Here is a 144,179-nt window from a genome sequence, read left to right on the forward strand (position 1 = left end):
TTATTATTGTTAAGTTTGTTATTACCTAATAATGGCAAAGTGCCATTTTTTTCTCTCTCACGAACTCCAATTTGCTCCTCGAGCTTCATTTTTGTCATGTATGTTTCTTAGTCTAATTTTAGGATGAATGGGAAAAGGGCCGTAAGACCTCAGACGCCCAGTTCCACTACAACGAACGAACGAATGTTCTAGCATAACTGAAAAGACTTCGAAGCGTGGAAGTAGCTTGATTCTAGCCCAGCTGTAACTTTAGTTGATATTTGCGTGTTCAAATGCACACGCAGGGTTGTGTGCTCAATGCAAAGAACGGTATTTAAGCCATTTATGAGCTGAAGAACATATTGCATAAATTAGAGAAGGGCAGCAACCACGATACATCCATGGTTTACATCGGTATTCGAACCCTCTACTTCCAAGCTTTGGAACCTTTGGCGGAAGGACAATAACTCTTGATGACTCTGTGCTATCCTTCCCTAATTTGTTATTCGTTTGTTTGACAAGAGTTTATAAGTTGTAATTTGTGTTGAGCACACAAGCCCGCTTATGTAAGTAAATAAATAGATAAATTTAACTGAAAGTTGTAAGAAATTACCAACAAAAAGTTAAAAAAAAGAACACCTATTCAATTGTTTCACTCTTTGTGTGAAAAATGAACTGAATGATCAGAGAAAAGAATTGAGGAAGTTTGTTTTGAATGGGCTTTGTCCCCCCTATCAAAAATCTTTTTCACATCTTTGTAAAAATCACCTGCCTCCTGATTGTTTTCCGGTATTCTGAAAACGTGGTCTTTCATTGTAACTATGGAATGGAACTCTAATGTTCCGAAGCAAATAGCTACGTTTCCCTGAAGTTTATAAAAAATATGATCGATAGAACAGTTCTAACAATAGATATTTTTCTGATACTGTTGATTATCAGGTCGAGTGCTACGGTTTTCGCAGTTTAAACTTAAAGATTATCACGGTGGTTGCGATTTCATTCCATTATTTGTTCTTTTTTTATTCCTATATCGACAGTGTTAACATTTCGCTGATAAGATGCCTAAAGGAAATTGGATCCGATGGCAGGTAAGAAAACTTCAGATAATCTTGACTAGAAAATATTGATCGCAGCTATATTTGGATATCTCATTATAGAGCCCTTCCTCTCTTAAAGATCTCCTAAACTGGAATAAATATATCTATGCTTACTTAGAATTATGCTTACTCTTTTTTCATATTCTTACGCTTTACGGGAATAGTAGATTTTAAAATTATATCGTATCGTAGAAAAGTTTATTAATTAATAAAGTCCGGTTTTTAGATAATATTTGGATTTTTTTACTTTTTCAATTTTTTATTTTATGCATGTTTTTAAGAATTCTTAAGAAAAGCTTTTGAGATTTTAATTATTATTATTTTTTGTAGATAATTTTTTTTGTATTTCTTAATTTTTTTATGCAAAAATTTGTTTTACTTTTGCCTTTAACATTGTAATTTTTTCTTTACATATGGTTCATTTTCAGAAAAAACAAGCATTTCTTTCTTTTATTTATGACAAAAATTTAAATTTTAAAAAGCAATATAAATGGTTCATAAACTTTAATAAAACACACTGAAAGAATTAAAATTGTAAATTTAGTTTTAAAAAAAATCCTAAAGTCCGGTTTCAGATAACTTTTGGATTTTTTTACTTCTTCAGTTTTTCTTTTAAAATTTAAGAACAATGGTTGAGATTTTAAGGTATTTTTTTAATTTTAAATTATTTTTCTTCACATTCCAAAGCAACCTTAAAGTATTTTCTTGCAGATAATTTTTATAGTATTAATTTTTCTTATATTAATTTTTTACTTTATTTTTGCCTTTAATACTGCAACTCTTTTTCTTTACGTATGGTTCATTCTCAGAAAAAGCATGCATTTATTTCCTATGATTTTAACAACAAAAATTTAAGTTTCAAAAAAACATATAAATAGTTTATAAACTTTAACAAAGCTTATTGAATACATTAAAATTGTAAATTTAGTAAAATAATATTGAATTTTTTGTTCGAAATTGCTACATGTGTAGTCAAGTTTGCTGACAGCCACTCTTCGCTGTTTTTTAGCTTAGTAAAAATTCAAAAATATAAGTATTTAAAAAACATTAAATAATCTCAACAAATAACATATTTGATTGAGAATGTATTGAAAATAATGGAATCAAAATATAAATCTATTAACTTCGATGTACTGTTAATTTCGAATTAAATACCTGTTCCCTGAGTAAGAGGTCACGTTTGTGGGCAGAAACATAAGTGGAGGATATTTTGTTTAGAGCTACTAAAGAATAAACTTTGTGTTTTGATATATTTACTTTTCAGGATTATTTATATATTTTAAGGATTACTTATGTATATTACTTATATATTTATTTTTAAGGATTATATTTTAAGGATTTGGTAATTTACCTTTTTTATATGTAGTGATTAATGCATTATTTGGATAGAGCTCATAAAATTCATATAATTAGTTAGACGAGATAATTATAAATGTAAGTACGAAAAATTTGTTTGACTATTTTCCTTCAGAAATTAATCTGAAATGCATTGGTATCTTAAAAGTAAAAATTAGGGGTTTCGTCATATCTATAGCACGATCCTCATGTGTGACACTTTCCGACTGGCTAGAGTACTCAAATTTTAACTGGAAAGGTCTGTAGTGAGTAGTTTCAAACGTTTTGCGACCATTATGAAGAAATTTATTACCAAATTAAATAACCTTCAATTGAAATTTCCACCCTTTACCGGTCATTTATGCTTCTCAAATTTCAACTTGAACATTACACTTGGTGGGTTTTGTCTGAGGACATTTTAAAATAACTTTACTGATTTATGCATACGAGAATCTGAGAACATATAACAATTTCATTAAATAAGCTCAGATCTCTTTTAAAAATAAATATAAACGTAATTCAAAAATTTGTGGAGGAGAGATGTTGATTGAATCAAAGGCCTCTGGGGTTGTAGTCGAATGCTCTAACCATCAGAGAAAAGGGTGTACACACCAGTCCAGGGGGAGTCAGAAAGTTTTTTAATGTATAATGGTCGCTACACACTCCCCTCCAGTGAACGAGAAGTCTGACTCGTTGTCAGTCGAGAGGCCGTAAGTGAAATCACCATTCCAGTGCAGTTGGGGCCTTTTTAAAGGCTCCGTCGTAATATGAATTGCTTTTTTGCGAATAATATGCTATTTTTATAATTGCTGTGCGTTTACAACTGTTACTCATGACTGTTATTTTAAGTTTTGCCTACCTAAAATCAGAGCTGTTATTGCTTAGTTAAAAATGGCGCAAAACGTCAATATGGAGAAAAGTGTTAATTGAAAGTGCTGAAAATGAAAAGGGTTTGTTGTCCAATTTTTTTAATATTTAGTAACTTACTCCAATGTTGTATTACTTAGGCTCGTAAAAATTTGCAAAAACTGAGAATGCGACGGTGATTTTGATAATTTTTATTTAGGTGGGGAAATGTCAAATTGGCGATTTTTAATAAAAGTTCTATAACTTCTAAAATATTTAAGTTATTTGTCTGTTCTAAAGACCTGATAATTCTTCAAGGCAAGATTATATATATAGTTTAAAATCATCGCATTGCTTCAAGTGTAAGGCACTTAAGCTATGGTTTTTTATTTTCCTTGGCGGCAGAACTTCGAAAATCAGCGCTAAAGTTTTGGAATTAGAAGATTTGTTTGTCGAATTAAGATGGCACCATGGAAGAAGATGATGTAGTAGTGTGCTGCCATTTGTTAAGGAAGGAGATAGTTGCGTCGCGCATTCGAGCGTCTGTAGTGACATATATGGAGGACAGCGTGCGAGAGATGTTTGTTGATTGCCGGCAGGATACAAATTAAGGGTCTTTGGGGGTCGTAGTCGGATGCTTTAACTTTCATAAAAAAGAGTGGCATAGGAAGCTTATATATATGTATATGTGTATGTATATGTGTATGTATATGTGTATGTATATGTGTATGTATATGTGTATGTATATGTGTATGTATATGTGTATGTGTATATCTTACACGGCGATAAAAAAAGCCTCATTACAACTCCCCGAATGGCAAGGCTAGAAAATCGACCAATGATTGCCGCTAAAAATATCACATGCCAAATCTAGCTGAGGTGGCTCAATATATAGCGCTTTTATAAAAGGGAACTGAAATAAACAGAGAGAGCATTCTCACCAAAGGTGATCTCTTCCGAAATTCACCCTATTAGCTCCGGCAATCTCATACTATTAAGCTAGGCAGAAGTGAGTAGTCTTAGTCGATAAATCTCTATCTTAGTATTTTGTCGAAAGCGCTTTTTCTCACGAATTTATATATGACGATTTCTGATTTATATCACGAATTTATTTGTTTTATTATTGTTATTAGTTATTCATTGAAAAATGAGTCTCAGTCCTGCTGTTACGCTTTAAGATTTTATACTATAGCACATTTCTAATAGATTTAACGAATTACATGTCATTTATTTGAATTCAAAGTATTTACTAAAAAGATGTAATTTTTTTTAAAAAAAAAAAGTTGTTATACGGATTTGAATGATTGTTTTGAATACTTAGAATTTTGTGCATTTGCAATGTACCTAAGTTAGTAGCGAGCGAAGCAAACCATATGAGATTGCGTAGCAATTTTCGGTGGTTGGCCGGCGTTAGCGAGCAGGGGGCGCAGCCCACTAGTGTATATATATAGATATAGATATAGATAGATAGATAGATAGATAGATATTGATATAGATAGATAGATAGATATAGATATAGATATAGATATAGATAGATAGATAGATATAGATAGATAGATAGATAGATATAGATATAGATATAGATATAGATATAGATAGATATAGATAGATAGATAGATATAGATATAGATAGATATAGATAGATATATCTATCTATCTATCTATATATATATATATTAGTGGCTGTCGTATGGTGCCGTGTTAAGCTTATATATAGTGGCTGCCTCAAATTTAAAAAACAAATCAGTAGAGAAATTCCTGTTTTTCAGAGAATGACCAATATATTTCGCCACTAAATTTCTTAAAAATCTTACGCTTGTAACCGTTCGTCTCAGAAACTAAATTTCCGACAAGCTCTTATTTAGTTTATTGAAAACACGTAAACTAGAACTCATATAACAGTAAAAAAGAAATACTCATAACATAAAAATGAACAAAAGATTATACTTAAAATGAAATGGAACATTAACTGTTCTGAAAGACATAGACAACCTTTCATTTCAGCTACCGGAAATAGTTTAAAAATAATGTCGCCGGATGACATTCGGCAACTAGTTTAGTTCAGAGTGGTTGCTATGGTGATTTGTACTGTAAATAGATATATAACAAGTTTATATTTAATTTTTAGAGGGATCTTACCTTATGTATTGACATTATTGTAACGGTTCAGATCGTGTACAAAAACTAAAATTTTTAAACATAAGTTAAATGATGCCCACAGACGTTGAAACCATGTATACACACACATTTTTGCTTTAAGCAGCCAGGAAATTATTAAAACTTGCATATTTCACCAGCTCAAAGCTTCTGCTGAAATTAGAACATTCTTCCTTTTGAAAAATTGTTAATATTTTGATTGACGATGTATTTTGTTATATTTTGTTATTTCATTTAATAATTTTTAATTCATTTAATATGAAGAAAATTTTGAATTTTAAGGATACACATTTTAACATTTTAAACTATATAATTTTAAAATACAAAATTTGAACGAAATTGAGCAAATTGTCCTTGGAGGATAAAAAAATTTAAAAATGTGACTTTTTTGAAATTTTATAATTTGAAAGCCATTTGCCTAACTTCATTCAAATTGTGTATTTTGTCATTTAAAATTATGCAGAATGTTATGTTATTAAGAAGAATATGTTATTAAGAATTATGCCATTAAGAATGTAGTTATAGTATTTTTAAGAAAAAATTATATGGAGTTTATAGTTGTAGTCAGATTTTTTCGGCTATTACTAAATAAAATGACAAAAAATAATAAATAGTTATAACTTTTATTTAAAATCTTTGGAAAAACGAATTTTAAAACGCGTGCAAAAATGTCTTGACTTTCATAAAAAAGTTCCCATGATATGACGAAATACGTAAAGGGAAATTAACATAAATTACCACTCGTCCCATTAAACTATTAAGGCCACTTTTTCTAGATTGAGGTTACCCATTGTATTTTGAAAGTCAAGAATATAATTCCGCCAAAAAAAAGTTTATGCGGAGAAAGAAGGTTTCTATGTCTGATTCTGTAACTTAAGCAATAGTAAGCACAATTGCTTAATTCGTATAATAGATATACTTAATTCGTATATTTCGTATATTCGTATTGCTTAATTCGTATATTTGACAGTGACACCGGTGATGAGGCGCCTAAACATAAGAACTAACGATGATTTAAATTATGTGTCAGTCGCCAAGTGATCGCCATAAGTCTAGAACAAATACGGGTGCCGCAGTGGACTGATCGTAAAGACACGGTTCCCAGTAGAACACCGAAATCAAGCATCACTCGCTGCAGTCAGTAAGAGGGTGGGTGACCACTTTGATCAGCCTGCGTAGGGACCGAAGGTGCGCGGTATCTGTCTTCGTTAAACTGTTCCATCGTAAAGTACTAGACTTCGCGCAGGTCGTCGGGCTACCGAAGCAGGGGAGCCATCCTCTCTGCAGAGGATCAAAATTGCGATGGCATGTCTTAGGATCATCCTCGGGGATGTTTCCCAGACCGTCGCCAATAGCCCATTGTGCAGCTCTAGTGTGACGTAAATAAAGTACCAACCTACCTTAACAAATATAGAATTATTTGGAACATTTTTTAATATTCTAAAATTACTTAGTTGCATGCTTGTTTCTTAATTTTTTTTCTTCATTTTAGAAATAAACCTTGTACGCATTATTTTTACCATATTTTAAGAAATACTTAAAAATAAGGTCTTACAATAAGGTCAACATTTTCTTTCCTTTAAAACTTCAATTCAATTTTTTTTTAAATTTTGAAAAAAATAACCATTTTTAAAAGGTGGCCATTAAAAATCTATAGCTAGCCACTGGCCGGAAGAAATTTTTTTTAATTTTGTCCTATAACATTTGTGATCAATCCTTTGATTCAGATAAGAAAAAAGTTAGCAGTAAATTAATGTAGCTATAAAGTCTCAATGAAATGATTTACTACAAAAGAATTATTTTATTACAATTTGTTTGATCATATTGTAATTTTGCTATAAAAATGTTCGTATTAGCCTATTATTTAAAAAAGGTTTGTTCAGCGGTCAGAAATACATAATGAAAAAAGTTCCTTTCAGATATGAGGTCTCTTTGAATTATGCAATGAAATCGTACAGATCTATGCATTTCGTAATGTGTTTAAAAATGTATGTTTAGAATGGTGTACATAACTGTACGGACACAGGTAGGGAAATAACTTCGATTTTCTTGGCATTTCATTCGATATTATTTGACTATTTATTTTCTTGATGTTACAAAATTTTTCTTATTGATTCTTTTTGTTGTAAAATAATTTTTCTTGATGTTATACGATCCGGTTCATATATGACATTATTTAGCAAAAATATTAATTTCTTTAAATATTACTTTTAATATTTTGAAAGTTCATTACCCTCGGTTAAACATATGAATAAAGAAAACATTTTAAGAACTGACTCAAATAAAACTTAATTATTAATATGTATAAATAATTACTGGCTGAACTATCTTCTAAATATGTCTAAATTGAATTTTACATTTGCGCAACTTTCATCTATTATAGTTACGGAATAATTTGTAACCATAAAAGTATGCTATATTTTATTTTTAAGCAATAAATTTAATTGGGTATAATATAAAAAAACACAACTACTTCCACTTCGAAAATTTTAGTAGGAATAACATATACTATCGTACAATGCTAAATGAATGGAAGATAGTGGTTGTTGTTTAATATTTTACATGCGCTAATTTAATTTGATTTGAAAACATTGATTTTTTGTTTTAATTTGTGGATTCTACAGAATGATGTTCGTTAAGTTTAATTGATTTGATGTCTCACATTGTCAGAAGAGAAAAAAAAAACTTTTAATTTCATTAATAAACTGAGTTTTAAATATGTTTGCTAAAAATATTAAGTTACTTAGATGAAACAACAAAATCAATTATTACAAAATGAACTTTTCTATTTAATACAATATAATCTGTCGAGCAGCTATTTAAAAGATCGAACATTCCGTTTGTTTATTTGTGGCTTGATGTCAGGCTCGCAGAAAATGCCGTTCACTGGTTAAATTTAGTAGGAATAACACAACCAGTGAAGTAGGCGATAGCATACCCAATTGTTTTTTATTCGTGGAACAACACGAAAACTAATTTGAAGTTCTCTTTTTTTTTTATTATCAGGAACCTCTCAAACTGAATACGAGTTCCATAACCCAGAGGACACGCAATGACCTTTCTGTCTTATTTTCTTTTTTGATTACTATTTCTTTCAATCAATTTACTATTTCTTTCTTTTGTTAGTTAGTTCGCCATTTTTGACGCAATAGCCAGGAAAGGCTATATCGCTCCTAACACTAGGTTGATATAAGAATTGTAATTTTAAATTAAGGTAAGATAACCATCGTCTATAAGATAATCAACTAGGTTTATGTGTGGATAGTCACCAATTAAATTTGATAAGTTAGGATAATCGTAATTGAAATATCGACGTCTCATGAGTTTTAAATCAGTACAATGTGTTAGAATGTGTTTAATGGTCAGTGGTTTTCTGCAACTTGTGCAAACTGGCGCTAGTTCATTCAGTAAAAGATGTTTATGAGTTAAAACTTGTAAGTTCAATGCGTAATCTGTTTGTGGTGGACTTGCCTCACCGAAATGGTAGTTGAGGCCAAAGCGCACCATCTTTACCTCAACCAACATGTCTTGTTTCCTGGTAGCTTACCAGTGGTGATGGTGGTTTTTACAATTTATCTCGTCTGAATTTCTTAATGTAACTTACTTAACCATTCTTTTTTTAAATAATTGTTAATGTTATTAAACCTAGTCATTAATTCTTCCCCATTTTTCAGATGATTTGCTTTTATAATTATTCTAAAAAGAATATATTTCTTGCATTTCTCCGATGAAGTCAATTCAGCCATACTGTTAATTAGAACTTCAATTTTTCTTGAGCTATTTAGGTTTTTAAAAGTTTGGTTTTATGGTTTTGGTTTTATAAATGGTTTCATTTCATGTAACTTATTATTGGTTTCTGTGTTATATTATGTTTGTTAGTGAGAATTTAAAGGTATTTGTAATTGATATTTTAATATTTCGGAAAACTGGTTTGTTTCTTGAGATAAAGTTAAACAAATTGATTTGTAAGGTAGCAAACGTCAAAATGTTTATCTTTTAAATAATTGATAAAACAAAATCGCCTGCAGTTTTCTGTTACAACAATGCGAAATGCTAAACCACTGAGAAAAATTCGCTTGTGAACGCTTCTCCTGAACGGAGTAGCTAAAATTTTTTAACGTTTTAACAAACAGACACACAAACGTTTCCTTTTATCAGGGCTCGAAAAAACTCAGAAATTTTACCCGTCCCCGAGGACGGCTTGTCCAACAATGTACCCGTCCTCCTTTGAAACTAACCCGTAGTTTCTAAATAAATAAAAATATAATTTTCTTTTATTTATTACAAACATTTATGTAAATTGCACAATGAATTAGTAGTTACTAGGATTACTACGATTACATTATACAGTAATAAAAGAAATACTAGGTTACTAATAGTAACCTAGTAATTCTTTTATGAAATAATTTAAATGACAAAGGCAAAGTTATCTGGAATGTCAATTTATCCGAGGGTGCTGCGTTTTTTTAATTAATCAGATATGACGTTTGCCAGTTCCACAATTAAGCCTATGATTTACAGAGGTTTCTGCACAGAAATCTAAAAAGGGTTTTCCATTTAGGTAGATGTTCATAATTGCGTTTAAGGCTTCTTGTTTAAGTCTAGTACGTGATGTGTGTGTGTGTTTTTTTTACTTAAATTCATTGCTCAAAAGCCCCTTTTATCCTATGCAGTACTCCCAGACAGAGAAAACACCAATTCTAATAACAAAAATTGAAAATGTATCATAACATTAAGGGGGAAATGGCCTTCCGTGCGGATGTCGGATTCGAGAAATTCGTTGTCCGTGGTGAATTTTTGACCGCCGAGGACGGGCTGTTTTTCGAGCCCTGCCTTTTATCTTTATCTATACTATATATATTTTATACTATATATATTTTATACTATATATATTTTATACTATATATATTTTATACTATATATATTATATATACTATGTATATTCCGGCGTATAACGCGTCCTTTTAATATAAAAAATAACATTGGAATTTATGGGTGCGCGGTATACTCCGAATATAAAAAATTATAGATTAAAAAAATTTAAATATAGAAAAATACTTTCATTTTAAAGAAATAACATACCTTTACCTATATACTTTATTGATTTTCGTTATTACATAATGTGGGGAACAACATTCTTGCACACAACTGCACTGCTGAATACAACAATTTCTTTTCTCAGAATCACATTACTCTTTCAACTCTACCCTCACATACATGTTAAATTCAGTTCTTTTATTTTTGCAATAGATAGGGAAAAAAACTTTTTATTTACGATCTTGAAAGACGAGATATTGCACAGGTACAATCCAAATTTTCGTGCGCGTTATACGAAGAGTATATCTTAAAATTTAAAAAGTATTAGAAAATATGGGTGCGCGTTATACGCCGGGGCGCGTTATGCGCCGGAATATACGGTAGTTGAATACCCGTCCTTCGTACAGGATTTAAAAAAAAGAGAAGTAAACAATCGATACACCAGTACTAAGCAATACTACAAAATAAAAATCAAACACAAAAATGAAAAAAAAAATACTAATACTAACACAATTTATAAAGTTAAAATAATACCAATTTTATTTTTTACAATTTTTCACCCTTCCAGATGGTTTCTCGTTAAAAGAATAAGCAAAACATATTTTTAGCATGATGCTGTTACTCGGAGCCAGTTCATAATCCCGAAAATTTCACCAAAATCCATCGATTTTGTCCGGTACTTATCTCTTTCAGAGAGCAACCTATTACCGTAATGCCTATAGGAGGTACCTTGATATCAGTTTATTTGGTACTTACTTAAACAACATCAATTCCCATACTACCAGCAGACATACTACTATTACAAAAATTAATTAAGCATCATTAGTGTCAATGAAAGTGTAAAGAAGTTCTACGGTCCCCTTAAGCAAATAAGTACCTTTAATCCATTAATTTTGCTTTTTTAGTGCTTAACTTACATTTTATTTCCAATTGTTGTTGATTGAGTCATGGTGGCTAAGGGGATAAAGCGTTCGGCTTCCAATGAGGTGACCCCAGGTTCGAAGCCCAGCGATGGCTGGTGTACGACTTCCGCACCCAGCTCGCATCGACAACAGTGCTGCCGTAAACGGATCATGGGTTAGAGTCCCCTTGACGTCAGGCCAACCGTGTGAGGTCTTCGTGGTTTTTCTCTCCATGTAACGCAAATGTGGGTTAGTTTCATCAAAAAATCCTCAGAAGGTAAATTTCTCTCATTACTTGATCTTCAAATGGCTGGTCGATACGATTCCGCACCCCTCTCGCATCAACCATAGTGCTGAAGTAAAATATCCTCTGTGGTAGACGGATCATGGGTTAGAGTCCCCTTGCCGTCAGGATAACCGTGGGAGGTCTTGTTTTACCTCTACTTGTAACTCAAAGGCGGGTTAGTTCCTATTAAAAGTCCTCCACGAAGGCAAATTTCTCCTTGACCAGAACTCAAGCCTTCACAGAGTACGGTTGTGTTGTGACCAAGCTCTGAGCGAATCATGTTTTCTCGACGATCCGGACGAGGCGGCAAGACAATGTCCTGCTCTCCTCCACCGATTATCCAACGTGAAATTATTTATCCTGACTTTAAAGAAGTTAATCTACAACCCGGAGAAATTTATGAAAATAAGTATGGAGACTTCATATATAAGAATAAAAGAGGAAACAGCATCGGCACGATCAAGGACTTCCAGGTTCCTGAGGGAGCAACTAGGCCATACTACTCAGCTAATCCAATTCCTGACCCAGTGACAACTATGCCTGAACAGCCGAGTACCCCTGTGGAAACTCCAATTATGGAGATGGAAGAAAATGAACCTGCGACGGAAATCGACAACATCACTCCTCTCACAGAACATGAACAGAACCAAGAGCCGACACAAGAGGCTTCGGCCTCCGAATCGGAAAAACAGACCGAAAACATCACAGAGCCCCCGGCAAAGAAAAGGAGGAAGAAGAAGAAAAAGCCCACTGATGCAAATAAATCCACTGATAGCACTACTTCAACGACGTCTAACAGCATTTCTCCTTCAGAGCCCATTTCGCACCCGGAGCCAGTGAACCCTCCAGCATCGGAAACTATGGATGTGATCTCAAATAATGACCAAGAGCCTCCCAAAAAAGCAGAAAAAGCTCTTCCAGCTAAATTTGCCAAAATCATCATCCGTGGACTCCCAGATAATTTTAAAACTGAGATAATTTCCCAAGAATTTGAGAAATTGGACCTAAATCTACATAGAGTTACCCAGTTTAAGAAGAGAGTGGGTGGAGCTTATAAGCCCCTCCCCCTGTTCCTTATCATCGCACCAATAGCAGACCAGGAAAAGATCTTCTCCCTGAAGAAAATACAGCAGAATAACATCAGCACCGAGAGATTCCGTGGCGGCCGGTGGCAGCCACAGTGCTTTCGATGCCAGGGCTTCGGCCATACTCAAAGAACTTGTACCAGCCAGCCTCGATGTATGAAATGTGCAGAAATGCACTACTCGTACGAATGTGTTAAGGATAAAGCTTCTCCCGCCAAGTGCTGCAACTGCGAGGGAAATCATACCTCAAACTTCACTGGGTGCGAGGCCCGCCCCAGTCGAAAAAGACCTCAGATCAAGCCCACACCTGCAACTACAGCTCACAGATTAGTTTCACTAGTGAAAGAATTGCAGGAGTTACTCAAAAATCAAGAAGTGACCAGATTACTACAATCTCTACTCAACGGGGACTCCCCATCTCAATGATGATCATCTCACCTTCACTCATGCCCTACTCCAATGATGAACTGAACTGTCTTAGAAATTTAATTCGAACTTTCCAAACATATGACTCCCAAGCATATGTCTACCCAGAATCGATGAATCGGTTGGTGGCCCTTCGGGCCAAATACCGAGTTCCTACTAATATCAAGCATCAAGCATCAAATTTCTCCCAATCCAACAAGAGCTCCCTTGTCTTCTGAGATCTGTGTTCAAAATTACAAAGCTACGGAGTTGCACATTAGCAGTCGTAAACCCGAAATTGTGACGGCTGTTCAACGACGGTTATAAAATAAAATAAAAATTATCGTTGATTTAAAATTATTTAGTTTTGTAAAAACACAGATTGAAAGTCCGCCAACGCTACTACGTTTATCATTGAGTTTTTCTGACATAAAGAATAAAAAACAATTAAATAATAAAGACCGTGCAATATGCTCCTTTTTTGATTAAACAGTGTTACTATATAACAAATACCACTGATTATCATTAAAATATTTTAAAAGACAGAATCGTCGGCAGTTATATCAATGGCTAGTTCTAAACTAATTCCGCTTTTTTAACGTCTCTCCCGAACCATCCAACTAAAGATTTTGAACGATTTTAAGAATAGGGGACTATAATTGCCCCTTTCAGCCACTGTTCGAATTTTAGAACGTTAGCACAAACGATTCTGGAGTTGTTAAGAGAGAGACACGCACTCTTATAAAATATTTTAAAAGACAGAATCGTCGGCAGTTATATCAATGGCTAGTTCTAAACTAATTCCGCTTTTTTAACGTCTCTCCCGAACCATCCAACTAAAGATTTTGAACGATTTTAAGAATAGGGGACTATAATTGCCCCTTTCAGCCACTGTTCGAATTTTAGAACGTTAGCACAAACGATTCTGGAGTTAAGAGAGAGACACGCACTCTTCATTTTATTATTGTAGGTAGATGAATATACATTTTTATTCGAATTTAAGAATATTTTTAGCGGTACACATAATATCATTACTATATCAATTTGTTGAAATATATATGTTAATATATTATTATATCAATTTGTTGAAATATATTTGTTAATGTATTATTATATCAATTTGTTAAAATATATTTGTTAATATATTATTATATCAATTTGTTAAAATATATTTGTTAATATATTATTATATCAATTTGTTAAAATATATTTGTTAATATATTATTATATCAATTTGTTAAAATATATTTGTTAATGTATTATTATATCAATTTGTTAAAATAAAATTATATATATACGCATTCAGACGTGAGTATTAAAACAAAGAAAGAAGCCGCATAAAAGCTGAGTTACATCATCAATATTTCAGTGCTAATATTGCACTTTCGATAGTTTCTGACGTTTGTAACCACGCCAAATTAAGCTTAAAAAGCTGATACTACCCACGAATTAAAAAAATAAACTTGTTTCCACCTACAACGTTTTACGAAGTATTGATCCGATAACAAAAAAATAATGAATTTCTCTTAAAAGCCTTTCGTTGTTTGTAAATTAAAGTGACAAATTGAAGTGAACACAAAATACATCTTTTATTCATTTGTGAGAGTCTGACAACACAAATTAAATAATACAAAAGGGAAAGAATAAATTGATAACGAACGCTCTCTTCGAGTATGTCGTAGGCGAAATAGGCAATTATATTCTCATTGTGAATAACTCACTCATTCTTTTTAACTGAGTTAAGCGTGCGGAGTTCTCAAATACAGCAGGTTTCTTCAAGCTTTATGTCATCAGAATTGAGAGACATTTTTTAGAAATATGAATCGAAACGCGAAGTTCACGCTCATTGGTGTGATCGTAATTGTATGTATAACACATTTTTTTATTTATTTTTTATTTATGTAGGTAATATTTGATTTTATAATCTGTATTATCGCACGCTAAGTACCGTTTTATTTGCTTAGTTTTAACTAATTCGTAATTATAAAATAAAAATAAAATTTATCGTTGATTTAAAATTATTTAGTTTTATAAAAACACAGGTTGAAAAATCCGCCTACATTAAAAATTTCATTATATTTTGTAAAATGTAATTACGCCTAAACATGTAATTATATTTTGGGAATAACTCTTAAGCTTGATGACTCAATATTTTTTGATTTCGAATTATGGTGGGATTTGAAATACTGTTATCAATAACTATCCAAGTGGCACCTAGCGGTAGATATTAGAACTAAACATCCGTGACAACAAAATATTATTATTTTCAAAACTGGTTATGAGCTATTGAGTTTAAGAAGTTTATAAATGATTTGTTTCCTTTGTTCGGTATTTATAACATAGTTATTTAAAAATAAGTAAAAATTTTTAGCTAATATTATTCTATTTCGATTAGAAATTTTTCTTTCTTTTTAAAACTAATTTGTTTTCAACAGTACTGTCATAGTATAGTTTAATTCGCAATATTAATTAAATAACTTACAAAAATTTTATGAGTCATTATTATGCCATTAACTTATTAATGGACGAAAAATATTAACAGAATTAGTATTATTAAAGACAGAAAACGTGGTTTTACTCCGTCCATGTGAACAAACGGAAAATTTTTACGAACGCAATTACCTTATTTATTCAGCAAATAATTAATGAACTTGAATATTTTTTTATTTCATCTTATAACCAAAGTTACTTAAGAATTTAGTTACCAAATTTTGATGTGGTGACTATTTGTAAAACTTTACAAAGTTCAAATTAAAAAGAAAATATTTTTGATCCTTATAATTTAAAATTGCTCAAAAGAAATTTCAATGAATAAAATGAAATAAAGAGTATTTAAGAATATTAATTGGTTTCTAAATGAATACGGAAATAGTGTTTATATAATTTTTCGCAGGTTAGCATAGAGGAATTAAAGTCCTTATACTGTCTAAAATAGATCTTAAATAGTAAAATTAAATCAAACAGATATATTATACTTGTTATTATTATTAATTTTTTTATTAAAACAGTTCCAACGGTATAAGGTGTTCCTCAAAAACTGCCCTTAATATCTATTTTTAGAATCTTTATCAAAATTGAAAATAAAAAGTATACACATTGTTAACAAATACTAGTTGGGGGTCGCAATTAAATATTTAAACCATGAAAAAACAATAACGATATTGAATTCTGACAAATCACTGTACAGGAAAGAGAATATATAATAAATAATAAAACAGGTTCGATTTCGAGAGGAGTTAAAAGAGGATTATTCGAAACACCTTCAAGTTTCAATTAAACCTGTTTTGATATTAGTTACATTTGTCTTGCTGTGCAGTGATTTGTCGAATTATTTTATGGTTTAAATATTAATTTACGGAAGTCCGATATGTAAGCATTTTTTGCTTTCTATTTTTGATAAGGATTATAAAAAATGCATATTAAGGGCGGTCCTAACACCGGGATATACCCGTGTTTATGTAGCAAAAGCGTCAAGGTAGACTTTACAATCTACCTGGGGTTGTTTCTTTCATCTCTATAAACAAAGGTATTTATTATGAAATTTCATAAATAAAAATAAGAAGTGGAAGATAAAAATAGTTTTTTATAGAATGAGAACATGCTAAAAGATATTTACCAGAATATTTCGAGTACATGAATTAAAATTAAAATTGTTATCTAAAAACGATAAAGATCGCCTTATTCTCTGGAATGTTTCAAATGTTATTTGGTAAATAACTAAAACATAAATATTCGCATAATTGCGTCTCTTTCAAATAAGGTACAATCAAAATATTTTATTATGTAGTTATGTAAATTATATTTATTGAAATATTTGCGTAGTTACTATTGAGTTATATTTTAATTTATCGTTGATAATCCTCCACAAAAGACCTTTTAGCTTATTTAGGTAAAGGTAGTAGACCCGGTAGTGATTTATAGAAGTTTACAGGAAGAAACTTTTCCGCCAACCTTACCGTTGGTTTCGGTATCAATTTTTCTTTTACGGATGTAATTGATCTAATTTATGATATCTTTTAATCTAATGTTTTTTCAGCACCTTCAATAGTAGAACAGGTAGAAAAAAATCTGTTTTCATATTTGCAATTAGTTCACAAAATGCGGATAAAATTGGTTTATTTCAGGAATAGAACCAAAAAAAAAAAAATAATAATAATAATAATAGTAAAATGTATTGAAGAGTTTAAATATTTCTAACTGACTTAATTAATGCTATTGACTCTTAATCTGAATTGGTACTTAAGATCTTTGTCACTGTCTTAATTGCATCACAGCGAGAAATAGGTCTGTTAGAAATATTCTAAAATAATTAGAATATGGAATATTTAAGAATATAGAAAAATATTTAGTTTTACTATGTAGTCTGTAATTTCATTTTCTGATATTCCAACATGTCCAGGAAACCGGGATAACAGAATTCTAAATCCTTTATCATGGAGATCTAAAAACAATTTTCCTATTCATATTATTTCTTATTTCACGATTTATATCTTGAAATATAAATTGTGAAATGGAGTTCGATGATACTGTTTTTCAAAGCTTCTAATCAGGTTCTAGAATCTGAATATATCATCCAATTCCCGATGATTTTGCTAAATAGAGGGCAAAACATTCAGACGAAAATAGTGCACTTCCATAGTGGGGTGTATAGTAGTTAGTTGAATACAACTTCAACAAAGAACATCAAATATTTCTGAAATAGAAATACCCTTAAATAAGATGTTAATAAATAATTTACATATACTTACCATAATAACTTTTAAATTTTTTTTATGACAAAGATTTTCGTACTTTTTTCAGTAGTATCAATAATATTTTATTTACGTTGTACTAGAGCTGCGCAATGGGCTACTGGCGACGATCTGGAAAACATCCCAGAGGATGATTCGAAGACACTCCATCACTTTTATCTTCAGGAGAGGGGATAGTAGTCCGATAATGTGCGCTCGATGTCTAGCAATTTACGGTAGACCAGTTTAACGAGGGCCAATACAGCACACCTTCGGTCCCTTCACAGGCTGTGCAAAAGTGGTCACCCAGCGGCTTACTGACCTCCCTGAATGCTTGACTTCGTGTCTCACAATTAGTCCACTGTTAATTTTTTATATATACATATGAGAATCCCATTACATGATTTTTCTGTCCAATAAGAATACACTAATAACATTGAAAACGGTTTTAAGCTGCTATTTTTTTTATGTTATATAGAGACATAATTAAACAATTTTCACTATTTTAATTTAGGGATTTTTTGTTGTCCTGGTGTATCTTCTGGGGCGGCATTTTTCTGAGTCCGATCCAAATCTTCCAGACACCTGCGTGAATTTGGATGGCAAGAAAAGGTGCTACGCAGCTGATCCTACTCCTTACAGAAATTATGGCACTAAAGCATCTTATCCTGCTGTATACAAAGATTATACAACATTTTATGATTTAGAAGGTTAGTTATCTTGTTTTTTTTTAAATTTTAAAATACGATAAGTTCTTCTAACAGTTAAAATCTGAAAAAAAAATTAACGTTTTTATTAAGCTTATATTTCTCAGGAACTGTTAGACTGAATTCTTTTTAATTTAAAATTTTATCGTTCAAAAGTGTTTACGCGATTTTTATTACCGCACTAAACAAAACAAACAAAAAAAACAAAAAAATGACAAAATAATAAATGACTGAACAGACGAAATCCGTATTAAAAAATTTGTGTACGTACGGTTAAGTAGAAATTAAAATACTTTTAAAACAAAATTTGCATTGCTTTCTCTTCCTATAAATGAAAACGCAAATGTAAGTGTTCCCGAAGGCAGCGGGGTCAGTGCTTGACCGTTAAGTAGTGAGTTCGTGTAGGAGAATCTAAAGAGGAAATCTCACAGCAGGGAATCCGTGAAAGATTTTTATTTCATTCCTTTAATATGTTTCTAAGATATCAATATCATAGATTCTGCTCAATGGTATTGAATGCAGCAGAATTAACGTGGAGTCGCGAAGTGGTGACCTCGTGAAGGCGGAAGACAAGGTGGAACGGCGAAGAGGAGAGTTCGTGGTGGCCAACTGGTCGCCTCAGGCGGCTAGTAAGTAATAAAAGTTAAAATTTTTAAAAGAGCCGCGAAGGCGTAGGGGATAGAGCTTTCGACTTCCAATGAGGTAAACCGGGTTCGAATCCCAGTGATGGCTGGTAGATACGAATCTGCATCTGGGTTGCATCGACCATAGTGCTGACGTGTAATATCCTCAGTAGACGGATCATGGGCTAGAGTCCCCTTGCCGTCAAGCTAACCGGGTGATGTTTTCGTGGTTTTCCTCACCATGTAAAACAAATAGTACCATCGAAAAATTTTCAACGAAGGCAAATTTCTTCTAATACTTGAACCAAAAGTTCCCTTGTCTTCTGGATTGGGTTCAAAATTACAAGGCTACGGAGTTGAACATTAGTAAGTCGTTGAACAGCCGACCAAAAATTGGGTCGGCTGTTCAACGACGGTTATAAAATGAAAAAATAAAAAAATTTTAAAAATATAAGCTCGCGTTTTATGAACAGGTACAAATATATACAAGTAGTAAAGAGTACAAGTAGTAAAAATAAAGTTAAATGGAGTGAACGGACAAAATTATTAGAAATTAATTAACTATAAATACCTTTAAGATAGTGACTACCATTATTTAGAATGTCAAAAATCCCAAAAATGGATATATTTACTCAGACAAAAAAAGTTTTTTCCGACTTAATTACCTAGACTATCTTTTGCGCTAATTAACAAGCATATTAGCCATTAGAAGCATTAAGATTTCTATCTTTATTATCTTCTTTTATTTACTTATTTTTACAGACTACACAGAATAAATAAATATGATGAACTTTAGTAACAATTAAAAAAATAAATAATCCAAGTGGTGTGTAATATTTTTCCAAATTTCTGAAACAAATGTATTTTGAAAGGAATGATCGTAATTTTCATGCATATAAAATAGGATTTGTTTTTCTACAATATAAAAATATCTTTATTATTTTATGATTATTTAATTTCAGTATAATTGATAATTTATGAATGGTTTTTGAGGTGAGAAGTGTTATATTATTAAAGCTAACAGGAAGTATTATAAAAAGCAACTATTATATCACGTTAGTTTATTTTATATTTCAACATTACAACGTTTTATTTATCCATTCTCAATCCTGCCGATTTTGAGCAACGACGTCACTTCAAAGATAACTCGAATTCGTAATAGGTTTCGAGTTATTATATTTTAATTTTTATTTTGTATTTTTTTATTTTTTTTATCTCTCTCTCTAGTAAGGGTATCAGATAGTTTTTCAAGTAGGCTAGAAAAACGTCATTTGATTACGTATTTGACGAAATTGGAAATATTTGTTTTTCGACTATGTATTCAAGGAAACTGAAAGATTTGATTTATAAAAGTCTGGATAGTGACCACTGAGAATTATTTATGAGCTGATCTGATTACTTTATTAGGCTGAACCACGACATACAATCATCATGAATCGCATGATCAATGATTTTTTTTTTCTTCTCGAACCTGTCAAAATTATAGGGACAACGACTCTTTGCCTTGCGCCTGTATACATTTTTGGTTAAATGTAAATACAATAAAATGATTATGATTAAGCATGTAAAACTCAGCACTATTTAGGTAGTTTTCTTGAAAATTACCCTAAGTGCAAGGCCGTTATATGGTGAAAATTGGAGAATCGTATGAAAATTTGGCCTCAAAAGTTTTTAAACACATTATGGCAACCTCAAACAACTGGACTTGTCAACTATTCCTTGACGCTTTTGTAACAGGGTGTCATTTATATGTTTTTAACATCTATAATTTTTACAACTGTTTTATTTATGATTTAAATTATTTTCAAATATTTCTTTGTCATATTGTTCATTTGAATCCTTCACATAGTTTACCTTTAAATTTTACTTTATCTAGTTATTATTAATTTTACTAGTTTAAAATGTTCTCATGTTGACATGCTCTTAACAAATCAAATGATAAGATAAAGAACTTTTAACTTATTTTGTTTCGCTGTAGTAGAAAATCGTTTGCACGAAGCTATATTTATTTTTCTTTCATCAATTTCTTTAAAGGCGAACAGAAAGTCATACTTGGTACAAATTTCAGATATCATTTTTATTAATTGTTAAATGATTATTGTTGTTAATAACTATTATTATTATTAATAAGAAAGTAGCAAAAAGGAGGCTGCACAACGTCGTTTCAAGAGTTGACGATTTTGATGTACGTTCACTCTGGAAGCTTGACATTCATTTGGCGAGCACTTAGATGTGAACTGGCTCTCTCCATAGGGTTGATGGTTTTTTCTTAACTTGCAACATAGTATAGCGTCGCTTTCTCATTTTCTCTTACACGTATTTAACTAACCAGCTTTTATATATCTTTCTGACAAAAGAAGAAATGGGCATTTCACCTGACACAGAAAAACATTTTTAAAGCTCTTTGAAAAGAAAAGAATCAAAGGGAGAACGCTACAAATCTCACAATTAAAAAAAAAAGAGAAAAAAAATTTCTTGACTCCAAAGCACTAATTTAAAATTTTACTGCGATTAATTTTTTTCTTTTCGTAGAAAAGGTCCAAGTGTATAAAAAACGAAAATTTACAAAGCAATAAATTTAAAATTGATTCAAAAATTAAACTAAGTTAAACGTAAATAAAAAAAAATATCATTCTACTGTTCTAATCTTCTATCAAAGAAATTTTTTTTAATAAGTACATTTTACACATTTTAAATTTGCAAATTGCAAGAAATTAAATTACCGGCAGACTAAATATTTTTTTAATGACTAAGGATTGCAATAATTTTTCACAGTGACATTTTAAATAATTGTTTCGCATTAATAAGCCTTAAATAAAAGTAATTAAAAGAAATAAATATAAAATTAAACCTTTCAAGTGTAAAAATGTAGTAATGATGATAAATTTTCGCTCCCACATTTTAAATAATAACATCTAAGTCTAATTGTTTTTGCTAAAACGATACATCGTTAAAAATAAACTATAAATAATAAATAAATAAACAAGAAATAGTTATTTTGCCGCAATAAATTTTTAGTGACATTTCCACTGAGCTAAAAAAAATGCTAAAAAAAAAAATGCAATTCGAAGGGAAAGACATCCGTCCCTACGATCGTTCGATATCTACGATAACATCAGAGCTAATGCAGTTGCAGAAAATTCTTTAGTCGTTGGATATAATTTCAACTTCTTCACTCTTTCATCCCGTAACGGGTACTTCACATTTCAAAACCAAACATGGTCTTATCTTTAACCGCAACGGACTCATCTGTCAACTCCAAAACAGTTCCGAAAATGCTGCCTACATTTTTAATCGAACTCGTTCTGCCAACCTTTGATATTTTAATTAAGAGTTGTTGAACAGCCGACCCAATCTTCAATTTAACGACTACCAATATTCAATTTCGTAGCCTTGTAATTTTGAACCTAATCCAGGAGACAATAGAACTCTTGGATCAAGTAATGGGAGAAATTTGTTTCCGTGGAGGACTTTTTGTAGGAACTAACCCGCATTTGCTTTACATGGAGAAGAAAAACATGACTTCCTACGGTTGGCCTGACGGCAAGGGCACTCTAAGCCAGGGGTCGGCAACCTGTTAATCCTTAAGGGCGCAATACTAAATTTGAAAATCACTGAGGGCGCATATTTTACAGATAATCAACAGGTATAAATAGGCATTAAAAAAACAGATTTTTTATAACTTTATTTTGTTGATGTCATACATAATGATACATATAATTCAGTGTGAAACTTGGGTGTCCATATTTTCAGCTAATTTCTTATAATTGGGGATATATTTAGAGTTCCCGGTCCTTAAAGAATTATCTAAATGTGACTCATTAAGTTTTGTTCGGTATTTTGATTTCAAATATTGCATATTTGAGAACAAAGACTCGCAATTGTATGTTGTTGCACAATATGAATAAATTTTTAGCTCACATTTCCTTAAAATAGGATACTTATTTTCATCGACTAAGTTCTAAAACATTTTATCATTACTATGCGCTTTTAAAATAATATCACTTTGCAAGTTTATTATTTCTAATTCTAGGTCTTCCATATTATGCAGCTCGAAATACACTGAAACTATTTCAAGGACATCATCTTCAGTAACATTGAATGGATTTACGAAAAATCTTAGAACGGGTTCTAATGCTGCAAAATCTTCAAATCTAGAAGAAAACTCTTCTATAAGCTTATATATAATTTCTAAATATGATGTAGCAGTAAAATTTTCATTATTCAAATTTAAACTCTTAACAGTATATTTTATATTTGGGAAATGTTATAATGATATTTTCAATAGATGGGATTTCAACAACACTAACTTGCATTTGAATGCATTTACTGCACTAATCATGTCAGCGATATGCTGTTTTTTTCCCTGTATTTTTAAATTTAATTCATTCAACTTTGCCGTTATATCTGTCAGAAATCCGAGGTAGATTAGCCAATCCTTATTTTCTAATTGCTCGTAAAATTCGCCTCTTGATGCAATAAATTCCTTTATTTGTGGCAAAAGCATGATAAACCGCTCAAGTATTTTACCTCTGCTCAGCCACCTCACTTCAGTATGTAAAAGAAGATCTGTGAACTGAACGTCCTCCTCTTCTAAAAGTAATTTATCGTAAAATTCACCTCTTGATGCAATAAATTCCTTTATTTGTGGCAAAAGCATGATAAACCGCTCAAGTATTTTACCTCTGCTCAGCCACCTCACTTCAGTATGTAAAAGAAGATCTGTGAACTGAACGTCCTCCTCTTCTAAAAGTAATTTATCGTAAAATTCGCCTCTTGATGCAATAAATTCCTTTATTTGTGGCAAAAGCATGATAAACCGCTCAAGTATTTTACCTCTGCTCAGCCACCTCACTTCAGTATGTAAAAGAAGATCTGTGAACTGAACGTCCTCCTCTTCTAAAAGTAATTTATCGTAAAATTCGCCTCTTGATGCAATAAATTCCTTTATTTGTGGCAAAAGCATGATAAACCGCTCAAGTATTTTACCTCTGCTCAGCCACCTCACTTCAGTATGTAAAAGAAGATCAGTGAACTGAACGTCCTCATCTTCTAAAAGTAATTTATCGTAAAATTCGCCTCTTGATGCAATAAATTCCTTTATTTGTGGCAAAAGCATGATAAACCGCTCAAGTATTTTACCTCTGCTCAGCCACCTCACTTCAGTATGTAAAAGAAGATCAGTGAACTGAACGTCCTCATCTTCTAAAAGTAATTTAAACAATCTGTGTTGCATAGCTCCCGATCTTATGGAATTAATAATTTTTGTTACTATCGTAAATACATGTTGAAAACCGATTGTTTTTGCGCATAACATTTCCTGATGTATGAGGCAATGATAAGAAATAAATTTCGGGAATAAGGAATCCTGTCTACATAAGGCAATAAATCCTTTTTTCTTACCAGTCATCGCTGGTGCCCCGTCTGTTGTAATTGACGATAACTTTTGTACAGGTAATTTTACATCTGTTATATACTTTTTAAAAGTAGAAAAGATATCTTCTCCTCTGGTGCTTCCTTTTAATGGCAGAACTTCAAGGAATTCTTCTTTTGTTGTAAAATCAGAAAATACCATCTTCACGCAAATTGCTAATTGTGATATATTTGTCACGTCTGTCGATTCATCCATCTGTAGCGAAAAGAAAATACAATTTTCCATATCATTTGCTGATTCTGCCTCCAAATTCTCCGCAATTACTTCAATTCTTCTAGTAAGAGTTTGTGCTGATAATTGCAACGTGTTTATAGCTGAAACTATTTCCTTTTTATTTTTAAGTTCTTCAAAAAGTGAATCAGCAGCTTCTAACATGGCTTCTTTCACTAATTCTCCATCTGTAAATGGTTTTTAATTCTTAGCTAGCAAATGCGATATTTTATATGACGCGATCGTTGCTGCTTTATGTTGTTGCAGTGGTTTAGTAAAAAAACTTTGCTGGTTAGTCATTGAAGATTTTAAGGAAACATTTTTTTTTCTTCTACTTTCAGAGTTCATTGGATAGTCACTATCAAAATTGGTATGAACGGTCTTAAAATGTCGTTCAATATTACTTTTCTTGGGAATCGCAACACTATTATTACACAACAAATAAATACACTTCCCTTTGTAATCAACGAAACAATATAGATGCTCCCATTCATCGTTAAAATAATATGTTCTTTTCTTTTACATTTATCCATGAAGGATGTTAAAACACAAAAAACTAGAACTATAACAACTCTATTTTAAAAAGAAACACAACGTTATTAAACTTAACAACGTTTATTATTTAAAACATAACGAAAGCATAGCAAAGAAGCATTATACCAAAGATAAACAAACAGAAGCTCAAACATAAAAGCAAACTGAAACTAAAACGACAAGTTACAGTACAGTCACAGTTAACCTAGCTGATGCGTCAGAAACTACATCAGTGGCGAAACTAGATCACCCATCCAAACTAAACTGCTGTTTGTAGAAAATGCAACACCATGAAAGAATCATCAGAATCAAATGAAATTTAATGCAGAAACGACTTGTACTGATACAAATAAATGATGAAATTTTCAAAACAAAAGAAACAAATTAAGCGTCCGAAATCAGTATTTGGTGCAGCCACCACGCGCTGCAATAAGTGCTGCTATACGACGTGGCATGGAGTCAAACAGATGTTGAATATCTGCTTGAGGAAGAGAATTCCATATCGCTTGTATGCGCAACCAAAGTTCGTCTTTGGAAACTGCAGGACGCGGATCACGAGTGAGACGCCGACCAACCATATCCCACACGTGCTCAATAGGCGACATATCCGGCGAATAAGCAGGCCAAGGAAGAAGTTGCATGCGTTGTGCTGAACAGAAGTCTCTAACAGTCCGCGCAACATGTGGGCGTGCATTATCCTGCTGAAAGATAGCTCCAGGGATGCCTTGAAGGAAAGGAACGACTTCGGGCTGTAGCACTTCACGGACGTATCTGTTGCTATTGAGATTACCCTCAATTCGTATCAAATTGGATCGTCCATGATACGAAATCGCACCCCAGACCATAACTCCGGGTGTTCGACCACTATGTCGTTCAATAATACACTCAGGAAGGCAGCGTTGACCGGCATAACGTCTAACACGAACACGGCCATCATGGGTCCACAAATTGAAGCGTGATTCATCTGAAAAGACAACTTGGTGCCAATCAGCTCGCCAGTCTCTGTGCTCAAGAGCCCACTGCCGACGCAGCCGTCGATGATCCGCCGTGAGGGGAATCCTGTATAATGGCACCCTTGCACGCAATCCACGGCTTCAGCAGACGACGACGAATTGACGAAGCCGACAATTGTACACCTGTAGCAGTAGACCAATGTGCTGCCAGCTGCCTGGAGGAAGCTGTGCGATCATTCACCGCCATGCGGAGCAGGTGTCGATCATCGCGCTCTGACGTCGCCTTCTGTCGTCCAGTGCCTGTTTTTCGAGTTGTTCGGTGCTCGTCGGTCCACTGCTTCCAAACTCGCATCACTGTGGAACTGTTCCGCTGCATACGAGCTGCTATTGCGCGATAGGAAAATCCTCCTTCTCGAAGGCCGATTATCCTCCCTCGTTCAAACTCCGTAAGTTGCTTGAATTTCTTATTCTTCCGTCGTGGAGGCATACTCAGGTCTCACTAAACGTTTGCCACTAACAAATAATCATAGACTATTTTCAACGTCCCGCTACAGCACTTTATTTATACGCTTTCAGCATCAATTCAGAGGGCGCTGCGCGCGCCACGCACGCGCGATGGCTCTGAAACTTTATTAATTTGCATAATATCCTATAATTGACATTTGCTGCGAATTTCATTTGATTCTGATGATTCCTTCATGGTGTTGCATTTTCTACAAACAGCAGTTTAGATCACTGTTTAACTTAGGATCCAGTTCATCGCTTTCAACAAAGGGGTTTGAAAGAAAAAAATTATTTCGGATTACTTGGTAGTTTTAAATGCACGGTCTACGCGTGGTCTATTCGAAATACGATCACACACTAACAAAAAATACGTGCGTGTTATTAGATATGCTCAAGGTTAGCAAACTGCTAATCTGTGCACAATCCTAAACTCAACGGATTACTTGCTGTACATCGCCGTTTGACAAGAATAAGTAAATCGCTCTGGCTATCATACATTTACATTAGTCCAGCGAGGGCGCATTAAAAATTGATCGGGGGCGCCGCGTTGCCTACCCCTGCTCTAAGCCATGATCCGTCCCATGACCAGCCATTTGATGTTAGCCTAATTTTTAGAACTCTTGCAGGATCAGGGCTGGCTCGATGCTGAGGATGTCAATAATTCAAGAATTTTTTTCAATAATTGTTTTATATTTTTTTTCTTCATAAAAATGCTGTTTTATAAAAAAAAAAATTAGAATTAAATATATTTTCTATAACTTATGAGTAAAATATGCTTGTGAAGTTTCTAGGCACCACACTTCTGTAGATTCTTTTCTAAAATTTGTGCAGAAAAATTTAATGAATAGAAAATGTGAAATAATAATTTTAGGTAATATATTTTTGAATTCAGAAATACAAGCCGTAACTTCTTAAGCAATCTTTTCTATTCATTTGAACGTTGGTTAAGATGAGAAGCTTTTTAATTATATACAATGTAAGGGGCCTGCACTAGAAAACGAAGAGCTAAAAAAATAAGGTATATTATGAGAATGAAGGCATTTGTTTAGGATCGAGCATTTCTATAACACCAGAAGGTCCTACGTCAGTGATGAAGAACTTTTTGAATAATTAAAAAAAAAAAAAAAAAAAAAAAAACTAAGATTCGGCATTGGAACTTAGAAAAATTTGTTTAAAATTCATGCAGCAGCCTATGACAATGGCAGGTCTTATGAGGGCAGTGTTTTCCACATTCCTATTCATATTAATCAAAATTAAAAAATAAGATTTTCCTGTGACTATCAAAACGGGGCTTTTAACCTAATTTTTTTTAAAAACTTTTTAAATACCTTTTCTCGTTTTAAGTCTGAATATATTTAGAATGAATACATTTCAGATGGACTGAATTCTTAACCAAGAATTTACTAGACAAATGGCTCTTTAAACAATACAAGGCATTTCGTATACTAATAGAAGCATACACTGATAAAAGGTAAAGTGTACACTGATGGTAGCAGGGGAAATAGTGGTGTTTCTGAAAGTGGCATGCATATTGAAACACCTGATGATATGAGACCAATTGATCTTGAGATCAGAAATTCCAGCGACTGCTCTGTCTTTAGGTCAGAACTTGTAGTAATCTATAAGAGACTTAAATATATTGATATATCCACTGAATTTATTTTAAAGGAAATTTTGGATTTTATCAGACAATCGTGCCTTTACATAGCATATTTCTCAATGGATAACTGAGGGGATAGGACAAGCCAGAATATTCTAGATCTTGTGGTTCGGCTTTCTCATGGGCAATCTATGTACTTTCAATGGGTCCCCTCCTATGTTGGTTTGATCGGTAGTAAAATTGTCGATAGTCTGACTAACTTTGCTCACGTCCTGCATGGCTATGCCAGCTTAACTTTCACAGAAATCTCGTAATAATTCCTAATATATAAGCTAAGCTACACCATCTGGGATTAGAAACAATAACAACTTCTAAGGGCTCCGAGCCTGACATATCATTCAACGATAATGAAAAATTTGAAAATAAAATTAAAAATAATTATAATAGAACTAAATGGTTAAAGTTGTTCATTCTTAAAAAAAAGTTGGAAAGCTTAAATAACAAAACACATTCAAGAAATCGGAGAAAATCTAAGAGACCCATTTTCATCTAGTAAATTGTTGTGCTCAAAGTCTCGCAAAGTATTACTATGTTGGTGGGAGGATTTTTCGTAAGAACTCAAGATTTTCAGTCGAGATTCACCAATCGACAAAACAACTATGGAAATTGTTAAATTTTTACAACAAAATAATTTGCCTGAGCTTTATCCAATCGGTTTGACTGTTTTAAAAGTTATTATAACTAAGCCAATATATCTTACGTCAGCAGAGAAGATTTTCTCAAGATTAAAACTTGCTCTTTGTAGGGCCGGCCCTGTACAGGATCCTCTAAATCTTTTGTTTCACTGTTCCTTTTCAAATTCGACTCTAACAACAAATTATATCTTAACTTTTGAAGGCAAATGTGACTTCGAAAGCTGGCAAAATATTATTTTTTCAAGTTACTTATTATAGTTTTACTTTGGGCTTTTTACTAATTAAAAGGATATTTGTCCATTTTGACCCTTAGAATTAGCATTTTTACTTTAAAAAAATCAGCCATTTGACATGCATTCTGCATTCCCTTTAAGCTATCTTGTTTTTAGAAGAATGGTGATTTTGCAATGTCACCAAGAACAACTGTTAATTCTTAGAAAATTATATTGTAATTACTTTTAAAATTGACATCTAGCATACTAAAAAAAAAAAATCTCGATCGAACTTAACAAAAACTTTACAATTTTTCAAATCGTTACATATGTCTTTATTGTAGGTTGTGTTCCAAAAGTATTCTACCTCTTAAGCAGACATGCAACTAGATATCCTGATAAAGAATACATCTTGTACATAAATGAACATTTACCAAGTTTGAAAGAAAAGATCATTGCTGCGTATGAAAAAGGAGAAGGTAATATTACATTTATGGTATTATTATTAGACGGTAACATTACAGAACGTACTAAAATAAAAATATTGTTAATGGGAAATAAGTTTTTATTACTTTAAATCAGGGGTCACTAAAGTGCCCCTGGGGGTCGATACAGCATAATTAGAGGAATATTCGGTCTAGGAGGTCGATGCTATTCAATCACAAAGATTTTGAAAATTCAGCAATGATTGGAAACTACGCTTTTGAAATATTGAAAATATGGATATCGCATAATGGATTATCGCTCCTCTTTCGCTATTGAAAATATCTACAGTCATTTGAAAAATGAACTAATTCATTGAATTAGTAGTAGACCTTGAAGCAAAGATGCTTTTCATAATTTTACTATGAGTAAATTTTGGACAAATTTAATGACCACGCAAAAATATCCAAAATTTTTTAGGGTGGCATTTTCTCTTTTTAAATAACATACTCAAGCTCATATATAGTTGAATATGGCTTCATTTTGATTCTATTGTAACAAAGCAGAGAAATATATTAAATGCTGAGCAATTTAATACTGAAACTAACAAATTTCGAAATAATCATTGCTTATCTAGAAGGCAGTCATAAAGCACATCTTTCTCATTAATTTATGCGAAAAATTTGTCTTGCTAAAATAGAATAAATCCTGTAAAAAATCAGCAAGTTTTTTTTAAGAGTGGGATGAGGGGGGTCGAAAAGAGAATTGTAAAAATTTTTGATACTCGTATGAACAAAAAAGTTTGGAGAATCCTGCTTTAAAAGAATGGGTTTATATTTTCTCACATAGTGGCATGTCTGAAATCAATTTCAAAATCAGTTTTTTAAAAAAATTGAATACAGCATATGTATTTCCGATTATATAATTTAAAAAAGACCCGACAACTTTAATTACTATTTTATTTCCCTACATCTAGATAAATTTCCATTATTATTTCCTTTCTTTTTATTAAAAGTACTTGTCAGCATCCAATTATAAATAAATGAAAGTCATGAAGTCTATTGGTTTGCATATTTCGTAAATTGAAGTGATAGTGATTTAATCTTAGAAAAATTTATACAATTTTCAAAATCTTTTTTAAGTAATCGTTTATTAGGCAGATGAGTTTTGACAATGTAGATGTTTTAGTGACTTTTTTTTTCTTTCTTAAACTTTTCGAAGGTCAACTATTCGGTGGCAATATTTAGATCATTAGGATATTCTACTAAAATCCCTCACTTTTTATTTTAATTTCAGATGAAACTAGATATTGTGCTATTAAAAATGATCTCATGCCAAACTGAAGGAAAAATATACCGCAATTTACCACATTTAACTAATATGGCAGTATTAGTTAAATGTTCTTATATAGCTATAAATGTTAATTGATTCTTACAGAAAATTTTGCAATTGATTGTTTGGAGTTACAAGTGAGAGTTTTGCCTTAAAAATTTAGAATCCCTCACACTTTATTTTGATTTCAGATAAAACTAGAGATGGTGCAATTAAAAATATCTCATGTCGAAGTAAAGGAAAAATATACCGTTAAGATGTGTCGCCAGTATTACTTAAATGTTCTTTTATAGCTATAAATGTTAATTGATTCTTAGAAAAAATTTTCATGCAATTTTACAATTGATTATTTGGTTCGATTGATTGTTTGGAGTTACAAGTGCCAGTTTTGCTTTAAAAAATTTGCAAAGAATGCTTAATTTTCAGTTTAAAAAATATGCTCAAAGTTCATCGCAATATTCTTCGCCATAAAAAAATTAAATTAGTAAATTGGAATTTTAGAACATGTTTTACTATCTTCTACTGTTAAGTATTCTTTGTTTATATTTACGTTCATCATATTCGTATGCTTCGCATTAAATGCAATACCCCACAAACTTCTTAATGATTTTGAATTTAGAAGAATTTTTGTTTATTTTAGCAAAATTGTGTGAAGATGACATCAACAAACTAAGAGCTTGGTCACCAACAATGACAAAAGGAGATCAAAATCAGCTTTCAGCCACAGGTGCCACCGAAGCGAAAGAACTTGGTAACTATATTATGTACTAATATTAGTATGGAAGTAGGACAATCGTTTTTTAAATAATTTTTTTGACAATAATTACAAAATTCGATATTGTATGTTTGGATTCATATGCACAACGTAAGAAATGTATTGAGTTGTCGATATTTATTGTTGCGACAATTTTATATACATTTAAATATTAAACCTCTGTAGTGTAAACGATTCTTTTACTTTTCTAATACTGTGTTTCAGGTGAAAGGTTGAGAAAAAGGTTTCCTCAAATTTTGGGTATGAATTATTCCCCAGAAGTTTTTGAAATTGCATATACAACTAGATCCAGGACACAAGACACAGCAGAAAACTTTACACGAGGATTATTCACAGAACAAGATTGTAAGTGGATTTAAGTTATGGATTTGAAAAATGCCGATATTTTCCATTTTATTTCAGTTAAATATTTATTTGATTTTAAGGGGAGGGGGTGGAAACACTTCTTGCATTATCATAACATTCATTTGAACCACTAATCATACAGAGTTGATAAAGTGGGATACCTGGGTCATATAACTGCGATCAAAGGCTAACACTAAAAATGAGATAGGGCCAGAGGTCCAAGAATTATTATGGCCAACCGCTGTTTTTTTTGGGGTCTGTTCATATATTCCTGAGGTCTAGTGTCCTTATATTTAGTACGAAGACACTATTATATAAAGTACTTAAAAGACCTGTGCTTAAATATTCCTGGGAATTGTGGGCTATGACCTCAAAAGACAAATGCGCATTAGGTTCACGCGAAAGAAAAATCCTTCGAAGTATTTTCGGTAGCGTCCGGATTAACGGACTATTGGGGATCGAAATGGGCTATAGTTGTCATAGAGCAGAACGCCTCTACCTATGGCAAAACTTGCCATTAGCGTATGGATAGTCATAGGAGAAGGAAGTACGTCAATTTCTCTCTTGATTTTCAAATAGATTAAAAACTTTTAAGTTAAGAAACTATGTGGAACTGAAAACTACATTGATCACAGTTTTAAAAGAAAGTGTTGAAAGTGAAAGTGTGAATCTCCCCAGATGGCGTATTCGAACGTTGCAATCGCGAATGGAGGAGATTCCACCATGAACTTTACAGCCTTTATAAGGAACATAAGATTATCAATTATATCAAAGGATAAAAGGGTTGGCCATCTAATGCGGTCATTGGATGAACGTACATCTAAATGAATGTTTATGACTAGGCTATATAGTAATCGACCAAAGGGGACGACCCAAACTCAGATGGTCCGATTTTGTAAATAAGTAATTTCTCGAATTGGACTGTAAGAACTGGAGAACCGTTGCTGAGAACAGATCAGAACGGAAGAGAATGCTCGAGAAGGCCAGGGCTCACTCTGGACTGTTGATGAGGCAATGATGATGATGTATCATAGAGAGTTAATCACGAGTTTTTCACTTTTATGTTGATTCATAAATGATCTCAAAGTGAGTTTGCTTCAATTTGTTAATATTTTCACACATTTTGTTAATACTTTCTAAAACTGAATGAGGTAAAATTCATGTATAATACAAGACAAAATTTGAGAACCAAGGCATCATTAACTAAATAAAAAAAAATTAAGAAAAATTTAGGTATTCGTTACAAATTTATAGAGGTATGACAGTAAAAATTGTTTTTATTTTATCTCAAAAAAATTCCAGTTTCTTGAAATTTACTAGACTAGTGTTTGTGAAACATTATAAATTTCCATGAATATTGAAATTTAACATTAAGTTCTTTTCTTTACAGACGAAAAAATAAATTTCAATGGAAAAGCAAATGACACTCTTCTTCAATTTCATAAAGACTGTAAAAAAATTATGGTAAGTGAAATATGACTTCATTTGATTGATATGCTTTGAAATTTTTATGGATGATATTATGAGCGGTGAGGGGGATATGCTTTGAATAAGTAGTGGTTCAAGTTTAATCTTAATGGTTCAAAGAGTTAAAATGACACAATGCTAATTAATTAACTATTAATTTAAAGAAATCAGACAGGAAAATGTATTTTCTCTTAGTAAAGATACTTTTTTCCGATGAATTTGGAGTTTTGAACATCAAAATAAGAGGGATGGAGTAGCAGAAAAAAAAAAATTGAAAATGCAACTAATAGATTTTTTGCTTGCGCAGGGTCGCTATAATGCTAGGAACGGCTCTGACCCATAAATTATATTTTTAGAATCCTTGTAAAAATTGAAGTAATGTAACTATGCACATTGTAAATTATTATTTAATGGAGAAACTAAAAAAAATGCTTTCAAACTCTTACCTAAGATTGAAATTTGAAAGAGCAAAGGAGGGTCTAAAATAATTTAAATCAGTTCATTAGTCAAATGAGACTGGAATGGTTTCACTATTCACAAGTAATTTTTTTTACGCTCCTAATGAACTGATTTTGTCCTTTTTTAGTTAATTTTTGCAACCTCTAATGCGAATTTTTTTGTGTGCAAGGATACTGAATATATATATATTAAAAGACATATTGAATATGATGTATCTTTTTTTTCATTCAGGATTTTTAAAAAAATATATATATTTACTGTACAATTTTTAGAAAAAATGCGATAATCCCCAATTTGATGTAAAAGAAGTAGAAGAATACGTGAATGGCACCTTGATGCAAAAAGCCCTCGACAGCATTTCAAAGAGGATTGGTTTCAGTGTCTCAAGTGGTATTGTGTATTAAATATTCTATTGATATTTTTTTCCTTCTACTTTTATCAGTGGCAGCGATATAGGTGACTAAAACTGAACATTCTTTTTAAGGAAAAAAAATTATACTACAATAACTGATAATATAGTGAAAGATAATTTTTAAAACTTGTTTTTCAAGCTTAACAAATGTTTGAACTTATTATTGGTAGACATTTGTGGTTTCTAAATATAATTAGAACATATTAAACTAAAATAAATTATGCTCACTAATATCATAGGAGTGTTTTGTTTCATCAATTGACGAAGCTCATGGAGTAATTTAAATTTCATTTGAATTATATTTTAAAAGCTAACATTTTGTAGGAGAATTCTGAAATTATTAACATTACCACTTAGTATTTTATTATTGGATAATTATTGATCACAACATTTAGACCTAAAAATAAACACTTGCCACATGATGAGTCAACAAACAAAAAAAAAAAAATTGGCATAAACAACTATTTTTTTCATCATTTTTTCTTTTTTAAATGTATAATTTCGTCCAACAAAAAAAAAATTTGCAAGAAGTGGCTATTAGTTGAAAAGAACCTATTAATATCAGTCACCAACTCATTAGGTTTGAGGAAAAAATAGATACTAAGTAATTAATTTTAACCTACTGGCCAATGGCTACTAACTGAAAATTTTAATTTTCAAGTTCACTACCAATCAATAAATTACTTTCTAGCATTTTCCAGACAAGATAATAAGGTTTTACCTCTTATCCCTCGCAAGGCAAAGTTTACCAGTTACAAATAGCGAAGTGGGGTCCATGATGGACACAATTTTTTAAAGTAAATAAGTCTCTAATTGTTTTTGATCAAATTGTGTTTTACTACAACAGACAGAAAATATTAAATTTCTATTTAATTTCAATTTTTCATTCATATTTCCTTTGAAGTATTTTTTTAGTTTACCTTTCTAATAAATAAGTAACAGTATTTTATATTAGGCATTATCTTCAATTATAATTATTTTATTATATTTAATAAAAAATAACAAAATAAAAACATTTATTTCACAGGGAAAAAAATAAATTTTAAAATATTTCTTAAATAATAAAAAATAAGGTTACTAAAGAATTTCAGGAAGGGCAAATATTGAAAAAAAAATTTTTTTTTTAAAAGAACTAAGAACATAAAGTTGATATAAAATTACTCTATTTTGCTGTGCAAAAGTTAAGAGAATCATTGTATGAGTTATGTTTGTAATAAACTTCTGTTTAGTATGAATAGTTTCAGTGTCCTAAAAGTAGATACATTAGATGGTGACACATTTTTTCTAACAATATATTTTTTTTTGTTAGAGGACATCACACATATGTATGTGGCTTGTACATTTGGGCATGCTTTGAACATCAGTGATGCTTGGTGTTCTTTGTTTTCGAATGACGACATAAAAGTCATGGAATACGCTGATGATATTGAAGACTATTACAAAAGATCCTATGGGAATGATGTGAATTACGAGCAAGCCTGTCCATTAATAAAATATATAATTGACTTATTCAGGTATGTTTTCTTTTTGAAAATATTAATTTTCAATACTGTGCCAACTACTAGGTAAAAAAGTTGCACTTATTTTTTTTACAGTAATGAATATAGTCTTATTGTTTTGATAAACCTAATAAGATTGTGATGTATAGGCAAGCAAGGATTTAAGGTTAGGATAAAAGTTGTTAAAGATTTTGTTCCTGAAATGTTGGTATTGTTTACAGTTGGGTAGAACGTTTAATAATAATGACAAATCGACATAGAGAACAACTAGGTGCAGAATATGTTCTGAATAAATGTTTAAGAAAATAAAAAGAATGAGCAATAACTAGTCTATTAATTAAATCTTGGGTTTTGGGGTCAACGGATACTATTTGATAGTCATCATGTCTGAGTATACTCCATTGTTCTTTCCAAGTTAGGTTTATGAATTATAAAACCAAAAATTACATTGGGGAATAAATTTTTAGTTTCATTTATACAAATACTAGATCTTGCCTAATTCAGGTATAGAGATTTCAAATCTGAAATTAGTTTTGCTCTTAAAGCTACAGATTTTTTAAAAAACGACATTTTTTGTCAAAATATACAAGTTTAAAAATGTTATCAGTATATAAATGTAATGTAAAAGGTAGTGTAAATGTTGAAACTTACTTCTAGGAGTTAGAACACATGATCAGATTTTAATTTGCATAGGAACCCATGCTCCAAAATGCTTCCATATGCGACTAGGTATGTTTTTCTAATATAACTTATTCAGGAGCACGTGAAGAAACAGTCCATAATAGGTGGCATATGAGAACATTTCTGGGCATAGGTTCATAAGCAAATTTAATCCTGATGTTTTAAATCCCCTAGAAGTATGTCACAACACTTATGCAATCCTGTTATACATAACATTTTTAAAATTGCACATTTTGAAAAAAAAAAAAAAAAACTGAAAATGTCATGGCTCAGAAGGAGAGAAACAGATTTCAGATTTGAAATCAGAGATAAAAAAAAGTATCAAAGATCTGTTAAAAAATCTCATGTAAGAAGAAAAAAAAAGTTCCCTAATGATATGAATTCTCATAAAAAAATTGTGAACAGTTAAAATATAACAAAAATAAATAGCCATCAAAATTTTTTAAAAACAATTTTAACATATTCCACATGAGTATCAAGAACAAGAACTAATTTTACATAATACTAAGTTTTTTTTGGATTCGGGCAAGTTAGCATAAAAATTTCTGATCATTGAGGCAACATTCTCATTGAATATTAAGAGGGAAAATTAATTTTCTGATAAAGAAAACAACAGGTGAATGGATGTTTTAGACATAGCAAAGACTCAGTATGTTAAATAACACATTTGGCATTTAGAGGTAGTAATGTAAATTTTTGATCCAAGAGCCTTATTTTACCTACAACACTAAAATTAGGCAAAAAAAATCTGTCACTGAGTAAACGTTTAGGTACCTTGGCTAAAAGCAAGATGACGGAGTTAATGTTGCATCTAAAAGAAACTCACTTGTTTACATCTAAGGGGAAAAAAACATGTTCTTAACCTCTGAATTTAATTTAAATTTAAGATAGGGTCTAAATTCTTCCATCAAACAAAAAACTGTTTTTTGTTATTTATTTAAACACAGAAAAGATGAGGGGTAAAAAACATTTAGATACTTGCAAATAAAAGTAGCATTAAAATATTTCTAGTAAATATTCAGTGTTCTTAAAATAACTGATTTGAAAATTCAATTGAATATAAAAAAAAAAAAAAAAAAAAAAAAACAGGAGGAGTATGGTTTACTGTGTTCTAATTAAGAAATTAGATTATCCTCATCAAGTTTCAAAATTAAGTTACAAAGTTTGACAACGCTAATAGGGAAAAACTATAAAACAATGTTTTGAAACAATTACCATTTCTAGTAGCAACGTGGCACAGCCTGAAAACGAATTAAACAGATGCATGTTCAATTTTTTTAAAATTTTCTAGTGAGCAGTGGTATTTGCTTACAAAGTTCATTGACGAATACTGCTGTTAACTAGAAAATAAAATTGTCTTAACTGTATGAAAACTTCCTAGTTATCTATGTACAGGATAACTATGGAGTTCCATAGTTTCTAGAATGTAGATATATAAGAAACTTGACAAAATTTATACTAATGATTTAATCTTTCATTTAAGATCTTACGAGAAAACAAAAAAGAATAAAGTTGCTCTACACTTCTCTCATGCTGGTGCATTGACAAGAATTTTTGCAGCTTTAGGAATGTTTAAAGATGAGCGAAAACTAACGGCTGAAGATTTCTGTGCACTTAACAACAGGAAATGGCGAACAAGTAACGTTGTGCCGTTCAACACTAACTTAGCCTTTATTCTATATGACTGTAAAGGTAAATTAAAATTTTTAACTATGCATAATGAAAAACCAATCGCAATTGCTGGATGTGAAGTGAATAAATTATGTTCTCTAGAAACCTTTTATGATGAATATAATTCAAAGGCTACAGATTGTGATCTCAAAAAAATATGTCATATATGTAAAACGAAATGACAGACTTACATAGTGAATAATTAGTTTATCTTTGATCATTTTAAGAACTTTGTAAATAAGAAAATAAAATTTGTTCCTTTCAATGAATAGTTATTTAAAATGCACATATTTCTATTATCTAAGCCATTAAACAACAGAAAGTTCACCATTGCAGTAATACAAATTATGTTGAAACGTCATAGAGTGCAAGAAAGTAAGGGGGGGGGAAACTGTGAAGGCATTACTATTGAAGCAAATGTGTATAATTGATTTCAGCTAGAACAGGAAACCCATCTTAGAACAAAACCAGTCCAAAAATCTGAAGAAAACCTGTCAAAAAATCCAAATATATCATGGCACATATTACTTGATTAAAAACCCCATTCGTTTAGAAAATAAACAAATAGAAATGACAGTCAACATGGTTCAAGCGCTTAAAAAAGGCGTCCAATTTCAAGACCAGCCATTCGTGTCAGGAGCCCATTTTCAAGACTTGCCAATTTCTGAGTGCTTGAAATATAGTGACTGTTATTTCCCATTTGTATGTTTTTGAAGTGAATAAAGTTTTAAATAAGCTAATATTTTACTGCTCCAGTTTCTTGGGATTATTTAGCATGGCACATGTTTATTTTATTGAGTCCACATCTTTACTGCAGTTTTGGAAATTTCAATCTGAAATATTACCAATCTAGACCAATCAAAATAAAATAAGTACCAAATTTTTTTTTACAAAATTAAAAAAAAAGTCACTTGATGAGGAAAACCTACATATAAAAATTGATTAACCATCAATAAAATTGCAGTGTACATTTAAATACGAAGTACAGGTAAAATGGTGTTTAATAAAAGGTATAACTGAGTAAGTAATTTTTACTTATTATAGGATATGCATTTATATAAAAAATGAACAAATGTTTGTCATTTTTAACTTCATTTCTAAGATAAAGTTTACTTTCTCTTCAATATTTGAAAGAGAATTGCTAGAAACTTAAAAAAAAAAATTGATTAATGTATAATATAAATTTTTTGAGATCATTCCTATGAAACTAAAACGGTTTACTATTGTTTGTTCTATTAAAATGAGAAAAATTATAAGAGCCAGCAACATGTTTTATGATATTTTATTATGAAATTTCCTTTCTATAATAATGTAAGAGTGAGACATTTGATATGCAAAATAAACTTAAGTAACTGTAAAGGCACTACTATGACTAGAATGTTCTATTGCACATTTTGTATGAAAATAAATTTATGTGACTAGAAGGTGATTTGATCTATTATATGGGAAGTTTGCTCTCTTTTGCCCAAGTTTTAGCTACTCTTAAAATTTTTTCTGCCTGAGGATTTGTTGATGTTCTCAAAATTTGAAAAATTTCTTGCAGGGATTCACTAAAACAAAAAATACAAAATGTCAATTGTACAAAATACAGAATCATTGATGGGTTATTATGTAACTTGTAAACTAAAAAATTACCTGGGTTCATGCCCGGCTATGATCATCTGAATGACTCCTACACAAGCACCTCTTTTACCCTCCCAGAACTCAGGGTTTGGATCTGATCTTTCAAGTATGTCAAATGCTTTGGCAGCATAGAAGAACTGACCCATCTAGAAGTAAATACAACATTTTTACAGTTCATAAAATTAAAAAAAACAGACCACTCTGAATAACTTTTGATCTAATGAGCAAATCTTCTAGCACTCAATGATTAGAGGGGGTGATCTCAAATATGTTAATTAATTAGAGCAGACTATATTTTAGGTTGCGAAAACATACACAAAAACTAATTTCCCCCCAATTAACAAATTTATTTCTGACCTCCAAAATATGGGGTATAACAGCAATCTAGAAAATGTGGTCCCAATAGTTTTGTTAAAGGAGAGTCCAAAGTTTAGACCCATTAATATTAATTTTACTTTTTGCTTAAAACACTATCTCAAGAACATTTTAAGGAAATTAAAATTTTTTTTGCACACATTCATCCAAAGTTAATAACTTTGAGTTAAAAAACATAACTTTTAGTAAATTTGTATTATTTTTATTATTCCATTTAATAATAGTAAAAAAATTTTTTATTTGCTAAGTATACAATTTTTCATATTTTAAAGAATGTAATTTTCGATGGCGTAATACAAAAGTTGTGCGAAATCGGTCAAACAGTTTGACGGATTTTGCCTAAATTGCGTAATGTAAAATTATGAAAAAAATTGTTTACCATACAATTTAAGCATTTTCCCAACTATTATTAAATAAAATAATATTTACTGAGAGTTATTTTTTGCATGGAATTTTCTTTCTATGAACGAATTTTTCAAATTCGCTTTAAAAGTTTGAGATATGGTAAAAGAGGCAAAAATTAACACTAAGGAGTCCAAACTTTTGTACTGCTCTTTAATGAAACTATTTGGATCATATTTCCCACACTTCTATATTTTAGGGGTCAGATATCCAAATTCATCGAAAAGAGTATGTTTATTCAGAGAAGGTGCCTTTTTGTGTTTGATTTCGTAACTTATAATATCGTCTGCACTATTTATCATACTAGAAGTCCTCTCCTCAAACCATTAAGATTGAGTCTTAGAACATGAAGATCAAAAGTTATTCAGGGTGGTCGATTTTTAGATTTTATTTTGTGTACTGTACACACAGAAATGAAACACGTTAAAAATTAATGGGATATAATAAATTCATCTAAAGTCATGGGTCTAAAATAAATATTTTCCAAATTGCTCATTTATATATGCATTTTGGAGAAAAATAGCTTTCAAAAGTTCCAGAAAGCAAATTAAAAAAGATTACTTTACTTAAAAAAAAAAAAAAAAAATTCCCATTTCTTATCCACAATTTGAGAAACATATTTTATAGTAGATTATCACATTACATCTATAATACTAATAAGATACTTAATATAGCAAGACAAAATTACTTTGACAAAAAAAAAACTGAACGTGGAAAGCTTGATTATAACAAAAAGATCTTAACTTTAAAATGTAATTGCAAAAAGTCAAAAACTGTACCCTTTACAAAGAAAATTTAAAGTTTGATGTCCAATTGAGTATCTTAATTGTTTTAAAGATCAACGTTTTTGAAGAGCCATTGTAAAACCTCTTATGGTTCTTTCAAACTAAAGTAAATACAGATAAAGAAAAATGTAATGCTTTAAGATAAAATTAAAGAAAAAATTTTCAAGCTAAGCAATCAACGTTAGATAAATATTTTTCACTTCATAATAAAGAAGCAATTTATGTGAGTTGATTTTTATGTCGTAATTCAGATTTAGTAATGATTTTTCCATTTCCCTGAATACCTCCTTCCTTATACATGGGTAAGTATTATAATAATTTCATGGGAAACATATAAGAGATTAATTTTAGTGGACACGTATATTTTTGGAATAAACAATTGAAAAACACAATGTAAATAAAATTATTATAATATACATTATTATTTAGCTTAATAAATCATTTTAAAATATGTGAGAAAACTGGTTAAGATCTCATTTTCAGTTTTTACATTTAAAGTATAATGAATCTTTTTTAAACAAAAAGGTTATGAGTGAATTCAAAACAGTAACATAATAGTTTTGTAAACTATTTTAAATAAAATATGCAACAAAAACTTTAGGATTAATTTTTGCATGAACAATGAAGAATGCAATAAGTTATTTTAAGCTAAAATTTTTTAAAAACAAAATATTTTAATTTCCTAAAAAGAAAAAAAAAGTACAAATCTAAGCAGTGTAAGAAAACTTACATAAACCTATTTTAAAATCTATTAAAGGAGGGAAATAAAACTGACCTTATAGCAGTCATTTGCTATTTGTTGAAGGAGGCTAAATGACTCATTGCAATGCTCTAGCTTTGAATATAATTCCCACGCTAGACGAGGTTTTTTATTCATGACATCTAAAGGAGAAGAGGTATATAAAAGAAGAATACAATGAAATAAAATTTATCATATGCAAGAATCAACTACAAACTTACAGCAACGAGCAAGCCAGCTCAAATAAGTATAATCATTCTTAATTTTTTCATTCTGTATGAGCAAAAACACCTGAAGAAGAAGAGTTTAAATTTTAATGAATCTAACTTATTTACAATGAAAAATACTATTAAAAACATAAAACATTTATTAAAAATTATATAAATTAAAACATACATTAAACATATATTAATAACAGGTTTAAATTTTTTTTAAATTTGATGCAATAATAATTATAATCCAGTAATTTTCCCAAAAATGCTGGATTTTATAAAATGAATTTATATCAGGACGCTAACAAAAATTAAAATATATAAATTAATGATGAGATAGTTGGAAATAATCTAAACTTCAATTGAAAATAAAATTTGCTCTCTGAAATATATAATGTAATACAATATGTTAATTCTAAAGAATAGAATATAAACATACAATTTGTTTTTAAAATAAGGAGATGATGAAAAATGGCAATTGGATGAAAAAAAATGTTAAATCAAAAGAAAGAGTCGACAAACATTCAAAACATATTCAGTGAAGGCAGCTATTGCAGAAAAAATAATTAAAGCATTAAAAAAATGTAACTAATGACAACACAATCAAATATTGCGATGAAGTAACCGAAAAAGTAATTAAATTTGATATCGCATTTTATTATGCTTTTAATGGATTGCAATATTTATTTAGAATTTATTAGTAGATTAAATAATCATTTTCTTAATATGATATATGTATATGATAAGTCTACAAGGAATTTTGACTAAAAGGGTATTTAACTTAAAATTATGCAGATAATCAGCATGCTTACATGATAAAACAAAATTACTAACTTTAGATTCTGTATTAGTACTTGTTGGCTGTTGGTATAAAAGCCAGAAATTGCTAATCTTATCGTTTCGAAAAATTAAATAAAATTATGATGTATAAAATCAAATATCAGAATAAAAACTACATAAAGTTTTCCCCTTATACATCTTAATTATTTACAGTCAGTTTTTAAAACTAAATTAACTGATACAACTATACAAACAGATTATATGCAGTTACATAATCGAATGCAAAAATGCCATGTCCATAGATTCTAGCTACTCGAAAATTAGACTAAAAGTGCTTATTTGCATGAAAGAGTAATTTTAGCTAATCTTTCATTTTTTTTAAGAGGGCGCAACGATGAATCCATGAACTCTCTGAGCATTTATTATTGCATGCTTTCATGTGTAAAAAAACTGATTTTTATCATGTTATTCAATGGAAAAGTAGTGAGTAGCCAGAAAATTTCAGGACTAATTTGTCTAGGTACAAATTTGTCTTGAAACTATTTTTTTATTAAAGAAAATTATTTAATTTTAAAACAAGCTTAATAGCAATAGTGACAAGTTGAAATTGTGAACAACTGAGAGTAGGTTATACATATAAATATTTAATATTACCTCTTCAGCCTCCTTAAAATTTCCTGTAGCTGCTTTCGCTTGGGCAAAATTAAAATTAAATGTATCATCATTGTAAAAGTAACTCTAAAAGATACAAAATTCAGGACATAAGAGAAAAAACAATACTAACAAATAGACTAACACATTTACAAGATTAATTTCTATAATGGGTGAAGTTTTAAAAAAATACTTAGATATTTTTATTAAAATAACAATTGAAATTTCAATTATTTTAAATATTTATTAATACACAGTTGAAATTTAGGTACATAAAAATGTCAAGCTAATTCATAGAAGGAATTATATTTATGTTTGTAGAATACTTAATCTAAGTAATGTTGGAAAACTTTTTAAAAAGATCTATACAGCACCACATGTGCCTTATTTGAAAAGTGCTTTTGTTGATTTTAAGATAAAACATTCAGGGTGTGTAGCCAAATTATTCAACAAAAAATAATCACCTTTTAAGCACTTTTCAAGCACTCAAAAAATATTTTTAAGCACTTAAAAAAAAAATCATAATTCGGCAGGGTTTGAAAGTTTTTGACATTGGACGGTTTTATCTTGTTTAACGGTCACATCAAAAAAAAACAGAAAAAACTTACGGCATTGTTTTTGACGATTGTCAAAAATCATGAAATTTTTAATCATGTAAAACAAATGGTGTTATCATACACTATGGACTGACAATACGCCGAAATAGATTTGGGTTGAATTAATTGAGAAAACGTTGAGTAGAACAATGTGAACTGTGTCATTTTGCATAATTTATAGCGAAAATCAACATGGTAAAGGAAGAATCTCATTTTGAAAAAGGAAAAATTGGGCACTTTTTAAAAACACCCAATGAAAAATAGCACCTTTAAGGGCTTTTAAAAACGAAAATCGAAAATAAGCACCTTTAAGAACTTTTTAAAAAAGCTACGCACCCTGACATTTAAGTATTATAAATGTGTTGTTTTTCCTATCTATTCTGCTTTATTTCTCTCTGTTTGGCAGTAGAAATAAGGCTGATGGTGAGCTAATTTTAAGATAAGATGATAATGACTTATATGAACATGAAAGTCAGATTAACTCCTTTTAATATTAAATAGAGTTGGAGCACAGGTCAACTAAGGTTTTCAATAGGGTGTGGACTAGACATAACTTCAATAGACATTTCAAGAAAAAAATAATTCAGAAAACTTTTGTTCAACAGTAGGATTTTTATAAGGTCACTTTTTACAATAATTCAGAGACCATGATCTCTCTTACACCCAGGTTTGATAAGTTAAATCAACGAAAGTTATATTGTTTTAACTTATAACTATAATTGGTAAAAGTCAGTAATGATCCCGCCTCAAGTAATACAAATTTATCATAGAAATAATCAATGAAATAATTTTGAATGATTTTAAACAGTCAGAACTTGAGCAGTTTTCAATCATATCAGCTGAATTATTATAACTTTTTTTTGTTTCATTTAAATTTAGTGAAAGTTTTAGTTCTTAACACTTTTTTTAAGCTGTCATAATGATTACTGGAGCATATTAATGCAATAAAAATATTTTTTAAATTTAATTTTTCTTTTATTTAAATGATAAAGCCAAAATTTTATATTTAGTGAAGCATTCTGGTCAGTACGTACAATAAATAGAGTAATATCTCTACAAAATTCAGTAACTTAAATTGTATTCTAAAAATAAAAATGTGCGAATGTTCTCATATTTTTTTCTAAGGGTAACAGGCACTGAACTCTCATTCTTTGCCTCAGAAGATGCCAGAAGTGTTGCTCATTTAACGTTGCCCGCTGTGTACCTGCCAATCTTAGTCACGGAGGAGAGTAAGCCACAGATACACCTTCATAAGGTAGGCCACATTCACACAACAGAGGACAACACCCAAGCCCTGAGTGGAATTTGAACCTGCAATCTTTGATTTCCCAGTCAGGCAGGCTAACCACTCTGCTACCTGATCGGCATTCTTCCATTTTAAATTATAAGAATTTTCCACATACTTTTTTTTTTTTAAAAAAAAAATCTGTTTTTGTAAGATTTATTATTTTAGGTCAGAAACAAATTAGACTTCCCATGTTATATAAGCAATACATATTACTTTGATTGAATTAAGATATAGTAAAACATCATCAAACTGCTTCAGCAAGAAGAAACATGAAGCCATACACTGTCTTCCAGGTATTGTATCTGAAACAAAAAAAAAAAATGCACTTTTTCAAACATAGAAAAGGAAACTTATTCAAATTGTTATAAATTTTCAAAGAAAGGAACAATATTTTTCGCCAATGAGTCGGGATTTCATCAAAGAAAAGTAAATTACCTTAAATACTGACAAAATTTATTGCAATAAGAAATTGGATAAATATGAGTATTCATTCTAAAATGAATGTAGTTCCTTAGAATGGCTAATTATAAAGCCAATATGCCAAAAATTTTTTTTAGATACAAATACAAAAAATGTGTTTGTATATTGTAATAATATATAAAAAATGAAAGATTCTTAAGAAACGCACGGGCATGTCATTTAAGATTAAAATTATGTAGAAATATAAAATTAAAGTTTATATATTTTTTCAACAAAAAAAATTAAATAATCATTAGCATTTTTAATAATTTGTGTACAATAACTTTAAAAGATTACAAAAGCCTTGATGAATGAGCATTTTTTGCTCAATATGCTATCTGATTATTTATATGTTTTTGTTGAACGAACGTCTAAAATAAGTTATCTCTATGTTTTGTCTAAATTAAGTTAAATTGTAAAGAAACAAACAAATTGATAAAAATTGCTAAGAAATTGAAAAAAGAAATTTAATTGAAAAAAATTAATTAAATTGTTTTAAAACAAGCTAATTTTCACTAACAAAAATGTTAAGCAGCAGCAACAAACAAATTGTAGAAAATTTTTTTTATAAGATCATTTAAAATTTGTCTAAAGAATCATCAAAATCAATTAATTATATTATCCCTTTTTTGACAAATGAAAACAAATGGGGGCACAAAGTGCCAACATCAAATAAGAAATCATTAACCTGCTTAAAATACAATAAATAGAATGTTTAAATATATTGACAAAAATTGATTACATGCTTACCACATTCGCTAGCTGAGCCACCAACGAGTTGAAAGTATTGTTGAGCAACTTTTAGATATTCTCTCTAAAGCAAGTAAAATATTTTTAATAACATTTAATATAAACACAATATAAGTTGTTCTTAAAATCCAATCATTACTTACAGATCCTTGTTCTTGGCCATTTGCTGCATTAACAACACCTTTTAAAATATATTCGTGTGGAACTGCAGGTTCTAAATCTTTAATCAAATTAAAAGCTTCTTGAACATTATCTAAAAATATATTTTATTAAATGCCATGAAGGTATCTAAAACAGTTTAAAATATTTTATAGAAAACAGTTTATTGACAATTTCTATTTATTAATTTTTAGTTTTTCATATTTTTTATTATATATTTTTTTTATTACATATATTATTTTTATAATAATATAAATACTTCATTTATTCAATTTTGAAAACTATGTAAAAAAAAACATTTTGTAAAATGCATTTTGTAAGCAAAAAACATGTAAACGCTTTTATTTATGTCTTATTCAAGTAGATTTTCACATTAGTGAATTAAATTACATTAAAATACATCTAAAACTTTCTATTAAATTGAACATTTAAAAGGGCAATAATACACAAGTGACAGAATCAAATATGAAAAAGCATACGAAAATTGCGTATATTTTCATTCAATGTTTCGACATCAATGAATTTAATTTAATGGCACATGGTCCGAACAAGGTCACATGTTAAAAAATAAGCTTTAAAATAGATCAAAAGGGTAAGTACAACTTTATAAAATACATGAAATTTATAAAACTGCACACAGCAAAAGAGACAAAAATTAATAAAATCAAATAAAAGTATAAACATAATAAAGTTGTACAAAATAGAATTGTTTTAGCTGCATTAAATATGTAATTTAAATCCCCATATTTTGAGTAGTGAAAACCAAAAATATAATTTTTTTTATGAATTAAAATAATAACAAGTTTTTTAAACATTTTCAAACACTAACTATTAATAAAAATAAAAGCAATACAAAGAATAATATTAATAAAAAAAATTCTGAATGCTGGTACATTTCATTAAAACTCTTGCTTTTAAAAATGCCTGAATTTTTCCAGGTAGCAAATAATAAAAAAATTTTTTTTTGTTAAGATGGAAAGGTAGTTGGTCAACCAGCAGTTAAAATAATAGTTTTTAAAACAGAATGTAAAATGAAAAAAGAAATACCTTGTTTTAAATGATAAATCACTAAATTCAAGCGAGCTTCAGGAAATACATCAACTAAGGGAGGCAATATTTGCAAAGCTCCTTCGCCTCCTCGGAAAACAACCTATTTTTTTAAAAATAACAAAACAACTTGAGAAATATATAAAAAATATATATACATAATTTCAGGGTAGTTAAAAGAAGTCCTGTATCGTGTAAAAATAATTTATACAAACGAATAACATTTTAAATGTATTTTGTTTAAAATTTCTTTAATGTTTATGTCCACAAATCCTAATAATAATTAAATTTTAGAAAGAATGCATAAATGTAGTAAAGAAACGTTAACTAGGATGCATATAAATTAAACCAGCTGATTAAACCAATCAATCAAAGACCACTAGTTCTCTCTTCCACTTTCTTCAACAAAAAAAAGTTTATGATAATCTTTAGATTTTTTGCAGGGTATGAAAAAATAGCTTCTTTTTCATTTTCCTGGAAAGAGGGACCGTATTCTCGGGTAACATAAGTTTTGCTAATGCAAGAGTTGAAGTAGATGGAACTAGTTTCCTAAGTAAAGTTTCCTAGTTTCCACCTTTTCTAAAAGTTAGAGGTAAAGTATGTGTTCCAAGTTTCATTTACTTTTGAAATACATATTAGAGAACACACATTATTCTTCTAACACTTTTTCTGGATTTAAGAGATGCTTTCAAACAAAATGCAAAAGAATCGTTGTGAGCACAGCATGCAAAAAAAAAAAAAAAAAAAAAAAAGATAATTGAGATAGAAAAGCAAAAATGAAAACAGCACAGCACCCCAATGAATATGGTTGTGGCACATCAACTCTATCTGGTATAAAAAAAAAAGCTGGTGTACAAGAACAATTGCATACCCTAAGCCTGGAAACAGTGAAAAGTTACCTGAAAACACTGTCAGACCAATTTTTTAAAAGTTTTTCAATTATCTGAACTGAATTGGCTGAATGTTAACTGAATTGGCTTTGGTCAAGACTGGTTTAGATATTCTGCAATATACTAGGTAAAAAATAAAGTTATTGGATCACTTTTAAAATGAAGATTGCCACCGCTTTAAAATTCTTAGATAGTGACACAAAATGTTCATAATTAAAATAATTTCATGAAATTATCATGAAAAGAATAAGCTAAATTGAATACGTGGTTTAATGACGCAAGATCCAAGTAGGACATATCGTGATGAGGAATTATTTGTTCTCTTAATTCCGATTTTTCTTTTTGATATACAAAATTACATTATTTAGCTCAATATGAACAGTTTTAAACATTTATTTTACAACAACTAATAGTTAGTAAAAGAAAGAATAAAATAAATTATTCTTTCACGACATTGATTCTAGCATTTATAACATTATTACACAATAGCACTTGACTTGAACAATCACATGCAAAGACAATATCTTTGCGACCATACAGCAAAAAGGTGGTAAATACAAAAATTGAATTGGGACTAGTGCACAAGATATGAAAAGGATAAGTGCTTTTGCTTTTCTATGCAAATTAAGTAAATATTTAAATTACTCAAATTATATTCTTAGTTTAGAAACTTAATTTTTGATTTCCAAAATTGCATTGACTAAGTAAACTGCTAAGGAAGTTGATAAAAAGAGGTAAGGCTAATCAAGATAATATATTATTTTAAACACTAGTCCAAAAATATATAGAAAACACAGTTAAAATTTAATGAAAAACTTTAGATGAGTTAACCATTTTTATGCTTTCAGAAAATTATTTAGTAATACAAAAATTAACTCTTAAATTAAATTTACAAAATATTTGAATTGAAACAAAGTATTTTGTCCTACTTTGTTCAAAATAATGCCCCAAATATATTTCATCTATTACCAGAATTCTCACCCCACATTTTATCGAAATTGAAAAATTCAAACTAAATATCATTATTAAGCTTATACAGTCTATAAATAGTTCTATATTATTTATCTATAATAAATCTATATTATTTTATTTATAAAAATTGTTTTACTTACTAGATTATGTCGTATCAAATCTTTTGCATAAGTAAAAGAAGGAGATGACATATCTTGAAGACTTTTGAGTTCAGCCTGTTTTGAAAGAAGCTCTCTTTAACAAAGAAACTTTTCTTTCACAAAATATAAAAATTTTAATAATTTTTTAAAAATACTTTAAACCGTGAGTGAATATTTTTTCTCTGATTACCAAGTATATATTTCATTGAAAGTTTTTGTTTTATAGAAACAATGTTTCATTAACAATAAAATTATCCTTAACTGATTAATAGTCGAACTTACTTCAGCTGCTTTTCCATTATAAAGGCGAAAGTGATTGCAGGCTTTTAAATTAATAGCAGTAGCGCTATCAGGATAATGTTGTAAATAAACAGCAAGCACTTCCTATAAATAGAAAATATAAAGTCATAAATTTTGTAGATATTTAAGATGACCATAATTTAGATGATATTTAAGATAACATTATAATTTTTATTTCCAAGTTGTATATTTTCCCCCTTAAGCACTGCAACACCTAAGAAAGAAAGTAGTTTTTTTCCACTTGCAGTGCTTGTAACAAAATAATTTTTCCTTTTTCTCTAAACCTTTAAAGAAAACAATGAATATATTTCTAACAAACCTGATAAGTGAGAACAGCCATTTAAAATAAAGCCAGACATGCAGAAGAAGAGAGTGTACTTCGGAATTGTTCTCTCCTTATCTTAAAACAGTGTCATATTAAATGTACTTAATTAAAAGCTTTGCTCTTTTCAAAAATATAGAAATTGGAAATAACAGTCAACACGTTTGAAAGCTCTAAAAAACAGATGCCTATTTTCAAGACGAGAAAGGCATCAATGAGAAGAAACAAAAGTTATTTGAAATATAAAAGTTGCCATCAAAAATGGAAAACATATTTTTCATTTTTATATTTCAATTGGATATGGGCGTCTGTTTTTGGGCGCTTGAAACATGTTGACTATTATTTCCAATTTGTATATTTTTGAAGTGAATAATGTTTTTAATTAAGTAATATCTTACTGCTTCAGTTACTAGGGATTATTTATTTAATAGTGGCATATTATGTTATTTCTATTGAATAAGCAATATTCAATAGAAATAACATAATCCATAAATAAAAATCTATCAATTTCCTCTTAAAAGGTATATTAACAACAAAAAAATTTCTTGAAAAATATGTTACATTTTTCTCTTTTTCTTACATATGTTCAATAATAAAGTTATAAAAAACATAGAAAATTGATTAATTAAATTAATGAATCGGATATCTTATTTTTAAAAAACCTATTTAAAAAAATCAGAATTATAAGCTTTATTAACTTTCGCATTTTTGTATTACACAACAAATCAATACAAAAATCAGTTTGAATTAAAATAAACAAAATAGTTTTTAAAAAACTGTAATAAATATTTTACAAAATGGAAAATAAAAATGAAAAATTAAATTTGTCCTACCTGGGAAACATCATAGTAATCAAGTTTATAATAGCATAATGCAACGTATACGTTTAAGGCAATAGATTCCCTAAAGAAAATTCACTGCAATTAAAATACACATATACGAAAAGAGAATGAGAAATAATATAATGAGAAGAAAGTGAAATCCTTCAATAAGTAAAAAGCTTTCACTTTCTAATCAACAGTCTATTGATAAAAATTTATTTGTACTCCCTTTAAATTTCTTAATAATATTCAATTCATTTAATGAAATATTTAGCTTTAATAGTTAAGAATTATTTTAGCACAAAAAGTTTTGTCGCTATATCACACCTACAACTTGATTTATGAAAAAAATATTCTATTATAAATTAAAAGCAGCATTTATGTATGTATAAACCAATGTCCTTGAGATATGAGAAAATGTTATCAGAAGGTGTATTTCCAATAAATGAAATCAATAATGAATTGAAGCAACCAAAATGATGTCTCTGGTATTAAAAATTTGTTGCTTTAAGTAAAAATAAACTTTTATAGGAACATTAAAAGTATGACAGTAAAAAAAGAAATGCTTCCTTAATTTTTTTACATAAACAATATTCAATTTAACAGTAAAAAGTTTAAAACCATAATTTTTCCTTTGAATGTTGTTAATGGTGCCATAAGATCAAATAACATTAAAATTTTATGTTATATTTCTCCAGATGGGGAATAGAGTTGTTGGGAAACATTCAACTTCAGTAACTGATGTTAATACCATCAACAAAATATTTTTGGATAGCAACATTCTTTAAAGTAATTTATATTTGGTGAATTTTTATAATGCAATGAGGAATTCTAAATCATGCCTTGAAACTCATATCAGACTGAGAAGGCATTCCATTTAGTAGAGATACATGGTGATTCATTTTATCATACTAACAATCCTTCAAGAAAGTTCAGCAGTTTTTACTCTATTCTTTATTAAATGTAATATTTGTTCTTCCTAATGTTTCATAGCACAGATAGTTATTCTGTAATGATGCAGCCATGAATCTAACATATATGTTTGGTTGCCTATAAGCTGTATTTTATTTATTTTTATGCATATTTATACATTTTATAATTATTCAAACTAGGGGCGTGCTTAGGGTTTTAACAGCCCTGGACGAAACATTAAGGCATTTTAACATTAATAAAAATCGTGTTTTGATTAACAAAATATATATTAGACACTGGATTTTTTATTTTATCTCGAGCAAAATTTTTTGAATTGGTTTCGTGTTTAACGATCGAAATTCTGACAAAATATATAAATGATACTTGATATTATTCAACAACAATACTGCAACTAAAATTCTTAATACCACTAATAATAAAAATGTGATTATTATTCAGTTATTGTAAACTAATTACTGAATAAAACAGTCAGTTATTTTTTTAACCGAACAAAAAACATTAATGAATTGCAAAGACAGAGAATCAACTTGTAGAATAAAAAGTAAATTAATTTAATCAGAAAACATTTTAGAAAGTAAATTATTCCTGCCAGAACAAGTCTTTACTCTTTATTTTCAAGTAGATCATTTAATAAGTTTTAAAACTACTTGTACTGAAATAAATGTGCATAAAATTAGATGGGTATAATTGAAATATATTTATTGATAATAAAACATCAATATATTTTACATACTACAATAAGCACATCAAAATATGAAAATGATATGAAATTAATAATGAAAATTTTTAATTTAAGTTACATTCTTATCTACTTTTAAGTTCTAAAAAAAAAAAGAAGAGAGATTTTGTTTCTTAATTTAATAACTTATTTGTTGATTTTATGAACAAAACATTTATTATCAATAAAATTTGATAGCAATAGTTTATTATCACAGCTTTAGGTATAATATGTCAGTAAATGGAATACTACATAAATAATATTTTTAGGTGAATCTATGATTTTAAAAAAAATCATGTGATTCACATTCATGATTTTATTTATTTTTGAATTATGTCAACCTTGTTTCTTATTTTTCTTAACATTTCTAGCAGCAGTTCTTAGGGATTGCCCACCACACAAGCTCACAAGTCTGCTATAGTTATAATTTTTCATTAATTTCTATGACATAAAAGTTGAAAATGGACAAAAAGTTCCGTGCTGTTATTTTAAAAATTACACTCCTGATATGAAGGAACATTAACTGAAATGATATTAGTCACATTAATATAATAACTTACATGAATTATAGATCCAATAGAAAAGAATAGTTAAAATACATCCAAGATTTAGCAAGAATATAAAGAAAAACTTGTAATAAAACTATTGATCAGTCTAGAATTTTCGTCGCCCCTGGGCGTTTGTCCAGCTTGCCCACCCCTAAGGATGGGGCCCTGATTCAAACTAACCTGTTGTCCAGAAGTATATGCTTATAGATATCTATAGCTTCTTGATAATGTGATCGCAAGTAATGTATAGAGGCAAGTGAGAGTTGATCTTCTAGTATATCTTTCAGCTGTTGATGATATACCATAAGTAGTTTCTCATCACCAAACTTATGTGACAGATGGAACTGCAGTCTATTTTGGAGTTCAGATTTTGAACCTGATTAAGATAAATGTAAATTGTAATAGTTAATGTGCAGTAAACAAAAAACATAAACACTTAATTAACTTTTGATTTAAAGATCAGATTTTTACAAACTAAGACTCAATCGTAATGGCTTGAGCCTTAAATATGCTAATTAATTAGTATAGATATTTTAAGGAGAAAATCCGACATAAAAACATTTTCTCCTGAATAAGCAAAAAAAAAATTTTTTTTTTTCAAATTTGAATTCTTATCTCTCAAAATAACTGCAATCTGAAAAATTTAGCCCTAAGAGTTTAGACAGGAGAGTGGTCAAAAGTTTGGGTCCCTTAAAATAAATGTCTTTTTGCATACTTCACCTTTTTTGCAAAACTAATGAAGCTCTTGCACAAAATTACAAATCGTGCTTTTCAAAAAATATTTCCATACATTGTAAAACAACAGATGATTTAAATAGGTTTCTGCAAAGTGAAGACATGTAAGTTGATACTTAGACATAATATATTTTAAATTAGAAAGTTTATTTTAACATATTTTCCGTGCAAAAAATAATCTTTTACTAATAAATATATTATGCATTTAAACATTTTGAATTTAATGGCACATAACTTTTTATGGCATTATACAACCAAATCTATATAAATATTAATGAAAAAAATAAAAAATTTGCAGGGAATTGATTAAATGGCTCATAAGAAATGAAAATTAAAAATATCAAAATGCAAACACATTATTAGAAGAGAACTTCTCCTATCCGAAGTTATCTTCTCATAATTTATTTTCATTTCGATATTTTAAACATTTCTTTTCAGTTTTGGAAACTTCATGGCTTACTCTAAATTTGTCAGAATTCACTTTTTCTATACATTAAATTTTTAATTAATTTTGGAGGTAACATGTTTTAAAAGCCTCAATTTTGTCACTGAACTTTTAACTATACATGAGGATTAAGGCTGCATGAAGACAGAAGAGTGTCCACCCATTCGGAGGTATTTTTCCGACTGCCTGCGTCAGCGAGGGGTCAAGGATCCGCAGTAGATAAACTGCATTAGCAGAACTCTCCTATTAATTCCTAGTGTGGCAAAGCAAAAAAAAAAAAAAAAAAAAAGAGTTTGAAGAAGTTGGTTTTTTTGGCAGTCAGATAGAGTTCCTCGTAGCAAGGGGGCTTTTGCCCATAGGCTGATGGTTCCGGCCTTACTGTAGGTAGATGAAGATGGTGTGATACTTTTAGAAATTGTGACAAACCAGGATTCCTTCCAATCCATTTGCTATTTTTTTCCCTACTTCTCTTACAGAAGTTTATTTCTTCTGGCTTCAAAATGTTTATTAATTTTGACCTATTTTAAATTATTTTTTGAAGGATTTGTTCCATACCTGCCAACTTTTAATCCCTTCCATTATCATTTTTCCCAGTGGTATTAAAATGGAATTAAAACTTCAATTTTAAGCAAACAAATACGTTGCATTTGAAAAAACTTAAGTTGACAACCATGATAGTAACACATATTAATATACGTGCTTCATTTTTGTAAGAATAGTGGTGATCAAAATCATTTAAAAATTAAGTTTATAAAAGAAAAAATAGTATATATTTACTACCACTTTAAATATGAAAATAAAATCTTCTGGAAAATCCGGAAGAGTTGGCAGGTATGTTGTTCCCTTTGATATTTCAGCAGCTCAATAAATGTTGTGAGTATATTTTTTAGTGTTTCAGTCTTGTATATTGTCTTATTCAATCTATTTTTTCCAACCATGTAACTTTATTTAAAAATAATTATTATTCTAGAGAACTCGATAATAGCATTGTACTAACTTTATATGACTTAAGTTTTAGTAATCTTTCAGGTGCACATGTATTGGTAATATAATTTTATTAATAATGTTTTAAGTTTTCAGTAAACAGTTTCTTCTAAATTTGTGGTAATTAATTTTCTTGCCACCACATCATGCAGCAGTGTTTTTGTAGTTACTGATCTAATATTAGGGTACCATGTGGTACAGCATAAGTTATTATTTTTACTTTATTAAATTTAGTCACGAGAGTTATCAGGAGGGGAAAGAGAATTTGTGATGAAAAGTTTCTCCCATGGTATGGCATCCTCTTAAGAGCCTGCTTTACCAGTTTATTAGTTGCTAATTGAAATTTTCAATTTGCGGGTTTTTTTTTTTTTTTGAACTTGACAAACTTTTGATGATGTAGTACAGTAGGAAACCGATTATCCGGAACGGTCGGGACCATCGCTATTCCGGATAACTGATTTTTCCGGTTTTCTGAATCGCTACAAAAAGCAGTTTTTTTTTATTGTTAAACCCAACTAAATAAAAAATATTTGGAAATAATCTAAAACAGAAGAAAAAAAGATGAAGTAATACACTAATGATTATTTCCAAAATGATGGTAAGGTAAACATCTTTTAAAAAAGAAAGAAAAATCGTAAAATCTTATAAGGAAATATATATATTTTTTTTAAATGGCGAGAAAATTTATCGAATTTCGTTCCGGTTTTTTGGTATTCCGGTTTTCTGATTTCCAGATAATGGGTTCTGTACTGTATTATTAGACAGAGCAATACCTTTCGAAAAAAGGCATAAAATAAAGGGATAGCTTTATTAGATATGGAGAAATAGCACTTGATAATTTTTAGAACTTCTATGAATTTTTCCTCAAAACTTTAAAATTATACGAAATCTAAAGGAGAAAAACCGAATCGAGTGTCGCTAAAAATTTCCTTTAATGTTAATATTATACATTTATCAAAAATCTAAAAACTAATTAAATATCTTTCAAAAATTGTTGATTTCAGAATTGTATTGGCATAATTTTGTTAGAAAAAACTAATAAAGAATCTAAAATACTGAATGCTTTATAACTCCAATTCTGATTGAATGACGGCCTTATGTTTTACATGCATTGAAAGATAGTGTCAAATTGAGTAAGTATCCATCATAAATTTATTGAAAAGGACTATAAGCATAGTTAGAATTTTCCCTTCCTGTCTCTAACCCTTCGACAGTTGGTCAAGGAGAAAAAGGGCCTTTTAAGGTGTCAACTCTTTAATATTTTGCACTCTGTACATCAATGTACAAATATAACTAGAAAGCACAAAGTTGTGACTTTTTCTAAAATGATAAAAGCCTCTGTTTAAAAAATTATCTAAAAATAAACATTAAAGAAAAAACAAAAATCATTTGGTATTGCAAACTATCCATAAATAAAACATTACCTTTTGCAACAGCAGTATCAGCTTCTTTGTACATTCCAAGATAAAAATAGCAACATGCTATAAATGTCCAGACTTCTAAGGGAACATCAGGTTTTTTTAGAATTCGAGTATACTCCTAAAAAAGAGAGTTTATAAGAAATCATAAGACAAAACTAAGTTTGAAAATAAGTCAGAAAAAATTTAAATTATTGAAACAAATTTTAAAATGCTAAAACTAAAATCAGGGCATCTGCTACATTTTAGATTTTCAAATTCATGACTAATTCCTAGAATTTTTGATGACTTCACGAGGTTCACGAATTCTCCAACAAAAACACAACAATAAATTTAAAAAAGCATTATAATAACATTAACTTAAATGATAGGTATAACCAAAACTGTTATACTCCGCATCTTCATATAGATTTGAAATTTAAAAAACAGAGCAAAGAAAGGGTTGAAGCAATAAAATAGCTGAAAAAAATACAAATGCAAAAAAAAATTTTCTGCAGAATTATATTCTAAAGATGCTTTTCTTGTTCATCTGAAAGGAAAGAAATATTCCTGATTTTTCTGTTCTCATTTCAGAATTAAAAAAATTCGTTAATGACTGGCTTGTTTCAGCTAGAATTTTAAATTGATAAAATAAAAATAAATAATAACAAAAATTCTGAAATCAGGATAAATCGGATAAATTTTTACAAAAATAGCTAAAATCATGACAAATTTTGTTCAGTACCGAAATTCATGACTTTCCAGGTGTGCGGATACCCTGTAAAATGGAATTACCTATAATTATAAATAATATTAATAATAATTTTGAAGTTTAAATTAAATCACATTTTTTTTCATATTAGAGATACAAATAAAAAAGAGTTGAAACATGAATATAAAATAGTTTTAACTACGTTTTATTTGAACTTTTAATCTTGCTTACTGATATGCTATACTCCACTAAAGAATTGATTGAGTGTAGGGCTTAGTGGCACAAGGTACAAATGAGGACAACTAAAGAATTAAATTGATAGTGGGATAAATAGCTAAAAGAGTTAAAGTAGACTATGCTCAACTAAACAAAATGGTTTTTAGCACAGGGATAATCTTACTATCCTTTTAAATGGAGTACTTGCCATTAAAACAATATATTTAGAACATGCAACTAATACATTGCATTTTTTTTAACTTAAAATATTTCACTATTTTTATTATTGCAGATATCATAGTATAATCAACAATATATTGTTACTTCGTGGTTTTCCTGACATATACAGTCCGTAGGTAGAAAAAATTGACAAGCTCAGTCTCATGTTCTATTTAACAATATATGCCAAAGTAAAATTCTTTTACAAAATTTAAATATTAAAGCAACTTACAAGGGATTTTAATCAAATAGAAGGGATTGCGTGCCTTATGCAATCATTGCTCATGTAACAAAAATAAGCAAGTCGTAATTTCCTAACCTTCATTTCATACTGCTCATGGCAACTAACACAAAATGCACTTGCCACTTGGTTGGTAGAAACAATGTAAAAATTTGAAAGTAAAATTAAATTATTGAACAAAAACCTATATTTAAAATGAAACATTGGAATAAAGTTAGTTTAGATTCTTTTTTTTCAAACTCTATTATTCAAAAAGAAATTACGTAAATAATTTCTTTGACTTATTTGGCACAGCCATTCTTCAAAAAACAGATCCTGACCTCGCAAAATATACAATCGCATCATGCACAAAAACTTGAGTTTTATTTTTGTAAAAAAATAAAAAAGACTCAAATGATAAATTAAGTATTTATTAAGAAGCAAACTTTACTATGCATTTTAAACAAGAAGCTTGAGCAAATTCTTCATTTAATGAGAAAATTATTTAGTGTACTTGTCAGCATTAATATGCATGCTTCGATAAAGAATCAAAGTGGAATGAATCTTAAACTTACAAAACAACTTTTTTTAAAAACAAATTCTCATTCTTAACAACTTTTACAAGTTGGCATTGAATTTCTATAATTATAATAATAATTTAGACTAATTTTAAATCTTAAAAATTAAATTAAATAAACTAATTGTTAAATAAATAAATACCCATTTTTTACAACAAAACATCACATTTCTATAATTAATAATAATAATAAATTTAGACTAATTTTGAATCTTAAAAATTAAATAAAATAAACTAATTATTAAATAAATATTTTAAAAATTACTGATTTTTAAATTTGCCCAATTTTTTTCACAACAGCTATTTTTAAAATGCTAATTTTTTACAACTTAACACTAAATTTCTATCATCAATAAAAACAATTCAGACTTATTTTGAATCTTAAAGATTAAATTGAAGAAGTTAATTATTAAAATAAAACAAATATCTTGAAAATTACAGTTGTACCAAACCAAAACATGTTCAACTCCTAATGATACAATAACTTACTATACCTTACACATGAATAGATATTTTAAATTAAAAACTTTTATAAAATGATATTATACCTCCATGGCTCTTTTGTAATCAGAGAGATGAAAAGAACAATAAGCAATCCATAAATCATTTTTCAAATCACCCTTTCCACTATTGCGAGTAAACTAGAATGAAAATATTTTATTGCAGTTAAAACAAATTACATTAAAAAAACTATAATAATATTTTAGACTTGAAAATTTAAAAAAAAACAAAACCAATTATAATTATTATTTAGCTATATCTAAACACAAACTTTGTTTAATTAACAGATTTCTTTGTTTAAATAATAGTAAAAATGCATGTACACAAAATTAAGGTATAAAATTAAATATCTTTGAGTTAAAAGGAAAAATTATCATGAGGCTAATATTATCAATGAAATAGGTTAAACTAGATACAGAAGGAAAATAATGTAAATGCATTTTACAAGCTGACATAGTACTTAATATAAGAATGGTTAGGATTAATTGATAAATAATAAGTACTGTTTATTTCAAAATATCTTAACCTGAAAAATATTGAGATAATTAAAAATATTTTTTATAACCTGAAAAATATTACAATGATTAAAAAATATTTATATATTTTTTATATTAAAGAAAATAACAATATATTACTTTTTTGTCAAGAGAACCAAAACTAAAAAATAGCATTTTACCTCTAATAATGTAAGAGCTCCAGTAAAATCTCTATTTTTGACAAATTCCTCTAAGGAGGGAACTTTGGATCTGCTTTTCGATTCTGAAGCAATTGCATTCCCAGTAGTTTGAGCAGGTTTAGTTCTTGAAAGCAACTGAAAAATAAAGACTTTATTAGAATAATATATGAACACATATAACATCAATTGAATTTAATGGCATGAAGTAAAAAATAAATAAAATGTAACAAACCTGCCTACCTCGGGAATTCAAAAAGTCTGAGACTTTTTATGACCACTACATAGCATAAGAAGCAAAACTCTCTGATAAAGAATCCAGATATTATTTAAATTTGTTTAAAGAACTTTTTATTCCTTAAAAATTAAAAAGCACTAAATAAATAATTTCAAAATAGATTGAGTGAATGATTTAGAACTTTTTAAAAACTTCATATAAAAGTTTTCTTTTTGATTAATGTGCTAATTAAATTACTATTTCCTGTTTTCAAGTGTCCAGTGTGCCACTTATAATAATACTTCCTAAAAAATAATCTGCATATCACTAATTTAATAATGAAACATACTATTGTGCAACAAGGGGTGCTGCGAACTTAAATCTTTGGGAGAGGGAAAATTCCCATTTTGATAAATGAAATTCCTAATTCGACCAAATTGTAAATTAGCACTTGCAATTATTCTTACTTATAATGAAGAAACATCAGCAGCGGAATTTTTTAAGCTTTCTTTCTTTATTTATTTTTTTTTTTTAATCTTTAACCAATGAACAAAACTGCAAACAAATTGTTTTACTGAGATCAGTTTTCTAAAAACCTGATTTTTGTAAATAAGCCGAATGGCCAGACAAAATTTACCGAATAATCAAAATCTTAGGGAGGTCACAGTGACCTCCCATCTCAATGCTATTGTGTGTAACTACATTTGTTATTAATCTGATTTAAATAATAAAATAAGCAATATTCTAAAAATATTTCAGACCAAGGTAGTGAAATCTGATTTAAATAATAAAATAAGAAATATTTTAAAAATATTTCAGAACAAGCGAAGCAAAGTAAAATATTCCAAAAGCATGTACACTACATGGTAAGCCCAGACGCAGAAAGTGCCTAAAACTGTGACGTACGTCGCAGAACAATTTGCATCTTGAATAAGTGACAGCGTTTTCCTGTGAACCCACCTTCCCCCTCCCACCTGCCTCCAGTAGTCTTGCAGAACAATCCCCAATCCTAATCTCATATATTCTTCTGCAGACCATAATGACCTGAAGGTTTAAAAGCTTCCCCTTATAATCTTGCAGAACATTTCCTCTCACCTCCTTCATCACCTCCACATTTTTTGATAAATTTTCTTATGTTTTGATTTTAGACTTAAAAATCTTTGATAAACCGCTTTACTCGTTAAATTCAGAGATTTCCAATTGAATTTATGACTTTTATATTTTCCATTGCCATTTCAGAAGCAATTTGTGAATCGTGGGGATCCACGATTGACAGAATTGTTTCTAAAAGACCAAATGCTTTCGTTGGAGATAAAGAAGTTGTTGGAACAACAGACCAGCGAATGTTTGTGTTTGCAAATGGTGCACCATCTGGACACTTGTCTCTTTGAAAGATTTTTAAGGCAGCCCTTATTTTAACGTTCGGACCTTCATATGATAGGCATTTTATTAATAATTCATCATTGTCATTAAAAAAATTTTGTACTCCAAAAGTGATTAAAAAAGTAACAAATCAAGAATGCCTTGGTTTAAAAAAATAATGTAGTGCATCCTGTATTTTAATAAATGAAAATATAGTATTTAAACGTAAAGTTGACTTTTTTTTTGCCGTGAAATGCTTGCAGAACATTTGTATAAATAAATAAGTCCTGTTGCAGAACATTTGAAAATATTCTGCTTATGGGATGGTTAGTAATAAAATACAAATAAGATTTTTAACATTAGATGTTTTTAGTTTTTTTATAGTTTATTAATTGTCATATCTTTTTTTAATAAGCTTTTTACTACTTAACATGAAAACGAGAAGTTGCCAAAAAATGTTGACATTTTTTAAAATTAATTTTATATTATAATTTTTAAAAAAAACTGATGATTACAAAAAAAAAGGGTTGAGGTGTAGAATGAGAGGCCCCCTTTTGTTTCCTTCAGTTTTGCTGAAGGTTTCTGGTTACCATGATATCTTATAACAGTATCTTTTATTAAAGTTGTTGGTTTTTGGTTCATTTTCATATTATAAGTTTATGTTAAAATTACCAAATATAAGAAGGGACAACAATAGTAAACTATCACCAAAAAAATGAAAATAAATAAAATAAAAAGTTAAAAAAAAATAGTTTCATTGCCTTGCACCCAGCTAACTGAAAAAAATACCTTATTCCTAAGTACCTTACTCCTTGCTAATTACCAAAAAAGCTTAAGAGTTGAGAGATCTGAGCTCAATAACTTAAACAGGTTGACTTAACAAAACAATAGCTTAAAAAAAAGAAGAAGAAAAACACACAGTTGAAAAAGTAGCATTTGAAATAGAAATTTATTTTCATAATATTGATAAATCTATTTATTTCTTCACTTCCACTGGACCCAATGTCTAACTTAGAGAAAATCAAACTAGGCAGGAAAGAAAAATAAATCACGAGTCTGAACAAATCAAATTAATTATAATGTATAACTTACCATTTTTTAAATCTTATTTCTTTCCCACATATTCGTACTATTGTTTTTTTAGAAAAAAAAACTTCATATAGTTTAAATTACAGTATCATTAAAAGTTTTATGTTAGAGTTGTATTTTATGATAACATGTTTCAAAATGCTGTTTCCATAGCAACACATGTTGCCAAGTCCTTAATGATTATTTGAACTAAAACTTTTAATGATTATTTCAAAGATGGAAACAGAAAAAAAGTACGTTCATAGAGGACGCTCTAAGCAGCATTGGCGATCGAAATGGGCTACAGGTGGCGTAGTGCAGAACTCTCTACCCATGGCAATACTTTGCACGCTTTCACCATTAGCGTCTGGAGAGTCATAGAGAAAGGAAGTACGTTAGTTTCTTTCCTGATTTCCAAATAAATTAAATTCTTTTAAGTCAGGAAACTCTATGAAACTAAAAACTATATTAAATATAGTTCTGAAAGAATGCGTCATGGAAATTTAAAAAAATATTTTTTTAACAAATAAATACGAAAAATATAAACTGAAAAGAGGAGGAGAGGTAAAAGGGAAGGGCCAGTGCCGTTTTTTGGGCCCTCCCCTCTTTTCAAAATATATGCTAAAATTTTCTTGCATATTTTTTTTTTAACATTTTTATCAATATGGATTTTTATTTACAAATTTGTTTATCGAACTTTATCTGCAATACCGACATACTGCCGATATTGCAGCTGATATCGATAATAACATTATGATTAATTCGATCGACAACTATGTAAACACTTCACGTCAACAATACAACAACAAACCAGCAAAGAAAACAGTGAAATTGATAGTAAGATTAATTACAAGAAATATTTATACTACAAATAGCTTCATAGTTTTCATGATACTACTATGATAACTGACGCCCGGTGGCTGAGCGGTAGCGCTTCGCGCTGTCGTGCCACAGGTCCTTGGTTCGATCCTTGGGCCGGGCAAGGCCGACTCAGCCTTTCATCCCTTCAGTGGGTCGATAAAATGAGTACCAAGCATGCTTGGGAACTAACACTGGGGGTTCCGCGTTCGGCTGACCACCTGACCGGAACATATGCTCCTGCACCCCAGAGCCCAAGGTCAAGAAAACTGAGATGGGCACAGTAGGTTATGTCTTGGCCCTCTTAATGGGCTGTCGCGCCACTGAGTTAGAGTTAGTTTTACTATGATAACTAAGTGAAGGAAATTAACATTGTCAAAAGTAAATCTTTTGAAATTATTTATAAATAAATTTGCAAGGTAGGTTAAATGTTTACTAATCGAAAAAAATGATTTAATACTATTTTAATAAAATGTTAGTCACGTTTTTTTAAATGAGTCATTTTAGCAATTGACCAATGTTTTTTATATATATTTTTCAGGGTCATAAATTATAGTCAACAATTGGATTTGCATTCATTGTTTGGTGATATTACATCTAAAATGGCTGACGGTTATTTAAGAAAACACGAGTCTGGTCACCAAAAAAGAAGAAAAAAAAAGATTAAAAAAAGAAAAATTTAAAAAAAATGGAAGGATCGATTTTAAAATTTGTAAAACCTTGTAAGTATGCCACTAAATACTGTTTTTAGTGATTTGAAAAAATATCAAGCAATTTAATCACAGTGTAAAAAATTGTGAATTTCTAATTTTTTCTCTTTCTATAAAATGTACAATTTAGGTGATGCAGAAAAAGAAGAGCAAAATCAGTTAAATATTTCGGAAAACCTGATTTCTGATGCGGAACTTCACGAAGAAATGCCAGGTCCAGAAAAGTTGTCACAATTCGAATATATAAAAGAAATTTCAAACAAAAATTCTTCTGTACAAAATGCAACAATTCACTCGGAAAAAGTTGATTTGATTCGTGATTTACAAACAAATTTTAGTTCTGATCCTGTTAAATGGGACGTGACTGCAGATCTGAAACATTACATTGCAAAAAACCCTGTTTCTCAAGATTTAAATTGCGATTTCAAATTTACTTGTAGACAAATAGGTGACAAAAATAGGCATGTAACTAAAGACTTATTTTTTAGAAAGTTAAGTAATGATGAAATTATTAAAAGAGATTGACTGATTTTATCAATGTCTACAGGTAAATTATACTGTCATGTGTGTAAATTATTTAGTTCCGAAATTTCACAAAATGCTTTTCAGACTGGTTTCAGTGATTGGAAAAATGCACATATTTTAATTTCTTCTCATGAACAATCACATTACATCGCAAGTAAATTTATTGAATTATCAAAAAACGCTTCAAGTAGACAAAGAACTGATAAGAGTACAAGAAGAAACGATAAAATATTAGACAAAAGTTTTAGAAAAGAGTTGTTGCAGTGATTAAATTTTTAGCAGAAAGAGGTTTAGCTTTTCGCGGTGATAATGAGCTTCATAATAATGCGCATAATGGGAATTTTCTAGGATGTATTGATTTGTTAGCACAATTCGATCCCTTTCTTCGAAAGCACACAGTCAAATACGGTAATCCAGGAAAAGGCAATGTCTCATATTTATCTTCAACGATTTGTGAAGAGTTCATTAATTTGATGGGGAAAAAAGTTTTGGAACGGATTTTGTTTGAAATAAAGAAAGCCAAGTATTATGGTATAAGTTTTGACTCGCCGCCTGATGTAAGCCACGTTGATCAATTGACAATTACCACTCGATATGTATCTGAAATTGGCGATGTATACGAACGATTCTTAGCTTTTGTACCCATTGAATCACATGAAGGTAAATATCTTGTTGAAACTGTACTTTCAAATTTCGGGAAATGGAGACTTGATATACAAGATTGCAGATCACAGTCATATGACAATGCTCGTAACATGAGTGAAACATATTCGGGAGTTCAGAGTAGAATAAAAAATATAAACAATCTTGCAGTTTGGATTCCTTGTGCTAACCATAGTTTGAACTTTGAGTTGCAGCTGCAGAAAGTTGCTTAAATGCGGTAAATTTTTTCGGACTTTTGCAATGTCTATTTACATTCTTCGCTGCAAGCTCTCGGAGATGGTCTAAGTTAAGTGCATCAAAGACAACGATTAAAAATTTGTCAAAAACCAGATGGTCAATGCACCATTCGGCAGTTAAAACTTTAAATGAAAATTATAAAAAAAATTGTGATATATTAACAGTTTTTTGCAAAAGTGATATTGAAAATGAAGATGCTAAACATGAGGCAAGAAAATTGATTGTTCAATTAAGTAATTTTGAAACTGCGTTTATGACCGTAATTTGGGAGCATGCATTAAAACAAGTTAATATGATCACTTTAGCTCTCCAGGAACCAGGGATAGAATTGTGCACAGTAGTCAAATTGTACAATAGTTTATTGCAACATTTTCAAAACATGCACACCGAAAAATCGTTCGACGAATTAGAATCGAAAGCACAAGTTCTTTTGCCGAATATTGAAAATAAAGAGAACACGAAAACGAAAGAGATTTTTCGACGAAACAGAAGAACAAGAAGTAATTTCAAACTCGAATCCAAGACAAATGTTTTTGTCAGGAACGTATTACGCCATTTTAGATGTATTAATTTCAGAAATGACTAAAAGGCGTAAAGCTTACAGTGATTTGTACGATAATTTCGGTTTTCTTGTTCACAAAAATTTGTCAGAATCTGAGATTAAACTAAAAGCGCAAAATTTGGTGAAAATTTACTCATCCGATTTAGAGGAAAACTTTGTAGATGAATTTTCACCATTTTCAAATTTGTATGAACATAAATCTGCACAAAAAATGTTGAAGGCTCAAATTAAACTTGTGAATACTTTTCCTAACGTTCACATTGCATTAAGAATATATTTGTCGATTCTTGGATCAAATGCAGAAGGATAAAGATCTTTTTCCAGATTAAAATTGATAAAAAATTATTTCGTTCAACAATGAATCAAGATCGTTTGGCATCGCTCGCACTTATGTCTATTGAATACGACATTTTGCGTAGTTTGGAATTCGACAGCATAATACAAGATTTCGTTGAATCCAAAAATCGCAAAAAAGTAATATATTAGATCATAAGATTCTGCAAAATAATTTATAACCGAAAAATAATATATTTTTATAATTTTGTGCAAAATACACTTGTTGTTTTTAAAGCTAAATTATTTTTGTCAACAAATTTTTTTCTCCCAAGTTTTTCGCAGGCCCCTGAATTTCGTAGGTCCTAGGCATGTGCCTATAGGTTAATCCGGCCCTGCTTATTGGCGTAAACTGTCAAAAATGATACAGATAATTTGGAAACGTTGATCTGTAGATTATCTTAATCATTTGCAACAATGTAAGAAATGGTATTTTTCTGATAATGTTAAGAAAAATGATATGGTTATTATTAAGGAGGACAATTTGGCCCTTTTTAAATAGATGATGGGAAGAATCCATTAAACTATTCCTGGTTCTGATGGAAAGATCCGAGTTGTAATAGTAAATACCAAATCTGGACCACTTAAAAGACCTATTTCTAAAATTTGTCTACTTCCTATTGAAGACAATTTTAGTTAAAAACTTTGTGCTTTAAAAATCCACTAATTGCATTCATTTGTCAAAATACATTGCATTCATTTGTTAATTTAATCTACTAAGTGAATTTCAACCATTATAGTAATTTTAACATGAAATATCCGTATCTTTAGTTAAACATTTAATTCCTGTCATGTTAGTTGATATGTTGTGTTCTTATGTCTCTGTTCTTGTTGTCTTATGTATTTATTTTTTTTACTTTGTTATGTCATAATTGCACTCATTGTTATTTGTGTGTGTTATTTTTAAAATTTGAACAATTGAGTTGAATATCATGGATATTGCAAAGCGGGCCGGTATGTTGCTACGCCCGTTGGCTTCTTGGCGTTATTTTTCAGAGCCAAGCGTCAGTTGATGTATATCTACCGAAGAGCACACATGCTCGTAATTGTCTCTCTAAGCAGCAATAAAAAAAATATAGAAGTACAGTGCACAAATGTGCAATTTTCATTTTTTATCCACATCGAAATCCATTACAGAACAAATATTGTCGGTTAACATTGCTAGGCAAAGTGAACAATTTGTGAATTTGGATGCACGCCTAGCAATGAAACCTGCAAGGTAACCTACAACATCACTTGAATTTAAGGCGGATGTATAATAGTGGTCACATTCTTCTTGCAAATTTAACCAAAATTCATTAATATCTAGACACTTATCTATGACACTACTCTGCATCTAGTTTCTCTTCTAAAAATATCTTCTTATTGTCGCTGGAGTGTCTAGTACTGCAATCAACCAGAGTCTCTAACAACTCAGTTCCAGACACATTCGAATTTTTCGGAAGCTTTATTAGGGAATACATATGTACCCACAAAGCGAAAAACCTGAAGGAAAGTGTTGGGGTTGGGATGATTGTTAGATCTACAAGCATTTCACATGATGCCAAAGAATTTCTAAGAAATAATAAATACTTTTAATTTTAATGTAACAATTCTAACATAAGTTATTATAAATATCTTATAATATATCTTTTATTACCTCTAACGAATCTTGATTTAACCGAGCAGTCATTAAGTAGCTGAACTTACACTGGCTAGTTAAAAATTCAAATATCCCATGCAGCTTTTAAAAAATCTTTCAACCCATAACAAGTAGACTCAGAAATAAAATGAAAATTATTCTCGCGAGCAAATGTCTCCCATTCATTAAGGTAGCTCAAAAAGTCTTGAATGTGCTATTAAAAAAATTGAGGTTTTAAAGAATTAAAATTCAAATATTCATAATTCATTCAATATGAAACATAATAACAGACATCAGTGAATAAAATAGTATGAAATTTCTTTACTTTATGGTCAGAACTAGTTGGTCTGCTGTCAATTAGCTTATTTACACGCTTGATAAAAGTAATTGTTGCATCACTGTCGGCTAAATTTTTTGAGTGATCTTTATATAATTCCATGCCAGCAGCAACAGAAGCACTAAAACACTAAGAGAAATATATTTTCAAATAAAGTTATCTCTAAAGACGAGAAAATTTAAAGAGATCTTAAGTTGCCTGAAAAGCTAAAGCCACATTCATTTTTTGGTAAAACTTTGGTCTCACATGCTCTGGTGCTAATTTCGGACAAATTTTCAAACTATAGTCTTTAGGGTTATCACATTCAATAACAGTATCCCAGAATGATAGCTTAATAGGACCATCTGGTGTCTAAATTGTCATTTGATATGATAATTAGAAAATGTTTTCAACTTTATGAACATATAAATTAATTTTACCTTCCCTAATATTTCTTATATCAGAGAAGGTTAAAAATAAAAAACAATATGTATACATTTTCAAACTGACAAATGTTTAAATTATATACAGTTACACCTTGTGAACATGAGCTCAAAAGAGCACAGAACATTTGTTTATTGTCCGAATATATTTAATTTTAATAAAAATTATACAGTACATATGTATACATTTTGCATTAATTATACATAATATAATTTTTTATGCGATTTCACCAGGAATTACAAATTAATTCATGTTATAAAAAATTCAAGTTAATGAGGTTCAACTAGGCTTATGGTATTAACTTATAAAACAAGAGTTCAAAAAATAAATGTACATAATTTACCTTTAAGTTAATTAGAGCAACTATTATATTCCTAAGACATTTGATTAGATGAGGAAAATCTGACACAAACCAAAGCCTCCTAAGTTCATCACACATGTGTTGGCAGCTAACAGACTCCAAGATAATGCCGAATTTTTTCCACATATTTCTATTCCAGGATGCCCCAGTCACAACAACATCAATGAAGAAGCCTGCGCATTCCAACAGAATAATACACTCCAACAACAAGTGATGTAAAATCGTTCCTGGAAAAATTTATCATAATTGTCAACATCTTTTCCATTATTATTATGAAAGGAATAATCTAATTCAACATAATCATTGGCACAAACACAAATTTTATCAGTAGTAAAAATTAAATCAACTAAAAGATTAAGTATAAATATTTTCTTATATTTCTGAAAACTTTTTTTCACACGAACATGGGAAATACTAAAGAGCAACTTTAATAAATTATAAAAAAAATTTTGACAAAATTTTACATATTTAAAACAAGTTAAATTTTACAAAAAATTTAATATAAAATATGCCTTATTACTTGTAATTAAATATGATTTGAAAGGAGGAAAAAAAAAACAGTGAAGAGTTCTAGCATTAGATTATTTCATAATATTCTATTAAAGTATAGTTCTTTACATTTTAAATAGAAAAAGAAAGAAAACATTGTAGTAAATTATTTAAAAGCAGAAGCTATTTTTTCTTTATAATTGATTGTATTTTCAAGAGATGGGATTGAAGTGCACTTTCTTGTTCCCTGAATGGGCACCTGCTCTAGACCATAGTGCAATTAATACCTGATGCAGCACTCTTACTCAGAAAACATGCAATTGATTGCACCCACTCAAGGGCGGCGCCAGTAGGGGGTCAGGGGGGCAATTGCACCCCCCCCCCATCGGGAAAAATTTAAAGTCTCGTCGGGAAAATAGTCTGGTCACATTTTTTTTCTAAATGATGTCGAAAATTCATTTACAAATGCCTAATAAAAATTTTTGTAGTTGACTTTTTTTTTATTTATTTTTAAGAATTAGTAACAAAATTTAGTAAAATATATTGTAAATTCTATGTAATTGTAGTTTCACTGCACTACTCCTAACTTTGCTCATACATTGTTAAACTAGAGTCCGGATGCGATTAGACATGGTTGAAATTGAAGACTTTTCGAAGACCCATAGAAATCCCTTCCCCACAGACACATCTTGATTTTCTTGGAAATTTATCTTTCAAACTGCTATTCTTTTTTCTTTACTGGGAGAATAACTGACAAAAGCCTGAGGGACAGAGAGAGAGTGGCAGGTCCTCTTCTTTACAAATTCTTTTTTATGTAACATGCTTATGGGATCACATAATTGCTTTGTGAAATTTTCAAGCAAAATTAAGGTAAAAGAATAAAATAAAACAAATTCAGTTTTAATTTTTTCATTCAGTTTTAACACTTTTAAATGAGGAAAATCATTTACTTATTCGGATTCAAGGTTTATATTTTAATCAACGCATTAAATAAGCAGTCGGAAAAAAATAAAAACAAACAGTAACAAAATATTTGTAATTTTTTTAAATTTTTTTGGCAGATTTAATTTATTATTTTTTTATCATTTTCTTAGTAGTAAAAAGATTGTTGATTGACTCAGAGAAACAATTAAACTGTCCGTATTCAATATCTTAAAATATATATTAATCAGCATAATAGATTCTCATTGACTTATTTTATGTACAGTGTATGAAATGGAAAAAGGGAACACCTTGATTAACTTTTGATTTAATCGTATATTCACGTATAAAGAGTCAATACCATATTTTAAGTTACGAAAATGAGCACTAAAGCGCATTTTGTTCTGGATAAACATGCAAGTTTGTTAAAAGGTTGTTTTAGGTTTTTAATTTTCAAAATGCGGAAGCCGCAATCTGGAAGATGATATGGTCCAAAGTTATGGCAAAAAGAGAGATGGAAAGTTTGGGTCCTTTAATTTTAACTTCAGACTTCGATTATTGCCCATTATCTCGAGAACTTCTTGAGTGTATTGAAAAATGTATACATTAAATTACAAAAAAAAAAAAATTATGCACAAATTTTAAATAATTATTTGTAATTTTTTACTAGTTTATTAAATAATAATAAAATATATTGAATTGTATGTTCTACATATTTTTACGTCCTTTTAATTTCAAAACACAAACTTTCAGAGCAATCGATCGATTAGTTTCTGAGTTCAAATTTCAAAAACGTCGGTTTGCTTAAAATTTCATTTATCTTTAATTATTCAATCAATTTTATTCAAATTTTGTATTTTACAATTTAAAATTACCTTCCACAAAATTATATAAAAATTTGTATATCTTGCTATTTTATTTTATCCGTCGTTGAACAGCTGACCTAATTTTCGGGTTTACGACTACTAATGTTTAACTCCGTAGCCTTGTAATTTTGAACCCAATCCAGAAGACAAGGAAACTCCTGGATAAGTATCCCAAGAGGTTTTGCTTTGTTATGAGAACATGGAGGACTTTGCGACTCGACAGATTTAACGTGACTCAATCGCCATTTACTACACGGGGATTTCAAAAATCGGGATTCAAAATTTCTCTAGCGCATATAATAAATAAAAATGTAAAAAATTTTATAACTAATTAAAACTGTATTTTCTGCATGACATTACCTTTGGAAAAACGAATTTTTGCAATTGTATGAAAATTTTTTCGATTCAGTCAAAACGCAAAACGTTAGATATGACAAGATTGAAATATTTTTTATTACTATGAAGGAACTTTACACTACTCACCTGACATGACTAATGGGACATTATTTATCATATTGCAGTTTTGTGTCTAATTTCTTATCTTAAAATATTGGTTGTACTGATTCATATTTAAGGCTACGTCGTCCAACCATTAAGATTGAAGGCTAGTACTGAAAAACCCGTTCATTAATTTGTAAGTTATTCGGGTAATACAGTTTTTCATTTGAGCACTGTTATTATTCTTCATACGTTTTATACTTCAGTTACTAGATTTTATCAGTACTAAATATTACTATCGATGTAAAGTATTGTTTTAAATTTATTCCACAAATCGCTAATAATAGTTTTTTCTTAAAATTTAATATAAAGTATAAAGAAATGGCGAACGCACTAATTGTAACGTATTGATGCAGAGCAAGGAGTCCCAAAATAGTAAGTGCGCCAAAAACATCGATAAAGTGAGCCAAAGGGTGAGTTTGGCAAAGTTTCCTCTTGTCGTAGGGGTTGCAACCATTTAGGAATCAGTAGAAAGTTTGCATAGCTGAGAAAAGGTGACCTGGTTTCGAGATGACACACCTGGTCAGTGAATCCTAGATTCTTTCCCCCTTTGTATTGTAGGAACATCATATGTCACATGACTATTCATATTACTTTTATGAGAGTTGCGAATGGCAACAGATCAAAAAATAATAATAAAAAATTAGTGTTCTAAAAAATGTCTGCTGATCATTTTTATCCTGTAACTCTGTTGCGTACAACTGGTGACCCGGATTTTTGACATGGCTACAAAAAACAGTGAAAAGATCGAAGCAACGATCGTCATGGACGCCGAAGCTAATAAAGTAAGCATTAAAATTCCACCTTTTTGGAGAGAGAAACCCGACATTTGGTTTTACCAAGTAGAAGCACAGTTTCAAATAAATAAGATCACAACTGAAGAAACCAAATTTAATTATTTGATATCCCAACTGGAACCGAAGTATGTAGAAAATATTTGGGACATTATTAAAGACACTAAGCCTAACAAATATACCTTGGCGAAAGAAAGACTTTTAAATACGTTTAAGGAAAGCGAAAACAAGAGAATTCAGCGCTTAGTTACAGGATTAGAACTTGGAGATTACAAGCCAAGCCAACTTTTGCAAAAAATGAAAAATTTAGGAGCAGACGATTTTTCAGAAAAAGTGTTAAAATCTTTATGGCTTGATAAAATGCCGAATTTTATACGAAATATTCTGCTTGTCAGTGAAGAAAGTTTAGATAAACTGTCTACGATGGCGGATAAAATTCACGAAATGAAAACTGGGGAAGAAATATGTGCTGTTTCACCAAATGTTACCAACAATGATGCTTTAATTGCACGAATAGCAGCATTAGAACAGAAAATTGATTCACTGCAAATAAATGACCGTAGTAGATCTAAATTTAGAAATAATTACCGAAATACATCTCGAAGTCGCAGTCATTCAATAAAAGCATTCAATAGGAAAGGTAAATATTGTTACTATCATTTTAAATTTGGTAATCGTTGCCGACCTGAGAAATGTTATTCACCATGTGCTTGGCGAGAAAAGTCGGAAAACTCCATGATGCAACAGGATTAGCGGCTACAACTGTTGCTGATGTTAATGAAGGCCGCAAGTTCAGATTATTTGTAAAGGATAAAAATTCAGGATTACGATTTTTAGTTGATTCAGGAGCTGATGTTAGTCTAATACCTGCAACTCATCGAAATAAAACAGTAGAAGATTTTAAACTATATGCAGCAAATGGATCCGAGATTACAACCTATGGAATCAAAATATTAACTGTTGATTTAGGACTTCGCCGCTCATTTAATTTCCCATTTATTATCGCCAAAATTAATAAAGGAATAATAGGGGCCGATTTCCTTAATAAGTTTAATTTATTAATTGACATTAAGGAAAAAAGATTAATTGATGGAGTAACCAATTTAATAGTTAAAGGAGAAATTTCTCCAATATGCATGACGGAAACAATTTCCACTATGGGTAAAAATTCTAAGTTTTCTGAATTATTCTCTTCATATCCAAATTTAACTAAGCCAAACTTATTAATTAGTGATGCTAAACATGAAATTCGACATTTTATCGCCACAACGGGAAAACCTGTGTTTTCTAAGGCACGACAATTAGATCCAAAAAAATTGAAAATAGCCAAAGAAGAATTTCAATTCATGCTAGACAACGGGATTATTAGACCTTCAAAATCGCCCTGGGCAAGTCCCTTACATATGGTTAAAAAGAAGGATGGGTCTTACAGACCATGTGGAGATTATAGAAGACTAAACGACCAAACAATACCAGACCGATATCCAATACCAAGAATCGAAGATTTCCATCATATTTTAAAAGACACCAAAGTATTTTCTAAATTCGATTTATTTAAAGCTTATTATCAACTTCCTATAAATGAAGAGGACAAACAAAAAACCGCAATAATTACCCCTTTCGGACTCTTTGAATTCAACGTTATGAGTTTCGGCCTCAGAAATGCACCTTCAACGTTTCAACGCTTCATAAATGAAGTTCTGTGTGGACTTGATTTCGTTTTTCCTTATCTAGACGATATATTAGTGGCATCTCGAAACAAAGAAGAGCATCAATCTCATTTAAAACAACTTTTTGATAAATTAGATAAATATGGCCTCAGAATCAATATCTCCAAGTCAGTCATTGCTGTGGAGAAATTGGAGTTTTTGGGATATGAAATCAGTTCGGAAGGATCCAAGCCCCTTTCCCAAAAAGTAGAAGCAATCCATAATTACAAGTTGCCAGAAACCATACGTGAACTGAGAACCTTTCTTGGTCTAATAAACTATTATAGACGATACATCAAAGACGCTGCTAAAACACAAGCAATTCTCCACGAATATTTGAAAGGAGCTCATAAAAATGACAAAAGAAAAATAATGTGGACTGAACAAGCTATTAACATGTTTGAAAAATGCAAACAAGACTTATCCAATGTAGCCTTGCTAACATATCCGAAGTTTGAATTACCTCTATGCCTTTGCTCAGATGCTTCAGATTTCGCAATCGGATCTGTATTGGAACAATACGAAAATGGTGCTTGGAAACCGATAGCTTTCTATTCAAAAAAATTAAATGATGCACAGAAATCATATAGTACCTACGACAGAGAATTATTAGGGATATATCTTTCTGTAAAGCATTTCAAACATCTATTAGAAGGTCGAGAATTTACTATATTTACAGACCATAAGCCACTGGTTTTTGCCTTCAAACAAAAAAATGAAAAAGCATCTCCAAGACAAAATAGACATCTCCAGTACATATCCCAGTTTTCGACTAACCTTCAACACATTATTGGCAAAAATAATATCGTCGCAGACGCGTTATCCCGAATTCAAGAAGTAACTAGTGTAGATTATGAGAAAATTGCTGATGATCAAAGTAGTGATGAAGAATTAAAACAACTAATGCAATCAGACACAACCTTAAAATTTAAACAACAACCACTACAATCTGGTAAATTTCTATGGTGTGATATCTCTGCTAATAAAATTAGACCATATATACCTAAAAATTCAAGAATGATTATTTTCAAACTGATACATGGTTTATCTCATCCAGGAATCAGATCAACTATCAAACAGATAGCGTCAAGATTTATTTGGCCTGGAATTCGAAAAGATGTTCGAATTTGGGCACAATCCTGTATTGATTGCCAAAAAAAGAAAATTTCAAAACATACTAAATCCCAGTTTGGAGAATATCGACAACCCGATGAAAGATTTAACGAGATACATATTGACCTAATTGGACCGTTACCCCCATCCAATGGAAACAGATACTGTTTGACTTGTATTGACCGTTTTACAAGCTGGATAGAAGTAGTTCCTATACCTGATATCAAAGCTGAAACAGTCGCCAGATGTTTCTATGAAAATTGGATAGTTAGATTTGGAGTGCCATACAGAGTAATTACCGATAGAGGATCACAGTTTGATTCTGAAACGTTTAAATCTCTTACCAACTTATGTGGAGTAAAAATCAACAGAACAACTGCATATCATCCTCAGTGCAATGGCAAAATTGAGCGTCAACATCGTACATTGAAAACTGCAATAAAGGCACACAACTCTATTAAATGGTCTGAAACTCTTCCTACTGTCTTACTTGGTCTCAGAGCTGCTCTACGCGATGACACCAACTATTCAATATCTCAGATGGTTTATGGTAAATGCATTAAACTTCCTGGTGAATTTTTTGATAACTCAAAAGTGACAACATCCACGGAAAACTTTATTAGCAATCTTCAAAATCAAATGGAAACATTAAAACCTTTAGAGTCAAAATATTTCAAAAGGAACAAAGTATTTGTGCACAAAGATTTAAGTTCATGTTCACATGTTTTTATGCGGATTGATAGAGTCAGGAAGCCATTAGAGTCTCCTTATCAAGGACCCTATAAAGTGATGGATAAGTCAGAAAAGTATTTTGTAATTAGTTATAAAGGAAAAAACGTAAGCATTTCAATAGACAGACTTAAACCAGCTTATCTACTGAATTCTGAAAATGAGAATCCAGATTACGATGAAAACCTAAAAGCTGCAAAACCTAACGAATGTTTAACATCAAATAAATTACAAGAAAATGCAGCCAATTCCGAGCAAAATGTTAAAATGTCTAGATTTGGCAGAAAAATAAAAAAGCCTGTTCGCTTTTTAGAACAAAACTGTATTAATTAGATACATATACATTTATTTTATATATATATATTTTATTGCATTGAAACTAGAATGGTATAATTTGTATATATGTTATATTAATATCTTGTATATATGTTTTCGTATTATGATGAGTCATGTAGTATAATTTTTGAACTGTATATATGCTGTTATATTATCATTATATGACAAATTTGACATACTTGCCAAGCATCGTAACTTAGTTACTGGTGAGGGAGTATTGTAGGAACATCATATGTCACATGACTATTCATATTACTTTTATGAGAGTTGCGAATGGCAACAGATCAAAAAATAATAATAAAAAATGAGTGTTCTAAAAAATGTCTGCTGATCATTTTTATCCTGTAACTCTGTTGCGTACAGTATTACTTAATGTTATGTCAAATTGTAATCAAGAATATTTTAATAATTAAATTTAACTGTGTGTTTTCTAATTTTAACTCAAATTAACATGATACATACTAAAGTGATTTCAATAGGTGTATCAATGGTGCCGAGACACCTTACCACGCGGGTTAACGAACAACGCCGTATTTTACTAATCTTAATTAATCTAGCTTAAATTTTAAGTTTCATTCACGCAATGTTTTTTAAATGCATTTATTTATTAATTGTTTTAGAGAATTTGGTTTATTAATTGGTTTAGAATTTTTTGAATTAATTTGTTAAATACCTTATGTTGAATTAGGCACGTGCTGAAAATTTCATGTACGCGATTTCATTTTCATGTCTCAAATGCTTGCCGGTCATAATAGAATTTAGATTTATTTTATGTATTTTGTAAACGTTAGGGAAATATTTATTTCGTATAATTTGTTTAATTCTGAATAATTATGAATAGAAATAGAGCGGGTAGACGGCAACCGGAGCCGTACGACGCGGGTGCGGAACAAGGTTTACGAAGAATTTCAATGCATTTAATAGAGTTAATCCCAAAATTTAAAAAAAAGGACGATTCAATTCATAGTTTTAAAAAAAAATAGATGGAGTAGGACGTATAAATAATTGGAATGACGAGGAGAAAGTTACCGTATTAAAACTTAAATTATGTGATGATGCGGAGAAATTTATCGAAACTTATTCAGCAGTTAATGAATATGATAATTTAGTTCATCTACTTAGGATCCACTTCGAAAAAAAAATTCCGTTAACTACACATTTGCAGGAACTCGCGACTTGTACACAATACGACTCAGAAAGCATATTTGAATTTGGAAATCGCCTTCGTCGATTGGGCGAAAACATTCTATCCGCTCAGGCGAATGGCGCAAATCCGGCAGTGAGAGAAGCAAATAATGGAATATTATTAGCAAGATTTTGTGCGGGTATTAAGCCAGAACTACAGAGACAGGTGTTAGGAAACAACCCTCAAACATTTGAAAACGCCGTTCAGTGTGCGATTAGAGAAGAAGCTAATTTTAAGATTTTTGAGAATTCGTCGAGAAACAGAGAGGGAACGGTCACTAACAGATTTCAAGAACAATTAATAGGCGAGTTGACGGCTCAAATTTCCAAACTATCAGTCGAGGTAGACACATTAAAAAATCAAAAGAAAACAAATGAGGCCGAGGTAAACAATCATACTGCGAGAAGATACCCCCCATCGTCGGTTAGGTACTATTATTGCGGGATTCAGGGGCACATTCAAGCAAATTGTTATAAAAAAGAGAGAGATCAAAGGCGAAACAGATCAAAATCGCGAGAAAGAGTTGGATTCAGAAGACCAAATTATACTAATACAAGAAATTTTGTAAACAATTCAGATGAAAGGAGAAATGCTAATACTCAAAATTATCGGGATTTAAACTCCAGAGGGAGGTATTAAAATCAGGGTCTGTTGTATCTCCCGGAAATTCTTGTAATTCAGACCAATTTAAATTGCCCGTTATTAGCGTAGTATCAAATCAATGTAAATTTAATTGTTTAATAGAAAGCGGAGCAACAATTTCATTATTGAGTCTAACAATTTTCGATAAAATAAATAAAAATGGTCAAGTTTCAGAATTAAAATCAAATATAAAAATAAAAGCAGTAAATGGTAGCCAGGTAGAAATAAAAGGACACTTTAAACTTATCCTAGAAATAAAAAGTACATCGGTTGAACAAAATTTTTACGTTACGGATAAAGATTTTTCAAGAAATTATGAAGCTATTTTAGGAATAGATTTTTTAAAAGCCAGAGATGCAAGTATTAATATCAATGATGATAGCATTAAAATCATGGAAGAAAAAATTCCATTAAATTATGTATCAAATATAACTCATGAAAACAGTAAATATATAAAATTACGATTAAATCAGAAATTGTTAATTCCACCTGGAATTTCGTCAGTTGTTTACGTTGACGTACCAATGCTGCATGAAAATTGTTCTAAAATAACAGTCGATAAAAGTAAAAAATTAAAAAGAAAAGGGGTTTCTTTTGAAGATACCAATAATTTATTAAATGTAATTGATAATAAAACTCGTGTTGTTTTAAATAATAAAACAGATAAAGCTATTATGTTAAATAAGCATACAATTATAGGCTCAATAAATAATTTTGATGATTTGCCAGAAGAATTACCCGTATCCGGAGAATTACCCCCACCAATTAACGAGCATGATTTTAAACTAAAACATTTGGATTTCAAAACGAAACACAGAGTTGCACAAATCTTGTTGAAGCATGAAAATGCGTTTGCTAGATCGACAATAGAATTATCGGAAGCTATTACTGATCCTCACGAAATTCAATTACTTCATAACAATCCCATTAAATGTCCTTCCTACAAAATACCTTTTCATTTGCGTGAAGAATTTCGAAAACAAATACATGATTTAGAAAAGGCTGGGATTATTTCAAAATCTAACTCAAATTATAACGCTCCTGGATTATTTATTAGGTAAAACAGTAAATATCGCCTCGTATTAGACTTTCGAAAACTCAATGAGATAACGGTTCCACAGGATTTTGTAATTCCAACTTTAGATGATATATTGTTCGAAATTTCTGGATCAAATAATTATATGAGTACACTAGACCTCAAGACAGCGTTCAATCAAATAAATATTAAAAGGAAAGATCGACATTGTTTCCAGTGCCAGAAGATTTCTTCAAGGATTGTAACTTCTTGAACTCGTGGACATTAGCCTGTGAGATCCAGCTCGACATTGTTTCCAGTGCCAGAAGATTTCTTCAAGGATTGTTGTTGTTGCTAATTCCCATCTGGTCTGACGGGGTCAGACCAGATCAATAAATCCGTTGACATTAAGAAAATCCGAAACCAGAATGGGAGAGGAATGAATGTCGTTCCAGTCCAGCCCTAAACAGTTCAAGATGTGCTCAGGTGATGCCTGGTTTTGTTGGCATTTAGGGCAAAGAGGAAAGATTTTTTGATTAGCAGAAAATGTGAGACTTTTCAGGTGTCCACTGGCCAGTCGGAATAAGCAAGTGTTGGTTTGCCTGTCACCAGGAAGAGATAGAGAGAGTCCTGGTCTTTTTGCTTTATACCAGTAGTGAGTAGGTGGAAGCAGCCACTTTTGTTTGTTCTGGGCCTTTTGCCTTGCGAAAAGTTCAAGGTATGTAAGCTCTGAGGTGGAGGGGACTGGATGGTCTAGTCCAGTGTTTCCCAACGTGGGGCCCACGCCCCACCGGGGGGCAATTCGAAAATGGACTCTACATGAGTTTAACCCTTTTGCTCCGGGCCTTTTAAATGCAATGTTAGATTTCGGTGCCGAAATTGAAAGAAAAAAGCAAATTCTTAAATAATTGCGGCCAATAAATATTAGAAATTCGTTTGACGAGAACAAAATATCAACTGGGTTTTTGGCGTCGTCAAGTTAACCTCTCTGCAGCAGACGACAGGCTTCGCGTGGATCCCCGGGAAAAATCATACTACAGGAGAGAATTTAATAAAACCGTCAATATCAGCATTTCTTAAAATGGTTCTTGACAAAGTTGTAAAAGCTATGCCACTCAGTAACAACACTGTTAGCAGAAGAATAGACGAAAGGAGTGAAGATATTGAAAAACAACTTGTTGAAAAGCTGAAAACTGGAAAATTTTCAGTGCAAACGGATGAATCAACTTTGATAGACAGTGTGGCAGTATTGAGAACTTATGTAAGATATATTGATAAAGGGCATTTTGCTGAAGAAATGTTGTTCTGTAAAAGACTAGAAAGCAACACTACCTCCAAAAATATATATAATAAGCTAAAAACCTACTTAGATGTCAATAATATACCAATGAAAAATATAACATCTTGTGCTGCAGATGGTGCTCCTAATATGATGGGCAAGAAAAATGGCTGCCTAAAATTGATGAAAGATGATAATCCAGTTTGTGCATAAGGAAAACTTGGTAGCTAAAAGCATTTCGCCTGTTCTAAATGAAGTACTACGTTCAGTAATAAAGTGTATCAATGCTATTAAAACTAATGCCAAATGTGAGCGTCTCTTCAAGCTATTTTGTGAAGAAAAAAAACAGACCATATGAGACTTTTACTTCCTACTGAAGTAAGATGGCTCTGTAAAGGGAACTTCTTGAAAAGATTTATGAAACTGCTTGATACTCTTTGTGATTATTTTTAGTGGCAAACCTGAAATGAAGTATCTGTTAACAGTCGATTGTAAAGCATTTGTGAGTTATTTAGCCGATATCTTTGAAAAACTAAATAGATTAAATAAGCAACTTCAAGGAACAAATAAAACTCTTGTTAATGCAAAAGCGAGGATATTGGGTTTCATTACCCTTTTTGAGTTATGTCAGAAATATATTAACAACCAAAAATTTTGAACAGTTTCATTGGCTCCAAAATTGTGAATTAAATGATACCGCTTTACTTATTATTGTCGATCATCTGAAAATTCTATCGGCCGATTTAAAAGAAAGATTTTATGACTTAAAACAAATTGATTTTCCTACATGGATGATGCAGTCAATGCTAGTGGATTTGTCTGATATATCAAATATACAATATCAAGAAGAACTCGCAGAAATGCAAAATGATGAGTCAGTTAAAACTTTATTTAATATAAAAGGAGTGATGGCATGGGTTTGTGAGGAAACAGAAATCAAATAACCAAATTCAACCAACTGTGCAAGAAAACTATTGTTACCGTTTCCATCTTCATATTTAGGTGAATATGGATTTAGTGCTGTAAATGATTTACTGGTAAAAAAAAAGAAATCGTCTGGATATAAAAGAAACGGGGTGACTTGAAACAGAAGCTAACCAAATCGGAACCTAACATAAAATCTCTGTGCAACAAGCATCAAGCGCAAGGATCTCACTAAATTAAAATATTAAATTATTATAGGAAAATCTTTATTAAAATTATTTTGAATTTGAATTTTAGTTTTTCATTACATTTTATGAAAATTTACTTACTGTGTTTCGTTAACTAGTTCCAAGTGATTTCTTCCTAAAACCTATCATTTAAGTTTCCTAAACGAACAATTCAATTTTTTTTAATATTAAAAATTATGTATATGTTACATAGGGGGGCATAAAAATTTTAGAAAGGCTTAGGTGGGGCATGGCACAAAAAAGGTTGGGAAACACTGGTCTAGTCCAGGGAAGGGCAAACTTTTTTGGTCGCGGGCAAAAAATCTAGAAAAAAAATGTTTGGTGGGCCTAGTAAAAACTTCTAAAATAAAAATTCCAAATAAGCAGTAGCTATTTTATACATTTAATAATTTCGCCATTATTTACAATGACGTTGTATGTGTGCAATCTTTCCATACACAGTAAATAATGTTAGAACTCGCGCCGACAGAAAAATCCGCTCGTTGGAACTTAAAAATGCGTAGCCTGCCTCTTGTGAAGTACATTTCACCTATATTAGATTCCATATATCTGCTCCTCGGGAAAGACAAACACTAGCTGGTGCTAATCTACGGTTATTCTATAAAGAACTTCTGCTTTCAACATTTTACCAATTGAAGTTGTCTGTGTTAAGTATTTCCATCAATTTATATTTTGTAGAACAAAAATAGACAAAGTGAAAAGGTCATCAGTACTTTGTTAAAATAAAGAAAGAACAAAATAGCTTTAAACAAAGTAGACAAGAAAATGGATGTATAATGCATATTGTTTATATTCGTCACGGATCGGCAAGTTAAAATTCTGTCCGCGGGCTGGATAAAACCTCCCGGCGGGCCACAGTTGGCCCGCGGGCCGTAGTTTCCCCATCCCTGGTCTAGTCCCTTCTTTGCGAGAGTGTCAGCCAACTCGTTGCCGTGGATATCGACGTGGGACGGGATCCATTGAAAGTGGACCTCATGCTGCTGGGAAATGAGCTTTACTTTTTATGAGATCGAAAAACTGGTTTTATCTCCAATGAGGGCCCAATTTTTGAGGTGTTGAATTGAACTACGGCTGTCAGATAGTATCCAAGTATTTCCAAGGTGCCCTTCACTCAAGATTTTCTCGAGTCCCCTGTCGATTGCAATTAGTTCGCTTCGAAAGACGGAGCAAAAATCGGGGTTTCGTTGATAAAGAGTGTAGTTCTCTTGAGGTGTTTCAATAAATACTCCACTGCCAGTCTGTCTATCCATTTTACTGCCATCAGAGAATATTTTGATGTCGTTTGGAGGGATTTTATTGATGATTTCCAGGGACAATTGTCTGAGGAAGTCAGGTACACAGTTTTTCTTATCAAGCATGGTAGGGAGGCTTTCATGGAAACTTACATTGGAAAGATCCAAGAAAGTACGGAGATTGCTATGAAGATAAAGAGGTTCAATATTTTCAGCGATTGGCAGTTGTGATTTAACATGACTAAAAGGACTGTTTTTCTTTAGCCTTTGATTGCAGGTCCAATTATTTAGGTAAATAGCAGTTAAATTGCCTTGGTCTAAACTGGAAAGTTTATTGTAATATTTCACTAAATTAGCTTGCCTTCTGAAGTTAAGAGGTTGCAGATCGGCATCGTAAAGAACGATCTCTGAAGGGCAGCTACGTTTCAATATAGTGATGATGCGAGCGGAGCTCAGCTGAACCTTTTCCAATTTGTTTAAGTTAGATTGAGAACCACAGCAGTAAACAGGATAGCCATATTCTAGAATTGGTCTAACAAGAGCCTGGTAGGAAGTCCTAAGAGTAGTTGCATCTGCTCCCCAATCCCTACCAGCGATACACTTAATAATATTTAGGCTCTTCCTGGACACTAATGAAATTTTTTCACTTTGATTCAGCTCGACATTGTTTATAGTGCCAGAAGATGTCTTCAGGAATCGCAACTTCGTGCACCCATGGACTTTTGCCTTGGGCACTAATTAATTTTTTTTTTCATTTTTAGAGAACTAGGTTCCTCACCGGGTGCGTCAATGAATTTCTCGGTAGTCCCTCGTCTGTGGCGGGGGAGGGATGATGCAGAGCAAGGAGTCCCAAAATAGTAAGTGCGCCAAAAACATCGATAAAGTGAGCCAAAGGGTGAGTTTGGCAAAGTTTCCTCTTGCTGTAGGGATTGCAACCATTTAGGAATCAGTAGAAAGTTTGCATAGCTGAGAAAAGGTGACCTGGTTTCGAGATGACACACCTGGTGAGTGAATCCTAGATTCTTTCCCCCTTTGTATTACTTAATGTTATGTCAAATTGTAATCAAGAATATTTTAATAATTAAATTTAACTATGTGTTTTCCAATTTTAACTCAAATTAACATGATACATACTAAAGTGATTTCAATAGGTGTATCAGTATTAATACCAAAATTTCCTTGCCCCGATTCAATCTTAAACAACTTATTAGATTTTCCATTAAAGAAATCAAATATTTAAACATTTAAAAAAATCCATTAAATTTCTTTGCAAATATAAAAAATAAAAATAATGTTTCATACTTTAATTAAAATGTGAAATTAAAAAATATTAAAGTTTTATTCATTTAACATTTTTCGTTGAAAAATGAAAAGTAAGACTAATTACCTAGCTTTGTTAAAACTTTTGGCTATTGTATGAAACAATTTTCAAATAATATAGCATGTGGGGTAAAAAAACTATTCATAAATTTACATAAGCTTTCCTAGGTTTCGAAACATATTTTATTTTGTAAACATTAGTTCAAACATTTACTTTTGCTGTTTTTTAAATTTTCTTAATAAACAACACTAGTCACTAATTTTTTTTATTTAATTTTCATTGGAAAAATGTTTTGGACACTGCATTGGATATATTGTATATGCGTTTAAATTAAATTTCAATTTGCCGTGCGACATACAAATAAATAAAAATGAAACTATGTAAAAATTTATATAATTTGATTTAATCATGTTATTATAAAAATAAATATTTTTACTACTATTACTGATTGCTATACTAATTTTATGAATAATATTAATTATAACATTTTGATCGGATTGAAAAGCGTGAAATGCTTCCGAAGTTATCATTAAAATAGAATTTAGAGTAAAATGTAAGCATGTTGAATGTTCTAAGTGGATTTGAGGAGAGTCAGGTGGACAAAGGCCGCAAATAAATTAGATGTACCTTTTCTCCACCCAGACATCAAAACTGATGAGAGCTCATTGTGAACACTCAACAAGGAGAAGTAGCAAAATAGCTTAATTTTCTAGTGATCAGTTCTGATGGTTTATCAATTAGAGTAGAGTAAGAGACTTCTCATCTTCAAGACCCCGGTGAATTTAACTACTAATGGGTAAGGGGAATTCATTATCTTTTAAGGGTAAGGATAGAGCTTGCCTGCCTGAGGTTAACACTTTAAAAAGGAATCACTTACAGGAATTTGGACACCAACTAGAACTAACAAAAGCTTGTAGCCAACTAGAGCTTGTAAGTCTAATTGGGTGAAAAAGTACCTATATTAGTACGTTATATAAAAGAACAGTTTAAAATTTATCTTTAATTTCAGTTGCTCCACTACCAGCGAATGAATATATAAATGTGTGTGATCAATTAGGAGGTATTTCTTTTACTGTGCCTCATTGTGATAGTTACCTTGTGATTACTTCTTGCAGTTTCGGTTCGGTTGTATTTTTCCTTTTCTAAATTCTTTTCTTATAAATTAAAAAGCACTCTCGGTTAAAAAAAACTATTATGTCAAAACGCAGTAAAAACTGTCGTTTTAACAGTTTGATAATGATTATGCTAAAAGACATACAAATCTCAAACATCCTGACTATGAAAAGGAAAACAGGATTGTCCCAGTTCTTGAAGTTGGAGCAAAAAAGAGGAAAAATCCTTGGCAAATAGAGGATTCACTTTCCGTTTCTCCGTTAGTTAAAAGACAAGGCATTTCAGTTCCGGAAAATTCATCTAACAGCATAAACAAGATAAACGAAGGTAAGCAAATCTAATAAATATTTATTATGTCTATTGATTAACTACTCCATAGATTACGTAAATTTGTAATTCATTTTTAAAACGTATGTGAAGTTCATTTTATATCAAAACATTGTTTTAAAATTTATTTATTTTTTATTTTAAAATTATTTATTTAAATAGGTAATAAAATTTTTAGTTGTATATACAGTGAATTCGCGATAACTCGAATCTGATAGGACTGATGAAAAACTTCGACATATCGGAAGTTCGACTTACCGTTAGTTTCGGTTTTGGACTTTCAAAATATTGTCGCATTATTTAATTAATGATTATTAATTACAAATCTTCTAAATGCTTACAATATTTAAGATCATTTTTCTGACAAGCCATTTACGATACGACTGTTCGAAGCACTTTATGATACAATGGTCCATCGGCTGCAACTTTGCTGTTGTGTCACTATGCGCTGTGCATTTATCCATAAAGTGTGTCACTTTTCTTTTTTTAGCGAAGAATTTCCGATCCAATTTTCTTACATAGTCTTCAGATAAAACTGATGTCATCCAAAACTTTTTGTTAGACTTGTAATCCAAAGGATACGTTTTTACATTCTTGAAACATCGGGGATTTCGGTATTTTCCAAAAAAAAGTAAGGTCAATTTCTCTGTCCCAGACGCATTACCTCCAACTAGGACAGTCAAACGTTCCTTGCTCATTTTACCCCCTGAGCAGTTTTCATCCTTAAACATCATAGTCTTATTTGGAAGACATTTAAAAAATAAACCCATTTCATCAATATTGAAAACATCATTTTCACTGTATCCTTGAAGTAAATTTGGTAACGTTTCATTTAACCACTGTTCACATACTTCAAGAGGGACAGCTTTAGCTTCTCCATGAAGAGTGCGAAAGACAATATTGTGTGTGTGTTGCAAAGGAAGGGGCAAGATATCAGCTCCTAGGCTTTTTCTCTTGCTTTAAAAGATCCAAAAAAAATCGAGTTAAAGGGAGTAAAATTCGAGTAATCGAGAATAATTAACATGAAATTGAAGATAAAAGGGTCGGGACCTCATAAAAAATCGAGTTATAGTAATATTCGAGTTATAGCGAATTGACTGTATTAACCAAGATTACATTCATTAAAAGTGGTTCAAATTGTTTTATAAATATATGTAAAACTTTTGTTAAGATGAACACATTGTCGTCATTTTGTTTTTAGTTAAAATAAAGACATTTAATTGATCGTTTGCATGAAAATTAGCTTCAAAGTCTTATAGGATATTAATATATCTCAAATAAAATTACAATTATATTAGCTTTGAGAGTTTGAAATTAAACCATTACTAAATTTCGGAAATAAAAAATTCGTTTCTCCTTAAAACCTTATTCATTGTATCTTTTTGCTTTAAAAATTTGCATTTTTTATTATTATTTACTTAAAACTGTCATAAAAATTTAAATGTTTAAACTACTTCATAAAAAAACTTTTTTATAGCATTACAATTACATCTTTAAATTCCTCACAGTTATAGTTAATGGAAATAAATTCTTAAAGGGGTCTTGAACCCTTAAATTCTCACTACTTTATATGGCACGAACGACCATACAATTGACTGCATTTCAATACTCCTACAAGTAAAAAAAAATGTGCAAATCTTCTTCGCTTTTTTTTTTCTTAAAATTTAAATACTGTAATTTCTAAAGAGTTATGGTGTGTAGGTACACTTCAAGTATCAGAAGATTTACAGGTTAAACATTAAGATTTTATTAACCACATCACAAACATATATATACGCTACATGCAAAATAATAAGATTATAGAGAGATAGGACTATAGTTCGTTCACCAGAAGTTGAGACTTGGCCCCACCTCCTGGAACGCAGAGTTCATTTCAGCGCGGGAGTTAGAAGAGAAACATCTCCGTTGTTGAAATTGAGACAACCCTTAATTTGCGCCAAACACGAAAAGAGAATTCTTTTTCAGTCACTTACTTTGCTTTATCATCTACTATTATACATTTTGTTACACTAGCTAATTAAATATAGTTTAAATTTAAAAACTGCTGTACTCCCAGCGAAATGACTCATAATGGACAAAGCATTCACTCAAAAGAAAGAAATATCATAAAAAAATGGTGCAAAATATCATCAAATTTATGAAATACTTATTCTTAAAAAAATGCACATAAAGTTTGCGAAATAAATATTTTTGCTAAACGATCGCCAAATAGCAAGATTGTTCAGGATTGCTCACAACTTTCTCCCAAAAATAGCGAAATAGTATCGTCGCATACCACGTGATGAAGGCGGAGCCAAGTGCCACATCCGTTTGCTATGAGTTTTAGCAGAGAAAGATAATGCGTTCGGTTCGGATCTCACCAGAGAAAATGAATTAGCCACGCCCTTAACGTGCAATGATTGGCTAGATTTAATTTGAGAAATTAGATTATTGGATTAGAATTTTGATAGACAAATTTTAGTTTCAGTTCCCAATTCTGAGTTACAGTTTCAAATTAAAAGTTTCACTTCGTGAAAATTGTGATTGGCACATAAAGAAAAGGAAAAGTAATTATGGGTCACCACAGAGTAATCATTCTATTTATCTGCCATTCAATATATTTAACGAATTATAGAGAGCAAATTTAAACGAATGGGCATCTTGCTCTTAGTGATCTAGGAAAAATTACAATGCGTGTAGGACTCGTTTTTTAAACTTACTGCAATTTTACGAAATATAAAAGTTAAAAATAGATTTATGCTAGGTAACTAACTAAAAGTTATAACTGGCTGCAAAAATAAAAATTAAACTATATTCTTTGAACTATTCATCCAACTTTCTAACTATTCTTTTAATCTAAAAAGGAAAAATGACTGTTCAATTTTGTTTAATGATATGATTAACTAATGTGTTTGAATGATGTATTTTATGGAAAAATAACATTTTAATTTTGAATACAAAACTAAAAATTTATTTGTGTTTTTCTGTCGAAATCAATGCATTTTTCGTTTTAATTTAGAAAGTAAAAACAAAAAAAAAAGTTTTTTTTTTTTACTGAAATTAATATTTGAAATTTAAATTTTAATAAAAATCCAAATCTGATTTTATAAATTGTCGCATTAAAAATGACAGATCTGTCTGAGAAATAAATTATATGTGCCTAAGAAATAATTATTTCATAATTTTTAAATATTTCTTTGAATTTTTCAAATTTGAATTTTTGCGGTCTAACAAGTCTTGAAAGTGGGTGTTTATTTTTGAGCGGATGAAACATGACCTATTTATATATTTTTGAATTGAATAAATTTTTAATCAATACGGAATGTCAGTGTTTTAATTCAAAAACTCAATAAAGAATTTATTAGAAGAATGGTTTTAATCCTAATAAATTATTTAAAATTTTTTATTTCTCAAAATATATATTATTATAATTTGTTATGCATAGTGCGCAAAAAAAGGAAAGAAAAAAAAAAGACCCATCACTCTGAAGAGTTTTTGATTTACTGATCGGATTTTCACATTCTAGAACTAAATTTGAATAGTTCGAGTGGGTGACCTCACACACAAACGTGCTAATTAATTTGCACAAGCGATTTTTTAAGTTTCGAAATCAGACACAGAAATATATTTTCTCTGAATAAAAGTACGTTTTTTCGACTTATTCGGAATTTAGTTAATAATAGTTATTAGTAATAATAATTTTAAACTAAGAAATATACCCATTCATGTTAATTTTTTATTTTGGAAACTTTTATAAATAGGAAAATTGAGAGAAATCGGTCGAATAGTTCCCGAGAAATAAAATTTTCATAAGGTCATTTTTCAACTATTTATATTTATGTTACTCAATTTATATTTAGGTATGTAAAATTACATTATTTAAAATCAAGTAAACAATTTAGTGCTTCAAAATTCAAAAAATTTTCTGCTATTTATTATCATTAAGTAAAAATGAAAAATAATAAATATTTGCTAAAAGTTATATTTTGCATGAAATTTTTTTCGGATAATCAAATTTTATAAGTGTGTGCGAAATTTTTTCAATTTGCTTAGCGAGTTCTCGAAATGCAGCGAAATACGAAAAAATAGAAATCATATCATTAAGGGGTCGAAACTTTTGCTCGTTCTCTAGTTTTAACTATAGGGGTCATATTTTTTAGATTGCATTTACACCCTATATTTTCGTATGGGGGAATAAATCCGAATACGCCGAAAAAAAGTGTGTTTATTTATAGGGGAAGAACGTTTTTGTGTTTGAATTCGCACCTTAAAATATCATCTGCACTAATTAATTATCTTATTTAAAATACCCTCCTCAAGCATTAAGATTGAACCCTAGAACAGAAAATCCGATTAATAGATGGAAAGTTATTTCTGATCATCCGTTAATTTTTTTATGCACTGTACAGTCCGCAAAAAAAAAGATATCACCCTGAATAACTTTTGTTCTAATCATCGGATTTTCACGAACTAAAAGTCAATCTTAATGGTTCCCGGGGGTGACCTCAAATATGCTAATTAATTAGTGCTAACTATTAATTAAGTTACGAAATCAGACACAAAAACGTACTTTCTCTGAATAAACATGCATTTTTTTTACATATTTGGAATCCTGACCCTTAAAATAGGGGGGGTAGACAAAATTTCGAAAAAAATGGGTTGTAAATTAGGTCGCAATAGGGATTTATATATCTGGCGATGGTTTAAAAATATGCCAAATTACCTCGCCATAGAAGGGGAAATAATTTATAACAACCATAAAGAAACTGAATGAATGACAAGATGGGAAAAGATAGTGCTTCTCGTTGCTAAGCAACCAAAAGAATTTTTCACGTTGCTTTCTGGGCTTTTTTTTTTTTTTTTTTTAAATCTCCTTTAAAAAGGAAATTTAAAAAAATAAATAAATTATTTTTGATTCTCCAAGATTATAGAATCTTTGAATTTTTATCTGACATTATTTATTTTTGTAAAGCTTTAATGTAATTTGTATGACAGTTTTGAATTAAAACCAAATTTTCATAAGTTATCATAAATTTATGAAGAGTTGTAGGGTTAAATGCTTTTGCCCCGCACTTCGAGTTTCTTAGGAAAGGAAAAAAAAGTGATCAAGCAAAGGTGGACCTGAAAAAAGATAGCTATTCTGATGCATAATCGCAAAATTTTATAGAAATCACGGTATTTATTTTCGATAAAATTGTAAAACTTAATAAATGTTATAAGGCATTTTAAAAGCATTTTGATATATATATATATATATATATATATATATATATATATATATATATATATATATATATATATATATATATATATATATATATATATATATATATATATATATATCATAATAAATAAAAACAAAAAAAACACGAAGAAAATTACGAAAAATAATAAGTTTTATTTATTGCGCATAAGCTGCAAGTAAATAGAACTCATAAAATAAGTAAATAAGTTCAAAATGTAGAAAAAACTTGGGAAAAATTACGGAACAATAAAAAAGGGGGGAAGAAAAATAATAATAAAAAATAAAACAGCAAGAAACCGGAAAAAAAATTCTAAAAATATCCGGAAAATAAAAGATATAATCTTTTCATCAGCTTACACGATTATATCAGCAAAAAAATAGTACTTTCTATTATTGTATCAATATAGCCAAAGTAAAATATATCAATGCAATAGTTTGAGAAGCACTCAAAAAAATTTTACAAAAAAATTACAAACATAATGGAACACAATAAGTAAAAATATCAAGCGAAATCAGAAAATTAAGTATAAAGAAGAAACAGAATAAAACATGAAACGAAATCTATAAAGCGAGCTGCGAATTCAAATGAACTTATTACAGGAACGTGAAATTTTTAAAGAATTATTTAAAATATTTTCGAAAAAGATTGCCACATTACAAAATATGAAACCAAAAGCAGAAATTGAGCTAAAAGCTTAAATAGAGGGGTTTTGTATTAAAGTGCGTTCTTACTGCAGTGTTTTGGTTATACCTATTTTATATAATGTGATTATAATGCTTTTTGAATTTATTATTCTGTTTTTATCGGAGAAAATAGTAACTTCGTTAAATCATGAAAATTCTTGGAATTAGACATGAAAAGTTATGAATTTGAAAATCTAAAATGTAACAGATACCCTGTATTAAGGAAAATAAAATATTTCATTTGAAATCTATTTTTTTATTCAACATTATTTCATTTTATGCTTTACAGAATATTGAAACGGTGCGGAGATCAAGGAGGTATGTAAATAGGAAAATATATTAAAATCCATATCTTAAGTTCAGAACCTTTTTTCATGGCACTTGTTAACCAAAATGCTGTAATGATACTGTCAGCATTTCAATTAAAAGAACTAATTCGTTCTGTTTAAAACTATCTCTATCACACGACTTTTTTTTCCGAATGTCGCATACCTCCCTTGACTATATCCGTACTTCTTCAACTACGATTAAAATAAAACTTTATTTTAAGGAGCAAGTCAAGAATTTGTACTTCTTAATATTTGCAAATGATATTAAGTAAACTTAGTTTGCAGGAAAAAGAGTTGATGTTATTTACACACTCCTTTCGTTAGTTCTTTAAAAAACATGATTAAACGAAAATTAGGTTTATAATACCCTTAATTAAACAAGAGTAACAATTGTTACAGTTTTTACAATAATTTTTCAACTCTGACACTCTTTTCATGAGATAACTTCTTTTGCCAACGATTTTGTCCCTTTTTTTTTGTTAGTTGAAACCAGCTTACGCATTCTTGTAATTTTTACATTTTATCTTTGAAATTTCAATCTCGAAAGACATGCATGAAGTGACGCCTACTCCAAAGAATCTAAGTTAAATAGTTGTAAGGCCGATTATTACGAAAACAATTAACTAATCTGGTTCAATGAAACAATTACAGTAAAACTTGGGTAAGTTGACCACTTCATGTGCATTGTTTTAGTGGCCAACGTAGACAAGTGGTCAACTTATAGAAGGGGTGGGACATTGTTTACTTTTTCGTTTCCTACATGTTGCTATACATTAAAATTTTTATTTTTTACTTGACTTAAAAATTTGATTTAGCAAATGGCCAAATGAATATCTCAAGAAATGTGTTTAAACCTAAACGAACTTCAATTTGTTACACAGAAATAATTTTAATATTTAACTAACTTTTAAAAAAAAATTATTTTGTTAGTTATGCATGTGAAGTGTTTAATAAAAATAATTTCTTAAAATATCAGAACACGAAAACATTGAAAACTTTAACAAAACAAAATTATTTTAACACTTTAAAATTTATTCTGTTATTACTACGCATACAAGCCTATTTGCTCACTATTGCAACTGGAAGAGCAACTTTTCAACTAACACACCTGTTTTCAATGAATGAATGAAAGAAATGGTCAAAAGCTGACTCCCTACAGTTTCCCCAGATGGTCAACTCACAAAAAGGTTTAGATTAGCTTTTTACACTATTTCACCAAACAAGTGAAATATTAACATACATTGCGAAATGACAGAAAATTTTCTGAATTATTTTTTTTCTGGTCAATTTATGAGGGTTTTAGAATAGAATTTCATAATACTCCTAGACAAAATTAACTTATTTCAGTGGTCAACATACAAGATAGACAGGTGGTCAAGTTACAAAGGTTTTGCTTCTTTATTATGTAGGAAAATTTCCGTTCTTGATAATTGAGGTCAACTTATTCAGGTGTAAAACTTACAAGTGTGGTCAACTTGGCAGGTTTCACTGTATAAATAAATCATTAATATTCTTGTTTTTTTTATTACGAAATATTAGGAGAAATTTGTATACATAATTTCTTCAAAACGTGTGTTAAAACTATGATTATAAGTTATTTAGAAAAAAAAAAGTCAAATGGAGTAAAAGAACTATTTTTGAGATGATGATTCTAAAAATAGCACATTTTTCAAATCTTTTTGCAATTTTTTATTTTAGTAGTTGTTTAACAAAACAAGGCATATCGAACATTTTCCTGATATAGCAATATTTTTTTGAACTGTGCAAAAGTTGAGAAATTATACAAACAACTTTTAAAGAAAATATTTTCAACTTTTTAAGACAAAAGGGTAACTTAAAAGGGTTAGCGCACAAGATTAACTTTGAAAGTTGAATTAAAATTGCATGCCCATAGTTTTTTGTTCATTTAAAAAACAAAACAATCTGTTAAATTTTTCCCCTGTGCGCACATACGCATTTACTTTTCATTACTCGAATAAATAAGAAGTAATAAAAAAAATAAAATTAATAATTTATCTTCATTTTTCGTAAACAATAGTATTTTTAGTAAATAGTCAGCTGTTCTGCTTCGAATGATATTGAGTGTGATCAGTAGAATATTTTTAATTTCTTAACAAGATTTAATTCTCAGATAGCTGGCAATAATTTTAAGTTTTCTTTCAATAAGAACTTAGCAATAATTTAAAAAGTAATTTTATTTTAAAGAAAAACATAAATTAAAGTACTTAAACAATTGATTAGTATATTATTGGAAAAAAATATACATAATAGAATTTTAAAAAAAATTGCATTAAAATTCAATAAAAAAGTTAGAAAAATAATTCTGCGAAACACGCATAGACAGGTAATTTACAAATTTATTTTAAGATTAAGGCGATATATAAGATGTAAAGAAGTTTTAAAAAACTCTACTCTAAACTCAGCTGCACGACAGCCCATGGAGGGCCAAGGCCTACTGTGCCCACCTCAGTTTTCTGGACCTAGGGCTCTGGGGTGCAGGAGCAGATGTTCCGGTCAGGTGGTCAGCCGAACGCGGAACCCCCAGTGTTTAGTTCCCAATCATGCTTGGTATTTATTTATCGACCCACTGAAGGGATGAAAGGCTGAGTCAGCCTTGCCCGGCCCGAGGAACGACATCGCGAAGCGCTACCGCTCAGCCACCGGGGGAAGTTTTAAGATGATTAAAAATGTTGACTACGCATTCGTATTAATAATTATAAAATATATATTCAAGAAATTGATAAATATATTATTCCAAATCTATGCATACGTGTGTATATTATTGAAATTGTATCAGTTATTGAAAAAGAAAATCAAAAATTAAAAAATAATCACATTAAGTAAGCACAATCTGGTGCATAATCATATTCTATCAGAAGCACGCCTTTATAAAACTAGACATTCGTTGAATAAAGTGTTTTTTATTCAAAATGTTTTATTCATAATTTCTTTACTAAATTACAAATACATTATTAAATGACTAAAAAGAAACATCGTATTTTATAGTTTGAAAGAAATAAAAATAAAAAGATTAGCAAACGATTATTAGCGAAAAAAATATGAATGAAATTTTACACTACGCGCGAGAAGTCAAGTTCCTCGCAAGTTTATCACATTTTAATATTAATCGCCCCATTTAATCATTTTTTTACTGTCGCCAAATTATTTCTTCAAAAATAATTAATTATAATTTTTTTCAGCTTCTAATAAATAAAAACAGTTGAAACTTTAGATTTTTCTATTGAAAAATATGTAGATTATTATGGTATAAAAAAATTCATACCTTATAATTCAAAATTTTTTCATCCTCAATTTAATTAAATAATAAAAAATAATTATTAAAAATTATTTTTTTCATGAAATTATCTTTGGGTAAATGAGTTTTATGAGTGGGTGCAAATATTTTTTGAATTGCTTCATTAGTTTTGAAAATATGAATTGAATTGAATGTTGGGTTTAATGGCACAAAGTCCACAGAAGGACATGCTGCGCCAAACAAACGGTTTTAAAATAAAATCCTAGGTAGATGTATACTACAAGTTTTCCCCATCAAAATCACACGGCATTTATAAAACTGAATACAACGAAACCAACGCATTCAAGAGTAAGTAAAACAAGATAAAATTTAAATGTAGTTAAGTATCATAAAACAGTTGCATTCAAAGCTGAATAAAGACACATAAAATTGTAAATAGGATAAAAACTGTTATATACAGTATAAGAGACCAATTGCGCGTAGAAACGCAAAAATGTTAGGATGATGGCAGTCACCTAACAAATCCTGCAGTGTTAAAATGGAACTACCAAAAAAGGTTAAACGATGACGGTTAAAACATGGGCAATAAATTAAAATGTGATGGATTGTGAGTAAAACGTTGCAAGTATTGCAGTGAGGAGAGGGTTCATCAAACAGCAAGTGAAGGTGGGTCAATCGAGTGTGGCCAATTCGAAGACGAGTAAGTTTGACGTCTGCCCTACGATTACGTAGCACAGGCAATGGATCTAAATCAATTTTTATAGCGCGCAATTTATTATTAATTTGGAGATCCCACTGCTGCAACCATAGAGACTTTGTTAGCTGTCGTACGTGTGTTTTTATATCTTGGTATGGTATAGACAGAGAGAAAGGGTTTGTAGCAGATCGTGCGGCAACATCGGCCAAGTCATTGCCCGGAATTCCGACATGACTTGGGACCCAACAAAATAAAATATCAAACCCATTTTTATGAAAAGAATTTAACAGATGATGTATAAAATTTAAAATTGGGTGAGTCGATTCTTCGAAATGTCCCAATTGGCGCAACACGCTCAAACTATCTGAATAAATGCAATATTTTTGAGTAGGCAGTGATGAGATCAATCGCAGAGCTAAAAGAATAGCTACAGCTTCGGCAGTGAAAATTGAACAAATATCTGGGATTTTAAAATTGTACGTGGCATCAGCAATGACGACGCCACAACCGACATGTCCTGGAGATTTTGAGCCATCTGTAAATACAGGGGCGTATTGAGAAAACTGATGACGATGGGAAGTGAAAAGTTGCTGAAATATAATAGGAGACACTTGAGCCTTATTATAAGCAACAAACTGACGATCAAACTGGTATTGTGAGATGGTCCATGGTGAAATAAGCAAATGCTCAACTGATTGTGATGGCAAATCACAAATAGACAAATTTTCAATAAGTGATCGCATGCGAACGTTAAAAGGGCGAATATGAGAAGGACGAGCTTCATAAAACCGCAACAAACTTGATGGTGTAGAATCACGCTGTAGAGGATGTGTAGCAGATGACATGATGCGAAAGTAATACGTCAAGGACAGCTGCATGCGGCGTAGGTCTAAAGGTAGTTGATCACAGATAACATAGAGGCTTTTAACAGGGGACGTGCGGAAGGCGCCGCTACATATGCGCAAGGCAGTATGATGCACTGTATCCAAGCGTCTTAAGTTAGAAGCGGAAGCAGTGCCATATACCGCACATGCGTAATCAAGACGAGATAATGTTAGCGCTTGATATATTCGCAGTAGGGCGATGCGATCTGCACCCCAAGACGTGTTTGAAAGCACTCGTAATATGTTTAGAGTCTTCTCGCATCGTTTTCTAAGCTGTTTGATGTGAGGTAAAAAAGTAAGCTTCTTGTCAAATATCAGCCCAAGAAACTTTGTGTTCTCAACTATAGGTATGACAGTGTTATTGATATGAATGGCAGGTTCATTATGAAGCCTGCGCAACCGACAGAAGTGCATGCAGGAACTTTTAGAGGGGGAGATTGTATGGCCATTCAGTTCACACCACTCCACGATTTTATTTACACTCAGTTGAAGTTGCCGCTCTATTACTCTCATGTCTGATCCTGAGCATGATACGTTCAAATCGTCAACATAAAGTGAGCCATGAACTGTAGATGGTAGTATGTTTAAGATGAGAGAAATATGTACAATGAAAAGTATGACACTTAAAACACTGCCCTGTGGTACACCTTCAGATTGGATAAAAACATCAGATAGCGTATTGCACACTTTGACCCGGAAATATCTACGACTTAAAAAGTTTTTTTTTTTTGAAAATATGACTGAAAACGCAAAAAGCGAAATTAACATTAAGGGGTACGAACTTTGGATTGCTCTCCTGACCAAACTATGGGGACCACATTTCCCAGATTGCGGCTACCCCCTATATTTTGAAGGTTAGGAATCCAAATATGTAAAAAAATATACATGTTTATTCAGAGAAAGTACGTTTTTGTGTCAGATTTCGTAACTTAATTAATAGTTAGCACTAATTAATTAGCATATTTGAGGTCACCCCCGGGAACCATTAAGATTGGCACTTAGATCGTGAAAATCCGATCATTATAACAAAAGTTATTCAGGGTGATATCTTTTTTTTTTTTTGCTGACTGTACATCTATCGATATTCTTTTAGGTATGTATAGTAAAATTTAATTTTACAATACTGAATATTTGAAAATCTTCATCTCCTGTGTTAAGCATATTTGACTAGATTAATGATTGTCTATAATTTTATTATTTAGTAAGAACATCAAAGAGTATTTTAGATCAAAATATCTAAATTTTTGTAAAAAAAAAAAAAAAAAAAAAAAAAAAAACATATTTTTAAATTTATTCTGATTAATTTGACGCATTTCATATTGTTAATAATAATTTCTGATTACTTGAAATTTGGTTTGATCTAAAAAAAAATAATACCTAAAAAATACCTAAAAAATACCTAAAAAAAACCCCCCAGGGGCACACTCTTGTGTGACGGGTACGGCGCACCCGGGGCCCCGAGCTGGACCTGAGCATACTTCAATTTCTCTCTTGCGACGGTCCTGTTTTGAGTTCCTGACTTTCACTTTATCATTTTATTGACCTAGTGAGCGAACATTATTTTATTTACTATAAAATTCTGGATATCATTTACAGAACATTGGTTTCCAAACTTTTGATTAGTTTTTTCATTACGTTGATATATTTATTCCTTTTGTTGCAATTCATTAAATGTTTATGAATTCTCATCCTTATCGTGGTTGCCAGATTAACTGGTAAGGACTTTTCGTCTTGGCTCGGTGTTATATTGAACCCTGATGAGAAGAAACCACCCGCGTGTTCGCCGTGCGTGGAGACCCGTGTCCTTGGAAAAGGGGATCCTGGTAGTTGAGGGGCATCCTGGTACCCCAATACACTGCTTTGGCCCCTGCTCCAGGTAAACGGGAGGTGCATATTGGCCTGTATGCATCAATCGGCCAGTCACGAATGTCATCTGTTGGCTAGGGTCAAGCCCGGGATCACTTACTGAGCACCTCGTTAAGGGTGGAGGCTGCTCCAGGGGTGACCTTCGGGCGTATAGCTATTGGCTAGCATCGTTGTTGAGTAACAGATTTCTATCTATTTCTCACATCCCCTAAGTTGGACTCCGTGGTGGGTGGTGCCGCCGATAGTGGAACTTGATTTATTTTTTTGTATGGCAGATAATGAACAGATGGTGTTGAGTTCCGCACACCGAAACAAAAGCGGAACAACCCCTTTACCTAGTTTTAACCTATCTAAATGTCCAATTTACGACCCAGCTAAAGCCAGATTCCTAATATTGAGCTCAACCGAAAAAAAAACTATCTAATGTATCCCCATTTCTTGTCCAAAAGTCTCTTGAATCTTCAATAGGCAATCCCAAACATGTTAAACAGCTTCCCTCAGGTGATTTATTAGTGGAAACTATCTCTGAAAAACAGACTACTTCACTCTTAAAAACACAAACTATAGGCAACATACCCATAACAGTCACACCTCATAATACATTGAATATTTCTAAAGGTGTAATTTCTGATAAAGCTCTCCAGTCCCTTCCAATCGAAGAAATCCTAGAAGGACTATCAAACCAAGGTGTTATTGACGCCCGCCATATAACAATTAAAAAAGGTACAGAGATAATAAATACTCAACATCTAATATTAACATTCAATACTGCTCAATTACCTACTGATGTCAAAGCCGGTTATCGCAACTGTAAAATCCGTCCTTATATTCCTAATCCAATACGCTGCTTTAAATGTCAAAAATTCGGTCATTCAACTAGTAACTGCCGAGGAAAAGAAACTTGTTCACGCTGTAGCCTACCTGACCACACTTTTAGAACATGTAACCTTCCCGAAAAATGCATAAATTGTTCAGAACCCCATTCTGCAAACTCTCGAATTTGCCCAAAATGGAAACAAGAGAAACAAATCCTAAATATAAAAGTTACACAAAATCTGACCTATTTCGAAGCTAAAGAAAAACTACTAGGCTCCCAACCAATACCTAACGTTTCATATGCAGCAGTTGTTGCCAAAAAACCAACAAAATCAATAGGAACACAATATGACATAGCTGAATTAGATGCGCAAAACATGAAATTAAAAATTCTGAAACCAAGACAAACATCTACTAAATCGAAATCAACGGCATCCCAAGTTACTCAACAAGCACCCAGCACTTCAAAACCCACATCAACTCAATCTAAAGCTCCAAACAATACAGAAAGTAACAAATATCTAAAATTAACTCCTCAAATAGTAAATGCTTTGCATAAAAAATTATCTCAACCTTCAAGTTTTAGCAAACATACATACATCCCGAAAAGCAGACAAAATAAATTTAAATTCCGTCAAAAACAGTTAAATGGTACTCAGCAAGACCAGCAGTTGCTTTCGGACGCAATGAGTACAGATGAAGATAATACAAATGACCCGCCAGAACCAGAAATGCAAGTAGATGAAGGGTTAGAAACGCCAGCTAACCTCATTCCCAAAAAATCAAAATTAAAACTTAAAAGATAATGGAGAGGAAAGTTTTAACCTGGAATTGTCGTGGATTTTATTCAAGCTGTTCGGACATTAAAAATTTAATAGAGGTGTATAATCCCGCGTGCATTGCTCTACAAGAGACATTTCTTAAACCAACTCATACGGCTACTATACGAAAATTCTCACACATAAGAAAAGACAATATTATTGGAAATAAAGCATGTGGAGGCGTATCTCTTCTTATTTCAAACAGTTATCCATTTTCAAGTATTAATCTTCAAACAAACCTTCAAGCAGTTGCCGCTCAAATAACAATAACTTCGCTTATAACTTTCTGTTCTGTTTACCTTCCCCCAAACGAACATATTTCACAATTAGACATTGACAATTTAATAAATCAGCTACCTGTACCTTATGTTTTATTGGGAGATTTTAATGGTCATAATACTTGTGACATTAGGTCACAGCCTAATTTATAAATATCCGGTTTTTTTAATCAATAATGCTAATTCTTTTAATTTTGTAATACATTCTTTTATTTCATCATCTTTCTTTAGCCCCTTAAGCGGTAGCGCATTTTGGACATTCTCCCCCTAAAATCCCTTACCAGCTCCTTAAAAGAGCCCCTTTATTTCCAGAATTTTCCACCCTTTTTTTTCTGAGAATTCCACTGGTCGTCGGCATTCTTTCATCTCCGCGTGTTTGTTGTGTTTCTCAACCGTAACTTTTAACGCATAATCATTTTTTCATCTCAACTCGTGATTTTTAGGTAATTTAACTTTAACTTTTACAACATGCACTACAACTTCAATTTTAAGTTTTTGTATCTTATAAAAAGGATGAGCGCGAAAGACGATTAGCTTTCGATAATTTGATGTCATATAAGTTGCTGCACTCCGCTTAACGGAGTTTTTAACATTTTTTTGCTCCCACCTCCCTAAGGTGGAGAAGCTTTTTTTTCGAAGGATGGCCTCTCTGCGCCATCTTCTTTTGATCCTGGGATTCGTTCGCTGGAAATAACTCACCGATAGCCATGCTGTCCTTTTTTCATTACCTCTGATGAATTGCTTACTAAAGAATTTTCCTTTTCCTGACAAATTGGGATGCCCTATTAAGGTTGGGTATAGAAAGAATGAAAAAATTGCAAAAAAATAACAATTTAGAAAAGCGAAAAACTAAAAATTATAATAATGGCCGGGTGAAACATAGTTAGTTGTACATTTTACGAAGTTTGGCTAACCCAAAAACTAGTAATTCTTCTTCTTCAAAAACAGTTCTAGAATATACCAAGTATATTTAAAGCACGTACCTTTTCATCCATACAAAGATATCCAGTCCTGGATCGGAGATGAGTTTATGATGAAACAAACAAAAAAACTTTTGGGTATTGAAAAAGGAGTCAGTCCAGTTCTTTTTAAAAAAATCACTATTGTTTTATTGGAGGAAAAACAAACTAGAAAATCATTGTGTTGAGGCACTACATCATTTTAGGAATGGCTCATGCCAAGGATGTGGAATTAGTGATGACTGGAAAACAGGAGTTCAAACGGACTGTGGGGGATTTCCATCCCGGACGGTAGTTGGTCAGCGGATCATCCTTCAAAACAAAACTGGAGATTTTATCTGGAGAGTTCTTTAGTAAGCATTTAAAAACCGATTCATCAGGAAAATTCTTTATGAAGCCTTAATCCAATTTGTCAGGCAAATTCTTTATGAAACATTAATCCAATTTGTCAGGAAAATTCTTTATGAAAACATTAATCCAATTTGTCAGGAAAAGAAAAAAATTCCTTAGTAAGCAATTCATCAGAGGTAATGAAAAAAGGACAGCATGGCTATCGGTGAGTTATTTCCAGCGAACGAATCCCAGGATCAAAAGAAGATGGCGCAGAGAGGCCATCCTTCGAAAAAAAAGCTTCTCCACCTTAGGGAGGTGGGAGCAAAAAAATGTTAAAAACTCCGTTAAGCGGAGTGCAGCAACTTATATGACATCAAATTATCGAAAGCTAATCGTCTTTCGCGCTCATCCTTTTTATAAGATACAAAAACTTAAAATTGAAGTTGTAGTGCATGTTGTAAAAGTTAAAGTTAAATTACCTAAAAATCACGAGTTGAGATGAAAAAATGATTATGCGTTAAAAGTTACGGTTGAGAAACACAACAAACACGCGGAGATGAAAGAATGCCGACGACCAGTGGAATTCTCAGAAAAAAAAGGGTGGAAAATTCTGGAAATAAAGGGGCTCTTTTAAGGAGCTGGTAAGGGATTTTAGGGGGAGAATGTCCAAAATGCGCTACCGCTTAAGGGGCTAAAGAAAGATGATGAAATAAAAGAATGTATTACAAAATTAAAAGAATTAGCATTATTGATTAAAAAAACCGGATATTTATAAATTAGGCTGTGACCTAATGTCACATTATACCCCCCACTGCAGAAAAAATTTTTGAAGAAAATTTTTTTTTTTTTTTGTTTTTGCCAAAAAATATTAAATCCAAAAAGATTTATAAATGAAATTAAGTTCTAACAGCCTGCAACTCCAGTTCACCACTACTCCACTTACAAATAGTCAGATGTTTACATAACAATCTATATCAAAACTTCGGATCGTAAGAGTCTGAAATGAGAAAAGCTGTGCCTCAAACATAAGACATACAAAGAATTAGTAACACATAACAACACATACATATAAGCAGCTTTACATGGCTGCATCTTGATTAGTGAAAAGGCAAACAATGTTAATTGTTTGATAAATGGACGAAAAAAACACAAAACAATCTTAATTGTTTGCTAAATGAAAACAAACATTTTGACACAGAATCGTCAACACATGTACTATCAATTAAACTTAAACAACATATGCCTTGATGCATGTGAATGCCTATAAGTGCAATAACACCCGTATAAAAATTCAGGCTACATGAAGTAGACTGAGAAAATCTTCCTCAAATCAAATAACATTAAGGAGGTAAAATGGATAATTGATTATTCAAAAAAAATCTCACTTAGTAATAGTGGAAAAGCAAATGTTTTGAGGTAAAGGACATTAACTCAAATTATTCCTTGTAAGAAGGAATTGAAAAGAAATTGATTTGTTTGCTGGAATTTATTATGAAAAAAAAATTGAAAAATTGCAAACAAACGAAAAAAATCAGGCTACCATTGTAGACTGACAATACTCCGAGCTTAAACGAAAAACTTTGTACAACATTTTGTACATCACTCCATTAAGTGAATTTTGAGAAAAAAATTGAAACCAATCAAACAAGATTGATAAGTAGTAATCCGAGTTAAAACGACAAAAAAATTTTTAGTACACATCAAACTGTATACCTGAAACAAATCAAAGTCATTAGTGAGAGCAATACGTGCATTAACATTATTAATTTTAGACTTGAAAAAAATTTAAAAAAATTGCAATGAAATTTACTAGTTGTAACAGGAAAAGCCTAGGCAAAACATTAAACTTAACAAAAACTGCAAGGAATTTTAACACTTAAAAAACAACAAATTGACTCACAGAACTTTGACAAAAAAAACAGCTAAAACAAAACAAAAACAAAAACAAGGCCTTGACACATTGCTTACAAAAAGCATTACCTAACAAAAATTGCTGAACAATATACAATTAATGAACTCAGCATCAACAATTTTGTATGAAACAACATAACACAAAACAATAAAAAAATCATAACAACCGTTGTGACACCTTGAGATGTACAATGAGGTGTACTTGTATACATTACTAATGCAAAGAGAATTCACACTCTGCAAAAATCCAAAAAAAATTTGTATGTAATAATAGTGACTTATGACATACTAGAAAAGGAAAAAAAAAATACTGTACAGAACTACAGGGTCGAAAAACAAAAAAATTGGCATTCGATAATCAGACGTCATTAATTAATTACAATTATGTGTTTACGTACTGTAAAAAAATACAAATATTAACATGAAATATTTGTTAAAAAAATTGCAATCAGTTAGACATGAACAACCACAAACACGAACCCGTACTTATAAAGTTTGTAGAGTCGCAAAAAGGAGGGCACTGCTCATCATCCACCATACAAACCATATCACAATTTGAATACCTCATTCAATTAAAAAAAATGTTAGAACTATTGACAAAATTAGTTACAAGAACTGTATATCAAAAAAATTAACCAAAAGAATCACTGGTATTGCCTGACAAGTACTACAGGATCCCGATGTTCCGCGGAGATGACGGCCAGCATCATATACACCGATACCCAAATAACACCCATCACACATATCAATGTTACATTCAAACAAATTTATTTAGAAAAATTATTTACTTCTTAAATTGTAAGGACAAGCCTTAGGGAGAGTCATATCAATATCAATTACACTAGGGGAGGTATCCAAAGAGGGATGAAAAAGCAAATTTTGCCTCCTATGAGGACATAGACGTAAACGGTCTATATGAACAGTTAGTTTAGGTGCCTTCGTATTGTCCAAAAGTTGGATTACATAATCTACATCATTAAATTTTGACAAAATAGTAAACGGACCATCAAATTTAGGTTTAAACACATTAGTATGTTTTAAATAGACAATATCACCAATATTTAGTGATCTTAATTTTGCTTTCGCACCTTGTCTCGAATTTTGTTTGACTTGTGCTCGTTCAGAATTATGGTAAGCATTTTCATATGCAATATTGAGCTCATTTAAGGTCTCCAATAAATAGTGAGATTTATCCAAATGTATTGGTTCGACACTAGTTTCAAAACAATCAAAAATTAAGGCCAAATTACGACCAAAATGAAGTAAGTTAGGGGTGAATTTAGTTGAAGAGTGAATTGAACCATTGTATATATTTTGGTGAATTAATAAGCTGGTTGCAAATGACACACCTTTCTCATGTAAAGTTAAAACAGAAGACTTAATAGCTTGATTAATGCGTTCACTCATTCCATTACTTTGAGGATGAGCAGCACTGCTATGGGCTAATTTTATGCCTAACTTTTTATTGATTAATTCAAAAACCTCAGCTTTAAACTGAGTGCCTAGATCTGTTAATAGGTATAACATTCTACCATAATGAGTAATATAATTCATTAAATGTTTAGAAACAGTCTCAGTGGTTAAATTGACTAGTTGGTTTAAAATTAAATGTCTAGAGAAATGATCTATGAAAGTTAAAATATATCCACAATTCTTAATGGGTCCTACAATGTCCATTGAGACAAATTGTCCAGGCCTCTGCGGTAGCCACATTGATTTTAAAGGAGCAGGCTTGCTCGCAGACTGTTTATGTTTAATACATAATTCACAAGACTTTACATAATTACAGGTATCACTGTAACAACTTTTCCAAAAATATCTTTTAGACACAAGCTCATACGTCTTTTGAATACCAGAATGGGAAACATGACAGATATTTAACACTTTAGATTTTAATGAATTTGGAACTACAATTCTGTGTTTATGAGGAAAAACCTCAGTGGCATACATTAATATACCATCATTTAAAAAGAAATGTTCAGTCTTAGATTGATTAATTAAAGTGGGATTGTTTAAAAGAGAAATAATTTCCTGAATATTTTGATCTTTACATTGTTCAGATTTAAATGTGTCTAAAGAAATTTCAAGAGGGGAGTCATTATTAGTTAAAGCATGAATTACATGGTCTTCATTTATATCAGTGAAAGGTAAAATTAGTTCAGATTCATTACTATTTAAAGCAGGTTGACAAAAATTAGGATCAGGAGAACGACTAAACCAGTCGGCTAACACATTCTCATGACCAGGTATATGTATAAACTCAAAAGTATATTCACTTAAAGCAAGCAACCAACGTGTGATAATATCAGCAGGTGATGTAACCTTGCGATAATGTTTTAGGGGTTTACTATCACTCAGAATTGTAAAATTTCTATTATAGAGGTAAGATTTAAATGCTGTAACACCCTTAAAAATTGCATATAGCTCCAATTTGATGGCGGGATAGTTTTTCTCAGACTTGGACAAAGCCTTACTAAAAAAAGAGACAGGGCGAAGAGATCCTTCATGCTCCTGCATCAAAACTGCTGAAATGCCTAATTTGCTCGCATCAGTATTTAGGAAAAACGGTTTACTGAAATCTGGTAATTGAACAAAAGGTTTCGAAAAAAATGCATTCTGTAATGCATCAAATGCCCGCTGTTGTTCGTCATTCCATTTAAATTTAGATTGCTTTGTAGCAACTTTAGTCAACACAGCAATTAATTGGGCGAAATTTGGAATTAAATGGCGATAAAAGCCACACACACCTATAAACTTCTTAACCTGTTTGGCATTACGAGGGGTAGCAAATGAAGTAATTTTGGCAATATTGGATGAAGTAGGGGTTATACACTTATGGGAAATTACAAAACCAAGATATTCAACAGAATCTTTAAAGAAAGAACATTTATTAGGAGCTAAAGTTAAGTTATATTTAGTTAAAATTTTGAGTAACGCTGATATTCTATTAGTCATTTCCTCAAAGGAATTTGCTCCGATTAGGAAATCGTCTTGATAAGCATGTATACCTTTAATACCCTCAGTATTTAATTCCTCAATAATTAGGTCTACTAAAGCCTGGAAAGTACTCGCTGCCGTTTTGAGGCCAAAAACGAGTCGTCTATTAGCGAAGGATCCAAAAGGAGTAGTGAATGTTAGTATGTCCTGTAGGTGTTCAGGAAGCATAACCTGCCTATAGGCTTCTCGAATATCACACTTTGTGAAAAATTTATAAGAAGAAATTTCATTAATTATCGTGCTTATTTTAGGCAAAGGGTAAGTGGAGCTTTCTACCACTGCATTAAGTAATCTTAAGTCCAAAGCTAACCGATACTTAGGTTTTCCCTGACTATTCTCTGAGTTTTTCTTTTTGACAAGGACTAGTGGAGCAGCCCAATGGCTAACATGCCTATGAATAATCCCGGCTTCCACTAATTCATCTAATTCTTGTTTAATGTCATCCCTTAAAGCATATGGAATTTCAAATGGTAAGGTTTTTATAGCATTGTCATTTTTCAATGTTAAAGAGGGAACTACACGATCAGTACATCCTAAAGTTTTTATGGTTTTGGAAAATGCAGCAAAATTTTCCAATAAAATGTTCTGAAGAATTAATTTTTGATCAGTGTCTAAATGTGCTAAATCAAAATCAGTAGATTTTAGTTCATCTTTTCTTAAATTTAAAATATCCTGAGAAGCAGTAATTAAATTACATTGTTCTAGATTAGTACAATCATTTAAATCTACATTATTACCATTATTACTATTTTGGACAACAAAATTACAAATAATATAACCTATATTCAAGCCTTTATTTAAATGAACAGTGTTATCAGAATTATTTTGGATTATTGTATTAAACACATTATTGTCAACAACATTAATAGAAGGATGAATATTAATTTTTGAATTATAAGTAGGTGTGAAATACACTTCTTTATTTGTTTGATTAGCAAAAGAATTAATTCTTAAATGGGCAATGGCAGTCTCGCCTGGCTCAATTGTGAGTTTATTTTTTAAAACTACATCAATCTGTTCATTATTGGTATGATTAGAAGCTAACTTATCAAAATTATTTAAAGGAATACAAAAATTACTAAATTGCACCAACTCGTCTTGGAATTTAATAAGAACATTATGTGTTCTTAGAAAATCAAAACCTAGAATTCCCTGAAAAGTATCACTCTTAATATCTGCAATAAAAAATTGATGTCGAAAAAAATTATTATGGATTTTAAAAGAAATTTCAGCACACGCCGAAAATTGAAGCTGAGAATTAACTGTTCTTATTTGGACTTTTCTTGATAAGAATTTTACTTTATTATGAGCCCTAATTGCATTGAAAGTATCTAATGTCAATAATGAGACTGACGACCCACTATCGAGTAGAAAATTTACATTAACATTTTTAAAGCTAGAAGCAATTGTAGGAAGATTAATTTCATGTGAAACAATATTTATGTGTTCAATATTTTCTTTATATTTACAGTTAGTCAAAAACTCCCTAATAGTAACATTTGAATTATACATAGATTCTGACATAAACTCATTTATATCAAAGATTTTGGATGGTTTGGTGGATGAGAAGACAGGGCCATCCCCTACTGCCTCCTGCGAGAGTTTAAAGGATTGTTACCTCTATAATTAGTATTATTATTAACCCTCGGTCTAAATTGTTCATTTTGACTAGGAATCGGTGGTGGTGGATACTGCGGTGCAGTGAACCTGGGAGAAACCATGGGGAACTGTGGCGGAAAAGAATGCATCGCCAATGGCCCGAATGAATTTTGTCTTAAATGTCTGAGATACGTTCGACACACACTCATGATATGCCCAGACCTATTACAGAAAACACAGTGAAGGTTTGGAGTTGGTCGAGGTTGTTCATGTCCAACCCGATCCTGGTTCTGTACAGGGTGAAGTAAAAGGGGACATAATTTAGTGCTGTGGGGTTTCGAACATATATTACAATTAGACTGCATAGTCTCAATTTTTGTTGCCAACATTTCAAGTTGTTTTGAAATTAAGGTGAGCTGATCAGGTGCAGCAGAAGCACACTGAGTCACCGCATGAGCTGCGACTAAAGGAGTAGCCGATCCAGCTAATGATTGTTGAATTGTCACAATATGATTGGCCCTTTTGACCATCTCGCGGTAATCTTGTATTCCCTCAATGAGAATAGTCTCCTTAAGGTGCAAAGGGATTGCAGATAAGAACTGCATGGCTTTTATCCGAGACAAAGCAGTTTGGTCATTTATAAAGTTATATGCCTTATGGGCAAGAGAATCTATCCTATATTCTAAATTTTTGATAGTTTCAGAGGGCAAAAGGCTGATTGCCTGAAATTTTGCCAAGTCAGCCGAGGAAGAATCTTCTTGTTTGAAAAAATTTTGAAGCAGCTGACATGCATCCTCGAACTTTGTGACCACCCTACATTCAGGTGAATTCTGAAAAAAAGTGAGAGCAGCCCCAGACAATTTTGATTTTAATAAGTATAAAGCAGCCGAATTATCAAATTGATTTAATTTTACTAGATCTTTAATTTGGTTCAGGAACCACTCTACATTCTGAGAATTTCCAGAAAATTCTGGACTATTGAAATTGAATTTAGGGGTTTGCCTATTGGCCTCTATGTTATTTACGTTGTCAGGCATAATTATTGGATTAGAATACGTTCTATTACGGGTTTGAATTGGGGTCATCTAATGAGAAAAAAATTTAAATAATAAAAGTATCAATTACACAGGTATTATTACTAATTGTAACCTTTTGATAACCTCATGAAAATAATGTATAAACTTAAATATAATAAATTTAAATATCAAGAAAAACACAATTAAAAAAATTAGGTAACCCTACAAATTAATCATATAACGATATACTTGCATAAACAAGAAATATCAACCATTAGAAAAAAATATTGTCATTAATTATTTCAAAGTGCAAATAAATACCCAAACATTTCCAAAAACCAATCAATTGTAGTATAATATATTAGAACACTAATAATTTAGCAATATAGGAGAGTAAGACATTGGCAATACATATTAAAAATCAATTCAATAACCTTTCAACAAAATAATCAATTAAATTATTAAACATGACCTGATTCAAAAGCATAATAAGCAAACTTTTTAGTACACATAGAATTTACCAATATTAAGTAATGATTATTATTTTAACCAATTGCTGTGAAAAAAAAATTTTATTTTTCAAATAATTTATGTAAACATCAATTTTATAAATTAAAAGGATTCTTATTTTTAAATTGTTATATGAAAAATTATTTACCAAATCTTATCCAATTACTACTTATTATTTAATCAAAAAAATATTTATATTAATCATCCTAATCAAAATCGTTATTTTTTTAATCACTATTATAAAACAATTGTAATATTCAATTACAGAAATTATGACAAATAATTATTATTATCTCAACTTAAAAATTATCTATTTGGTTATTGTATGAAACAAATTAGTAAATAACCAAAACAAGATATTAATGAACTAATCAAAACATGAAGTGTATTAAAAAAATTTTGATTACATTGCATAATTTATTATTGTTTATTTGGCTAATATCAAAAACTATTGAAATAACCAATTCATCTCCTACTCCAAACTTAAAGAAATTTATTGAAATTAAATGTATTAAACATTGAATAATAATATCTTACTTTACTCATAGTAAAAAATTTAATTTGAAATAATTGGTCAAAATAATTATAGTTAAAAACTATATACACCAACCGAAAAGCGGAACGGCACCAGATGCCCTATTAAGGTTGGGTATAGAAAGAATGAAAAAATTGCAAAAAAATAACAATTTAGAAAAGCGAAAAACTAAAAATTATAATAATGGCCGGGTGAAACATAGTTAGTTGTACATTTTACGAAGTTTGGCTAACCCAAAAACTAGTAATTCTTCTTCTTCAAAAACAGTTCTAGAATATACCAAGTATATTTAAAGCACGTACCTTTTCATCCATACAAAGATATCCAGTCCTGGATCGGAGATGAGTTTATGATGAAACAAACAAAAAAACTTTTGGGTATTGAAAAAGGAGTCAGTCCAGTTCTTTTTAAAAAAATCACTATTGTTTTATTGGAGGAAAAACAAACTAGAAAATCATTGTGTTGAGGCACTACATCATTTTAGGAATGGCTCATGCCAAGGATGTGGAATTAGTGATGACTGGAAAACAGGAGTTCAAACGGACTGTGGGGGATTTCCATCCCGGACGGTAGTTGGTCAGCGGATCATCCTTCAAAACAAAACTGGAGATTTTATCTGGAGAGTTCTTTAGTAAGCATTTAAAAACCGATTCATCAGGAAAATTCTTTATGAAGCCTTAATCCAATTTGTCAGGCAAATTCTTTATGAAACATTAATCCAATTTGTCAGGAAAATTCTTTATGAAAACATTAATCCAATTTGTCAGGAAAAGAAAAAAATTCCTTAGTAAGCAATTCATCAGAGGTAATGAAAAAAGGACAGCATGGCTATCGGTGAGTTATTTCCAGCGAACGAATCCCAGGATCAAAAGAAGATGGCGCAGAGAGGCCATCCTTCGAAAAAAAAGCTTCTCCACCTTAGGGAGGTGGGAGCAAAAAAATGTTAAAAACTCCGTTAAGCGGAGTGCAGCAACTTATATGACATCAAATTATCGAAAGCTAATCGTCTTTCGCGCTCATCCTTTTTATAAGATACAAAAACTTAAAATTGAAGTTGTAGTGCATGTTGTAAAAGTTAAAGTTAAATTACCTAAAAATCACGAGTTGAGATGAAAAAATGATTATGCGTTAAAAGTTACGGTTGAGAAACACAACAAACACGCGGAGATGAAAGAATGCCGACGACCAGTGGAATTCTCAGAAAAAAAAGGGTGGAAAATTCTGGAAATAAAGGGGCTCTTTTAAGGAGCTGGTAAGGGATTTTAGGGGAAGAATGTCCAAAATGCGCTACCGCTTAAGGGGCTAAAGAAAGATGATGAAATAAAAGAATGTATTACAAAATTAAAAGAATTAGCATTATTGATTAAAAAAACCGGATATTTATAAATTAGGCTGTGACCTAATGTCACAATACTATTTGGGGAAGTAAAGATATTAACGCTCGGGGTTCACAAATTGAAAAATTAATAGATGATCATCAACTGTGTTTACTGAATAGCAATGAAATAACTCATTTCCACTTTCCATCCAGAACATATCATTCTATTGATTTAGTTATTTGCAGTCCCAACATTTATACCTTACTGAACCTAAATGTTCACGATGATTTAGGTCAGAGTGATCATTTCCCTTTACTTCTATCTATTACTGGATCTGGACAAAGGAATCTTCCCGCATCACCAAAATTTAAGTTTGAACGTGCTAACTGGACCTTATTCCGAAATTCAGTTAATTTAAATGATGATTTAGTCAATAACTTTGTCAACGAAGCTACAACATCAATTACTAATGCTATTCTGGCTGCTGCAGAGAAATCTATACCGCGCACTACTGGTAATTTCCCAAGGTACCCTAAACCTTGGTGGAACCAGGAATGCAGCTCCGCTCATAAAGCACAGAAAAGAGCGTGGAGAACATTTCGCAGGTTTCCCACCATCAAAAATCTTATTATTTTCAAAAAATCACGAGCCCTAGCCAGAAATATTAGGAGAAGAAGCCAAAAGAATTCTTGGATACAATATGTATCGAACATAAATAGCAGCACCACATCCTGTGAAGTTTGGCGAAAAATTAAATCCATATCAGGTCATTATCAAAATCAATCTATCCCTCATTTAGAAATAAACAACAACAAAATATGTGACGTTAAAAATATAGCAAATGTTCTAGCCGAAACCTTCAGCAACTCGTCAAATCCAATTAACTATTCGTCAAAATTTCAATCTCACAAAAATAAAATCGAAAAAATACCTTTGAAGCCACCAAATTATCCGCTTAATGAATATAATTGTCCAATAACATTCTCTGAATTAAAATCCGCTCTCAGTGTATCCCGACTTACAACTGCAGGACCTGACAATATTCATAATTATATGCTGAAAAACCTTTCAGATTCTGATCTTCAAGTAATTTTAAAACTATTTAACAAAATATGGTTGGAGAGAGACTTTCCATCTTCTTGGCGAACATCTATCATAATAGCTATCCCCAAACCTGGTAAACATACTAAAAACCCATCCAATTACAGACCAATAGCATTAACTAGCTGTCTTTGCAAACTACTTGAGAGAATAATAGACTCGTACAATTCTTGGAAATCCAAAATATTTATCATAATAAACAGAGTGGCTTTAGAAAATGCCGATCAACTATCGACAATATACAAAATCTCGAAACTGAAATACGATTAGCTTTCCTCAAAAAACAACACCTCATAATAGTGTTGTTTGACCTTGAGAAAGCGTATGACAGAACTTGGCGACATGGTATTCTAATGGACTTGATCAAATATAATATTTCAGGAAACATGTTTCATTTCATCAAGAACTTTTTACCTGACAGGACTTTTCAGGTACGTATCAATTCAATTTTATCCGATAATTTTAACCAGCTTGAAGGAGTTCCACAAGGAAGCGTTATTAGCGTAACGCTGTTCCTCATCAAAATAAACGAGCTTTTATCTATTCTACCAAATACAGTCAATGGAGAGTTATTTGTAGATGACTTCCGTTTAACTTGTAGAGCTTCATGCATGCGCACAATTGAGAGGCAACTACAACTTTCGATAAACAAAATTATACAATGGGCTGAACTCAATGGTTTTACCTTTTCATCTTCTAAAACATCATGCATTCATTTTTGCCGAAAGAGAGGAATTCACCCTGATCCAGAATTATACATTAATCATGCACAAATTCCTATTGTTCAAGAAACGAGATTTTTGGGTGTAACACTAGATTCTAAATTAACATTTTCAGCTCACATACAAAACGTACGAAAATCCTGTTATGCAAAATTAAACATCTTAAAAGTACTTGCAAATACATCATGGGGGGCAGATACTCAATCCATGCTTAGAATACATAACGCTTTAATCCGTTCTAAACTTGATTATGCGGCTACTGTTTATGGATCAGCAAGAAAGTCTGTTTTAAGGTATTTGGACACCATCCATCATCAGGGACTCAGAATTGCCACAGGAGCTTTTCGCACATCACCTATTAGTAGCTTATATGCATTGTATAACGAACCTTCTCTTAGTTCGAGGCGAAATAAACTGTCTCTGAACTTTTACTTTCATATAAAATGTCATCCTTCACATCCATTGTACTGTCATGTTTTAACACCATCATGTTCTACACATTTTAGCAACCGACCTGCCTTAATTCCTACTTTTGGATTAAGGATGAAAAAACTCTTGACTGATTTATATTTAGAAGATTTTAATGTTTTAGAGATTGCAGAACTTATTCCTTCTTGGAATAACATCAAAGTTAAAATTTTCGATATTTTTGAAGGTTTGACTAAGGACGAAACGTCTCTAGTTATATATCAACAAATATTTTATGCTTTCTTACAGCATTTTAATGACTTTCGTACAATTTATACTGATGGCTCTAAATTTGATAATCATGCTGCCAGCGCGGTTGTGTGTGACTCAGAGGTAATTTCAGAGAAGCTACATTCCGCCTTTTCCGTTTTTTCTTCTGAATGCAACGCTATTTTGCTTGCTCTTCAGTTTATTTCTAGGCAACTGTACAAAAAATGGTTGATTTTCTCTGATTCTAAAAGTTGCATCGATGCCCTTAAGAATCTTGACAATAAACCTCACTCTATCATACATCATATAATAAATACATATTTAAGCCTCAGTAACAATAGCTTTGAAATAATATTTGTTTGGATCCCGGGACATGTAGGCATTCCATGTAATGAAAAAGCTGATTCAATAGCCAAGTCAACACACAATCTTACAAATAAACCACACTGTTTACCTGACATTCGAAATTTAGTGGCAGACACTCTTACCCAACTCAGACAGACCAACTGGGATAATGAAATAAACAACAAATTACATGAGATCAAATCAGATATTAAACCATTTGCACCACTGACTAACTACAACAGAAAAACTCAGGTACTTATCAACAGACTACGGATTGGGCACACCCGCTTGACACACAAATATTTAATTTTAAATGAAGCACCTCCACAATGCAATTTTTGCATAGAGTCTCTTACAGTAAAACATTTTCTGACCCAGTGTATGAAATTTAAATCTAAAAGACGACAGTACTTTAACTGTGACTTTCCGACTTTATCATTTTTACTTGGAGACACACCTCATCCTAATTTAATTCTGTACATCAAACATATCGGATTTTACAATTTGATTTAGTTCTAGATATAACCTAGTTGACAAATTTAAATTAGTTTTAATTTTGAACAAGTTGCTCTTTTCAGCCTAATTGTTCTGATTTTAACAAAGCTACAGTAATTTTTACCTAGGTTTGGGCGCGGTATAGCCAAACCATGGCTCTTGCGCCAAAAATTTACATCAATCAATCAATCAAAAAAACCTAAAAAAAAACTTCCACAGTAATAAATTTTTTTGCTTTGCATGTATTCACTAAATCCTATCAATTCCCCATATATGATTTATATATGCTTTAAGTCAGGCTCAGCAATATTCTCAACAGGTCTTAGGCCATTTTCAATCGCAATAAGCTCAGATCTGAAAACCGAGCAAAATTCAGAATTTCTAACTTTGAGACTCACACACACACCAACATTTAACCCCGCGCCTATGCCCCTAAAAGGGCATTTATCGGTTAATGGTTAAGGTTGGAAGACGAGACAGATAGATAAAAGAGAGGAAAAAATAGCAAATAGAAACAAAAAAGAGAAGATAATAAAAAGAAATATGAAAAAAAAAGAAGCGATTATTCTATTTGTTAGGGCATTTGATTAAAAAGTATCCAGAGCTAATTGGCCAAGTTTAGTTGTGGTTGTTGCTCAACATTGCATAATTTTGTCATTTTTTCATGAAAATTATTTCAGGATTTCCTCGTATTCTTCTAGAAAATTAATGAGGTTGGTTGCCTTCTGTTTCAACTTTGGATTCTTACAGATGGATCTCTTCCAGGCTATGAGGAATTCTTGCTTCGGTTGCTTAAAGTGGTAGGATGTGGTAAGCGGACATTCTATTGCATAATGCCACACTGTTCCTACTCCTCCACAGGCACATGTATTGTGAGTTGCCAGGCAGAATCGCTTTAGATATGCTTTAAAGGGGCCATGCTCTGTAAAGAAGAGGATTAGCTGTATATTCCATTCCAAAGGTTTAAATGAGACTGTGACATTAAGTCACAGCCTAATTTCTAAATATCCCGTTTTGTTAATCAAAATACTTATTTTTTCGGCTTAATTTATAATTTTATGATACAATTTTTATTGTCTTCATCTTTTTCTTCTCGCCCCTTAACGCGTTAGCGCAATGAGGACATTTTCCCCAGGAAGTTCCTTGCACATTCCTCAGACACTCCTTTTCTTGGAAAAAAAGCTGTCGGCGACCTTTGATGTCAACACATGTTTTTAGTTACTGTACGGTCGCCGTTAGTATTTAATTATGCTTAAATTTAAGGGGTTAGTTAACTCACTTCAGTTCGCTCCTTAAGCTAGATTCTTTTGCTTTTTAGGAAGTTTAACTTCCACTTCTAGCTATTTCTTTAAATACCGCCCATTTCTGGGAGCGGGCAGCATTCGAAATTTTTGTCAACACAAACTTACGATCCCTTAACAGGGATTTTTAATTTTCACCCCCTCCTCTCTTTGGAGAGACGGAGTTTATTTTTGTTTAAATACATGGCGGTCATATTTCTCCGACCCACCTGTGGATGCCTTTTGCGGGCTGTGATTGTTTGTTTTTCCCTCGCCATGAACATTTAAGTGATTGTTCGATACTCTGATTTTTCTCAGTCACCTCGCTCGCGTACTGAGCGTTTATTTTGCTTCGTTTTTCTCTCTGTTTGAGGGAAGGAACTTCACTCCTTTCTTAATGGCGTAATACCTGCCCGCCGACTCCTCAAGGATGCAGTTTTTCGACAAGAACGAAAATCAATCACCAACTTAAATTTTTTTTGGATCGCTCTTCCAGAAGCGACATGTTTATGTATCGACTGCGACTACTGCCAGCCGCCACTGATGCTACTACTAAGAGATGAAAAGATGATCATTGTTGTGACCCCTAACTGGACATGCTTGTGATTCTGCTGCCCCAACGATTTTATTGATAAGAAGTGATCCACATTAATAAACTACAACAAAAATCTGAACTCTGGACTTTTCCTTGTGTCTTTTTAAAATTATTGCAGCTAAGCCAAATTGTTTGATGTCTCCTTTTCTCCAGTGGATTGAGATGAAGGTATGATTATTTTATGTTTTTATCTCTAAGGGTTATTGCTCACATCGCATAAATTTAATTGTATTTTTAGTTTCGGCCAATCTTTTTTAAATTTTAACAACACCATTTTTATAACAGAGACATCTGGTAAAATTTCTCTGATTAATGTTCCTGATGATGCCAGTAGTGTTGCCAGTCCTTTTTAATTTGTGTTTTGTCTTTAAACTTAATGAATGAGTGTGGAACTTTGATTTTAAAAAATTGACCCGTATTAATTGCCTCTTTAGCTAAATTATCTGCTTGTTCGTTTCCATCGTTGTTGTTATGTGCTTTAATCCATGAGATTTGAAGGTCATTAGTAGTATTAAGTAGATTTTGGATGTCTTGTATAATCTGATGAGTGGTATTATAATTCTTAAGTGCTATTATTGTTGATAGGCTGTCTGACCATATTGTAGTTTGGCTTGCGATTTTTTGTTTTATGGCGTGTGTGATGGCTTCCTTTAGTGCTATTGCTTCCGCCTGGAATACTGTGTTGTAAGAACTAAGTTTCAATTGTGTGGCCGATGTAATTATGCCATTTTCATATTGAACAATTGCAGCACCCGTTCCATCAGCCTTCTTGGATCCATCTGTAAATATGTTTATTTTTCTTGTTAATCTAGCTTGTTTAATGAATATGAAATTATTTGTCTTTATGTTAAAATTCGCAGGGTGGATATCATTTAATTTTTTTTTTTTTGTCAATTTGAGTGGAGTGAAAACAGGTGCCATCTATTGTTGAAGAGAAATTTTTATTTCTGATGAGGTTGATTCTTATTGCCTCCTGTTGAAGAGTAATGTGTAATGGAGGTATTGCCAGAATAACCTGCAGGGCATTTGTGGGGGATGTACGATAGGCACCAGAGATATTCAGCAGAAATTTTCTCTGGATTGTATCTAGTTTGTTGTTTGGGATTAACACACCAGACTGCAGCTGCATGGGCGATCATCCTTTCTGTGCAGGTTTTGTAAATGATTCGTCTTTGGATTTTATTTATTCCCCATTTTCCTCCAGCTATTCTTTGTATGGCCTGAAATTGTCTGGCAGTTTTGTCTGCCTGGATGTTTAGATGGTCAGTCCAGTTGAGGTTCTCATCAAAATTGAGGCCCAGGATCTTGACCACTTTAGATCTTTTAATTTTTTGCCCGTTCAGATGTACTGATGGGCCATTCACTAGTTTGCATTTTAGTAATAAATAGGTGGTTTTATCAGTTGAAAGATTTAGACTATTGTCCATTGCCCAATTGTTAAAATCATTTATTGCTTTTGTGGCCAGGATGCCTAGATCTGATTCAGTGGAAGCTGCCAAGACAAAGCTGAAGTCATCTGCAAAAGCCCTCAAAGTTATTCTCGCATCATTTGGATGTTCGAGCAGAGAGAGGATGCTGTTCCAATTGTAGTTAAGGAGTTCGTCAGCTGATATATTCCATGATAAGGGTCCGCTACATGACCCCTGGGGTGCTCCTATTGTTTGGTGTTTTTGCACCGGTCCTTCTGGAGTATTGATTATAATACTTCTATTTTGAAGGAGACTCTTGAATAAATTGAATATATTGGATGGAGCTTTTATTCTGTTTAAATTCTCGAGGATGGTTTTGTGTTGGAGTGTGTCGAAAGCCCCTGCGATATCAATGGAAAGGATCATTGTATATAGTTTCAGACTTCTGCAGGTATAACTTTGAGACTCAATGTGTACGTGGGTGTTTTAATAAAAACCCCACTACCTGAATGACCTTCTTCGCTCTTGCTGCCATCTGTGTATAGTTGTAAAGCATCTGTTGGTATTTGGCTAATAGTTTCAAGAGCCATTTGTCTCATAAATTCAGGGTTGTCTTTACTTTTATGGGCCGGGTGCAACAGCTTTGTATGGAAATGGATACCAGAAAAATCAGTAACAGGGCTAAAACATGACCTCAAGGAATGAGGTTCAACTCGCAGGGATATTGCAAGTCTACAAGGTGAATTGAAACAGCCAAAGAGAAGGGACTGCTTCTCTTCAGTCTATGGTTATTTTTCCAATTTTTGAGATAGTAAGAGGTTCTGTTCTGGTCACCAAAACTGATGAGCTTATTGTAGTATTTCTTGAGACTGGAGTTCCTTCTCATGTATAACGGCTGGAGGTCAGATTCAAACAGAACAATTTTATCTGGACAGCTACGCCTCAAACTTGTAATAATTTTTGCAGCACTAATTTGAACTTTTTCCAATCTATTCAGGTTTGTCTCTGAAGCACAGGAATAAATAGGTGCCCCATATTCCAGTATGGGTCTAATAAGTGCAGTATAAGTTAATTTCAAAGTTGTAGCATCTGCTCCCCAGTCTTGCCCAGAAATATATTTTAGGATATTTAACCTCTCTCTGCACCTCGATTCCAGCAGTTCGATGTGCTTATTGCCAAGAATCTCCTGGTCCATAATAAAACCCAAATATTTTGCATTCTTTTCATAAGGCAAATTTTGACCGTTAAAACAAATAGTAGGTTTATAATTGTATATGTGCCTATTGGTAGTATAAAAACTAACAACAGATTTAGATGAGTTAAAAACCAGTTTGTGTTTTTGAGCAAAGTCACTCACATCTTTTAGAGTGAGGTTGATGTTGTCTTCAATAGTCTTAATATCAGCGCCAGAGTGCCAGAGGACGACATCATCTGCAAAAATACCAACATTACATCTCTTAGATATCACCTTTTCGATGCCAGCAAAAAATAGGCAGAAGAGCAGAGGTCCCAAGACGGAACCCTGGCCGAGTCTAAAATTTCTTGAGAGGGTCTTATTGAATTTAACTCTGATGGTTCTGGCCCTTAAATAATCAGAAATAAAGGGGAGAGCGTTACCTCTAATTCTAAAGTCATCAAAAAGTTTGATTATTAGCTTATTTCGCCACACTCTGTCAAAAGCCTTTGTTAAATCCATGAATACAGCCACAGTATGGTTAGTGGGCCGCATATTCTGAGCGTCTCTTACACTCTGGCGAAAATATAAGATTTGGTCAATCGTACTATGGCCTTTTCTAAAACCGTACTGCTCTTTTGGGAGCAGGTCGTTGGTTTCGAGATAAAAAATAAGCCTATTTAATACCATTTTCTCCATTATTTTACACGGGATGCTAGTCAAGAAGATGGGACGATAACTCTCAGGAGATCCAGCATCTTTGTCCATCTTCCTTATTGGGATGACAATCGCCTTTTTCCAGACAAGTGGTATACGACCTCTTTTCCATGACTGATTAATAATATCCAATAACCTGAGTTTGCCAGAGCATGTATATTATCGAGACCAGGGGATTTCTTTGGATTGACATCACTCAAAACAAAGTCAAGTTCATGCATAGTAAAAGCAGTAATAAAGATCGAGTCTCCAAAGTTTGAACTGCGACATTTATGAACCTTATTTCTCGCATTTGTTTCAATTGGTTTATCATTTTCATTGAATGACAATTTACTCACTTGCGTGTAGTAATCATCCAAACAGTCTGCAGCAGCCTTATCGTTGAGGGGAGCATGATTGACCTGGCTCACAATTGTATTACATTTTTCTATTTGAGGATGCTGATTACCCAGAGCCTTGGCAAGTTTCCACAGTTTCGTGCTGGGAGTTCTAGCATCAATTTTACTGCGCATATCAATCCAAGTTTTCCTCTTATTGTGAGCATAGGCTCGTTTAATCTCAGCATTAGTTTTCTTAAGGTCAATTCTTAGTTCAGGTTTGTTAAAGTTTTTAAGATCCCGAATCAACGAGTCCCTTTTTTCAAATAGTTAATAGCTATAAAATGTATCAGCAAGTAAAAGAAAAAGGAGACGTTTTCACTCAATTAAATGAAGAACAATAAAAGTTGGTAAAAGAAAATCGACACTATTTGAGAACAGTATGTGAACTTTTGTCGCATACTGCCGAACAAAAGATTGGAATAAGAGGAACCTCCAATTTTCGAATTGCTGACGTTACACGCAATGGTAATAGTACAGATTTTCACCCTAACTATGGGAATTTTTTAAGTTTGCTATCATTAGTTGGAAAACATGATAGCGTAATCGATAAGAAAATTAAACATGGTCCATCAAATGCAAAATATACTCACCATTCCATTTAAAACGCTCTGCTTGATATTATGGCAGAGCAAATAACTGTAGAAATATCTGAAGAAGTGAAAACGGCTAAGTTTTCCTCAATTCTTGTAGATGAGTCGAAAGATTTAGCAAAAATTGAACAATTGTCAATCGCCATACGGTATTTGTACAACGGAAATGTACATGAAGAATTCCTTTCTGTTGCAGAATTGTCAAAGTTAGATACAAAATCATTGTCTTTGAAAATCATTAATGTTCTTGAAAAAAATAATATTACTGTAGAAAACTGTATAGGACAAGCCTATGACGGAGCATCAGTGGTGTCCGGAAAACATGCTGGCGTTAACGCTATTATAAAAAACTAGTTCATTGTGCAATTTATATAAATGTTTGTAATAAATAAGAGAAAGTTATATTTTTATTTATTTAGAAGCGACGGGTTAGTTTCAAAGGAGGACGGGTACATTGTTGGGCAAGCCGTCCTCGGGGACGGGTAAAATTTATGAGTTTTTTCGAACCCTGGTATAAATGCCTATTTTAGAATTATAACTTAATAACTATTATACTAAATACTTATTATACTAAAGTGTTTCCTCTAAATTAACATACCTTATTATAATTGGCTTATAATTTTTAATACTCAAAAAGCTGCAGGCTTAATAGTAATGGAACTGAAGCCAATATCAGACATGAGATGGGCTTCCTAAGCAGTTATGCTGCAAATACTTTGTAAGAGACTACCAGCCATTTATGCGCTGTTGATAAATGTAAATAACAGCAACTCGCATGGTTCTGACAGAAAATTAGAGACAGAGTTTGTTGCAATCTAGATCTAGATTGCATCTAGATTGATATCTAGAGAAAATTAGACAGAGTTTGTTGCAATGCATTTCACCAGAATTCGTAAGACTAGGTCTGATCTTACGAAAAATTTTTGAGTATTCAAAAATAGTATCTGATCTTTTACAAAGTCCAAAACTTGATTATTCTGAAGCATTGAACTTACTTAAAGTGCTAATTGAAAACCTTCAAGATTTAAGAAATGAAGCTGCATTACAGGAACTTTGGGATGAGGCTCATTCGATTTGTCAGGAAGTGGGAATTGGAGAAGCAAAGACTAAAAGAATTCGGCAAATGCCAAAGAACTTGCTCATATATTTAGTTGAGTCACCCGTAGAAAAAAAAGGAAGTAGACACGTTGTAAAACTACCGTAGGTAAGTTTTGTTTCAGTTAAAAATGATTAAAATAGTTTTTCGATTTTCTTGGATTAATAATATGTTTATCTTTTCCTTCGTTTTTTCACAAGTATTTATTCAGTCATTGACAATACTCTTGCCGAAATTGAGCGGCGCTTCTTTAAATAAAACAAAGCATTGATGCTAGGAATAAAAGCTCTTGTGCCTGGGACTGCAACATTTTTGCAAGAAGATCATATTTTATCTTTGGGGGAGATTTATGGATGCAATAAAGAAGATTTGCGTTTAGAGCTACGTAATATGCATAGAATCAAGAAGAGAAAGAATGAGTCAGAAAAACCAAAGACCTTGCTGGAATTCATGAGCTACGTTTCATCTGTAACCGACGCCTTTTTTGAGCTAAGCAGAATTACAAAGATAGCATGCACGGTTCCGATTTCTATTTGTTCAAAAGAACGGAGTTTTAGCAACATGAGAATTATTAAAAATTACACGAGGACAAGCATGCTCGAAAAAAGATTCCAAAATCTCATGTTGTTAGGAATACATTCAAGGCGAAGCAAGAAAATTAATTTAGATAAAATAGTCAATATATTTGACCAAAGATACCCTAAAAGTCGAATTAAATTACATTAGGAAACCAAAAGTATTATTTAAATACACACAGTCAATTATTTCTATTAAAATTGCAGGTTATAGTTCTTCCTACAAAAATTATTTCTAGAGGTTTTTTTTGGTCTTAGCGATTAAACTTTTAAAATCGTAAATTTATTTATTAGCTATTTAATTTTTTACGTAAAGATTAGAAAAACATTTACCTTTTATCACTTCAAAATAGCTTCATCCTACAAATAAACTGGTTTTTTTTTAAAAATCATTTTAACATCTTTTTTTAGCTCTGGTTTATTTAAGTGATTCACCTGATTAAATTTTTTTAAAAAAATTTTATTTATTAATAAGTTATTTATCGAGTTAGTATTATTTAACAATATTCTTGAGTTCCTTAACAAGTGGAACTGAAGCGTAAAGGAGAAAACTATTATGTTTAAGTGAATCAAATTATAGTTTTGTTTTAATATAGATGACGCGTTATTTAGTTCCTAAAACACTAGAGTTTTAAAAAATTTAATGTTTAAATTAAAATAAAATTGAACAACCTAGTTATTAGTCAATTATACTAATTTTTAAACAAAATTATCTCTGTTACAAAAATATCTAAACTGGTTTTAATTTGCTCTTTGGAATTTTTTCTAGTTGTGCATAAATTTTTTATTGTTTGAGTTGCATTGTTTGAGTAGAATAATATTTAATTGAGAACACTGTAGAATCTTATGATGGATGTGCATATATTTTTTATTTATTCAGATATCACTTTTATATTTTTTCTTTGTTAATATTTGAATCATGATAAATTTTTTATCAGAACAAATATGTCTATATCATCTATATATATATTTCTCTTACGCGGCACCAAAAAAAAGCCTCATTACAACTCCCCGAATGGCAACGTTAGAAAATCGACCAATAATTGCTGTTAAAAATGTCACATGCTAAATCCAGCTCAGGTGACTCAACATATAGCACTTTTAAAAACGGAAACAATAACCAGAGTGAGCATTATCAGGTTGTTCAATTCAGATTCATGCCCTAAAAACATGATAATATTTAATTTAAACTCAATTAGGAATTAATTAATTAACTGAAGTGAGAATGCTTTAAAAGGCCGCTGTTGAATTGGTATTTTTCTACTGGGAGCTACCTACACGTCTAAAAAACGTCTAAGTGTTTGTATTGAATGCATTGAATATTTTATATTTCGCGCTTATCTATGCATTGAATTTTCACGCTTTAAAATGCAGAATATTAGTGAAGCTGCTAGGGCTTTTAAACGTAATGAAAGAAAACGTGTTCGAAGAGCCCAATAAAGTGTTGAGGAATGTTATGGAAGACGTAGATTGCAGAGATCAAGTGCAATAATAACTGTTAAAGATGTAACAGTAGATGTCGAAGAGTATAGTATTGGCTCAATGACGGAACAATGTAGTTATTGTAATGCTTACTTCTGGGCCAAGGAAAGAAATTCTTCTGGCAAATATACGAAATGCTGCCACGATGGAAAAATTAATTTTCCTACACTAATGGACATTCCCGAGTTGCTGCAAAAATTATTAAATGATAATTCGATTGAGGCACGAAATTATCGAAATCATATCCGGGAATATAATTCTGCTCTTTCTTTTGCATCATTTGGAGCACACATAAAGCTACCTCTTGGAAATGGACCGTATTGTTTTCGGATTCACGATCAAAATAATGCTGGATACGGGCAGCTGTATATTTTTGATTCAACAGAAGCTACCAACAGACGCATTGAAAACAATACTGGATGTTTACGCTCTGTAATGGAATGGTAAAATGTTATGTACTTTATCACAAATGTTAATTAATAGAGAAATTGATTTCAATAATGCTGATCACCAAAAAATATTTCATTTGGCGATAAAGCAAATTTTTGTGTTCTTGAAAATGAAAGACTTTTTGAGGGTTATTTATTATCTCACAAGGAAAAGTTAGGGTTCAAAGTTTATATTTTTAAATAATAAAATTTGTTTCTAAAACTTTCAGAATTTCTAGCATTAACTAATTTATTATACACATTTAGTTGAATTTAGGTGAGTAACTGCAATATTTGATAATTTATTTTGCTAATATGCTTCTCATTTAGCTAATGTTTTGATTTTTTCACCATGTACAATCTAAATAGCTAATATACTTTTTTAAAAGCCAATAAGAACTTTGGTAGAATTCTTCTACATAAGTACAATACTATGTCTTTGATGATAAAATACTATGTCTTTGATGATAATATACTATGTCTTTGTGCTAGAGCATTGTGTTCAATCGCGAGCGAGCCATGGCTCACGGCGTGAACCGCATAGGATTGCGTAACAATTCTCGGGGGTCGGCGAGCGTTAGCGAGCAGGGGGCGGAGCCTCCTAGTATTAATTATTTTTCGTATATTAAAAAGTATTGCTTATTTTCAAAATTATCTTAGCCCCCCTGTCGGGGCATTGCTGACCACCTGTCGGGGGCTAAGTCTAGCGCCACTCTTGCACCCACTTGCCCCTGAAAGGCTGTATCATGAAATCCAAAGCATGGTCACCCCTCTCAGATGCTTGCTTCGATGAAGTATACTTTCCAAGATTAACGAAGCCTTGAATTTCTAGGGTTTGCTTGTTGAATGATAAACTTGGAGACAGCTTCATTTCATCAATTAAAACTGCACCTAAAACCAGTAAATGTAAAATAATGAGAAAACATACCGAAGAAATTAATAATATAATTATTACAATAAAAAAATATTCATGCAATATTCAATTTCATATTCATACATAATCTTAAATTTCTCAGCTAAGCACTTAAATATGGATAAATCGAATCCATAAGAGCTTTTAACCTTCCCCAGGAATCTGTGAAGAGTTGATGGTGACGGCAGTTGCAGAATGTTGTCAGTTTTACTCATACTAGTACTCAGGAGATTGTCAGTTTTAGTGCTTTTAATTTTTATCAGCAAACATTCGTTAATCCAATGTGTATCTCATTCCTTTTTTATTCCATTACAAACAATTGCTTTTTCCACCTTCTGAAATATGATTAGCATCTCTTCAACTGAGTGCATTCGTGGACTTGCCTCACCGAAATGGTAGTTGAGGCCAAAGCGCACCATCTTTACCTCAACCAACATGTCTTGTATCTTGTTCCCCCGGCCCGGCAGTTAAAGCCTGGGACCGGTCGGTGATGGTGGTTTACAATTTATCTCGTCTGAATTTCTCAACATGTAACTTACTTAACCAATCCTTTATTAAAAAATTGTTAATGTTATTAAACCTAGTTATTAATTCTTCCCGATTTCTCAGATAATTTGATTTTTTAATTATTCTAAAAAGAATATATTTCTTGCATTTATCCGATGAAGTCAATTTAGCCATAGTGGTGACCGAAACGTGTAATGTTTCCCGCAACCCGATCGAAATCTTTTTCCATCTTAAAAAATCATTAGTTATTTTTATTGTTAAATATACTTCACTCAATTTCATGTTAGTCCAAATAGGTATTTTTTTCTCTGTGTATACACGTGCATCACTGGATATTTACACTGGATTATCTCATCTTATTACAAGGTAAGATCTTTTATTTTTCAAATTTATTCTTGCATGAGTCAGTAAATAATAAGTTGATGGTCAGTTAAAATCTAATTATTACATTTTATTAACTTTAAGTGTGAGAAATTCTTAATTATATTTGTAATAAATTGCTCCTTACTAGAAGTATCACTGATTTTTATAGCAATTTATAATCATTTACTCTAAACTTATTTAGTATTATTCTACGCACGCTACAATTTAACAAATGCGGACATTTTTCTCGCAATCTAATATCACAAATATTTGCTTCTTATCAAAAGATAATTCTCCCTATCCAAAAATTATGTCAGAATACCCGTCTATCACTAACCCCTCGTTACATGATAAAAAAAAACGAAGTTTTGGTTTATCACCATATCGAGACCGTTGGTCAAGCAGTTTTTTCTAAACCGCGACGATTATCTGCTGATATTATTAACGCTGCTAAAAAAGAATTTGAATTTATGCTTTCGCAAGGTGTTATCCGCCCTTCTAAGAGCCTGTGGGCGAGCTCGTTACATATGACAAAAAATAAAAAAAACTGATTTGTGGCGATTACAGGCGTTTGAACGCCTTTACTGTTCCCGACCGCTACCCTGTTCGACCCATCCAAGATTGCACTCAGCAATTTTCAAATAAATCTATATTTTCGGTATTAGATCTTACTCGAGCTTATTACCAAATTCCAGTCTTTCCACTAAATATTCCGAAGACTGCCGTTACGACCCCTTTCGGCCTCTTCGAGTATGTTTACATGCCCTTTAATTTACGGAACGCCGGCCAAACATTCCAACGATATATTCACCAAGTGTTATCTGATTTAGATTTTTGTATTCCGTACTTTGACGACCTCTTAGTTGCGTCGAGTAATGAAGACGAACATATAAAACACATCTTCGTCTAATTTTTCAGCGTCTTCAACAACACGGTTTAAGGTTAACCGGGTCCAAATGTGTTCTAGGTCAAACCTCTGTAAAATTTTTCCGGGCAGTTTAATTACCCCTTCAGGTGTATAACCTCTGCCGGAAAAGGTTCAAATAATACGTGATTATCCAAAACCAAAAACAGTTTCAGAATTGCGAGGTTTTCTGGCAATGGTTAATTTTTAAAGACGTTTCCTCTCTAATGCTGCTCAAATGCAAGCTTCATTAAACGATTTTTAAAAAAATTCGGAGATGGTTTTTTACAATTTATCTTGTCTGAATTTCTAAACACGTAATAACATGTAAATTACTTAACCAATCTTTAATTAAATAATTGTTAATGTTATTAAACCTAGTCATTAATTCTTCACGATTGTTCCAGATGATTTGTTTTTTATAGTTTTTTTTAAATTATTCAAAAAAAGATAACATTTCTTGCATTTATCCGATAAGTCAATTTAAATTTAGCCATACTCACTTTATTTGTATTATTTTTTTTAAGGATATTAATCTTCTTGACAAGTGTCAAAAAGCAATTCCTCGTACAGATAGGATGCTTAAATCCACTACTCATGTTTAAGCTTTGCACTTTCGTGAAGATAATATCGAAACCCATTGTCAAGTTACATTACCTGGAGGGGTAAGTTTGATGTCAGTTTATTTTTGGCCTATGTAATGATATGTCAATCGTTAAGATATAATATGAATGTTTCATATCAAAATGTGTTTTTCTAGGTTTGGAAGCAAGAAAGGGAACGGCCTAGATTGAAACCTTCTGCAACCCCTTCCAAATATCTCTCATCGAATACGAGAAAAAGGAAACCTCCTACTTCAAGAAATAAAGCTATAACTGGTATATATTTTCATTTTCTTGGTTAAGAAATACATATCCTAATATTTATTTCGCCCCATAGGTACTAGGAATTAATTTTTTAATAATATTTCTGATAAATTTGTTGATTCACAGAATTTAACATCTTACTCCAATTTGATAACCTCTGGTGAGTGGGAATAGCATTTAAAAAGAGAGAAAAAAAAACATTTAATTTCATTATTTTTTAATGCGTATTATTCCAGGTTCAGATATGAACTCAGCATTTACAGACGTTGTACAACTTTTTGGTAGTAATTATTTTTCTGTTTGCAGAGATGCCAACTTGCTCCAGACAGCAAATATATATTTTAAAGTGGTAGTTTATAAATTGTGATTCCTGGTTTAATAAATTCAATTTAGTAGACTTTTATCCACCACTATTTCTAAATAATTCGCAGGCTTGTCAAGTCAGTACTTATGTCATGCTACACCTATACCTTTTAAAAAGCAAACAAAAATAGTCAAATATATATGCGAAATTTACTTTGTTGTTATTTACCGTTTTTTAATTATTTTGGCGTGTCCGGAGCAGTTGGCATCTCCGTGTTTGTAACAAAATAAATTTTTAATTAGCAAAAGGTTAAGTTTTTGAGGTCAAAAACTGGTTTTTGGAAAGGCGCATCAAAAAATTATTAATAAGTGTCGAAAACTGTAATAAATTGTTGAGAGCTGTTAAAAAACTGAGATAATATTCTTTTTAACAGAAGTTAAATTACGTACTATACTGCATTACAGTTATTACTACAGTTATGATTTACAATAAAAATCATATAATGCAATCAAAAAAGTTCTAACTGTTTAATTTTATTTTAAATGAAAGTGCCCCTTCTATTGATGCATTGTATCTTTTAAAACCAACTGATTCAAGTGAGTTTATATGATTAATCTAATATATATAATTCTCTTACTTGGCTACCCAAATTTTGCCTGTATTTCTTTTCCGCCGGTGGCAACGTTTTCTTTGTTTTGTTTAAGTTACTATTTGTCTTACACGGCGACAAAAAAAAGGCTCATTACAACTCCCCGAATGGCAACGCTAGAAAATCAACCAATGATTGCCGCTAAAAATGTCACATGCCAAATCTAGATGAGGTGGCTCAACATATAGCGCTTTTAAAAACGGAAACTGCAATTACCAGAGAGCATCAGCTGCGGCACTCTCATACTATTAGGCTATGCAGAAGTGAGTAGTCTTTGTCGATAAATCTCTATTTCAGTATTTTGTCGAAAGCGCTTTTTTTCACGAATTTATATATTACGAATTTGTTTGACGATTTTTGATTTATATCACGAATTATATACTATAGCACATTTCTAATAGGAATTACATGTCATTTATTTGAATTCAAATTTATTTTAATGACTTAGTATTTACTAAAAAGATGTAATTTTTTTTAAAAAAAAGTTTTTATATGGATTTGAATGATTGTTTTGAATTCTTAGAATTTTGTACCTAAGTTAGTAGCGAGCGAAGCAAACCATATAAGATTGCGTAGCGATTTTCGGGGGTTGGCGAGCGTCAGCGAGCAGGGGGCGCAGCCCACTAGTTTTATATAAGATTTGAATTTCGTTATTTTATTTACTTAGTGTGCAATAATTTTTACCCGTCTGTGCAACTCTGCATAGTTGAAAATCTAATGTTTGCTGCTGATATTTATTTTTGTAAATATTGGTCATCAATGTAAAGCTTTGACTGTTTCATTTCAATTTAGGGGAAATTGCTACATTTAATATGATATTATGTATTTCAAATTATTATTAAAAAACCACATATTATCAATCTTAATAATTTTTGAAATTTGTTTTATGATTTTAGGAAGTGATGTCACTTGCAACTTAAATATTCCGGCTGGTAATAGATTATTTTTTGCAAATAAAATATTTTATTTTTAATATTTATATGAAACATTTTTATAGATATAGCTTCAGCTTCCCAGCCACTTGATTGTGTACCATTTGACTTTCCGCACTTGAAAGATAACAGCAGTCGTTTTCTTAGAAAAGGTTGGACATATTTTTTTGAATAATCAACTGGATTTCTCTTTTGGAATGATGATAGTCTGGAGAGGTGGTTAATTGTAAACAAAGACCTTTATGCTAAAGTAATTTTTATTTTTGAACAGATGAAATTAAATTTCTTTCTGTTTTAGTTATGTATATGCCTATAAGGAATTGTATAATGTAGGAAACCCAGAATTTTTAAGAAAAAACAAACCTACTGACTTTTTTCGAATCGAAATCAAATTTTTCATATTTTTATTTTTTGTAACTTTAGAGTAGGCCGGCCAGGTGGCCGAGTGGTTAGCGTGTCTGACTGGTCCCGGGTTCGAATCGTGCTCAGGGCATGGACGTTTCTATCCCTCTCTGTGTGTTCTATGTCCTTTCTCCTTTGTGTGCGTGATTGTGCGAATGTGATCCGCCCTATAAAAGGGTTTGTGTGAGTAATTAGTGTGAGTGAAATTTTGTTTTGAAATTTTCCACAAATTTGATTATACAAAAAAGAGTGCTTTCTAACATTGTATCAATATGTTTTCTCAATTTTCTTCGCGTTTTTTGTATTTATTTATTATGTTATATATATATATATATACATGAACTAAAAAATGAAATATAGACTTGAAAAATAAAAGCCTAAGTATGGTCCCCCCCCCCAATAAAATTTATCTGACGACGCCAATGCATTTAATTATGTATGTATAAGAAGATAATTGTACGTATTTTGCTTACAGAGGGCAGGAAAAATATCTTCTACAAAAAGAAAAAATGATGGCTCTCTACTTTCTCAACAGGTAATTAGTGTGAGTGAAATTTTGTTTTGAAATTTTCCACAAATTTGATTATATTCACAAAAAATAGAGCTTTCTAACATTGTATCAATATGTTTCCTCAATTTTCTTCGTTTTTTGTATATATATATGGATATATGTAAATAGCAGAATAAATAAATACAAAAAAAGCGAAGAAAATTGAGAAAACATATTGATACAATGTTAGAAAGCACTCTTTTTTGTGAATATATAATCGTGTGAGCTGATGAAAAGATCATCTTTTATTTTCCGAATCTTTTTAAAATTTTTGTCATTTTTTTTCGGATTGCTTTTTTCTCCGGAACTAGAGACTTGAAAAATAAAAGTCTAAGTATGGTCCCCCCCCCCCAATAAATTTTATCTGACGACGCCAATGGCTTGCAGGCTGCAAGGTGTGAGAAATTTGGCATGCGCTACACTTATCAGGATGGATATATGAATGTCTGCTGATAATGATTAAATGAAGATGAAATATCATTTTGGAATTCTCTGGATTTATAAAGCAAGTGTTGCAATTTTTATAATAAAAATTTTTTTCTTTCTTATTTGATGATAATTTTCTATAGAATGGTTTTCTGCGTCCGATTATGAACAAAAAAATGCAAAAAGAAACAAGAAAGTTTTTTATTTTAAAGTGAGGAATTTATAGAATAGTTTTTTTTGTTTTTGTTTCGAAAGCATTCCTTATTTTACGTTTTTTAATGTATGAATAATGAAAAGTTCCAAGACATACAAACATCTTAGGGAGCGTAAGATACTCTAATTAACCGTCAGTTACTACCTTGACGAAACATTTAAAGAAACTCAAAAGATGTTACAGATCTCAAGAAGCCATTTTTGGAGTTTTAAGGGAAAAATCCTCAGAAATGGATCCCAATGATAGGAGAGGTAATACTTTTGATGCTACAATGTAAGAAACAAATAATTGTGGCTAGTATGAAACGATTCATGATTTCTTTTTGAATATTCGTTAAGTTCATTATTGCTGGACGCAATCGTAACAGCAAACTTGCTGGAAGTGAGGGATGTGTTACCTTCGTGCAGCGTATTGATTGTCTCATTGATGCCATGAATTCTAGGGTGTCGTTATCAGCTTTAAGGATACAATCCAAAGCTTTTAAGGTATTTCAAAGGCAGGATTTTTATTATATTGCAAAATTGCTTTAAAAATAAACTGTATCTTACACTGAAGTTATAATTTTAGGAAATTCAGAGTTTCATTGAATACCCTGTTGAGTGTGAGCGCCTCAAGAGGGAGAGGAATTATCATTTTATTCTTCACTCGACTTATCCTGGCTTGATTGTCACTCTTAAAGCCTCTCTAGAGTTGTCACGTTTCTTGATTGGTACTTGCAATTATGTTAATGTTATGACATCTGGATTTAATCAAGATTTCCTTGAGGTTCTTTTTTTATTTTTCATTTACAAGTATATTTGCTATGGATTACGTGCGAAATGATTTTTTAAGATAAATGTTTTAAACTGTAAGGATTTCTTAGAGAGGTTTTTAGGAATAATGAGGCATGCCTGTGGCTCCAACCATCACTCAAGCTCCACTGTATTTTTACAGGTTTTCTGTTTAGTAGGAACGTATTCGCTAATAAAGTCACTTAAAGGTTCCAACATTAGGGAAGGCAATCTCCATCAAAGCTTGATTGATTTTCACGGAATTAAATTAATCAAAAAAGGAAAATGGATGTTTAAGCTTATCGAACGTAAGGGTAAACTGGCGGAAACTCAAACACGATTGCCATCTTTAGACGATCATTCCTATAACATTAATTCTGATGATAATCTATGTATATATTATTTGAGAATAAAGTTTTCAAATGAAGAACGTATCATTTTGGACTTCTCTGGATTTATAAATAAAGCAGGTAAGTGTTGCAATTTTTATAATAAAAATTTTTATTTGTAAATTTTTTTTTCTTATTTGATGATAATTTTCTACGTCCGATTATGACCAAAAAAAAGCAAAAAGAAACATGAAAGTTTTTTTATTTTAATGTGAAGAATTTTTAGAATCATTTTTTTTTTTGTTTCGCAAGAATTCTTTATTTTACGTTTTTTAGTTTATAAATAATTAAATGTTCCAAGATATACAAAAATCTTAGGGAGCATATGATACTCCAATTATAGTCTGTTATTATCTTGACGATATATTTAAAGAAACTCAAAGGATGCTATGAATTTCAAGAAGCCATTTTTGGAGTTTTTAGTAAAAAAACCTCAAAAATGGATCCCAATGATAGGAGAGGTAATATTATTTTCATACCATAATGTAAGGAAACCAATAATTGTGGTTAACATTAAACAATTCATGATTTCTTTTCTAATATTCGTTAGGTTCATAATTGATAGACGAAATGAAACTGTCACCAACTTTGGTTTTTAGCACTGAAACCCTTGAAATCCATGGCTTCACAGATCTTGGGAAGTATACTCCTGAGCGGCAAAAATAACAAAAAGGCGATCACGCGCTAGTTATGATGTTACAGCCTTTTAGAGGAAATTGGGTACAATCCATTGCATGTTTTTTGAGCAAAAATGCCGCATATAAGCTTTATTTTTAAATATGATTCAATGTAAAATGTAAGAGCTAAGCGCTTCTTATTTACTAACATAAAGCTGATCAACTCAGATTCGTATTTTCCTTATTTAGGCTCTGTACTTCACCATTTGATTATAGAGTGTGTTATGCTACTTGAGAATACCAACTTTTATGTCCATAATGTCACAACTGAAGGCGCCTCATGAAATCGGAGCATGTGGCACAAATTTGGCATCACGATGGACAATAGCTGTGAACACATATGTGGTCAGACAAGACAGATGTGGTTCATGTCAGACTTCCCACACCTTATAAAATGTTTTAGAAATGCTATAGTTAAGAACATAAATACAATGGTAATAATTCTTCGTTTTTTTAAAACTAAATCCAGAAATTAGCATTATATTGAATATTATGAGTAGCCCCCCCCCTTTTTTTTAATCATATGACATTTTAAAATATTGTCCATTTTTTTCAAATATTACAATTAAAAATGAAGATTTACTTTTAAGAAATATTATGAAATTTTAAACACCAGATGGACCAGTGTCTTTGAAATTTTGGGATGCTGTTCTGGAAAGTGACAAATCAAACCATTACAACTTGAAGGTTTGTACCAAGCTGACTACTGACCATGTTAGGCCCAAGCATTTTCAAACGATGAGTGTGGCAATGGCTTTTCAGGTAATAATCCTTGTTAGTAGTCTCTTTCTGTTCTTAGTTTTTCACGATCTGATATTTTGGCGTAGGGATTGCCAAATTGTTTTTTTAAGATCAATTATTTTCAGTTTAAACACAATGCATTTATAAAAAAGAAATTTTCATTTTAGTGCAGTATTTTTATCAATTTCTTATACAAATTGAGAGCCAATTTAGGAAATAAAAAAGCAATTGGTTTCAATTTTGAGAGCATTTTTTCTTAAAAATGAACTCATCTTGACTAAACTAATTTTCTTTAATTCAGTTTTTTAGCAGCTGGAAATGCAGCATTTTAAAACTCGTAACAGCAAACTTGCTGGAAGTGAAGGATGTGTTACCTTCTTGCAGCGTATTGATCGGCTCATTGATGCCATGAATTCTAGGGTGTCGTTATCTGCTTTAAGGTTACAATCCAAAGCTTTTAAGGTATTTCAAAGGCAGGATTTTTATTATACTGCAAAAATGGCTTTAAAAATAAACTGTATCTTACACTGAAGTTATAGTTTTAGGAAATTCAAAGTTTTATTGAATATCCTGTTGAGTGGGAGCGCCTCACGAGGGAGAGGAATTATCATTTTATTCTTCACTCGACATATTCTGGCTTGATTGTCACTCTTAAAGCCACTCTAGAGTTGTCACGTTTTATGATTGATAGTTGCAATTATGTTTATGTTATGACATATAGATTTAATCAAGATTCTCTCGAGGTACTTCTCTTTATTTGCAAGTATATTTGCCATGAATTATGAGAAAAATGAATTTTTAAGATACTGTATGGATTTCTTACAGAGGTATTTTGGAATAATGAAGCATGCCTGTGGCTACAACGATCACCCAAGCTCCACGGTATCTTTACAGATTTTCCACTTAGTAGGAACGTGTTCACTAATAAAGCCCCCCAAAGGTTCCAACATTAGTGGAGGCAACCTCCTGCAAAGTTTGATTGACTTTCAGACTGTCACCGATTTAGATTCCTCAAAATAAAAAAATTATAATGGATGATTAAGTTGAACACACTTATCGAAGGTAATGGTAACCTGGCGGAAACTCAGACACAATTGTCATCGTTAGACGATCATTCCTATAACAACATTAATTCTGATGATAATCTATGTATACATTATTTGAGAATAAAGTATATTTTGCTGGCTATGTTTCCAGAAAGGGAAAAAAGTATGTTTAGACAGCCTAATTTCTTAAGATGTTAATCCTCTCTATGCTGAATTGATAAAATTACAATCTCATGGTGGGTTATTGCTTCCCTCAGAGGAATTATTTAACTGCATCTCTTTATTAGAGAACACAGAAATGTCCACGATCAATATCAATACATTGAATGAAGTATATGATAATCTGGAGGATCTGATGAACCACCAACACCCACAGACACTGTCCTCATTGTTAATTTTTTCTTAATCACAAGAATTTTTTTTTTCTCTTTGTGATCGCTCCAATTGTGCACAAAGTTAATGAAACAAAAAAAATATAGAAAATAATCCAAATTATAAGTTTTTAAAAATGTAAAATAGTCGTATGTTTTTTTAATTAATTAGTTTTATGTTCATAAAAACACAATCACGATGATACCTTTCATTTGTTTATATCTGATTTTTTTATGTTATTATTTTCTTAAATCAAAATTGTAAATTAATTTATTGGGTTCATCTTTGTCTTTAGTATAAGCAAATTTTTCTGGCGCCTACCTGGATCTACTATAATTTATTTCATAGATGTGTGTATTTTGCTTATTGATTCTTAAAAAAAATATTTTTTTCTTCCGTCATCTGTTGAAATTTATATTAATTCATTTATATATAAATTTGTTTTATGGAGTTCTTTTTAAGATGAGTATGATCATTAACACGATTTCATTTTTTGTCTATGGCATCTCCTTGGATTTATTATTCAGGGTGTAGGAAAAAAAGTCATTGTATCATGGTATGGAAGTTTACTATTTTTTTTTGTGTGTTCATTTTTTTTTTCTTCCAGCCACTTATATTTTGTTAATTGATTAACCCTTAATTTTAATATTGATATTATTTCGTACCAATGATAATATTATATTGTAATTGCAACAATTTATACTAAAATTTTAATTAGTTAGCCAGGTTTTTTTTCTTCACTCTTTAAACCATTTCACTGATTTATGCATTTTATTTACTGGATTTATTAACCTGCTCTATTTTCCAAATTTATTATAATTCATGTATTCTGTTTCTGTAAGAATACAAACAATCTGTTACATTATATTTTTTTACTTTTACGATTAGTTATGAACTACTTATAGGTATGCTTTCCCTGTGCAAACCAAAAAAAAATAAAGGAAAAAAGCCCCAAAAAATCCTCTCAAATCCAGCTATGGTGCTGGACTGTTTTAAGTTGGATTTTTGTGTGTGTGTGTGTTACATCTAATATTTTTATCACAATTTCAATCTATGCGCTATTTGTTTCTTCTAGACTGAAAATTATTATGCTGATTTAGAACGTTTATAAATTTCAATACATTGAAAGCAAAAGTAATGCATAGAAGAAAGTACTCGCGTGTAAGTCGTGGCATTTCAAATTTTTTTTATAGTAAAATATTTCTATTGCTTGCAATTTTTTGATACAGCGTTTTTAAAGTAATGTATAAAATTATTTTACAAGAATTTATATAACATAAAAATGCATTTATTTTTACTTGAGCATATTTACTAGTGTTTTTTTCCACAAATGTTTTACAAATTATGAATCGTTTAATAATTGAAATAATAATTTAGTACTTGAACTTCTATTAAACATATTCAAGAACATGCTATAATAGATAACTTATAATGAATTATTTATAATATCTAGTGTGAAACTTGAAATTTTAACATTGTCAACATACTTAATATAATGCAATTTAAGCTTTTTTGGATAAAATTAAGGAAGAAATAAAAACAAATGCATTAAAAATAAATAAATCAATTGTAATTATGCTAACATTGTCAACATAATGTATAACATACTTAATGTAATGCTTTTTAACATTTTTTAGATAAAATTAAGGAAGAAAAAAACAAATGCACTAAAAATAAATAAATCAATTGTATAAATGAAAAATTTTTTTTTACAAAGTTTTGTACTCAGTGCCAGAATATTTTAGTAATAAATTATTCTCACTTTAAATTGGCTTTTTGACATTTTTACAGTAGTAGTCAGCTTTTATTCAAAGTTTTCGCTGCACACATGCTAAAAGTACAGGTAAATAAGAAACATCTTCAGGCAGACCTCATGAGTAAAACAGATAGGATAGTTCCACTGAAAAACTTATCAAATATGGCTGCAAAATATAAAACACCTGATAAGAAACTGTTTGAAATAGCGAAATCATAAAATAAGTGAAAAATATACAAAATGCATGCCTCCGAAAGACGTTTACCAGTACACATTCAAAGCTTTCGCTGCACATGTGCTAAAAGTGCAGGTAAATAAGAAGCATCTTCAGGCAGACCTCATGAGTAAAACAGATAAGATAGCTCTACTGAAAGACTTATCAAATATGGCTGCAAAATATAAAACTCCAGATAAGAAACAGTTTGAAATTGTGAATATTTTAGAAACAACTCACAAATGTTCAGTAGATATTCTAAAAAGAATCGCGTTCTGGAAGGACTTTTTATCCAAGACAAGGAAATGATATGTACCCTAAGATATTATTTTTTGATGGGACTTACAAGCTGATTGACCTGGGATTAACTTGCTACATATTTTTGGTAGAAGATGGTAATGGTATGTTGAAAATGTTATTTTTTTAAACGTTTTTATTTCATAATAAACATTTATTAATTTTATTTCACATGCCTATTTAAAAAATATTTTGCCCATACCTATTGAGATATTTTACAGTTCTTATTTTCTTGCTTTACATATCTAAGCATTATATTAAATATCTTTTTGTGTGTCACGGCATGACAATGATTATGACATATATATATATATATAATTTTATGTAAACACCATGTGTTTGCCAGTAATTTTTAGACCTAGGCAGACTATGTATATGGTTATATAGTGGTGGCGCCTCCCTCTTCTGGCCGCATCAAAACGAACCACGCTTGTGCACAGCTTAATGCTATTTCAATAGGCTTTTTAGTGATACTTTGTTTTTTCAAGTATTTTTATAAAAAAAATAGATTTCTTTTAGTAGAAAACGGACTTTTCTGGTAAGAAACAGTTCATATTATTAAATTAAGAAGGTGAGAGTATGAAAAAACTAGTTAATATTAATAGAAACGTTTTTATTTAATGCTGATTGCTAAGCCTTGTGATTTAAGTTTTGTTTACATTTCGACAGATTGATATGTATATATAAATATATTATATTTATTTGTCATTTTTGTAAAACATGGCGTGGAAAGCTTTTACAACTTTTAACATTAATTTTTCTTTAAGGCTAATTATGTGTTTCTTTCTATTTTTTTGTAATGTAAATAAATTATATTGAGGTCGTTTTGTTGACTGTGTTAAGGTGCCTTTATTAATTTAATCAAGCATTACTGATTAAAAATAAATGAAAAAAAAAAGCAAAATTTTTTCTTTCTACTTTTTCCTGCAGTATATTTATATAGGTTATTTTCAATTATATGAATTTTCCTTTCCATTCCATTAAATGTGTCTAACAATTTAAATGTTTATGATGTAATAGAACATATATGTATATGGTTCGGTGAGGGGAATGTAAGACTTTCAAAAATGAAACAATATGGCAAAGAAACACACTCTTTAATATTGAAAGATAACAAACCATCTACGAAACTTCACAAACTCCAATTAACAAGTTATTCTTTAAAAACATTAAAAGAACAATTAAAAACTTAAACTTTTGATTGTAAATGTCGCATACTGCAGGTGGGCGTCACCGGGAAGAATTGGGATATCGGGACGAAGTCTCGGACGCTGCACAACAACCTCTCTCGAACCGATTTAAAATTTAATTTTCAGTGCTCCTAGCTCGCAGGGCTATCTACACTTTCATCGAATAGTGAGAATATCAATAAGGGAGGAGAGGGGGTCAGGGGGCGTGCAGGCGTTCTGCATATAAATGAGATAAACAGTTTAGAAGTAATTGGCGCCTACACAGGCGCAGTCTGGGTACCTCTCTCGAAGGCAAACTGTCATCTCTTAAATACTGGACTTCAGCCTTTTCACTCCCTGCCTTGGCCGCCGGTTAATGCTCCTCCGCCGGTATTCATCCGCGCAGGAACTATTTCGGTTCGTCCTCCTACCTTCGATCTTCGTTCCAATCCTCGATCCTTCTACCTCAGTTTCTCATGCTATCTGAGCTGACGCAACCAACAGCCTCTACAATATACTTTTTAATTAAAAAACAAAATTGCAATCTTCTTTGTATATGTAGAATTTTTAATAAAGCCTAATATATTTAATTTAGATGATATTATGTATGTGTGTAAATTTGTTAAACATTACTCATGATTATGGATCTTAAATTTTTGTTGAATGTAACATATGTTTGTAATATATTGATGATTTATTTAAAGGATTGAAAATGGTTATGTGTATTGCCCCTGGTTGGAAACATTATAACCAGAGAGGCACCTGCCGCTTTTTTCGAACACCTGCTGATCCAAATGTGCAAAAAATATGGATTAGGAATATAAGGTAAATTAATTACAACTTAATAAACTTCAAATTTTTTTGTTATTTTAATTGCATAATAGTAAAGAATTTTAATTTGCTTTATAGGAGATATGATATTCAAATTTCGAAAAATCATGTGATATGCCAGTGCCATTTCAAAGATGGATTAAAAGAAAATGGGCCAACGCTTTTTGAGCACAATAAGGATAAGATTTTTAGATTTCCATTCCCTGAAAAAGCTTAAAAAAAAGAAGGTATTTCAATATATTCTAACAGTTTTATCGAAATGGTATATATATTATGTTTCTCCACCTCAGTATATCTGATATGTTTGACGCATTTAAAAGTATTATCTACATAAATGTCTTGTATAATTTCTTACAATGATGAAATGAAAAAAAATTAGCTATTTTCTTATAATGACTTTCGTTCAAGGTATATCTGTTCAAAGTATGTGTAAAAACTACATTATTTTACTATTTATTACACCATTACTAAAGTAGTTTTTGACTACTTTTTTTAATGTAGTTACTACAAACTGCTTTGAATACGGAGAGGGGAGTGTTTATGGAGAAATTTGATCACGCTTCTCTAGCCATTTGTCTATTTCACTCACTCCGGGCTTTTGAAAGAAAGATACTATACCATATTTTGAACATGACAAAAAAAAAAAAAAAAAAAAAATAAGCGTAGAGGTAAAAAATTTAGATAATTGAAAAAATAATTAAAAAGGACTTTTTTTTTTTTTTTTTTGCGTTTGTATCATTCTTCTGGCTTAATTTATTTAACATATACTAGGCAATTGCATAAACATCTTTCTTATGTTATGGTTCTGCAGTCCTTGCTTGTTATCACTCGCGACTCCCGTGATACATTTTCTTAACAATATTTTATACACGGACCAAACTGCCAGACAATTCGACAGTATTCGGACAGCTAACTTATCAGCCCTATGGTACCGAGAAAAGTAATAGGGTAGTGTGAACATTTTTGACAAATTTGTCAAAAAACCTTATTAAATATAATTTTTAACTGATGGTGAAGTATTTTTTTAAAACTATAATTTAGAAGTTTTGTTGCATTTTTTTTTAAATATCTGGACTTAAAAAGTTGCTAGACTAAAGACAATTTTGATAACTTGTTGTCATTCATCTGATCTCAAATTTATCTAAGTCGTAATGAAATTTATGTTTCAATCTAAACCTTATTGGAGAATAAATAAAGAGGTATACTAATTTAAACGCCAATGTAATAGAACATTTCCAAATGTACTAAGAAAGACATTTTGAACGCAAGTCAACAAATTTGAAACCTACACATTTGATTACAGATCTTAGCCAATAAATTTCACTTGAATATTTCATTTCATATGACTTAACTCAATAATTCAAAAGTTTTCATTAGGCTTCGGTCTTTTGGTATGATTTTTAGAAGCCTAATTTTGCTTTCCGATAATCTTTTAATTGAGAGCAGGATTTATGAATCGAAGCATTATATGCATATACTTGCAGATAATATACTTGTAGGTAACATGGATGAAACGAAATTGACTCAAGAGGAAGTTACGAATGCGAGACAGTTCTCGGTGAAAATGGCGTATGCGAGATATGAAACTCTATATCAAGATGTATGCGAGAAGCTACTATCATCTTGCCCAAAACTTGTGGTGAGCTATTTTAATGAGAATTGGCACCCTATCCGATAAGTAAGTTTGTTTCACTTAACAGTAAGTATGAAGTATCAAATTCTAAATTGGAAACTTATCACTCTCAGACGGCGGAATCCCAAGAATTGAAACCCACGCTCCCCAAAATCGATAGGATTTCTTTTTCTTGCAACCGAGATTGGCCATCAACAAAATTTTATGAGTCAGATGAAACATATTATTGAGATTCTTTATTTGTAAATCGAGAGATCAATAAATACTAAAATTTTTATTTTTGTACATTTAGATTAGAAAGAAGTAAAAAAGTATATGAAAATGAGCCCCAAGACTGTTTTAGGTAATGCAACCAAGTCTTGCTCTAAATTGCATCAGGATTTGAGACCTGATCTAGTTTTAATAAATAAAGAAGCCAGCATCGCGTTAGTACAGTAAATAAAAAGCTTATTGCATCGATTAAAGAATTGATTAAAGGAAATTGAATTGCACTTTCCGTCAAAAAGTGTTATGAAATTTATTGCATAACAATTTTAACTTTTTTTACAAGTTTAGAGCTCAAAGAAAAATTTTAATTTTTATATTTTGAACCTCTTTTCTCTAGAAAACTTATTCTAGGAGATTCTATTTTGAGACACGCTATTGTATTAGTACTTTATAGAATAAAGATTGCTTTTATTTACCGTATTTTTATTGTAATCTTACCGTCTTGTTTTAACACTTTTTGGCTAAAAGATACCTTTTTTTAAAAATTATTACATATATAACCATCTATAAAAAAAAAAGAAAATACTATTTAAATGGTAATTAGAAATAACGTATGCTAACTTTTAAAGCGCCTGGCTATACAGTAGTAGTCAATTACGTGAAGGAGTAGAAAGTAGTTAAGATTTTGATACATAATTTTACAAATTCTAAGCTTGCCCTTTGTATGTATGTACATTTTCTTTCTCTCATTCTGACTGGAGGATACTCTTGTATTCAGTTTGTTTATAAAATATTGACGACTTTGATTATAGGAAAAAGTGTTTATGTGTGCATCAGTGGTTACAATTCCATTTTGTTATCGAATCTCGCTCTTGAAAATTAATATTTATAGCTTTTTTTTTCCATCTAAAAGATATTGTTTCTTGACTTAAAAGTATGACAAGTATGGGTCAAAGGAAGAATTATATAGCAAAAATAAAAGGTAAGCTTACTGGAAATCGGTACACTAACTTACAATCAAACACGCCGAAGTTTAATGATGTTATAACTGCAAGCACATCAAAATTAAAGGACAAGACCTTATTTCAAGAAGTAAGAGTCTTGTCAGTAGTATGGTTCAGAAGTATGGTTCTTTACTGCCCAGTTTGTTTGACTAACAATATTACTTTGACCGAAGACTCACGAACTGGATTGTGCTCCAATTTTTCTGTGAAATGTTCCAGAACTGTTCTTCTATTACTGGATTTGCTCCGAGCAAAAAGAATAAGAACAAATAAGAACTTAGTACTTTGGTAGTTTTAGCTCTTCGACTTATTGGGAAAGGTTTCGTTGCTGGAAGGAAA

The 144,179-nt window shown here is 31.0% G+C and overlaps 4 protein-coding genes across 9 annotated transcripts; 3 read left to right on the top strand and 1 right to left on the bottom strand.

Moving 5' to 3' along the window:
- The first annotated feature begins 343 nt into the window (after window positions 1-343).
- Window positions 344-38,660, top strand: LOC107451713 (multiple inositol polyphosphate phosphatase 1). 3 transcript variants are annotated; one of them, XM_043053750.3, is made up of 9 exons: window positions 344-1,067; window positions 18,374-18,569; window positions 29,676-29,810; window positions 31,727-31,837; window positions 32,066-32,206; window positions 33,597-33,670; window positions 34,405-34,522; window positions 35,854-36,058; window positions 38,208-38,660. In XM_043053750.3, the coding sequence occupies exons 1-9, from the start codon at window positions 1,038-1,040 to the stop codon at window positions 38,575-38,577; spliced, it is 1,380 nt and encodes a 459-aa protein (XP_042909684.2). In that variant the 5' UTR covers window positions 344-1,037; the 3' UTR covers window positions 38,578-38,660. The 3 variants fall into 3 exon arrangements, with proteins under 3 accessions (XP_042909684.2, XP_071040371.2, XP_042909679.2); XM_071184270.2 differs by lacking the exon at window positions 344-1,067 and adding an exon at window positions 7,307-7,440; XM_043053745.3 differs by lacking the exon at window positions 344-1,067 and adding an exon at window positions 14,838-14,992.
- Window positions 38,661-39,661: 1,001 nt separating this feature from the next.
- Window positions 39,662-63,473, bottom strand: Ttc26 (tetratricopeptide repeat domain 26). Of its 2 annotated transcripts, XM_043053771.3 has the most exons (17): window positions 63,256-63,473; window positions 60,588-60,722; window positions 59,959-60,051; window positions 57,494-57,608; window positions 54,086-54,281; window positions 51,719-51,788; window positions 50,546-50,647; window positions 50,264-50,338; window positions 48,262-48,364; window positions 47,199-47,308; window positions 47,056-47,119; window positions 46,060-46,148; window positions 43,966-44,049; window positions 42,541-42,610; window positions 42,356-42,462; window positions 40,031-40,164; window positions 39,662-39,945 (listed from the first exon to the last, which is right to left on the bottom strand). In XM_043053771.3, the coding sequence occupies exons 1-17, from the start codon at window positions 63,256-63,258 to the stop codon at window positions 39,834-39,836; spliced, it is 1,662 nt and encodes a 553-aa protein (XP_042909705.2). In that variant the 5' UTR covers window positions 63,259-63,473; the 3' UTR covers window positions 39,662-39,833. The 2 variants fall into 2 exon arrangements, with proteins under 2 accessions (XP_042909705.2, XP_087009466.1); XM_087153340.1 differs by lacking the exon at window positions 50,264-50,338 and having other exon boundaries at window positions 63,256-63,409.
- A 48,331-nt stretch (window positions 63,474-111,804) lies between these two features.
- Window positions 111,805-118,206, top strand: LOC147803080 (uncharacterized). Its single transcript, XM_087152885.1, has 5 exons — window positions 111,805-111,887; window positions 112,850-113,723; window positions 113,942-115,735; window positions 116,680-116,788; window positions 118,139-118,206. Exons 1-5 carry the CDS (start codon window positions 111,805-111,807, stop codon window positions 118,204-118,206), a joined length of 2,928 nt encoding a protein of 975 aa, XP_087009011.1.
- An 8,893-nt stretch (window positions 118,207-127,099) lies between these two features.
- On the top strand, window positions 127,100-141,684 carry LOC122269593 (uncharacterized). 3 transcript variants are annotated; one of them, XM_087153341.1, is made up of 8 exons: window positions 127,100-127,490; window positions 128,919-129,056; window positions 129,152-129,269; window positions 131,107-131,142; window positions 132,020-135,332; window positions 138,521-139,100; window positions 140,870-140,990; window positions 141,075-141,684. In XM_087153341.1, exons 6-8 carry the CDS (start codon window positions 139,010-139,012, stop codon window positions 141,211-141,213), a joined length of 351 nt encoding a protein of 116 aa, XP_087009467.1. In that variant the 5' UTR covers window positions 127,100-127,490; window positions 128,919-129,056; window positions 129,152-129,269; window positions 131,107-131,142; window positions 132,020-135,332; window positions 138,521-139,009; the 3' UTR covers window positions 141,214-141,684. The 3 variants fall into 3 exon arrangements, 2 of the variants coding, with proteins under 2 accessions (XP_087009467.1, XP_087009468.1); XR_015429764.1 differs by lacking the exons at window positions 138,521-139,100; window positions 140,870-140,990; window positions 141,075-141,684 and having other exon boundaries at window positions 132,020-135,004; window positions 135,187-136,917; XM_087153342.1 differs by lacking the exons at window positions 127,100-127,490; window positions 128,919-129,056; window positions 129,152-129,269; window positions 131,107-131,142; window positions 132,020-135,332 and having other exon boundaries at window positions 138,251-139,100.
- The last annotated feature ends 2,495 nt before the right edge of the window (window positions 141,685-144,179 follow it).

Source organism: Parasteatoda tepidariorum, chromosome 10 (assembly GCF_982258835.1).
Source record: "Parasteatoda tepidariorum strain Cologne lab strain chromosome 10, Ptep-v5.0, whole genome shotgun sequence".
Classification (NCBI taxonomy): Eukaryota; Metazoa; Arthropoda; class Arachnida; order Araneae; family Theridiidae; genus Parasteatoda; species Parasteatoda tepidariorum.

Bases quoted from the DNA above. Each gene is read 5' to 3' on its own strand.
- LOC107451713 (XM_043053745.3), top strand. From the start codon at position 14,948: ATGAATCGAAACGCGAAGTTCACGCTCATTGGTGTGATCGTAATT. The intron at 32,207-33,596 runs GTAAGTGGATTT...TTTTCTTTACAG, and splicing joins ATTATTCACAGAACAAGATT to ACGAAAAAATAAATTTCAAT. The intron at 36,059-38,207 runs GTATGTTTTCTT...CTTTCATTTAAG, and splicing joins TATATAATTGACTTATTCAG to ATCTTACGAGAAAACAAAAA.
- LOC122269593 (XM_087153341.1), top strand. From the start codon at position 139,010: ATGTACCCTAAGATATTATTTTTTGATGGGACTTACAAGCTGATTGAC. The intron at 139,101-140,869 runs GTATGTTGAAAA...ATTTATTTAAAG, and splicing joins TTTGGTAGAAGATGGTAATG to GATTGAAAATGGTTATGTGT. The intron at 140,991-141,074 runs GTAAATTAATTA...TTTGCTTTATAG, and splicing joins ATATGGATTAGGAATATAAG to GAGATATGATATTCAAATTT.
- Ttc26 (XM_043053771.3), bottom strand. The intron at 44,050-46,059 runs GTAATATGTATT...TGTATCTTTTAG, and splicing joins TATATCTTAATTCAATCAAA to AGTTACTTTTACAATGATGA. The intron at 42,611-43,965 runs GTAATATTAAAT...CTTCTTCTTCAG, and splicing joins ATTTTAAGGAGGCTGAAGAG to GTGTTTTTGCTCATACAGAA.
- LOC147803080 (XM_087152885.1), top strand. From the start codon at position 111,805: ATGGCTCATGCCAAGGATGTGGAATTAGTGATGACTGGAAAACAGGAG. The intron at 111,888-112,849 runs GTAGTTGGTCAG...CTTTCCATCCAG, and splicing joins GGGGATTTCCATCCCGGACG to AACATATCATTCTATTGATT. The intron at 116,789-118,138 runs GTAAGCGGACAT...TTTTTATAACAG, and splicing joins GCTTAAAGTGGTAGGATGTG to AGACATCTGGTAAAATTTCT.